General features: G+C 46.1%; 1 protein-coding gene across 5 annotated transcripts; it reads left to right on the top strand.

The window, feature by feature from the left end:
* The first annotated feature begins 8,697 nt into the window (after positions 1 to 8,697).
* Positions 8,698 to 108,555, top strand: TLL2 (tolloid like 2). Of its 5 annotated transcripts, none has more exons than XM_052799807.1 (22): positions 8,698 to 8,889; positions 45,767 to 45,877; positions 65,507 to 65,584; positions 69,557 to 69,727; positions 71,751 to 71,868; positions 72,307 to 72,485; positions 72,777 to 72,882; positions 76,547 to 76,645; positions 78,156 to 78,280; positions 84,014 to 84,129; positions 86,077 to 86,179; positions 89,271 to 89,387; positions 93,005 to 93,150; positions 94,120 to 94,315; positions 98,850 to 98,975; positions 100,723 to 100,883; positions 101,649 to 101,829; positions 103,155 to 103,280; positions 104,134 to 104,261; positions 105,073 to 105,286; positions 106,347 to 106,597; positions 108,238 to 108,555. In XM_052799807.1, exons 1-22 carry the CDS (start codon positions 8,739 to 8,741, stop codon positions 108,370 to 108,372), a joined length of 3,138 nt encoding a protein of 1,045 aa, XP_052655767.1. In that variant the 5' UTR covers positions 8,698 to 8,738; the 3' UTR covers positions 108,373 to 108,555. The 5 variants fall into 5 exon arrangements, with proteins under 5 accessions (XP_052655767.1, XP_052655765.1, XP_052655763.1 ...); XM_052799805.1 differs by lacking the exon at positions 76,547 to 76,645 and adding an exon at positions 107,103 to 107,164 and having other exon boundaries at positions 108,238 to 108,400; XM_052799803.1 differs by lacking the exon at positions 76,547 to 76,645.
* The last annotated feature ends 1,070 nt before the right edge of the window (positions 108,556 to 109,625 follow it).

Below are 109,625 nucleotides of genomic sequence, written 5' to 3'. Positions count from 1 at the left end.
AATATTTTTTACACTTTTGGTGCTAAAACTGGGTAAAATCAATAGCACATTCTTACACTGTCATTGCTGCAGAGGTAACACAAATGAAAAGGTTACATTTTGCTCTGGCTTCAGTATCACCAGCATCTAGCCAAATTTGCCCAATGAAGTATATATACACAGCTTCATTGAAGCCTGCAAAATTGCATAACTGAGTGCATCAGCAATTTCTCCACTGGAATGTGTCTGAAAAGTGTAAGCCAAGGAAAAACCAAGTCTCCTCTCCAGTCTGTGGACAAGCAAACAATGGTTGGAGCTAGAGTTGAGGGATCCTCTTGAATGAATTCTTAACTCTGCAGCTTGTGTTTCATTTTAAGAGTTGGTTGGAACTGTAGGTTGGAGGAGGATTCCATTTTTGGATCCCTTGGATCTGTCCTAGCTAAATGCACTATGGTAGCAGCAGCCTTGTGACGGCTACTAGCACTGTTGCTGTCTAAAACAAGTGTATCTTACCAGCGCTAGCACTGAAGTCATGAAAGCCCCTGCTATTGTTGGACTTCTGTTGGAATAAAGCTGTACTTTAAAATTTTGAAGCAGCACATTTATGGCTTGCATTCTTAAGGAGCATCTTTTGTCAAAAAAAAAAGCTTTGGTGCCATTTGTTTTCCAAAGCCTTGCAAAGGAGCATTTGCTTTTTGGTAAATAGCTTCAGTGAGAAAATTCTCCTGATTTTCTAAGGAGCCATCTGCATGCAAGTTCTAGAAGTAGCTCCTCACATCTTGCAGTTTTATCCAAGAGGTGCTTTTTCAGTTGGGGGAAGGGCTGTTACGGTATTTACTTTTATAACTAGTTCTGCAGTTCTGAAATTTTTCTCCAATTTTGGGGTTATGGCATGGTGGAGGGGGGAAGATGGGAGAACCCATGAATTTGGAAGCCTTCGTGCAGTTCCAGTAAATTCAAGCAGTTCTTGGAGAGAAATGCTTTAAAGGGCAGAAAACTGGGAAAAGGATAACAAAAAGTTGTTTTAGCTGGTGGACGGACCTATTTCAAAGGCAGGCCTCTGGAGACAAATTTGCTGTTGCAGTATTGTCCCCAATCCCATACCAGTTAGTCTTTTTGTTTTCATCAGTGTATTTGCCATGGTGTGAGGCTTTTGCAATAAACCAAGGATTCATCTGTCCTGAGCAACAGAGATGATGTTAGTTGCTACCAGCATTTTTGGCTTGTTGATAGGTTAATTTTCTTGCCAGCTCCTCGTAATACAATGCAGAACTATATGTCGAATATCTCTGGAGGTTCTACCATGCTGAGGCTTCGTTTCTTATGAAAACCAAACCCATAGGAACTTTCCTTACGTTCTAGACAGGAGACCTCCTTCAAGACCTTGGGCTTGGAGCATTCCAAAATGTAACTATGCAAGTTCATACTTATCCTTCAGCTGGCATCGCATGACTACAGCATTCCAGAAAATACATGCATTTTTAGAATTGGGAGTTTATGTGCAACAAACAAAATACCTAATTTTACAGAACTGTTATTTTAGGGTTTTCTCTTCTAGTATTGTGAGAAATGCTTACCTGTATGATGCAGTCGTTACCTTGATAGATTCCAGTTCACCAAAGCATAGACCTAAGCCCTATAAACTTGAAATGCTATGCTGGGACTGGGCCAAAAAGTTCGGTCTCTGCTAGTTCTAACAAGCTGACCAACCTAGAAAAACATGCTACAGTTAGGCACCTCACTGTGATGTTTTGTTTTTTTTTTTTTTTTCTGAAGGCTGTGTGTTGCAAGCTTTTACTTGGTTTCTGAAAAGTTTTGAGAGCTGTAGTAGCTAACTCTTTCTGAGAAGCTTCCAACCATTGCTGAGAACATCATGCGATACTGAACTTGGGAAAGCTTTTGTGCCTGCTCCTCATTTCCCAAAGGTTTGTCTCAGGAATTTTGGAGTTGTGAGATGTACTAAAGCACTAGACAAAGCATGGTGGTTTTCTGGGCTCCTAGAGATATAATGCTTCCTTTGAATTCATTTTATGCTATTTTTTTTCATTCTGAATCACTAGCCTTGGTTTAGCCATATCACTTTATTGGGCTGAGAAAAACGGATTGTGTTATTAGCTTAGCGTGAGGCTTTTCTTGCTTTGCTACAGAGGAGTAGCTACAAGAACGGGATGGAAATTTTTTCCTCATTTCCCTCCTAATGTCGGGCCAGAAGTTGGCAGGTGAATTAGTGCATATTACCTACTGGTTGTTTTAAAAAGAGAGATGATCTTGAAGGTCTTTTCCAACCGAAATGATTCTATGATTCTATGATTCGATTCTATGATTCTATGATAGTTTTACAGAGACAGACACCCATTCACCTCCAAGAATTGGAGACATGAAGAGATGCTATTAGCTTAAGTTCTGCATTTGGACTCTGCAGAGTCATTTTTAGTAATTTGAATTGCTTAGCTGAAAGTTGATTTTTGTTGAGAACTTTTTTTATCTGTTTATCTTGCTACCAGACAGTGATCAATCACCCGCCTTTGTCTGAATTTGAAATGTAACACACTTTTTTATGGTATGTATAGCAAAATAAATAACAAAAAATGAAATCACTATTCCTGGTTTTAGCAATCTAAAGAGTAACATGTAAGACAAACCTATTTTAAAGTATTGCTTGCCTAACGAGAGGAAATACCTGCATGCTCTGTGCCATAGCTAGGTGTGTGGTTTGGATTAAGATGTTACTACAGATAAATCTATGTACAGAAATCCTGTGGAGAAATTGTAATTGGGAAACTTCTCTAAGGCAATTCTCCATGAAGGACTGTCTCTGCTTTTTGAGAGATTCATTAAATTCTACTCACTGTTGTGAAACAGCCTAAACTCAGGTAGCATAGGCTACAAGCCTCTGTAAAGGATGCCTGTGGATGAACAGGTAAATGCAACTATTCCATCTTTGTCTTATAGCAGAGGCTTGGAGAAATGTTTTTACTTTCCCAGATCCATCCCTTTGGGGAAAAAGAAGAAAATTCTTTAAGACAGATTTTTTTTCCTATGGCAAAAAATACTTTGGAAAGACCAGTGGATTCACCTTTCAGAATTTTGAACTGACAGATGCTTTTCTAAAGGTGTTCCTATGCCCTCCTGCTTAACCTTGCAGTGGAGATTACCAAAGCCACCAGCTTTGCTCAATGCTTTCCAAGCACAACTGACTCCTGTATGAACCCTGAAAAATGTAGTAATGAAGCATCAGTTTGACATGCCTCAGTTTGGCAGCCAGTGGTCAAGCCAAAATTCGTACTTCCAGATAAGACAGATTTCTCTCCCTGCCTCCCACAGCTTGTCTCTGACTACAGCTCACAAATACTCCAGAAGTAGCTTGTTTTTCCTCACACAGTTCAAGGATTGCAGTAATGATGGGAAAAATGTTTGGTGCCTTTTTAGATGGGATGACTTAAAATCCTGTCTGCTTCTACTTTGGTGAACAAAAAGGAATATTCCAACCATGGGTAGCTTGCTTCTAGCATCCCGAAGCGTCACTGCTTGTGTATAACAGGGCTATGTTGTTAAACGTATGTTGAGTTGTTAATGCACAGGTGAATGTGCCTGTGACTGCAGTGAGCTCTCTCTACAGCAGATTTCGGAACTCGTGGAACACATTTAAGCACCTATGTGTCAGCACCTTTAAAGATTCCTTTTGGGTGGTGAATCATTTAACCTTACAAGAGGTATTTCCTGGGTGGCAATGAAATAAACTTGATTAAAAAAAAGGAACGACCCACCCCCAGCCTACTGCAGGAGAGACTAAAATGGGTGATGGAAGGAAGTGAGTAGGGGTCAATATTCATTTTATCACCTGGATTTGTCAATGACGGTGGTCAAGCTGGTGAAGAAGGGATGCCCTAAGAGGGGTCAGCTCTAGGAGTGATAAGGGGAGTCGAGAGCAATAGACTGCTAGATAAAACCAGATGGAGAAAACCAGCAAGAGGAGATGGGGAAAGTGAACAGGCTTCATCAGGGTGGGAAGCCTGTAACGGTACTAATGGAGTAAATGAGCCTTTGATAGTGTTGTGAAGCAGAGGGAGGGTGATGGGTCTGCATAGCGCCCAGTGGTGCCTGTAGGAAGTGATGCGTGGCACACCGGTTTACACCTGCAGCAGGGGTTGTTTCCTACCAAAAAGGAAGCAATGAAATGAGTCTAAGCAGAAGTGACGGATACTGGAAATGCAGACGGAAGAGGAAAGAGAATGCTCTGCATTCAGAAAGATGTGCTCCGGCTCTCCAGGGCTCCATCTGCCCTTGTAGTGGTGATCTACGTGGAGGAAGAAATGTCTTAGGACGTTTGGGGAGCTAAGACCAGGAAAGGAAATCTCTGCTCGTAAACCTGGAGACAGCTGAGGAGTCTGCAGTGGGACAGGCTCCAAGGGAGTGGTGCCTCAGTCACTTCGTTAGAAGATTTGATGGACCCAAGTGTTGGCAAGAGGGAAGAAGCAGGTCTTGTGGAAGAACTAACAAACTTGTGTGTGTGCGTTTTGGCCTCGAGACATGTTGTGTGCAGGGATATTCCATCAGCGCTAAGTAGCTCCCACATAGTTTTGCTCATGGATGCTGTTCAGAAAGAGCTGTGTGCATTCTTGCTCAGCGAGGCTTGAAAAGACGGTGGATTTTGTTTGCATGTGTTGGGCTGGAGGGGATTCTGCAAAGGAAAAGGCTGCCTTTGACAGCAATGGATGTAGATTGGTTTGTTTTCAGATAGTTAACTGTTGGTGGCACGAGTTGCACTGCCGGTGTGGAACTTCACTGACTGTTTTACCAGCTTAGATGAAAAAGATACTTTCACAGGACTTTTTACATTCCTTATTTGCACTGATGTGGCACCTGCCAATCAAGATGATGTGAACTGATCTTCCAAACACCAGGTCACAGTCATTACTCTGTGTGCACTGCTTTGGCTGCCAGTTGCAAAATACCATAATTGTTACTGAGAGCCATTTCTAGAAGGGTCGAGCAGCTGTCATGTTGGGGACTTCCAGAGTCTACTGTAATGGGACAACTTTTTTGTTTGTCTGTGGGTAATAGTAATAGACTCCCCTGAACTCCCTCACAGGCTCATTCTAATTGCACAATTAAGAATCCACATTTTATTTTGCTCCCTTCCTCTTCCTCCTTCAAAGCTGTAGGATGTCCTCTTGTATGTTCATCCATGTCTATAATAGAGCTTCTGTATGCAGAAGAGGTTGGGCTCCCCAGCATAGGCTGCCACCCTGCAAGAGGTTAACAGACAGTTTCCATGTGGTCAAAAGACTTTGTTCTTAGTGGGTGACAGCCCAGATCTCCACACTGCTGACAAGGGCAGTGTTTGCTCTGCTAATCCATGATGCTGATCAGGGAAGCTGTTGAACCACCCTTGCAAGCGTTCAAGCTTTTATTTTCCAGCTTCCTGTACCCTCAGAGAGTAATGCTGCCAGGACCACCTCTATCAAGCAGAGAGAAAAGAGCACCTAGTGCTATTGTCTCATGAGAATTGGGAGTTCTGAAGCACAGAGGGGCGATCAGCCTTTCCTTTTAAAATAACCACTAGGCTCTGCTCTTTGACAAAATCATGGAAAGTAGCAACCTAATGTAGAAAAAGTAAAAGTTGTTAGGGTTAGCATGTATGTGAGCAGTATAGAACTCAGGAGATGGATCTAGTTACCTTACTAAGTTTATTCTGATGGGCGTTTGTCTACATTCCTCTTCAAAATCCTACAGTGATGGAAACTCCCTTGATTCTTCATGGCAATCTGCTCTAGGGCTTCCCTGTTTTACTGCTAGAAAACTTGCTTGAAACCTAATTGTTCCTTGGTCCAGCTGATGCTTATTCTTCCTTTAGTTATCTGAAGAGGGCTACTGTTTTTTCCTCTGTCCTCCATGCAGGTCTCACATGCAGGGCTCAGCTCAGGTCTTCCAGAATTGTACCTAAAGCCCCTGGTAATTTGCTGCTAAGATGGTGAGAACAGGAGCAACAGCAAGATGCTTCTATGCCCATGAGGCCTCGACTGCTAGACTGGTTTCCAAAATTACCTTTCCTTTCAATATTTCTGTTCAGGACACTCATCAATGGATGGGTCAGCTGCATGTCAAATCTTCAGAAGTTTGGTACCCATTTAGGGCTCCTGTTCAAAGTGCCCGTATTCTCCAGGCTTGATCTCAACAGGTGGATTTGGTGTTACAGCCCCAGTTTGGTGACCATCAGTGAGGAGTGAAGGGTGGAGAGTTTGGAATGAGCATCTTCAGGGCAATCAAATGACCAGGCAGCTGTTTTGCTATCTAGCATTAACAGTAAGTCCTAGTCACGACCTTGACACATCCATTGAAAAGCGTTCTTGTTATTCCTGGTTTTGCCTTATTTTGCTGAGATTGGTACAGCAAAAGGATGTTTCACTCTTCCAGTGAAAATCCAAGACCTTTCCCATGCATGTTTTCTCTTCCCACCCCTGTGAGTGATGGCCCCTGGAGTAGCCTGGAACTTTCCCTCATGGGTGACCCAGAGTCCCCCACCTGCTGATCCCTGTCCTTCAGGTTTCTCCTCTGATCTGGGACCTGCTTGGAAGTACAAAGTGGAGGAAATGCAGTGTGTCTTCTGCTCAGCTGTTGCCAGAACTGCTGACATTAAAGGCTGAATGCAGGTCTTGGGCATTAGCATGGGCCAGCTGCTGTGTTTGTCTGGGACACGGAAATAAATGGCCAGCTTGCTCCATCTCACATGACAGTTCAAAAGACAAGAAAGATTCTGAGGTGTTGGTGGATACCTGACTGCCATCACCTTGATTATAGCCCCCAGAAAACAAAGATTAGACAGAAAAACATTGGTGTTAGAAGTTTTCCTCAGGGTGTTTCTTGTGCAGAGGATAGGATCGCATCCATCACGTGCACAAAAATGTCTCATGCTATAAAGATTTTTAGAGTGCCCTTACTGTAATGTCTTGTACCTTGCTGGTAGTTGTGTACATGACATCTGGTTCTTACCTTTCTTGACCTCTCCCTCTGGGTAGTTATACGGGCTGTGTCTCTTCAGTGCTGTGTGTTACAGGAGATAGGTGGAGAACCTGATGCTTGGGGTGGAAGGCGGGTAACTCATGTCAGCCTCCCCTTGCTGTGGGAGGGAGTCTCCTCCACGCTCCCCAGCCAGCTGTTTGTCTTTACCTGATGGGCTTTTCACCAGCTGTAGAAAACTCTGTTGTGTTTGATCAGCAGAGCTTTTGACCGTGGTCTTCATGCCAGGGTTTGATGCAGCCTTTTTGGCTTCCGTGAAGGTTTGAAGATTATATTAATTTCCTGACTTTATCTTTTCTGGGAAGCCAATATTAAATGGGGGGTGGGGGAGAGAGGCAGGAATGGTTTGCAGTAGCCTGCATTGCTGCTGAGGAGATGCCTGAATCATGTTATGCCTTTTATGCTCAGGTATCATTCATTGCTATAGACTAGAAGAGAAGTGACAAATTTATGGATAGCTGATGGCAAGCCATCATCTGGTGGAGTGAAGGGAGGGTTTGGAGCCAGTGCTGCAACAGGAGACACTGCTCGAAGATCCTGCTGTGGGAGCTTGGAAGTACACAGCTGAAGCAGCAAAGAGTTATGGCACAGGGAGATTGTGGTATGCACTTCACCCCAAGAACCTCCTCTGCTCACCGGTATAGCGTCTGTACTGTCTTTGCCTAATGCTGCGTCTGTTGAGGCACGAGGATAGGTGAGCGACCCGTAACTACTGCTGCAGTCTCAGACTGTCACGTCTTGTTCAACTGCCCTATGCAGTGTTGAATTCATATGGAAGCACCTGGCTGGCCCTTGTGAGACGACTCTTAAGACTCTTCAGCATCCAGTGAGGTGGCTGGGCTTCAGGCATCCGCCCTTTCCCCACAGAGTCACTGTGTAAATAGCAGAGACATCCCTCCTGTGTGGACTACCTCCACCACAAGCCAGCAGCCCTGAAGTAGGATGCATTCCAATGTGTTACCCCATGCTCCGCTGTTAAAGCTGTCTGAGGTACCGTACAGCCTTGGGCAGCTGGGGTCCACCAGCTCAGATACCACGGTGTAGATTTTGATGCAGCTGAGCATCTCGCACACGATCCATCTGCCTGATTTCCCAGGCCTCGCTGTATATGGATCATCCCAAAGCCCAAATTTCCAGTAAAACAGCCCAGTTGCTCCTGAAACCTGCTGTAATGCGCTTAAAAAGCAGCCGAGAGGGGACAGATGCACACCCTGACGTTTTGTCCCACCTTTCTTAATTTCTCCCGTTCTTTAATTTGGTTCTTCTTGCCCCATCTTTCTCCATCCATGCTCTTGCAACTCTGCTGACGCACGGGTTTTAAGGCCGTGATGCAAAATCTTGTTTCTCCTGGCAGCAGATGAGCTATTTCTCTTCAGCTGCCCCTGAAACAACGATTATCTCGAGGGGAAAAAATAATAATAATAGTAGTAATTATAATATTAATAAATTTTATTTATTTTATTGTTATAATTCGAGCTTTTGCCGCTCAAGTGCGGCAACCGGGAGGGGGGAACGGGGTTCTCCGCCCCCGAGGGGGACCCCCCCCGCCGAGGGGGGTTGCTGCGGGGGGGGGTGGTGGTGTCCCTCGGGGGCGGAGCAGAAGCGCGGGCGCAGACGTGATTGGCTGGCTGTGCCTTGAGTGACAGCATCGCCGTGTCCCCCGCCTCCCGCGGTGCCGGCGGCTGCTGTCGCCGCGCAGTGCCCGCAACCGGGGCAGCCGTGCCTCCTTCTCCGCCGCTATGGGCCGCGGGGCCGCCCCGCTCCGCCGTTTGCTGTTATCGTTGCTACTTCTACCTACCGCGGGGACGGGCGGACGGGGAGCCGCCTTAACGGTGGGGGAACCGGAGACGGCGGAGGAGCTGATGGAGTACCGCGACCCTTGCAAAGCCGGTAGGGGAGCGGGCGGGCTGCAACTCCGGGAGAAGTTTGCAAGCACGGTGGTGGCGGACAGGTGTCCCTGCGAAACGCTCCTCGCTAGCCCGGTACTGCGCGGGGGGACCGGCCCCGGGCTCACCTGGCCGCGGCGGGACCCACCCCCCACCTCACCCCCCCGCCCCGGCCGGGAGCCGCCTCGGCATCCCGCTGCCCTCCCAAACCCCAGCGGGCTCCCGGTCCCGCCGGTGCGGGGGGTTTCTGGCTGCCCCCCAGCCTGCGCCCCCGCCGCCCCCGTTACCTGCGGGTTGCAGCCCCGGGTAGGAGGCTACGCCTGGGGTTTTCTTAAAAAATTATCCCCTGCTCCCCCCATCTCTTCGCTCACCCACCTGTTATCCGCCCCTCCCACTGAGGTCTCCTCTGCAAAGCCAGGGAAATGCCCAGCGGTGCTTTGCAGTCCGGTGTTGGGTGGTTGGTTTTGTTGGTGTTCCCCCCACCCCCCCCAACCCCACGCTTTTTCTGTGCATTTTTGCAGCCTGTTAGCAGCTGTTCCGACTTGTCCCGGGGTCTGTCCGGCCCGAAGTTGCGGTGCGTGCCCCGGAGAGCAGGAGCACGCCGGCGCTTTGCGGGCTGCCTCCCTGCCGGCGGCTGCACGGGCTGGTGCCGGGGCTCTCCCGGGGCTCCCCGGCGGGCAGGGAGCCGGTGCGGCCAGCCCCGGGCACCCGCCGAGCCTCCCGGGGTATCCGGATACTTTTCTAGTCGCCTGCGTGCGTGTTACCGCATCCTCTCCAGGAAGCCTCCGGCTGCTCCCTCCATCCCTTTTCCAGAGTTTGTCGTTCCCGTGTTAGACTGCGCTCGGTGGTTTCTGAGCTCGTTGTAACCCTTTCTAACCGTTTGATTCTCCAAGAGCTTCTGTCATTCCGAATATCTTAATTCGAAGGGAATATGAACCCAGGTTTTCTCTTTGGAAAACTGGGTGGTACTCTTGATCTGTCTGTTCCTCCGTTCGGTTCCAGCTATCAGAGAACATCGTGAATTGCTTCTCTGCTGGGAAATCGGCAATCGATACCTTGTTAGTCTTGTTCCATTTACAGATAACTTCGTGCAAAGTCCGATTTTCTTAATGCTGTAGAAATCAAAAAAAGGAAGGAGTTTCTTTGTGTGTGGCGTTCTCGGTCTCTCTTTTGAGTTGGGGCTTTGACCCCCAAATGCTCTCCTAGCTGTTCTTCAGTGTCCCTTGGTGATAGCTTCTCTTGTTATCAGCTCTCTCCTGACTGCTTTTAGGGGACTTCTGGCCGTATCTGCTCACATAGATGAGCTCTGTCAAAGCAACGTCTATCAGAGCCCCTCTGTCTTGTATAGCAAGTTGTTTAACTGGCCTTGTATGTGGGCTCTGTTGTGAGTGGTGGATTTTATTCCAAAATTCATCTCAGTCATCTCCTCAGAGTTTTTTTTTGCACAAAACATTTCCTTGATCTGTAAGTCATTTGTGTTTTGATATATAGTTGTGTGTGTGTGTGTGTTAATTCTTTTTAATCAATTTGGGTCCTAGCCCACCCAAACATGCTTTACTGTATTTGTGTCTACTTCTAAATGGTAATGAACTAGTCTCTCTCTCTTTCCAGTGAAACTGGTTGTTAGTGATACAGCTGTGGTTCAGACCTGGAGAGCTGCAGGTACAGTGCTTTGGCCTTTCTGTCTGAAAATGCATTATCTTTGCTTTTTCCTCAAAAGTATGGCATCATCTCCAGTGAGTCTCACTTGTACTTCGGACTGTTGGGTATTACTGTCAGGTCAAGTATGCAGAGGATGAGGAATGCTCCTTTAAGGACCACATGCAGAACACTTACTTTAGAGGACTTACCTACATCAGACAGGGAGCCTGTGGCAGAAAAGGAAAAAAAAAAATTATTTCCCCAACCTGCCATTTACCTGCTTTTGCTGTAAGACCCTTTCTGTGTCCTGCAGTCCCCCCATCTTCCAGGCTCTCTACCTCTCACTTCTGCATGTACACAGAGAAGAGCCTGGACTGCCAACAGCAGCCTCCCTTCGTTGTACATCCTCATCTCCTCTCCTGGTGGGCAGAAAAACCTTATGTGTGTTATTCCTGTCAATTCAATTCAGTCAGGATCAGTCTCAGAAATGATCTTTATATTCTGATTTCTCAGTGTTTGTCTCTAATACTTTTCCAATGTCTTTTTTCTGATAGAAAGAAAGGAGGAAACAAGACCTCTGGAGGTCACACAGTCCTTTTCTGGAGCCCAGGACCAGGCTGGTGTTTCTGACCGTGCTGGCACACATCTGTCTGTGGTGGAGGCTGCCAGGCAGCCTAGCCCAGCACTGCTTTGGCTTTCCTGTTGTCTGACCTGAGGCTCCAGTCCTGCAGTTTAAGTCTGCCTTTTTCACCCAGTCTGCTGGGTGTGGAGGACAGTGTGGTGCCTTCTGCTTTGCTGCAGCCTTTTTCACTGGTGAGCACCGTTACCGGCTTTCTCAAGTTTCAGTCTTCTTTTCTGTAGAAGAAAAAGACTCTGGCTCTTTCAGTCTGTCCTGACTGGCTGTATTTCCTGGCTCTCTGATCCAGTTTCTCTCCTTGTGGGTTGTATCAACCTAAAGTGCAGAGCACTGAGGGAACAAGACACTCCTTATGCGCTATGTACCTGTCTCTGTGCACTGAATGGCTCCACTTTTTAAAGTCAGCCCCAAAGAAAGCAAGCAGGACTTGTACCACATGGACCCATGTTAGACCCTGTCTCTCCTCCTCCCCCTGCCTTGCATTCGCAGCCTTCTTTCTCTTCCAGTACTAGACCATCAGGAGAGCTAGGCAGGTGTTCACTGCTGCAAACGCCATCCCAAAGGGTTAGTTCAGCCAAGATTAATGAGTGAAGAGATCTGTTTCTGTAATGAGATGAGGTGAAGACAACTCTGATGGAGTTGTCCCTCCAAGACGGGCTATGTCAGGGCTGTTGTCTAATGCCTATGAAGGAAGTCTATCATGCTCTGTTCCTGAGGTGCTATAGCAGTGTGTCCTGGTTTCAGCTGGGATAGAGTTAATTTTCTTTCTAGTAGCTGGTATAGTGTTATGTTTTGGATTAGTATGAGAATAATATTGATAACACACTGATGTTTTCAGTTGTTGCTACGTAGTGTTTAGACTAAGTGAAGGATTTGTCAGCTTCTCATGCCCAGCCAGCAAGAAGGCTGGAGGGGCACAAGAAGTTGGGAGAGGACACAGCCAGGACAGCTGACCCAAACTGGCCAACAGGGTATTCCATACCATGTGATGTCATGCCCAGTATATAAACTGGAGGGAGTTGGCCTGGAGGGGCAGATCGCTGCTCAGGAACTAACTGGGCATTGGGCAGTGAATGGTGAGCAATTGCATTGTGCATCACTTGTTTTGTATATTCCAATTCTTTTATTATTATTATTGTCATTATTGTTGTTGTTGTTGTTATTTTCTTCCTTTGTGTCCTATTAAACTGTCCTTATCTCAACCCACGAGTTTTACTTTTTTCTGATTCTCTCCCCCATCCCACTGGGTGGGGGGAGTGAGCAAGCAGCTGCATGGCGCTTGGTTGCCAGCTGCGGTTAAACCACGACACAGTGACAAGTCTTCTTAACTTCCTTGGGCCTGAGTTTCTCCATTGGTGGGACACTGTCAGTATTTGTCTGGAAGCATGACTGGCGAGAGGGTAATGATTGCAGACGTGCTGTGAAAAGCTCAGGTGCCTGGTATGTTTTGCGAGGAAAAGTTTTTGATGGTCTGTGGAAACAGCTGGCACTGTGAGACTTGTGGTGATGTTTCCATTGATGCTGTAGGCACAGGCCCCTGTGCACAGTCTTGTGGCTGCAGATTGTATGCAGGCTCTTAGCCCATTGCAAAGACAAACTGCTGCTCCACTTACGTGTTTTCCAAAGCTGTTAAAACTATAGTGCTTTACTTCTTTTTTGCTGGAGGCTAATGGCTGTGACCCAGAGGCCGTGATGGATTTAGACCTGGCAGGTTATGAAGTGAAAGCTTGCCAGTTCCTCACCCCTGCAGCTTGTGCCCTGAGGTTGAGTGCAGACTGTCGATGGTTGATCTGCTAGATGGGGAGTGAAAAGCCTGGCACATGCTCCTCTCTGTTGCATTAGCTAAGGGTGTAATAATCTCCAGCAGCAAAGCAGGATGGACAGCACAGGGCAGTAACCTCCTAAATCACTGCAACTACTGAGCTACTGGTATAAACACATGCCCAGTTACCAGGGCTCAGTCGATGGGCCATAACTCCACTGCTGCTCAACCTCTTAACTCCAGCTGTCCAGGATTTCCTTTTCCTAATCTGTGTCTGCTTCCCTGCCTTTTTGATAGGGTAGAAAGAGAGGGGAAAATGCCTGAATGGTTGATAAAGGGACAGTTGAGGCAGGGCTGCACTGTCGGTTTGAGTTGCTAGGGGAGGTGACAGTGCTGACTCTGCTGGGTGGGTTTTGCTGAGTGTTGCAGCAGGTCACTGGAGCTTTTCAAAGGGAATGGTACAAAGGTTCCTGCCCAGATCTGCTCCATTATAGATGGAAAAGTGTCGTAAGCCTGACGTGCTTCGGATAGATCTGCTGCTTAGAGGGTCCAGCTAAGGATACCCAGGCCAGGGTGCAGGTCTGAGGGAGGTTGCCTGACAGACAGGCAGCAGGAAGAACTATTGATGCCTGGTAAACAAAACAAGCGCATCCTTCTGGGGCTCCTCAGGCAAACTGGAACCAAAGGAATTAAATAGGCTGTAATTTGTTCTGGTAGTTATTTTGAGAGCTGGGCGCTGAATAACTTGTTCCCTGGATGTTTACAGACTCAATGACCCCTTCCCTCCAGGGGCAACCCTGTGATGAGGCTCTTTTCCACTTGCCAAATCAGCAGGTGAGGAGAAAAAGCTGCAGATTGGTCTCAGCATCTCGGTTCCTGGGTACTTTGGCTCCTAGTATGGTGCCTGCTGCCCTTTGTGAGCTGGATTTGCAGTGTTGCTTCCCAAGGCCTGGCATTTCCCTTGGTAGTTCATCTTCCAGGGTGTGATCCATTGAGGGTGTCCTGTGTTGGAGTCCGCTGTTTCTGTCTGTTCCGGCTAGGCTGTTTATTCTTGTATGACATATCTTGTCTATAGGCTGACAGAGTCTGGACACGGGCCAGCCTGCAAGTCTTGACTCCCAGGCCAAGCAGGCGATGCAGTGTTTCTCCGTGCAGGTGTTTGCGTTAGCAGACAGGCAGATCTGCCTGCCTAGCCGTGTGCTCCTGAGGCAGAGACCAAAAGGGTCTCAGACTCCTGCTGCCTGTGCATGTCTCAAGTACCCTTCAGGGGGGTTTGCATTGCTGAGGAGAGCCAGACTGAAGAGGAATTGCATATAGGTGCAAAATGAGCCTTGCAAGCAAGTTCAGCTTCTTTCTGTGAGACTTTGATCAGAGAAATGCCTTTTGCTCTGGGCTGTTGCTTGCAGTGCTCCTGAGCAAGCAGAGCCTGGTGTGGGAAGGCTGCAAAATGGGAGCGGGCTCTGGCAGGGAGGTAGCACCTGGAAAGTGAGTTAGTCCCTATGGATATTGTAGAGTGCTGGGGATGTGAGCTCAGAAGGGGAAGAACTGAGGCAAGAGGTACGAGGGGGCACCGTTAGGGAATTGAGCAGTAGACGCATCTCTCCTGTTTCTTTATCACTAGAAAAGTTGTTAGAGAAGCAGTTTGGCAATGATAGTGCAGCTTTTCCTGCCAAACCACTGCTCCTTCAAGCGTGGATGCTGCTTGCTCAGTTGCAGGGTACCACTGTGCATCCCTGTTCCTGCTCCATCTGCTGATTTGATCCACCAGCTTCTAAATGCCCCACGGCAGGGGTCTCACACCCCGAGTGCTGTCCTGAGAGAAGCTCTCACAGAGACACGTAACTTATGCTTTACTGTCATTCTGTTCCTCCTAGCTCTCCCTCTGTATAGGTGCGGTGCCTTTTGTTCTGGAGCAAATTTCATTTGGGTTGTGGTGCAAGCATCTGAAGTCACATACAGACATTTCTGTGGGCACCTGAGGAATTTGCTGTTAGGAACTGAAAGCCTTGAGGGGGTATGTCGTGGTTTAACCCCAGCCAGCAACTAAACACCACGCAGCCGCTCACTCACTCCCCCCCCACCCAGTGGGATGGGGGAGAAAATCGGGAAAAGAAGCAAAACCCGTGGGTTGAGATAAGAACGGTTTAATAGAACAGAAAAGAAGAAACTAATAATGATAATGATAACACTAATAAAATGACAACAGCAATAATGAAAGGATTGGAATGTACAAATGATGCGCAGTGCAATTGCTCACCACCCGCTGACCGACACCCAGCCAGTCCCCAAGTGGCGAATCCCTGCCCCCCACTTCCCCGTTCCTATACTGGATGGGACGTCCCATGGTATGGAATACCCCGTTGGCCAGTTTGGGTCAGGTGCCCTGGCTGTGTCCTGTGCCAACTTCTTGTGCCCCTCCAGCTTTCTCACTGGCTGGGCATGAGAAGCTGAAAAATCCTTGACATTAGTCTAAACACTACTGAGCAACAACTGAAAACATCAGTGTTATCAACATTCTTCGCTCTGAACTCAAAACATAGCACTGTACCAGCTACTAGGAAGACAGTTAACTCTATCCCAGCTGAAACCAGGATAGGGTAATTAAATGAGAAAGTGGAGAGAGGATCTGTAAAGTCCAGGTCGCTTGAATATTGCCTGGGTTTTGAGTGTGATGCAACTGCTGTTTTCTCTGTTGGAAGCACAGATCAGTCATGTTAGCGGGGCAACTTGAAAGCTCTTTGCAGGCTGCACTGTGGATCCAGCCCACTCAGCTCTTGATGAGGGCCTTCCTGCAATCTCACAAGTTGTCCTGTTCAGTTTGGCAATGGTGGGAGCACTGGTAGAGCATGTGCCAACCTGCCCTTTGCTTCGGAATCCCAGATTCCTGTGGAGGAATCTCATTTGCATCTTACAGATTTTCCATAAAGCTTTGAGGCTTCTGAGCTGGCATGGAAAGCCTAAGGGAGCTGCAGTGCAGCTGTGGTGAGGGTACCAGTGCCTCTGGTGTGGGGCTCTGAGTTGTAAAAGTTGGTGGTGGGAGCCAACAGCTTACCCAAGGGCAGTCAGTGTGGTGGTGGCAGTGCTGGGAGCTGAATCTTAGTCTCCTGACATTAGAAGTCATGTGGGCTTCCAGAAAATAAAGTTTCCTTCCTCCTTTCTTTGCCACCAATAGTTACATGTGTGCTTTGAGGGAAGAGTCTGGGATGTAATGCAGTCTGTGGATTCCTCGATGCTGATGCAAACATTTATAGAGGTAGGAGAAAGCTCTCAACCAGCAATCATTCCCCTTATGTTTTTTCCCCAGTAGGTTGCAGGAAGGGTTAAATGCTCAAGGAGGAAGTTGACTGAGTCTTTTTGGGTGGTCTGGGAAAGAATGAGAGAACGGACTATTCAGTCTTTAATTTACCTGCTTTGGGGAGGTGACAGCAGTTACAGAACGGAAAACAGGTGGGTGAGGACTCGTGGAGACACTGTCTTTATACACGCATTCAGCAATGCAGCCGTTTGCTGTTGAGGAGGCTGTATTTCACAGTGAGGTAGAACTGTAGCAAAAGCTTCCTCCTCAAAGGGAAGGTTTAAGGTGGCTTTTATTATAATCCTAGCCAAGCACAAGCTAATGGCTGTGGCTTAAAAAAAAATAACCACCAAACATTTTCTTGCAGCTGAGATTCCAAGGTAGAGAAGCCATTAGCCTGGGGAATTTGAGAGCAAAACCTTATTATCACTGGGAAACGAAGCACTTGAGATCTGGGTCTGAAGTCCTTCCAGTGTTTAGCTGCCTACTTGGGATCTGACAAAACCATGCTTGTTGTTTGACACTTCTTGGGCTGTGTTGGATCTGCTTGTCCTGCATGAGATGTAACACTCAGTGCTATACCTACACCTTGGGATTTAGCAATGGACAGGACAAGGGATGGGCAAATTTAGGACAGGGGGCTTTTTTTTTTTTTCCTTAAAGAAGGCTGGTAGGGTGGGGAAGAGGTGCTTGGAGTTGTCATGGATACTTCTCTGCAAAGACCTTGTAGAGCTTTTATTGAACTTTGTAGACTGGGGGCAGTTCACAGGTGTATGCCCTTAGCCATAGCCTGCCCAGGTTTGAGCAATGAAGACTGTTTGTTCCTCAGGTGTTCTGTGGCATAAAATTAGTAAGTCAGAGAGCCCCAGCTAAAGGCATTTAGAAAGTGTGCTGCAAGTCTTCCAGGCTTCAAAAGTCTACAAAGCCGATGATTTTGGTTTGAGGCACTTAACTGCTTGTGTAATTATATTCTACTTTTGTAGCTGTGCTTGGAGTTTTTGTTCTCTTCTTGTCCTAACCTCTTGTGCAGTGTGCCTATGCCTTGCTGGACGGCTAAGGCAAGAACTAGCTGCATTTTACTGGTAAGCCTCCTCTTTCTCACTGCTAAAACTGTGCTTGTGGGTGTCTCCCAGGAGAGTGGCTGCTGCCCCAGCCTGGGGAAGAGCTGTGTGACTACAAATACCTGCTGCAGCGTGTTCAGGCTCACACATTTGTACCTGGGGAAACTGCAGGTGCTGTGTGCCTGATATACTGGATTTTCTAGCCTCCTTTCTCTAATACATCCATTTATATTTTTTTTTTTTTCACATTGTGCTGCAGAGACCCTTGTGCTTTCTGCCTGCTTGCCTGCTTCCCTCTGAGTTTCCCACAGATCCGTTTCAGATGTTGCCCTGTCTCCCTTTTCCTGAAGCTCTCTCTAGTCCCTGCCTGGAGAATTGCTAAAGTCCTCTTCTGCTTTCTGCCTCAGGTGTCCTGCAATGCTTTCTCCCCCAGGCTGTGGGGTACTCCATCTCCTCTCCCACCCCAGCAGTAACTCATGCTGTTCACCCAGTAGTCAGCAGGTTCTTCCATCCTCACTCATGGAACAGAAGCCCTGAGCTATGGTGTGCATTGACCTGCTGTGTTGCTCTTGATGAACTGGTTCTGTGCACCAGGCTGTTTGCTGTAATAGGTGGGCTGCTGTGGTGCCAATCTCCCCTGCCCTTTGGGAAACCAGAGGGAAATGGTGGGGCTGGCTTCTGTGAATCAGAGTCCAGAGCTGTCTGTGCCAAGGGGAGAGCACTGACCTGATGGGGAGGTCTGTATGCTCGTTTTGGAGACAGGCAACCTTGGAAGGAAGGAGGCACCTCTGCCACTGAATGAGCGGGTTGTCCTGGATCATGAGTATTGCAGGTACGAACCTGCAACAAAACTGCTTTCAACTAGTGCTGAAATGTGCTTTCACTGCTCAGAAGGGATGGATGATTGAGCAGAAACTGGCTGCTGTTTTGATGCAGCTACTAGGTCTTCTGGGTTTTTTTGGTTTTTTTCCTCCTTTGTTGTAGCTGAGCTCCCAGAAATGCTGATCTCCAAGGGTGCCTGTATTTTGATGTTCAGATCCACTCTAGCACTTCCTGAAGAGGAATAGTCAATAGAAACCGCTTAAATGCGCAAGGAAGCCCTTGATTAAAGAACTCTCAGTGATTGATTGCTCTTTCTTGGCCAGTTTGTGTCAGCCCAGCTTGGAATGGAGAGAAATGTTTAACTGCATGTTGAGAAGGAAGCCCGCATGAAACCCCAGCCACTGGTAAATCACCTTCTGGTTTGACTGATACAAATTGTCAGAGACCTGCAGCTGCTGCCAGTCCATGAATCAGCTCAGCTTTAGACCCACACAGAAATTCGCATCCTCTCAAGTCATTTTGTATTCGTGTAAATGTCAGCACCCAAGCATCTATTTAACCTCCCCATCCACAAACCCCAAAGCTGCTTGCAGAGCAAACCGTACCACAGTGTTACAAGACAGCAAGTTCAAGACTGCTGAGCATTTTATCTCCTCCTCTTACGAGTTAGTGTTGGAGTATGGTTGAGTCCCTTTGTCTCCTTATTAGAAGCTGGTTGATACGGTCCTGGAGGGTGCTGAGAATTACCTTTCTCCACTTCTCATGTCATAGCTGTGGGTGTTGCCAGTCTCCCACCCCGCCTGCACACAGCATTATGTAATCTGCAGCATTTTCATTTGTTCAGAACTTTGGCAAAATTAGCTGGTTTTGTTGGTATTTTGCATGCTGAATTTCAGATGAGACCTGCTGGGGGTTGTTCATTCATTTCAGAGAGCAGAGTTTGGAGGAGAGAGATTTATTTACAAACTGTGCCCTGGCTCCTGCTAGCAGTGGCTGTACCTGACAGACATGCCTGTCCCTGCTCCAGGGGCAGATGTCTGTTGTGAAAGTTGAGGACTGCCCACACTGATGTGTGTGTTGGCAGGATGCTGTGTGAAGAAGGTATTGGTTCAGCAAAGCATTGGTTTTGCTTAAAAATTCCTCAGATATAAAAATACTTAAATGCACTGGACTTGCAAAGTCAAAACTCCCTCTTGCAGAAATGCCAGCATTATGTCTACTTTGGAGCTTGTGATGTAGCTTCTTGGGCATGTAGGTAGACTGGAATGATGTGACGTGGACCTCTGTCTTGAACAGCTATCCTGTGCAACGAGTCTACTCTGAGACTGCCTCAAATACAGGTAACAAAGGGGACTTCTGGCTGCATTATCTGTGTCTCTGTTGCAGAAGTTGGGTAGTGGGTAGCAAATGAGGCAGCTGCTGCAGGAGAAACTTGGACAACTGCATGGCAGAGGTGTTTGAGCTGTACTGGAGTCAAGAGGCACCAGACTGAGAAACTGCAGTTGGTAAATTCTGGCAGGCAATGGGGGAACGTAATATAGTGACCTACATGTTAGGTGGCCTCTAAAAGGATGGAAATCATGCACCTGCATTTCCCTTACTGAGTAACTTGGGCCTAAGTAGAGCTATTCCTTGGGTGGCCTATTGTCCTGGCTTTGGCTGGGATAGAGTTAATTTTCTTTCTAGTAGCTGGTATAGTGTTACATTTTGGATTCTTGAGAAGAATGTTGATAACGCACTGATGTTTTCAGTTGTTGCTACGTAGTGTTTAGACTAAGTGAAGGATTTGTCAGCTTCTCATGCCCAGCCAGCAAGAAGGCTGGAGGGGCACAAGAAGTTGGGAGAGGACACAGCCAGGACAGCCGACCCAAACTGGCCAAAGGGATATTCCATACCATGTGGTGTCATGCCCAGTATATAAACTGGAGGGAGTTGGCCTGGAGGGGCAGATCGCTGCTCAGGAACTAACTGGGCATTGGGCAGTGAATGGTGAGCAATTGCATTGTGCATCACTTGTTTTGTATATTTCAATTCTTTTATGATTATTATTGTCATTTTATTATTTCTATTATTATCATTATTATTTTCTTCCTTTGTGTCCCATTAAACTGTTCTTATCTCAACCCACAAGTTTTACTTTTTTTCCCCCCAATTCTCTCCCCCATCCCACTGGGTGGGGGGAGTGAGTGAGCGGCTGCATGGTGTTTAGTTGCGGGCTGGGGTTAAACCACGACCCCTGTAGTCAGTAGCTCAAGCTAGATGTGGGCAGGGGAGTGATAAAACAGCAAGGGTCTGTGCTTCTTTTATGGATCCTGTCAGTAGGGCTCCAGTCAGAAGAAACTGCAGTTCAAAGTTATATGCACCTGGCTTTGGATGCCTTTGATACTCCAGAGGTCTTGGTCAGGCTTCTGTGGCCAACAGATCTTATACCCTGCCATTGTCCAGATGCTTCTCTGTTGGTTTGTCTGCTGCCTGTGCATTCCTGACAAGAGTAGCGCACAGCCCTTTAGGTAAAAGTGAGTTTTGAGAGGTTTTGGCCACTGGGCCAAGAGCTTTCTGAGTTATTTGCACAGTGTGACTTGTGGTGCAGTCTGGTTTTTGTGGTTCTATTGCAGTTACTCAGATTAGAGACCCATAGACCATTTTGTTTTGTCTGTGCTGGCACTGCTGACCTGGGAAGAAAGGGATGCTCTGATTCTCGGGGGTGACCCTTCAGGGTGGCTGGGGTGGCCTGTTGGGCTGGCTTTGCCCTGGAAAAGAAGCCCGTTATGTGCTGTGCTGTTGATGTTGGAAGTGTATTTTGCTCAGTGACGCTCTGAGCTGCAGCTGGCCTGTGTATCAAGCTGCTGATGTGTTGTGCAGTTGACCGCTGCCTGGATTTAATCTCTAACCTTTGATTGTTCTTGAAAGCATGTTCTAGGGATTGCATTCCCACCCACACTGCTCCTGTGACCCCTTCCATTTCCTGGGTGTCTAAGTACAGAACAGAAAAGATTCATTAACCTGGCAAGTAACCTCTTTTTATGGGGTAAGTGATTTTCCGTCACGCTTTGTTAGATCCTATTGATTTCTGTTTTTCCCCTCTTTGGCCTCTTCTGCCATATATTCTCTTCTTTGTCATGCTTCAGTAGGAAGGTGATATGTGATATGCTGGGTTTTTTTTCGCTGTTTCCTGGGCAGAGAGCTGGGATCTCCTAAGGCCATTGCTTGAGTGCCCAAGTCTCTCCCTTTTCTTGGAAAGCTTTGTTGTCGAGGTAAACTGCTGGTTAGTAATAGAATGTAAAACCTCCCGGCTGCCCTCTTTTTTCCTTGATGTTGAGAAGAGCATTTTCTGTCCTTTTGCCCTCTTTGCCCATCGTACAATCCCTCATCTCCTGGCAGAGGTGTGACGTGTTTGCCATGGGGTTTGCAAGCATGCGTGAAATGGAGAGCCTCAAACCATCAAGTGTGCCTGGTCTTTCTGTCCTCCTGGGTGGTGTCAGTGGCTGGGTCCTGATGCTTTTGCAGTGCCTGTGTATTTCATAGCTACACCTCTGCTTGGTGTGAAATAGAAGGAGCTGCCAGGTTTGGGCTGTCCCACTGGCTCATTGTTACAGAGGTAGACTGTGGCAAGCGTGAGGGGAAGAGGCATGACCTTGGAGCTGGGTGGGAGGGCTTGGGGGTGTGTCCTGTTTCAGGAGGAACAGGACATTCTGTGCAAAATTCCACCCAGGGAATGGGGAAAGTGTTTTCTTCCCAAGGAGTTCCCCTCCTCCTGTGCACATTTGTGTATTCCTTCCTCTGGACAGTCATCTTTATACTAACGCAGCTACTGCAGAGATAAAATATTACAAAGGTAAATGCTAAATACATGTTCTCTGAGCAGGAGAGCCTGTACCTCAGTTTTGAGAAGGCTGTTGCTGTTTACTAATGTGTTTGATTTTTAGACAGGGCCTTTTTGTGATTCAAGGCACGTATTTCACTAGTTGGAGAAATAGTTTTCCTTCCAAAAGTACACTTTTACCTTTTGTATTAATTTCTCAACTTTCATGGTTCTTGCTGAATTTCTCTTCTATATGCATGAATGTTTTCAGTAGTCTTGTGTAGAAGTACTGCAAATGAAGCATCAAAGACTTAAAATCTAAGGGAGCATTGCTGTTTCTTTTAGGCTTTTGTATTGTTACAGGAAGCCGTATTCCGAAGAAACGGTTGGCCTTTGCACTGTCCACTGGCCTAGCCTGTCCTAGTGCTGCTCAGGTTCAGCTGATCAGAATGAGGACCTCTGCCCAAAAAGAGAAATAAAGCTTGCTGTGGCAAGGTTTGTCATCTAGGTTGTCCTGAAGGAAGATGCATGAAGAACAGATCCTATTAATTTACAAATGTTAGGCTGCACTTTCCCTAAAATAGGAAATTAAAGCCTGAGGGATCAGTGAAGGGATACGAGCTCTGTTTGCAGACCAAGCAGACTGATTCACAGTGATGTGGGGTGGAGAGCTGTGCTCCTAGCTCTCAGCAAAAAAGGGCCTGGTTGTTTGGTGCCAGGCTGTTTGAAGGCTTGCTGTCATGGTTCACTACATTATGTGGGAGAAGGTGGAAAAGCTAATGGGAAGTTTTTGTAGGGAAAGAGAGTGGATACTTTGGTGAGTGGAATACACCAGGAAACTCCTGAAGACCTTACCAGAACATAGTCTTAACTTTTAGTTGTGAGCAGATGTGGGGAAACAAACCAACAAGCTCAAGAATCTTAAAATGCATTCAATTCAGCATTTAAAGTTGTTTTCTTCATATGGCTTTCAAGGCTTTGAACTTTCAGTTTCTATGTTTTGTTTTGGTTGGTTGGGTTTTTTTTAAAGTTTCCTCATGTACTTCATTAACCCCAAAGGCTCCTAACATACCTTGAAAGGGGGAGCAGTAATCTGTTGTTAATACAAGTTGGAGTAGAGATGTTGGAAGGTCTCGTAGAAAAACTGGGAAAGCTGGCAATGTTGCTATCAGCAGAAGGTGGCACCGTCAGAGGAGCAGCTGATGTGGGGCTGGCTAGGGAGGCTTGGGACTCTTTAAAATATGCTTTGGAAGGATGTTTGCTATCCGGTGTGAATGCAGGGCTGCGACTTGGTGACTTCTCCTTGCAGGACTGTTGTCAGAATGTCGAAGTGGCCTTTCAGTCAATATGAAGCCTCAAGGGATTGTGTTTAGGGGCATGCAGGTATTTCTTCCCGTGTAAGGAGTGGACCGCTCCTCTGCTCCATGGTGCCGCTGTGTGATGCGGGCAGCTGCTGCTTCCTTGAGGGCTGGCCGGAGGATGCTGTTGTCTGCCAGAGAGAGAAAGTCTGGAATAAGCCATGTCCTGGAGGAACTGGAGGTGAAGGATGGGATTGTGTTGCAGGGGGTGCCTCTCCTCTCCTTCTGCTGGTGGTGAGTCAGAGAGGGTGACGGATACACCAGAAGTTCTGTGCATCCTGGGGCTCTTGTTACTCATTATCAAAAACCTGCCAGCAACCTCCGTTACACTGTCACAAGCCCAGGTCCTGGCGTTGTCTCCATCCCCCTGCCTTGCCCCGAATTTTGCTAACATGCATGAATGCAGAGTCCTGAAATTCAGGTTCATGGTTCCAAAGTTCATGGGTTTGAGAATAAACAAAAAACTATTGTGGTGGCTGAGAGCTGGGTACCCCATTAACCCAGAATCATGAATATTTATCATGCTGGATTACAAAAGAACATAGAGACTATATTGTATTTCCTATAACTTTATTTCCATGGCATCTTTTCTTGGCGGGTCACTTTAATGTAAGCTTTGCTTATTTAGTTGCACACTTTAAGCCGATTAACTTTTTACTAATAAAATGTGTGTTGACTCCCTTTGTCCCAGCTCCTGTTTGTTTGTACCTACACTCCTGTGACAAAGAGTCACAGAGAACTGCTTTAAGCTCTGTCTAAATCCCCCTGCTGGAAGCTTTGCACGAGCTGAATGTGTCTGGGGGTGATTTCAGCCTTGCATTTTCTCTCTCGCCCTCTCGCTGCCTGGAAGCTGGGCCCTGCAAAGCAAGCTCTTCTGAACACCGCCTCCACTTCTGAAACAGTTTGTGGTGCTTTGGGGTTTGGCAGGAATGATCCAGCCTGTTATTGTCGCTCACTGAGCTGGGTCAGAATAAAACTGTGAGTGGGGGTAGTTGGAGAAGCTTTCCAGCCATGAAGACTAATCTGTGGCTCTGCATGTTCAGTAGTTTCCCAGCTTGTAACCACACTATTCCTTCTCTGCTTACATACCTTGCCCTGTCATTCGATGCCCAACATACTGCATGTTTTACTGTGACTTCTCTCTAGGAGCATCCCAGAGAGATGATTACATCCTGCAGCTTTATTAAAGGCCCTCTATAAAAATTCTCCTTTTCCACCAAAGACAGTTCAGACCAGAATTTTAAAGTTAGTTGGGAGCCTGAAGGTATGGATAAGCACTTGGAAAATACTTTCTAAAGGCCTTTTATAAATGTGTTCCTTTGTATTTGGAGCTTTGCCAAAGCTAAAATGATCCCTTAGAAATGTACTGTTAATACTTAAGAATGGCTGATCTGCCTCAAAACAAACTCGGTAGCCTGTTTCCATCAGGCCAGCAGCAAATGCCAAGGGAGGTGTAGAAAAGTGGGGTAAAACAGAGTGATACATCCAAAAAGTCTCCCTGACTGTAGCAGACTCCACAGTCCCTGAGCTGGAGATGGTTCATTGTCTTTAATGATCTTGGATAGCTTTGTCTTCCATCTGCTTTCTTTTTGAACCTGCATAAGCTTTTAGCATCCATAGCGTCCTGGGATCAGAAGTGCCAGAGCTTAACTGCAGCATCCCTTTACTCTTTTCTTATCCACTTGTGAGTCAGTGCATCGGGTGTTGCAGAGGTTTAGTTAGTGTTGCCTACCAGTTTCCGTTCTTGTTTCCTTTTAGACCAAAGTTTCCCATGTGTAGTGTCTGTCTAGGGGAGATTCAGAAGAACACAGCTGTTTTTAATAGCAGAAGATACTCATCCTTTGCTATTGCAAGAAAATCCTTGCTTTAAGAACTTGAGATCACACTAGCTGGGAAAAAGGAGGGGAAATGTTGAGGGCACTAGCTGCCATGCTCTACACCTCATGGAAATTGGTTGGTGCTTCTCTGCAGCACGTTTTGCAGGTGAGCCTTGGACTGCTCAGGTTTGAGGGATAATTTTGAATGTGCCCATTAATTTACTTGCAGTGGAGAGGGGATGACCAGAGGAGGTGCATGCCATTGCTCCCCCGTCCTCTGTCCTCTCCAGGGAAGTGTCTAACAAATTGTGGTGGGAGGTGATGGAAGGAAGGACAGTGTAGGAAGGGGATATACTCACTACTGTAGTATCTGCACATCATCTAGTACTGGAAGTTTGAAAATCCTGTTACTTTGTTAGAGATTTTGGTGAGGTTTTGTGTCTGAAGGCGTGGTTTCAGAAAACACCTTGTGTTTGTGATGGCCCTGATTTCAGGGAAGGGCATTGTGCCTTTACTACTGGACCCCTGAGAAAGCTGATAAAAAAGTTGTTCTTCACCCAGTCTCGGCTAACCATTTGGCTGCTGTGATATGGTTGTATGGTGGACATAGACAGGTAGCTCTGTGTTGTGGCATCTACAGATGGCTGCTGGTGGTGTTCATCCCATGGACAGTCAGCGGGTGAACCGGTGAGGTTAGGAAGAATAAAAAAGAGAATCTTCATACAGTCAGTAGCAGATCTCTAGTAGTGCTCAGTCTGCTGTGTTGGATGGGACAGAAGTCAAGATATATGAAGGTAGCTCTGTGGGTGAGTTGGTTCTGTGGCTCGCCCTGAACCCAGAGCATGCCGGTCCAGAGTGAAGCTTTGACTATATGAGCTTATAAATGGCTTGTTATAACAGCTAGTTTGGGATTCTGCTTAGGAGCTAGGGGTGATTTAGGAAGGAGCAGCTTTAAAATGCAAGTGATAGGAGCACTTCCTAGCTTGTGAAAGTTCGCAACCTGTCCTCATTCTGATGGCACCTGGAAAGCATGTAGTGACAGCGCACCTCCTTCGGGTAGTTTATACACGGTATTCTCCGCTGATGGCAGAAGTATGTGTATTTAGTGCAGTGCATTGGGCGGGAATATTTGGGGTTTTAGTTATTGCTTCTAGATCTGTGAAGTTCCTTGGGTTGTCTTCCCCAAACTTCCCAATGGCTGTGTGCCCTGTATCTAGGACTAGTTGAGCAGATGAGGTTTCACATGAGTCATGATTGATTTTCAACATCTAGTGTGTAGATGTAAAAGGGCCTACTAGCAATAAGTCCAGAGAAATACATTCATGTGTTCCCCCTTTCCCTTGCTCTCTGACCCATTGTGCCACCTTCTGTCACTGATCTTGTAACCTTTCCTGTGCAGTCAGACCTGGTGGGGAGACAAAACCAGCCTTAGCATGTGAAGCCGTCACCAGCCATGGAAATACTGGTTCTCCATCTGACGGTACTCAGTTCCTGTGACAGCCGTGCCATATCCTGCAGCAGGGACACCTTTGATGTGAAAGGACACTGTGAACTATACTCATCCTGCCTAACTACTATTAAATACAAAGTATAAATCTCTGTGCTGGATGCAAGCTTTTTCTTTGTGGTGCTGACAGTATCTTTTTGTTGCAGCAGTTCCTGCTAGGGGCACAAAAAATTCAAGGATCTTGGTAGTCTTGATTTCCTCCTGGCTGAATAATATAAAAATTGGGTTGACATGTTTACATCATTCTTCTGTTAGCATCGTAGTTCAACAGTGTCCATCATACCAATATATCTCAGGAGTGGTGTGTATATTGCGTGACTCTTGACTGTGGAGTATTTGAATGTGTCTGAAGACTGATGCAGGGCAGTAATGTCCAGATAAATGAATGAAACATGGACATGAGGCTACTTGTATAGTTTTGTGTGGAGAAGAAATTGTCGTGTGTTGGTTGCTTTGTTCGAGGAATGTTATGTTGGGAACAGAGTTATGTTTTCTGGACTACCTTAAATATTACATTTCTAAACTTCCTCAGACTCCTAGACTGTGGTAATACCCCTTTTTACCGGTGGATTTGCCTGCTCTCAGCTCTTCAGTGTCTGATGGTGAGGAAGCTCTGTCCTCTCTTGCAGGTGCATGAAGAGTGGATGAAGGTTTGCTCCCCTCTATACTGCAGGTCTGGGCAAAATCTGGAGGGGAATCAGAAAAGTACAGCTTGAAGACCTCCATCTAGGCAATGCTGCTTTATGGTGGTTTTAATCTTGCGCAAGGTTAATATTAAAAGTACGGGTGTGTACCATGCAAGGAAGCACTGGCATTTGACGGGTTAAAAGCTGTGGTGTTGATGTGGCTGCAGAGGGATAACTGACAGGAGGAGGAGCAGATCTGCTGCTGCTGGGTTGTTACAATAGCTGGAAACTCTTTTTGATGGGGGCAGCCTTTCTGGAAAGTGCTTGCATTTTGCTTTCCACTGATCCAGAGCTGGCACGGGAGTCCTGCTCCCTGAGAGGGTGAGCCCGGGGGCAGATCTCCTTGCTCATCGTTTCTGCTAATGGTGGGAGAGAAAGGGATTTGCTACAGCTCTCTCAGGCTCTCTTGCTGAGCTAATCCCTGTCTGTGGCATCTTCTGGAGGAGCAGGAGGTGTTGAAAACCAGCAGCCACTGGAGCAAATGCCTGAGCACTGAGTCTTCTTTCTGACCCAGCACAAGTGTCCTTCTGCAATAAATGAGCCACTTCCCGTTTTTGGTACCTTCCTTTTTACCAGTGGGGCTGGTGACCCTCCCTCCTGCCAATGCCCAGGGGTGCTCATGGCAAGGCCTGGCTTAAGGCTGTGGGAAGCTGGAACTGGTTTCTAGTTTGCAGTTCTTTGGGCTGGAGTTTTTCCTGACATTGGTCTGCCTGGGGCTGGGAAGTGTTTTCAGACCCTGAGCCAAAAAAAGGCTTCGCTGCCTCAGAGCAAGGCTAATGCAGGGAGACCTTCCTGGCACTGTTAAATCCTGGCAACTGCCTCAAAGCAGCTCTGTCCTCTCTCCCCTTTGCTCCCTGCTTTTGTCAAACTGCAACCTACCACTTCAAAGACAGGCACGCTTCTGACACAAGACTGTTTGCTATCCAGAGGGCACAGACAGCTTGTCAGGGAAAGAAGTTGTCTTCATTCCCCATGTAAAGACATTTTATTAAGGCTGGGAAATGTCAAAATTGAAGTTTGCTTTTGCACCTTCAATCCAACCCTGCTTATGTGTTATGATAGTCACTAATTATACGATTGCATGATGCTGCTCCTGGAATAGATCCAGCTGTGGGGTGAAGGAGATTGTTGATGACAGGGATCCTTCCTCTTCTCTTGCAGAGCCAGGGAGGTGCACACTGAGCAAGGATGAAAAAAGCCTCTATCTTTTAGACAGCTGAGCAGCACCATGGCAAAGTGTGTGCTGATGCTCTGCACCAGTGTTCCTACGTGGTCTTCAGTGAGCTGTGGCAGCAGTCTTTCCAAGGCTTCTTGCTACCTTTGTACTTTTCTGGGTGTTTGACATGGGAGCATATAGATCACTTGCAAAAATGGCAAGTACTAGCTGCCGCGAAGGAGGGAGCGGAGCTCTGACACAGACAGGACTAGGCTAATGCCCAGGGTGCAGCTGGGTTGTTTCAGCAGAGGGATGGCCAGCAGAAGTGGTTATGGTGTATATTTTTATATTTATATGGTTGTATATTTAATGTAGCCTTGTAAATGTTTGTGAAGGCCTGGGATGAGTAACTCTGGGTAATGGTTTGTTTTCAGGACAAGGCTGGAAAGGGAGGGATGGGCATACTGATGTAGAAGACCATCCACTGCCTAAGGAGGGCTGAGCAGCTTCTCTCTAAGCCAGCCATGTCCACTGACGCTGCAGTTGTGGCCACTTTATTCTGGCTTAAGTCTGGGCTGCTGCTGAGGGAGACAGTCTTCCCTCCTGTCTTCCTTCTCCCAGTATCGGTGAGCTGTGGGAGCTGAGTGCAAAGAGGGACTGATCTGGCTGAGAACAAACTGGTTTTTACTGAGTTGGCAAAACCAAGTTGTTTTTTACTGTGTTGCTTCCCAGTCCTGTGAATGCATGTGTTAGCACAGGAGAGGCCATAGGAACAAGTGACTGGGAAGGAAGAAGGGGAGAAAAGAGGTAAAACCAGCTGCCTCTGGGAGTGTAAACCAACAATTCTGCAAGCTGCATGCACAGTGAGATGGTAGCTGTAGTTAATCTTCACTGAGACATCCTCCGGTTTCCATGAAGTTGTAGGAGATTTTATGTATTAGTGATCAAATGTGACTGGAAAGCACTAAGAATGAGTTAACAGTATATGAAGGTGTGGAAGGTAGACCATATTTGCATATGCATGAAGGATAAGCCTTGTTGAATGTCATCATCTGCTGGATGCTTTAAGCCAGTCTTGCTTCATGAGGGGACAGAGCTCAGTTAGGCTGGCCTCTCTTTCTGGCCTTCCCTAGGAGGTGAAGGATTAACAATGCCTCCTTCAAATTACTTAACACTATAGTTTTATGCTAGCTCTTCACATCTGCTGTGATGTGATACAATGCTGAATGCCATGAAGGGCCTTTAAATGGCAAACCGCTTCCACCTGACTTCAGAGCCTTTGACTCCAGTCTGGAGCTGGGTCTACTAGCAATTATATTTTGTATAAATTCCACCACCATCCCTTTGGAGATGGCAGTGTGTCGATTTTCCATCCATACCCCATCTCCAGTGTACTGATTTCTGTTCCTGAGAAGACTTGTGTGTTCTGCAGTGATATCCCCAAAAGCTACATCTTACCATGAGAGACAGACTGTGATGGAGAGCCTGAATATGTTCCTAGCACTCTCTGAGGGCAGCCTTCCATTACCATAGCCTCGTACTTGCATGTGCCTCAGGCTTCCTGCAGAGTTCAGGGCATGAAATAACTCCTGTAATTTGGACCCACGGGAAGAGGCTGAACTGGAGAGGACCCTGCACTAACAGTGGAGGAAGCAGAGATGGCTGCCATTCGCATGCTGAATCGCACAGCATTTTCATTCATTCCAGCTGTTTAATGGGATTACGTGAGGAGTGGCTTCTGCCTGCAGGCACTTAGTGCCGATGGAAATCTGCAGCTGTCTGGATCGGTTACGTGCAAATCCGATGCCTCCCCTTTATGCACAGGAATTTATGAATGACGGAAACCATGTGAATCAATTGCACGAGTAATTTTTCATGTGCTTCACCCTACGTCAGATTGGAGGGAGACTTTCAGTTAACTGTGTCTGTGGTCCCCGACAGCTTCCCCAAAGAGGGAGGAGATGCTTTGGGATGGCCACTAGGTGTAGGAGTAGGATAGCTTTGGTAAATGTGAATCCCCTTGTCTTGGGCAACGGGAGACAGACCAGTGTGCAAGTGGACGTGGAGCAGAATGCTCTCATCTTTTTCTTGGTCCGACTGCCTTGTGAAGAGGCAAAGACGTGAAACCCTTCAGCCTCAAGAGAGGGAAGGTAACTCCAGCACCTCGGTGCTGGCCAGAGGCAGGTGGTCTCTCTAATAGTGGAGCACAGGGATGGGGAGCTGGGACATCCAGCTCTACCTTGGATTCTGTGACCAAAAAAAATTGCTTCACTTCTTCAGGACAGGCTGAGAAACATATCTTTGGATGGCTCTTTGGGACATCTGTTTGGTGCCTGCTTCAGCAAGCTTTGTCTAAAGAGATGAGGTGGGTTTTATGGTGCAAAGCCTGTTCCAGTAGGCACAGATTCTGCACTGCGCTTTCTTTGGGTGTGAGTATAATGTGCTGTTATTGACAAGGAAAATAGTGGCATCCATGTACTTTCCCCTTTGAATTTTTAAATCCTTCGAATAGCCTCCCCTGCATTTCCAAATAGATATTTATTGTCTGCTTCCCTGACCAGATCTACCTTTTGGAGAGCAGTATCCCTGAGTGAAGGCCTTACCTGTCTGTCTACTCAGTCCTCCCATCTCCTGACCATTAGTTTGGATGTGGTCTAGCTGTAATATGGCAAATGACCTGTTGCCAGGCAGGAACTGAGCAGGAAGCCACAATGGGTACATTAAAAGTGAGGTGCTAATTTCAGATGGCACAGCAAAATGTGGAAACATGAAATTACAGCTTACATGGAACCCCAGAGCTTCATTTATGCTTTGAGGAATTCTAAGAGCTACAGCCTGCTGCCCCATGGTAATGTCTGGATGGGGGATAAGCGAAAAGCATGCCTGTCCTATGAGTAAGTAACTTCTCTGGAACCAGGAGCAGGGGGTGGTTGCGCTGCCTGACCTGATAGATCTTCACATGTTGAGGTGTTCTTTACAGGTCTTTTCCAAAATCTGCTCACTGTGGTCCATAAAATGTGTTGCTGTGGTGGCATGATCCTGGGAGGAGGCAGCGTTTGGACCAGTCAGCAGCATCTGACTGTGGGAGGGGCTGAGGAAGCCCAGGCAGACCTGGGAACAAAGGAGCTGTTGCTGCAAGCTACGTGATGAAACTTTTCTCTGCGGAAGCCAGACAATCTCCCCATTTATTTGCAAGTGGCATTTGGTCAGAGTTTTTTGGCAACATATGGAAACTGTTTAAATTAGCCGTATGAGCCATACGTGAAACAGATGCATATTCTTGAGCAGGCTTTTTTCATTGATGTTTGAGCAAGTGAAGGGTGCAGCTGGCTCGCTTGGGAAGTGGGGAGCATGTCCTCACCCAGATGTAGTTAAGTGCTTGAAGTGAAACAGAGAACCAGAATATTAGAGATTGTGTGTTGATAAAGACCAACTTCTCATGGGCACCTACTGCATAAATAAGATGAATGGATGTAATGACAGTTAACCCTTCACTGCTTTCCTGATTGCTCACTGCTGCTGCAGGATCACTTGTGTCAACAGAAGACTGTAGGTCTGTCACTCTTGCTGGTGTCTTTCGCTTGTATGCTAGTATATTGACACACTAGTTTAAAGCTCTGAGGTCTGATTAGAGCACAATTCTACACCTTTCTGAGCAATCTTAGTAAATAGAGAGTAATGAGATCTTGTTGAAGAAAGCAGAACCTTGTGACTGCTGTGGGTTTTGGGTGTGAATCTTGAGAGCAATTTTGTACAGGGAGAAATTTCACCCGAAACTGATGCCTCCGTAACTGGAGTTGTGACAGCCTCTGAACTTTAAATCCTCATGGAACTCTGTACGCTGGGAGGATTGTGTTGCTACACAGTCCTAGATGCTCACTGTAGTGTGTGTGGTTGGGACAATAAAAAATGGCCTTGAATATTGAGAACATTGACTTCATATGTGCCAACTGCGACGGGGTAGACCAAGGTAGGAGTTGCTGAGACCGCAGTGATGGTTGCTGTGGATGTTTGGGTGGCTGAGTTTAGCTGATGTGGGACAGTAACACTGAAAGACAAGAACGGGGAGTTTGTGGCAGTGGGGTTCAGAAAAGGGTAAGGAAGCAGTGAAAGCGGAGTGCTGGGAGCATTGCTGATAGGGCTGACTGGAAAGGAGGAGATTTTGGGACATCAGAAGGAGCCACCCGAGGGAAGGCCATGGCAGGATGCAGATCTCTCCTACAAGGGCAGGACTGTGATTTTGTCTGCCTTACAGGGATGTCTGCACAGCGCAGTATTCATATATGGGTGTGCTGCTGACGGTCCTGTAATGCTTGCCATGGCAAAGCACACTTGAGGAGTGTCTGCTGGGGCGGGCAGCCTGGCTGGATCCTCTGCTGTGTGTCTCTAAAGGTACAAATCCAGAGAAGTATTTGAAAAGGCTGCTGACAAGGCTTATGAGCTGCAGAAGGGGAAGCAGGAGATCCTGTTTACTCTATACAAATGATGAGAAAAGGCAATCACTGGTTTTTTTCAGGCTTTCTTGTAGGAGTTTAAAACAGGCAGGGAATGACCAGAGGGTATGAGGTGGTTTAGGGGGCTCTAGTCGTTTCCCTGAACCAAGTGTCGTTGCAGCAGCCTGTGCTCTGGGCCATGTTGTGCTGAGCTAGCAGCACAGTTCCCATATGGGGCATCGCTGTATCCTGCAGGATCGTCCCCTTCTGGCATCAGAGATCCAAATCTTTGGATTACATGGCACTAGAGGTCAGGTTTCTGTGACCAAGGTGAGTTACTTGTCAAATGCCTGTTTCTGGGCAAGTTGATGGTATGGGGAGTTTCCCTGAGGTGCATAGTGCAGGTGCGAGTGCCCCTTCTCAAACACCCATGGGCTGACCCCTTCCCCAGGCTTGTGGAGGGGATTCCCTTTGCTGTAGCATCAAAGGCTTCAAATGTAAAACCAATGTGTTTTCAAACTTAACAGGCAAACCAAGCAACTGTTTGTGATGACAAATACTGGTATTTTGGCTTGCAGACGAACCTAGGTGAAACATCTCTTGGGATGTGTTTTGACCTCTCCTCTTTTTTCTTTTGTTCATGTGCTTCTTTGAACCGTTTTTGCCTGTGGTGAGACTTACCCGGAAGCATCCTTGTCACACGCATTACTCTAGTAATGTTTTGCGTACTGCAGGGGGTGGAGCGCTTCATTATGCAAGGTTATTTTTAACTCCTAAATACTTGTGGTGAGGCCAGTCCAGGATGGTGGCTGGATTCTTCGCAAGGAAGGGCTGCGCTCCACTGCCAGGGTGAGCGATTTCCACTCCTCCTGCTCGGGGTGCCGCTGTAATTTTCCGTGTGTAGTATCTCCCTCTGGGGAGTGTTTGTAAAGTTTGATTTTTAGAGGGAAGAGGGAGGAAAGGAGATAAAATCTGCTGGTCTCCTTTTGTTGCGTGTTTGGTTTTGGGTTTTTTTTGTTGGGAGGGGAAAAATACTTTTTTGTATTTTGTCCCTTATTAATACAACATAAATGCCATGTTTTAGACTGCACCACAGCTCAGCATGTGCGTGGGACAGTGCTGGTGCCAACCTGCTTCCTCCTTGGTTTCTCTCCTAAACTTGTGTTGCCTGCTGCTTTTGCTGTGTTGTGCTATGAGATACGCTCACCTGTTTCCTCTGCTGTCACCTCTTGCTTTTTCTTGATGCTGTGATTTTGCAGCTTGAGAGGGCCCCAGTCCTGTGGGGTGCTGAGCCTTTCATTCCCTGAAGTGAGGAGCTCGGTGGTCTGTGAAGGTCCTTGCTGGTTTGCAGAACAGGAATGTGGCATTTGCCCAGTTCCTGAGATCTCATGCAAGGATGGCTTTTTTTTTTTTTTTTTGGTCTGTTCTGCTGGGACACCTATGCCTACCTTAGGGCACAAACCCTGCTATAGTCTGGGGGTGCCTTTGGTTACATCCCATGCCCCCACCACACCATTCAGTGCTGCAGCCACTCTGGCTACTGATCTCATTCTGATCTCTTCATTGTTGTGTTTTTGGCAACCCAAATTCCCCACCCAGGCCTGAGAATTTAACATCAGCACATTTGCATGACTGATCGGATTTGTCTCGCTTCTATGACGACATTGTTTCTATGGAAAATTAATGGATTCTCATGTTGTATTTTTAATGGCTGAAACCAGCCCCCTGCTACCCTCCCATCCCTGAGCTCTCAGAGGGGAAGTCTGTAAACAGCTCAAATTAGCTATCCCCCACAAATAGCTCCCATTTCTTTCCTGCCTGCTGTCCATTTCTTTTCTCTCTTCCAACAGTGCTGCAACACTCCTCTCCTGGTGTTGGTGGATAAAGAACAATGAGTAAAATGAGCCTATGTTTGCTTTCCTTGTCTGGCCCTTGAATAGATGTGATCTATCATGAACTACCCCCTTTCATCCAGGACCATGTGGTTTTAAATTGTCAGCCTGCCTTAAAGTTTGCTCCAAGCAGGCCCGGGTTGCTACCTTCCTTTTTTGAGGATGCAGCTCAGTTAAGGGCTCCGCTTCTGTTCATTATTACCATCAGCCAATTTCTTCTGCAGGTGGGCAGGTGGCAGTGAATTTCCTACCTGTCTGTTTGGGGTCACCCATTCCCCTGCTGCAGTGCTTGGGGTGAGAGCAGTGAGGTTTTGACACCTAGTGTGTCAGGCCAACTGAAGGAAGAACATCCCTCCCCAAATGATGCAATTAAATAAGCTGTAATGGTTCACTTTGTGTTGTGGGCATGGCTGGTGAAATGTCCTCAGTGGGGGGACAGTGCTTATCCATCAAACCGTTCCTAGTGAAGTTTAGGGTTAGAGCAGTTTTAGTCTTAAATTTTCTTCTGCCGACTCTAAGGTTGTTATTCCTCAACGTAATTTGGAGGAATAAATCCAGGGCAAGTCCCACGGTATGGGAATTACTTCAGAAGGTCTGACCTGGATTGTCTCCTCCCAGAAGACTGAAGCTGGTGGCAGGAAGGCTCAGAAAGTCTCTCTTGTGGGACAGCTGCTGAGGGGGGTACAATGTTTTAGGTCAAGGTCTCCTAACATATGGTAACAAGAAAGTAGTGTTGAGCAAGGACCTGAATGCCTGAGACAGAAACTGCTGGCAGCCAGTCCCTGTGCCTGTCCTTGAGGTGATGCTGGGGTGAGTGGGTAATTCCTAACTGCCCCTAGCCATAAGTGGTTGATTGCTGAAAATCAGGGCCTGTGTTCCCCACAAGGCAGAGGGGAAGGTCCTTTGAAAAGAGCTTGTTCCATTGCCACACAGCTGGGCTGCACTCGATTGTCCTTATTTTCCTGCCTGCCCCAGACTTGGCTCGTGCACTGGGGTGTGCTTGCTGCTAAAGATCTTGTTTCCAGCCCCACAAGCCCAAGGTGAGGTGGTATCTCTCACTGAGGGTAGGTGGAGTTATTCAGGAACTCAACTGAGCTTTGTGTTCCTACCTTCTGGTTTTATGTCCAGATATCTGGAGTACAAGACCAGCCGGGTACCTCAGCCAGGATGTCGTGTTTGCGAGTGGAATAGGCTTTGCATCAGTGCTTTGGTAATTAAGATGGACTACTACAAATGGCAGGCAGGAAACTACGGAGACCTAATTGCTTAGTTACTTAGGACAAAAACATTGCCAATTTTTTAAGCAAATGTTGAAGGTATGAACGTAAAGTGGTTGCTTTGAATTCTCGTGGTGGGGGGAGAAAAGGGGGCAGGGAAGAATCCAGTCTGTGCTTGGTTGAAGCAATCAGCTGTGCAAAGTGTTACTTTTCTGGATGCGATTGTTGCTTAGGGCTTTGGATTATATTAGCGTGGAAAAAATGCCTCCAAGTGAAGGGCCACAAATCATAGCTGGGCCAATAGGGAGGGAAAGAGGACTATAAAACAGGAAATCAATTTAATACTCAGTGGGTGTTTGCAGCGTGCTCACCCTTCCTTCAAATTGCCAAAGGAAAGATTAATTAAAGTTATATTGAGCAGCAAAAATGATGGAGGGTGTGAGATGGGGCTTGCGTGGTACAGCTTTCTCCATAATTAATTGACAAAGGCATTCTTGGATTTCATTACCCAGAACTTTGCCATCTCCTGCTCTTAAAGGGCAGCTGAAGCAATGCTAGATTTCCAAGCTGGTATTGCTGCCTTGCAGGTTGTGCTAACAAGGATCAATTGATAGGCACTTGGGGAAGGTGCTGCCTCTGTCAAGTAGGGCCACCGTGCTATTTATGGGTCCTGTCATTTAGGGTCAGACCACAAAATGCTTTTATCTGCTTGTGGTTTTGTTTCCTGGTTTCCACTTCAGCTAAGATTGAGAGCTGTATGCACTGCAAGGTGGAGGTGTTGGCAGGGGATGGAGATAGCTGGTGGCTAGGTCTCTCGTCTCTGTCTGCTGTCTTTATTTAGTCAGAATAACTTTTGAGCGGGGTGTGACAAAAGCTATAGGAGGCCAGGGCTTGTCTGGACCACTTGCTAACTGTCAAACAGGGAGAGAATTGTATGTGGCTCCCCTTCCTTGCATCATGATCCAGCTGCCATCTGTGTCCCTTCTGTACTTTTCATGAAAAGCTGCACCTGATCAGTGCTGTCTTTGTGAGCGGCTTTTCCTGCTTGCACCAGCTTTTTTGGGGGGCTGTTGTGTGTTACTTTCCCTCTACCTCTCTGGGATAGGCTTTGGAGAGGCCTGGGCTTTGCCTTTGTGATGGAGTTTCAGAAGCCAATTCCTGTAAGCTGAGCTGCAGCTCAACCTGCCAGGTTCCACCTGTCAGTGACTAGAGTGCTTCCTCCCAAATATTCCCTTGAAGATCTTCACTTGGTTTGATGCCAGAGCTTCTCTTAAATCTGGCTAAATATGAAGCTTTCTGCTCTTGTTCTTCTGAAAAGGAGCTGTGGCAGTCCTCTCTAAGGGTGTTTAAACACTTTGCAGTGCAAGAGGGAGTTTCTACATACCGTGCTGTTGTAAGGGGAAAGCTCTGCTGTCTGCCCAGCGGTCCAAGGTCTGGCAATCCTGGAAGTTTGTTTCCTCTGTTGACTTCCATAATAAATTACTGAATATGCTCACTAGTGCAGGGCTGGGAGATGTAGAGCAGGCTGAAGCTTTGTGTTTATTGGATACAGCAGCTCCAGTCTTTATTGGCAATATGAGCACCATGGCCATGCCTGACTCCTGTTTGTTGTTCATTATTGCTGTGATGGCTGATACACCTGGCTGTGCGATACTTCAGAAAAGAACTTTTTTGTTTAAAAAATATGTGTCTGTTTAACAGTCTCTTGATGCAAGGCTGGCACTAGATGTTCCTAAAATCAATTGTAATTGATTGGGCCAAGAAGAGGAGAAAGTGATCGCAGCTTTGTTCAAATGCTGGGTTTGGCACATCTTAAGCCAGCTAGGACAGAGAAACAATGGTTGAGTAGGTTAGATTACATGAAGTTGGCAAATCAAGAGTTTGTTTTTTTGTTGTTTTGTTTTGGTTCTGGCAAGGGCATCTTGCCAGGCTGTTGGCTTAGAGAAGATACCAGGTCTGTTCTGAGTCACTGTTGGCTTTTCTTCTACGTGGCTCTGAACTTTGTGTAACTTGGAGAATAGACTTATGAACACTAGCCCTGTGTAAAAGCAATTTCCCTGCACTCTCTTCTACAGGCTGGGAAGGTGTCAGCTGCTCAGCTTATGGATGCAGGTAGCTAAAGACACAAAAGGTGTGCTTTCTCATCATCCCTGGATGCTCTAAAGAGAGATTGTTCCTTCATAGTCCACTAGCTCAGTGCAGTAAAAGATGGATTTTTTTCTAGCCTACCTTACGTGCAGACTGCTTCCTCAAACATAAAGCAATGGCAAATGCAGAGATGTCCAGGCAAGGATGGGATGGGGTAGTATCCAGTTGAGAGCTAGACACTAGGGTGGAGGGAAGAAATGCTGAGCTGGCAGAACTTGCAGAGGAAGAATGTCACTTTGAAGTGGTGGCACAGAGTGGGGACATGCTGCTTGCGCTCAGGAACAAGCTGGATCTGAAAGTCCTTTCTGGCCTGGGAGAAAAGAAGGTGCTGAAATCGAGCCTCCTCCTCAGCAGAGTGGAGCATTGGTGGCCATGGTGGAGTTGGACAAGGAGCTGGGAAAGGTACCTGTGTCCCTCAGGCAGCAGGAGGGGGCCAGGGTTGCCTGGGCAGAAAGACAGCCAAGTGAGTTGCAGAGCTGGGTTTCACTTGCACTGGAGTGAGGTCTCCAAGTGAATTTAACTGCCTGTGGGGTGGCTCTGTGCATGTCTGTCTGTGCTGGGGGGTAGAGGTCAAACTACATACGTTTGTGTGTCTGTGATAGCTTCTTCCTAAAGTCTGTTGTCTGCCTACATGTAAAATGAGGCCAAGAGACACTCTGCAGCCTGCATACAGCTTTCAGGGAGAACAATTTGGAGATGCACAGCCAAAGCCCTATCTCATATCAGCATTGCCATGGGACATGCACCGTCACCTAGAGCCGAAAGCAGAGAGCGCAAAAATGTTATGAAGCTCACATAGCTTAGTTTGCTTCGCATGGAAACAGGAGGGGTTAAGCCAGTCCCTTGGGTTTTGCACACCACATTACAGGGGAGTACCATCCTTAACCCTGTAAGGTGGTCTGAAGTATTGGGCAGCAGACATCCCCCTGCAGTGCTTTCTTATGAAGAGGCAGGTGTTTAACCATTTAAGAGCCCATAGAGGGAGCTGCTTTGCTGCCTGTGGCATGGATTTCCAGCTCTGTGTGTTCACATATGCCCTCATGCGTTGCTCATCATACCAGGAATGGATTCATAGATCACTGGACTGGAGTGACTGCCATGTCAATGTGGAAAAGATGAAGACCTTGAGTTGAGGAAGCAACCAGCAGCAGGAGAGTTATGAATATTAAAATGGAAAGGTCTTTCTCCTAACCTAATTGTGGCAGGCATTATAATACATGCCACTGAATTGTCCGGTTCTTGGTTATAATAACATCACATTCAGCCAAAGGAGAGCATATATTATTCCTTAATGCTGGTCATTGTGTAGGCTCACATGTACGTTTGCAGCTTTGGACAAACTCAAGCCCAAAATATTTCTTTGTTCCTGCATCGTTGCCTTCCAGGAAAGGAAATTCATTGAACGTGAATCAGAATTTATGGCCTAATTCAGTCTGCTGCAGATAACTTCCCAAGAGAAGGTGCTGTGGGAGTACTACATGTGATAATTTAGGCAATTCAGGTTTCTGCAGAAGTCTGAACAGGCATTCAGACTCTGATTCCCAGGAGGTTTTGACGTTTTTGAAATATTTGTTGCCATTTAGAAATGGACTGTCGTCTTAGACATTCCTCCACACACTGAGACTCATTTCTGAAATGCAGCGTGCTCTCTGGGCAGGGGAACTCCTGTCCACTGAAAACTGAATTGCCGAGTCCCTATTGCCAGGAAATCCTACTGATGTCAGACACCAGCTCTGGCTCCAGACACCCTTTCTGTGTGGAGGGATTTACTGCCAGAGCCTTCAAGCCAGCTTATCCCCAAAGCTGGCCAGTGGGAAACTTCTGATCATTCCTACTGAGGAGAAACAAGCTGATCCAGATAAAAACGTAATGGCTGAATATGGTGGTCTTGATATTTTTCTTTTACTCGTTACTGCCGCTTGTTTCCCATCCTCCTTTGGCTTGAGTGTTCAATGCTCAGGATCTGGCCCTATTTCCAAAGTGTTGGTTTGGGATATTTTCTCTCTTCTTTCACTGGTTTCTGCCTTATTTGAGGCTTTGCTCTTCTCTCTGACACAGTTGTTACTTTACCCAAAGGAATGTGTTGAGTTTTTTCTTCAAGGTATAAATCTTTCGTAGCATACTTCAGAATACTGTTCTGCTGGTTCCTGTGCCAGCAAGTGGTTCACCAACAGTAGCAGATCGGTCTTCCCGCAAAGAAAGAAATATGGAGGTGCTGGGAATGCACTTTGATCTGTTGATTTATTTATTTATTGTTAGACTGCAGAGTGTTAGCTCTAATGAAAGTGTGGCCAGCCCTGAAAATTAAATCTCCCAGTGCTCAGAACTGTCAGGTTGGGAAGCATCAGCAAATGCTGAAAAATAACGAGTGTTTTTGCCAGTGCATGAATAGTCATATTGTTGTTTGCCAGGAGGTGGCACTCATTATTGCCTGCTTGTGTCTGCATATGCCCAGCACTCCTTGCCCGTAGCTCACGTTGCTAAGGTGGGACATCGGTTTTCCCTTGTACTATTTGGATATGGTACAATCAACTCTAGAACAAGAGGAGCTGGTGTCCTAAGATCTTTCAGTAATGCGGATGATGGAGAGCAGAGATCTGGGTGGGGATAGACATTGTCCTTTACAAATACGTGTGAGTGATCTTACGGGTGGGTTCAGAGCACATCCTTCAATTGCACTGTGAGCCACAAACAGCTGGTGTGGCTTATCACTTGGGTCACAGTTGAGTTGGTGTCAGGCAGACACAGGCAGGCTACCTGGGTTGCCTGACAGTGGCTTCTGTTGATGCTTACAAAATTGGAGATGCCAAGGTTAATTGTGCAAATGCTTCTTCCTTGGATATTTTGCACTGGCACAAGTAGTCATGAGGCATCCCTGCTTGGGAGCCCAGCTGTCACCTACACACAGAGCTTGTGAACACTAGGAAAAACTGAGTTTGAGTCACGAGTATTGATGAAACAAGTCTGAGGCATCTACTTGGGTTCACTTTGCTATTTGTTTTCCATGCTCATTGTTGTACTGCACTGTGGGAAACCTGCTGAGCAAGAGTAAAGTCCTTCCAGCAAAACCGTGTTAGAACTGTGCTGGAAGAGCTGAAATGAGGTCTGTCAGTGTGAGCTGTGCCAGCTGGCTGTGAGTTCAGACGAGACCCTCGAGCTGATGACATACACTAACTTAGCATGGCTCTGGCCCCACAGAAAAAGGGCTCCTTTGGCTCAAGTTAGAGGGCATAGTCCTTAATCTAGGTTCAGATCCCATTCAGCACCTAAAACCTGCCATTTCTTAATAAAAGCTTCAGTCAGTGAAAGAGTCTATGTTTGAGGTGGAGTGGGATGGAGGGAGCTTTCCTGGCAGGCAGGGTATGCCTGTTTCCAAGGCCTCTTTTTCTGTGAATCTCTGTCACAGCAGGTCCTGGTGGGTGCTACAGGGAAAATCGCAGTGGTCTCCCATAGCATCCAGAGGGTGACTGCTTTGCTGATCCCTGTCATCAAGGTAAGTCTGGCCTATACTGATGCCCTGGTGCAGGAATGGGGGTTTCCTGGCAAGGGGCAAATGGGTGAATGTTTTGCTTCAGCTTGGTGGCTGGAGATCAGTTCAAACACAGACATTGGGTGACGTTTCTCAAGCATGGAGTTATAGTTGTCTTCTGCCAGCTCAAGTGGCTCTCATATACTTGTATAAACTTGGAGCTGACTGCGATGAGGGTGAAGGATACCCATCCACGGGTATTTGTCTTGAAGTGTCAGAGATCAGCCTGCTTTTAACAAATCACAGTATTGCATTTTGTTTTGAGATGTACTTTTAGGAACAATGTTATTCACTTCTCTGGCTGAACACCAGAAGCTTTTCTTGGTAATTTTTTTTTCCCTACTTGTTGTCTTTGGGGAAAAAAAGAAAAAGAAAAAAGAAAAACTAGAAAGGACAGCAATTTTGTTAAAAGGTCTGGATGAAACACACTTTTCACAAAAAAGGAATATTTTAAACTGTTGTGAACATTTTTGTATTGAGTTCTCAGAGACAGCAAAATGATTTTTCTCCCCTGAAATCAGATTGTGCTTCTCAGAACTAGGGAAAGGAAAAAACACAAGCAGGGAATGGGAGAAAGGAATTGCTTGGGGTGTTGGGAGGAAAAACAGGTCGGAGGTGATTTGCAGGGAACAGCGGTCAAGATTTTTGAAAGAAGACACTTTGGGCTCTCGCATTGCTTTGGAGTGGGAGCCTGCCAGAGGCCCCCCCCCCCCGCCCCCAAAGTTACTGTGGAAAAGGAGGACCGTGAAGGCATTGGTGGGTTTGGACTCTGTGGCTGTGTGTGAAGCACCTGGAGAAACTGTTCAGCCTGTCCTCTGCCTAGAAAGATGTGTTGTCCTTCTCAGTGTCATCTGCCATTACCTTCCAGGTGTCATGGCACCTCTGTGCTCAGCACACAATGCAGACACCAGCATGTGGCCTGTTTTCCTGGGTGAGAAATGTGCTGAAAACGAAGACAGCTTGCCAGGCTGCTTTTTTCGTTTGGGTGCTGGATTTGTTTAACACAGTCATCCTTCCCCTTTGCCCCAACAGACAAATGCTGTCCGGCTGCATACGCTGGGAGGTGGTGAGGTTAAACATTCGGGGTGGCTGGTGCAGGTTACTAGTCCAGCGTAGAAGCAAACTCTCTCATATTGGGTCCATCAACCTCAATAAGAGCTGCTCTATTCTTACTATCCAGAGCGATTAATGCATCTTCTTGAAGAAAAGCTGGCATGCTGTTGCACCAAGTGTTAAGAGTTTGCACCTGGCTGTACACTGCAGAGCTCCCTGCCAAGAGAAATGCTGGTTTCCAAGTTTGTTAGCCTGCTGTTTGGAGATTTTAATTTTTTTGTTTGTTTTTGTTTTCTTTTTTGGAAATCCTCCCACATTAAATTAAAAAGGAGACCTTGGTAAAGGAAATCAGAAGGGATGCTTTGAGATGCTTCATTTGCCAGCAGTCTCTGAACTTGTGACCCTTTAAAATAAAGTACTTGGGCTTTCCTGTGGGACGGCTCGCTTGGGGTGGAAGCAAGCATCTTTCAGGCTTGTGTGCCTTTAGGAAGGAGCCTTTGACGGCACAGGAGAAGTTGCAGTGCAGCTTTCTCAGCCAGGACTTCCAGCAAGGAGAGTTGTTCAGCTGGTTCGGGACTGTGATAAATCATGGTTCCCCTGGAGCATGCTGGGACTGCAGAGAGCTGGAAATAAATGCTAGCGAAATTCAGCTTTTGTAGTGGGCCGTCTTTCAGGATGATGTATGGCTTTGTAACAGAAAGAGATTCCTTTGCTAGGGCTGGGAGAAAACTGCTGCCTTCCATTGGGAAGGAAAATGTAACAATTCTGTTGATGTAAATCCATGCTGCAGGCTTGCCCTGAAAGCTGTGCTTTGGTGTGGGCTGCCTTAGCCTGAGGAACAAACTGTGGTACTAATGGAAAAGAGCCACTGAGAGCGCAAGGTAGTGGCAATTAGTTTGGGGCTGAAATGGGATGGTAGGTTTGGCAGGAGAGCAGGGAATGGATATCCAGTTGGCCAGTATAGTAATGACTTACCAAATGTGGCTGGGGACGGAATCAGATGGCATGGGATGCCATTTGCATCTCTGCCCCTTCACTGCTACATTGTCCTGAGCAAGTAATTTCTCTGAATGGGTAATATGTCTTGCCTTCAGATTGCAGTCACAGGAGCCTATGTCTCTGCTGTCTTCCACTGGCCATTCCCAATCAGCTTGGGATGTTTGGCCATGCTGGTAGGCTTGTCTGCTGGTTGGAATCTGACAGTATTTTAGGTTCTTCTCTGTTCTGTGTGAGGGCTTGGATTGCCAAGAGGTTGGGGAGAGCCCGAGTTCTGTGTTTGTGTAGCAAATGGAGGCTCTGTCCTAGTTATAACTGATGTCAGTCTGTGTATAGGTTTGTCTGCACTAACTGTGGTCTCTTCTGGAGCTGTTGCTGTCTTTCTGTACTCTGGGGTTTGATAGCACTGTTAAGGAGACCCAACCAAAAAGTCAAGGCCAGCCTCATTTGAGGCTGTCTCCCATTCCTCTGCTGTGGCCAGGTAACCAGGGGGAGACAGCTTTGTTCCAGGGAAAGGGGGAAGCATCAGCGTCCCCCTCCGCTCATGCCAGGGCTTTGCTGCTCATAGCAGCTCTTGGCTGGGCCAGTTTGTGGTAGCTGGGATGTGCCCAGCAGCAGGGAAAGACTTCTTGCTGTTCCCATGTCACAGAACAGTGGCACTGGCAAATGCTGTTGTACCGACTGAGGTGCCGAGATGCAGAATGGAGAAGGCAAGCGCTGCATCAGAACCAGTGCCATGTTGTATCAGAAAAAACTTGAGTTAATATTTCATAATTCAGTTGCCATAGATCTGATTGCAGGTTTCTAATATTCAGGCAAAGATCCATATTTTTTTTGGTCTTGGCAGTAAAAGTGAGATGATGAGTAAAACCCATTGGTTTCTCATGCCTAGCATACTTTGATCGGTGATGTTGCTAGTGTAGCAATGGGGTGTTCCCGCCCCCCCCAAGTAATACAAATGTTGTTGACTTAATAGGAGAAGAAAAAATTATTCCATCAAATCTGGCCACTGTTGCAGACAGTGGCTCTACATTGCTCCTTGTCTGACTTACTGAGTTCTCTTGAACTGTACCACTGATTAATTTGCTCTGTTTTTTTGTTTGGTGGTTTTGTTTTTTTTTTAAAATTTTCATCAACCTATGCAGGCTTCTTGTATGAGTTTTAACAGCTCTGTTCATAACCTGTTTGTTATCTCTGAAAGATCTGTTCTGCTTGGTCAACTGCTTCATCGCCTGTGTTTATTTTGTTCAAATTCCCAAAATGGTAACTATACACTGCGGTGTCAACTCGGTCGGGATACTCCTGGGGTATAATTTTTTCCACTCAAATGTTTTCCAGTCTTTTTCTCTCAGCTGTGAATGTCGAGGTGTCTGTTTGTTTACCTTATTTTCTGGCTTCTGGCTGAAACTCAAGTATTTTTACAGATTTAAAAACTCTGCAAACTTAAATCTGGGTAACTGATCCACAAAAGGACAAATAACTGGTGTTTCTCCACCAAAGTGGAAACGGTAGGCTGGCGCTCAGCTTGGATTTAGAGCAATGCAATGTGTCTGAGTGCTAGCCATGTGTATGAGGTCCTGCAGCCTGACAACTGTAGCCTTTAGATGTACATTGCTGAGCTTGAGTCCTTCACCGCTGTCCTCCTGTCTTATGCAAACTGTTGGCGTGGGGATGGTGTGGATGCAACATCTCAGGATCTGAGCTGCAGCTTAGCTAACTCTTTCACACTAACTAGGGAAATGCCAATGATTGTCCTCCTTGTAGGCTTTAATGAAGAGTGAACCCCACAACCTTAGTGCCTGGTTGAGAGCCAGACCTGTAACAATGAGCAACACAAGGAATCCCAGCTAATCAGCTCCTTTCGGTGGATCTGCACAGTGGTTTAATTTAAATGCTGTCACCTGGCCTCCACCAATGTCCACTCCATCTGTACTTTTAAAACTACAGCTGTGTATTACCTTTTTCTGGTCCATGGAGTGATTGCCTTTTAGGTGTGATGTGGGTCACGTAGGAACTGTACTTTCCTTCCAAAATAAAAACTGAACTAATTGCAGTTTGTTTCTCTTCAGCTGCCTTTTGGGGAGATATCGCTTTAGATGAAGATGATCTGAAGCTGTTTCAAATAGACAGAACTGTTGACTTAACGCAGCACTCAGATGGAAACGCAAGACACACTTCAGGTAAGGGCAGCCCTAGGGTGGTGACGCCTTCTTTTGCCTGGTTTTATCCTTAAGGAGGAAGGAGTTCCCTCTCACTCGTGTTGCCTGTTCCCACAGGCAGGGAGGTGCATGCAGACTTTAGTTGTGTGACTGAGGGTGGGATCCAACTCTGAACTTTGTTAAACAAAAAACGGATCGCAATTTGACGTAGCCAATCCTATCTTGTCTGAGGGAGAAGATTTTCAAATTTATAACATTGGTCTTTTTCTACAAGGAACTGCCTTTCTGCAGATTTGGAAGGAAATGTGTTTGAAATAGGGACACAGTTTGGCATTAGTTTTGACTCCTATTGTCCTTCCCCCCCTTTTCGTGCAATGTGTGATCTTAATGGAATAATGCATTTTTTCATTATGCATTTTTCATTTCATTACCTGTCTACCTAGGTAAAACCTACTGCAGTCTTGCATACAGACTACCCTTCAAGTAATGTTATAATTGAAATAGGTTAACCTAATTGTGTTGATTTTCTGTAAAGCCAACGATGAGGTAACATATGCTTATGTTGCCCCCTACACAGCTCTTATGTATGTTCAGTCTCGTGCCAGACCAGAGTTGTTTCTTGACTCAGGAGCTCTGACTGGACTCTAGCTCTAACAGTCTCTGAAACACTCTGCAACTGGTTTGGGGGGTTTGAAGGGCTCCCTGTAGTATTGTTGCCTCTACTCCACTTCATGCTGCGAGAGAGAAATTGTTGGAAGTCTGAGCTCTGAGAGATACCAGAGGGACTGGAGACAGAGCAGGTCAGGACAAACTTCTTTTCTCCCTCTGCTGTTACACTCTTAGATTAGCAAGTAGGGTGAGAGGTTGGGGAGAGAGAGAAATCACTGAAATCACATGTTCATCTGATTCCTGTGCGTCTCAGCTCATATTGTATCATTTGTAAGGACTGGTGGCTGGTTCTGTACCCTAGTGACTGCCTAGCTTTGGTTTCAGAGCATCTAAGCACAGTGTAGGTCCAGTTCTGGGGATCAGTGCTCAAGCTTCCTGTTGGGATGAGTGTGAAGATAACACATCCAACACAGAGGCATGCTTTTGATGCTGATGTAACTGATTAAACTCATGCAGATGCTGACATTCTGGGCAGAGGAGGGCTGTCCAGTTCTTCAGAGCAGGGATTGCTCCCTGGAAATGCAATTATCCTGCATTGTCGTGTCACTTAGCCCATTCATACCATGTTTCGGGCTGTGGCGCGTTCTCAGGTGATAGGTCATTAGGAGTAGGTTGCCTTCGGAACAGTAAATCAGAAAAAGAGGGCTAAGTGGGACAGGCAGCATTCATCTCCTCCACATCCCTCTGTCTGTTCCTGAAGTTAGATGAGAAGATTACTGGGGAAGAAAAGGCAGGCAGTGTTTGACTATTAGTTTGCTCTGGTGGCTTTTTTAGTTGTCATATCTAGCACATTTCTTTCACTCGGCAGTGGTGCCAGACCCACGCCATCTGGTAAATGAACTGAATTTTATAACCCACACCTGTATCACGCAATGCAGGCACTGGTCTCTTACAACCATGGCTCATGTGGTGTGGTTGGAGTAGTCTCTTCCTGGCACCTTTTATTGACTGAGGCAAAGCTGGTGCATCATGCAGTCCTTTGCATTAGGTAAATGGTGATGTCACTCTCCGGGAGGCTTATTCACCCACCTGGCTTTCAGCCCCTGGAAGTGCAAGCTGACAAATGGGCAGCCCCTGTGACTGTCATGCTTTCTGCGGGGCATGCAGAGAGAGATCTCTGTGTTCACCTGTCCTGTGAGGGGGCTCTCTGCAAGGGCAGGAAGGGCTGATTCTTCTCTTGTGGGGCTTGCTTGACACTCGTGAATTGTAAGAGGGTGGTCTACTTCAGCATGGTAGGGATTGGTACCCGTTCTTCCCTGGGAGAAAGTCCTGCTCTCTGCTTTTTTATTTCCAGTGGGAAGAATGCAACCTCCGTACAGAAACAGCCTAAGACCTTTTTATGAATGGGACTCCTTGAATTATAACATTTCAGAGTTTCCTAAAGCTGTTAATCGGATTAGTTGTATAGTGGAGGAAGTACTTAATACGTATATAGAGACACACAGGCTCTTCGTATCTGGGAGCTGCAGTTCTGAACACGCTCTTAGGCCGGGCATTCTTCTTCCCCTGTGTTGTTTCCTTGTCCCTAGAAAAAGCTGTTTGGCTGGGAGGAGGGGTGAAAATTGTGCCATTTGACACCGTTGGGCTGTTTATAGGTGTATACTCTATTAGCTTGTGTGGAGCATCGGCAGCTGTCAGGCTTTGGAGGAAGAGTGAAGTTCCCATGTACTTATGGGTGACAGGGGACATGGTTCTTCACTGGATCCAACTGAAGATGATCTGCTTTAGTAAAAGCTCTGCCTTGGCTGGTGAGGACTGAGACTGTCAAATGTTTCAAGCTTTCCCCTTCTTCACCTTCTTCCAGTCTTTGTATAGAAAGATAGCTATGCCCTTCTCTAGGCCCTTGAGAGAAAGAGGCAGGGTATCTGATATGAGGACCATCTGGATTCTGCCACAGATCTCTGTACTGAGCTTAATTTCACAGCATGGATGTGCTCCAGGCTTGTTTTCTGCATTGATTTCCTGCTTGCAGAAATGCCATAGTCACTATTCAGAACCCCAAAATTTGTAAGCCTGCTTGTGGGATGCCTTGAAGTTCAGTGTTTCCAAGCATTTTCTCAGCAAATATCCGAGCTAGTGTTTTATTCCCGGTATCTGGGACTTAAAGCAATGGATCAAATAGCATTGTCTTCCTGGTGAAGTCATAGAGCAGGGTCATGGTTCCTTCCCTCTGCGGGATGTTGGCTCAGAGCTCTCTGGCAATCCCCTTGAAGACTGCTCATGTGGTGTTTACAGTTAGGGGTAGCTGTCTCCTTGGTACCCACCTTGATACCTTGCTTCAGAGCTCCCGCAATGATGTCCCTCTTTGTCTTTGTCTGGATGTCTCTGTCCAGTATGCCTGGATTCTTTTGTGTGAGTGGTCACATAGGGAATTGGCATTACACAGGGAACTGCATCACTTGTGTTATCTACTTAAAGCCTTTTGGAGTGCAGCATATGACCTGATAGTCCCTATTCATGTGAGCAGTCTCCTTTGCTCCACAGGAGCTTCCTTTCCAAGAATTTGTCAGGAAGAGTACAGGTTGAGCAGCTGAAAACTGCAGAAGGCTTTGCAATAGCATCTTGTGTGCAAACATCCTTCTCTGGTGCATTTATAAAAGTGGGGTTTTTTTCAGATCCTGTTGAGGGAAAGGCAGGTATGGTGGCGGTCTACGGCTAAGCGTAGCCCATTTAATCCAAGTAGTTTTTAGGTGTCTGCATGTTGATCTCTGTTGACTCGATTAAAACTCTGAGCTGTAAGTTAGTAGAGAGTATTTGCACACAGTGCAGAGTAACTCTGAGTGAATGTCAGGAGATGTGTTCTTCCAAGAGGGCTCAGGACTACCAACTAGTTAATTTCTTGCCTGGACACTTTCAGGATTTCCCTGAAGTTTTATTCCAAAGTGCTTTCCTCCAACCCAATTTTAAATCATTCCAGTTATATGACTTCCACAGGTGTCTCAACCTCAGCTCTGCTTTACCTGAAGCTTAGTTTTACTTTCATCAGTGATCTGGTAAAATAACTGTTTAAAGTTGCATGTTTGACCTTTCTTTGAGTTGAGGCAAAATTTTTCTAATTTTCTAAACCAGGAAAAAAAAAAAGTAGTTTGTTTTGGGGTCGTCCCCCCCCCTTGGCTGTTCTCCTTTGAACCTAGGTCATAAGCTCAGAGAATTGCTTGTGATCTTTTTCTTTGCTGCTTTTTATATTATAAAAGATTCTGCAGGCCAAACTATGCCCTCCATATCATCTACTCATCCTGCTATTACCATCTGTAATACCAGATAAAAATGTGCCAAACAGGAAATTTCCTCCTTCCCCTTAAAAATGTTTTGCAGCTAGAAGAGGGGACAAACAGTAAGGGATGCTGTTAAAACAAAAGTGTTACTTTGCATTTAAAATGTTTAAGTTAGCTACCTCCCTGTCTCTTTTTCTGTGGGATCGAGTTTAGATGTCATGTTTACTATGAAAATCAGTTGTTCTCATGCAGTGGTGTTGAAGTGGATACCCTTAGGATTTGGCCCTGTAGAGATACAGCAATGGTTTAAAACATAATGAAATTAATCCGGTACCTGGAGATCTGCCAGTGAGCGTTATCCTCAGCAAGCCCATGCTTCGCCACCTCCTAATTGCTTTGATGAAAGATTTTTCAAAGAGCTTACAGTTTTGGAAAGTTTCTCATAGATTTATTTTATTTTTTAACTTTAGTGAAAATATTTGCTTTTACAATACAATTTTAGTTTAGAAGAAACTTGAGCCAGAGCTTTGAGGATTCCTTTGCTGCTGAGAACTCCTGGATGGCTTTGAAATGGGAAACAAGAAGATCCACAGGCAGGCTGTGAAACTGCACAGTGTCACCTCTCTTTTGGACCCAAATGAGTCCACTGGTGCAAGGTGATTGTCTTTGCTTTATTGCTTTATCTGCTGAAGCATTAGCCACAGAGAGGAAGAAGATTTTTTCTTTTCTTGTTGTGCCTATGGGAAGGATGTTCCTATTTAATCCTAATGGGCCTAATTTAAGTCTTTTCAGGCAGCTTAGGGATTAAGAGGAATTTTCTGATATATTACCTCTTTTCCTGATTTTTGTATCACAGAGGCAGTTTCTAGCCCTGAAAGGCACCTCTGTGAGTGAGAAAGGCAAGTTTGGCTCCTCTGGGTTTGGCACCAGCCGATCAGAAGACACGGGAGTCTGGCTGCCCTCGCTGATGCCGTGCTGTGCTGGACTTGCTGCTGAGGCACTGACTCTGCATCCCACTGCCGCCAAGAATGCTTTTCAAGAACAGTCAAAACAGGCTTTCTTTGCATCTGATCCTGAGAGGTTTTTAGGCTCATGGCTTGAAGGCCTTGATGAGGCTTTCACACTGCCACAAATGAGTGGCAGGAAGGATTTACAGAGCATCTTTGCTACCTAGAGTGAGTAATACTTCAGATAACAGTGCAGCTGGGATAGGGATATGTTTGATCCCAGGATTTCTACTGAAATCAGAGGGGAGACAGAGGCTGCCGTGAATGGCTGGAGGCTCTGACAGCAAATTCATGCAAGTTATTCTCTGGCAAACGAGACAGACAGGAGTTCTGCATTAAGCCTTCTCTTAATAAGGGCAGGGAGTTGGTTTGTTGGCACATGCTAGCTCCGCTGTTCTTGAATGTGCTGTGAAAATGCAGGCAGCTACTCTGCTGCTTCACCAGATCTGCACAAGGCCCACATCAGCAGCAGGCTGCTTTGCATTCTCTTGCTTTGGGACACCCACGGTTGCCTTGTTTCACGGGATTCTGCCTCTTGCAGGCACTCACTCATAGCTTTTTTTTTTTTTGTAGCATGACAACCCAGGAATCACAGATTTCAATGCAATGTGCATAAACTGCTTTGGGGCATGAAGGCAAACCTCGAAGAGACCTGGAAGGGAGCAGAAGAATGTGCAGTCCTGTGGGTGTGCATACCTGAAAGTCTGTATGGTGCAGGGGGGATGACTGCAGTGCTTTTCAAGTTGCGTAGCAGCTTTTCATTCACCTGAGATAGGCTGTTAGCCCCTGAAACATGTTTCACTGCTCTCTTACATACTTGAGGCAAGGTGTTGATTCCCACCTGAGCTGGGATTGCTTGCAGGACAGGTTGCTGAGTGCAGCTCTGCTGCTAAGAGCTGTGTTATGTAGCCTCAGGGTGGAGAATAAGACTTCTCCTCCAGTGGAATGCTTGAGGTGCTGGAAGCAGTGACAAGCAGGGCTTCTGCTGCTTCACTTTGGGAGAGGTTGCTCAATCTCTAGGGGCTATGGCCAGTAGTAGTGCTGCACATTACTTCCAAGTCCTCTGAAGCTACTGGTGTGCTTCTAGTGAAATTTAAGTTAGTGCAAAATACACTTCTAGAAGAATGCAAAATCCAGGGATTTTAAACCATGACTGACTGAGATTCCAGGGAAGATCTGATTTATGGGTTTGAAGGAGAGACTGTTAAATTCAGCTGACTTGGCACACGCATGCCAAGCTCGGAGCTGTTTTTCCCTTGTAACTCATGTTTGGTGCTCTGCTGTAGCGGCATTTGGTTCAGGGCAGAAGGGGTGGACTTCAGCATTGGTGGATTCAGGGCTGCCTGGGGACCAACCTTTAATTAATTTAGGCTTAGAGCAAATCTTGGGATTGTGCTAACTTAATCTGAGCTGTATTGGTTGTAACGGGCCAGGAGCAATGCAAATAACTATGTACGTGCTGTAACATAACCCGCATCTGTGAACTCTCTACAGGGGTCTGCTATTCCGCTGGGGAATCTTTAGTGAAGGTCGCTTCCTCTTATGTGGGTAGAGGAACATCTTTGTTCCAAGAGACCTATCTGAGGGCTCTGTCCATCTGTTTGCATACCTCCTTTCAGTTTTCCACAACACGTGAGGTGCACTCTAGGGATGCCTCTTTGCAGTCCATACAGCCTCTTAACAGGAAGAGGAGCTTCAGCCCACTTTGCGGAAAGGTAGGTGCCAAATGCCTGATGCTTGGCCTGATGCTGAGGTGGTTTAGCTGTGCCAAATCATTTTCCTATGAATAGCCCCAATGTTTACCTTTTTGAGTCCATTCAGTCAGTGGTTTTACCAGAGCATACAACCATGAAATGAATTTCCTGTAGTTCTGTAGTTTGCTAAGGCAAGGCAGGAGCTCTCCTATGGACGAATTGGGTAAGTCCTCTAGGGCCGAGAGCGCTCTTGTTCACACTGCTTTTCTGAGTTACCCCCTCTCCCAATTCCACATTTCTATGCAATAAGCCAGATCTTCTCTTTGCAGAAAAGCAGATACTGTGTTTTTTCCTTCCAGCCCAGAGTATTGCAATCCTATTGTAACCTTCTCAGACCTACCTGATTTTCTCCAGCATAAAGATAATTGCCTAGAAAGACCGTGACCCTTGGCTGGTGCTGATGAACCTTCTAAGTCCCCCTGTAGTTAAGGCTCTCCTGCTAGCAAATGTTAATCTTTAGGGTTGATATTTTCACTTCAAATGCTTTTCTTTTTTGATTCCTGAGTGCCAACTTGAAGCCCTTTTTGGAAAATGTTGAGAGGGATTTTCCTCTCTAATCCCTGATCTTAGGGATGCCCTTTTGCTAGTCATAGGGACAGAGTCTGCCAGTCTGGTGCCTGACGGTAGGAGAGGAGAGAAGGTGATCAAGTCAAGGTGCCAAAGCGTGGGAGGTGTGTATGTGCAAAGAGGACAGATCTCCCTTGCAAGGTTGGAGAAGCAGCCCTGAGTCGGGACAGCACGACTGTCAGGAGCGGGGAAGTTGGCTTGTCAGGCATGTCTGCCTGTTCTCGTTGTGCCACTGCTACTGGCATTGATCTGTCAGTTGGACAGTGCCTGTGGGGCAATTGCACAGGCTTCGGGTCTAGAGCTCTGGGGATATGCTGCACGGCACATGTGCTGGCCCATCCAGTGAGCTGCAGCTCAGTTCACAGGCACAGATTCTGCTCTGGAGGGTTTTGCATCTTACACTTCCAAAAGCAGAGCACAGGCCAGCTTTGTGCTTTTGGCTGGGCTGTTTTGCCCTTTCCGCACTGCTTGCTTCCAGTAAGGAAGAATTCCCCTAGCTGTTCAACGTGGGGGCACAAGAGAGAGGCAGAGCAGCAGCTTGTTTCTTTGCTCCTGCCCTTGTATGTGCGAGGGATTCTGATTTCCTCACTCCACGAGCTCATGTGTGTTGCACATTCAGCTCTCCTGCTTTAGAGATTCCCGCTCATCCTTGGGTCGCCCATAGCCCCTTCCCCCTTGCCCAGAGGGCTGTATTCTTCTCCCTCAGGAGGCGGTTTCACCTTGCCCCCTGCCCGGGGAGGGTTCGGTGCGTTCAGCCATTTTTCCCTTCCTATATTCACCGAAGGGAGTTCGTTCTTTTCCTTACTTGCCTCCTTGGACCTCTCCCTTAGGTGATAACCATGGAGAGCTGTCTCACATGCTGACAAATGCTGTTTTACTGTTATCCCTGCTTCCCAATGTGGTTTTTGTTCCTACTTTTGCTGTGTTTTGTACAGTCCCTATGTGACCTTGAAGTGTGACGCAGGAGAGAGCGTGGTCCTTGAATGCTAGATAACATTTGAGTCAACATCAGGTGTTAATGGTGGGCTGCCCACTGCCTCCCTAGGCAGTGAGGTGCTGCTTGTGATGTGCCTGAGTAGCAACAAGAGGTGCTAGAGTCCTTACTCCACCTGTTCCACCAAAAGGTATGCAGGCTCCAATTTTCTTTGGACTAGGGTCTTTCCAGTGTGACACGTTGCTTCAAAACCAGTTGGGACCAGTGGGGCCTGCAGTGCTCCTTCACACAGTGGGCTGTGGTGTTCCAAACTTGGCTTGTGAGAGGCAGAGAAGTGCTTCATTCACCACAGGAGACATGAAGTCCGTCTCCTCTTTCCCCTTTGCTTGTGATAAAGGTCCTGCAGGGCAGGGTAAAGGGAGTCCCAAGCAATAGGTGAAGATACCACCTGGCCCTTGCCAGAGCACAACCTGAATGATACAACCCTACTACTTGCTCTGCAATCCCCCTGGAGTAAAATGTATTTTTTCTCTTGTCTAGGTTCCCAATGGCAGCTGGTCACGTGCACCACAAAGTTTGTTTTGTAAATGCACTGTTCCCTGAAATCAAGTTTTCTGGATGGTGGCCCCCCGCCTGTCAAAATAAGTGGTTTTATTTCTGCTGTGCAGCCAACGTTCAGCCTTACATAGTTTTTCTTTTAGTGATTTTATGAGCTCTGCTATATAGCTCAAATTAATCCACACAAGCAATAAAGCTTTCTCCATTGTAACGAAAATCCCCAGCTATTTCAAACTCTGCCACTTATTCATTCTTAGTGGAAACTTTGGTTGTGTTTATCCCGCGAGTCCAATTCATATGCTTCTTTTAGAAGTCAGCCAGGAAGGCAGTAACTCAGTATCGCTCCTGTCAAATGCTGCACATCAGAAATTAATCAGCTTGGATTTTGTTAATGAGCAATTAACTTTAAGCACCCAAAGACATCTGCAGAAACTACATACGTTGATGCCATGGTTGAAGCTGCTTCCAAACAGCCTGTTTCTATAGCTCCTTCCTATTCAACGTGGTGCCACCATCAGCTTTGGGCATAGCTGCAGCAGTAACACTGCACGGACGATGCTGAGTCCCTGCTGCTCCCTGCTTGACTTTGCCTGGCTTTGGCTCCCAGCCCCGCTGCTTTCCCCATACCCTAAGTTCTCTTTTGGGCACATCTCAAGCACCTGGAAGTTGGTGCTAGATGGCATTATTAACCCTCTAAGGAGCTGGGGTAGTCACCATGTAAAGCATTTATAACATCTGATTTCTCTTTGCGACTGTCTTGCTCTGAATTGCTCTTAATTAAATTTTCTTTCGCTCTTGTCTACAGCTGGTGTAACACACTGGGAGGCTGTTCCTTTTACTGATGCCAGAAGAGTCTGAATAGTCTTTTGTGTTTAAGTGGAGGTTATTAAATAGCTTTATATTAATTAACTGTGATGCAGGGAACACATGGGCAAATGCACTTGAGGAGATCAGTTTATCCATATGGAAATTACATTGGAAGTTAAATCCATTACCCTAATTGTAAAATACGACAGTGCTTAGCCAGTAACTGCGGAATTGCCTAAATCATGCATTTGTTTCAGAGCTGGGCAAATGCCTAATTTCCTTGAATACTTGCTTAAATGAAAAATTGAATTTGCCTCAACTGCATAGGCTGCCTTGTCATTTCTGAGAGTGTTTTAGCAAATGAATTTGGAGGCAGAAACGGTCAGTGAAAGAGTAGGGTCTAATAAGGTCTGAGAGCAGTCCTTGCAGGATGGTCACTCTGCAAGGCTGGCTTGGATGCCTTGACCCTCAGGCTCTCTCCTTTCAAGCAGGGATGTTGCTGTGTCCACAAAATAAAAGTTGCTTACCCTGTTCAGCAAAATAGCTGGCAGGTCCAAGAAACAATCGGTAGCCAAAATGGCTTGATGGATAATAGCAAACAACAAATAAATCAGAAGTTGTAAACTGCTCGTGGTTGATTGTGAACAGAAAGGGGTTACATTTGTGGAATAAATGTGTTCACTTTGAGCTGCTTGTTCAGGCCTAATTTGGAAAGAAGGCTGGTGCTCGTAGCTGCAGCGGACAAAACCACTTTTGCTGCGGCTCCCCTTTTCAAATGGCAAGGACAAAGTATTTATTCAGCTGTCAAGTAGGGAAAGAAAGCAAATTAGTTTTAGGCTGAAATGCTGGACTGTGTTTGCTGCTATAGTTCTGAGGCCAGATGGTGACTTGGACAGCCCTAGGGGATGGGTAACAAGTTTCTCCAGGGCAAAGATCAGAGGCAAAAGGAAATATTCAGATTATCTTGCTGTTCCACTTCCTAGAGCGGAGAAGATAGTGTGAGATGCATAAGGCTGTGTTAGGGAGGGGATTAGCCTCTCTTCTTTTCACAGTTGATGGTGTTGCTGAATCCTGGAGTCAGTCTGTGGCAGAGAGTGGGTTTGAGACCTGACTCCCCCACTGAACTGCAGCTGTCCCTGGGACAGACGGGGCAGCTTCTCTGCCAGCAGCTCTCAGTGGGCAGCTCGCCGCAGTGAGGAAAGCCTCTCTGCCACTTACCCCCTCCCAGCTCCCCCATGGCTTTTTTAATGACTGGAAATGATTTGGGCATCTGTTTCACCAAGGAGCCGGGACCTTGGGGCTGGAGATGGCCTAAGGCTACCCAGCAGTGGCCACGTTTGGCTCATGCTCCCAAAGATTTTCAAACCCTACTTGTCTTTCTGCCTCAGTGCTGGCTCATGCCTCAGTTTCCCTGCTGTTGGCAGTCAGTTTGGGGTGTCCTTTAAATGAGCTGTGGTGGAGCTGGTAGGTAACCAAGCAGACGGGGCATCTCGGCTGTATCTGCTTAGGGTGCTCAACTGCTTGTTAAACGTGGTGCAGACTCTTGGGGGGTAAGAACGCACCAAAAACTCTCCAGGAAGCTCCAGGATTGGGAGTGGCTGAATATCCAGGCAGAAAGCAAGTTGCAAAAAAGGTGTCTGTGCTGGCACCACATGCTCTCTATGGAAGGAGTTTTAATTGCATTCAAACATAATTTAGCTTCCAGTGTAGTTTTTTAATTGGAAGTTAATTTTTGTCCGGTATAAACAAGGTAGAGGAAAAACAAAAGGATTAGGAAGGCTGAGTGGGAGGAGCGGTCTGGCCAGGCTGTGGAGAGCCCAGGGCTCTGACTGGGAGTCCACAGCTGGAATGGGGCAGGGGGATGCTGCAAGGCAGCGTGGGGAGCTGTGCATGGCTGTGCCCAAAGGGGCCCAGAGTAGGCTGAGGCTGAAACAATCGGACTGTGCAGGTCAGAGGGAAAGGGATGTTAGCAGAGAGGGGCCAGGAGGGTTTGTACTGCCTGCTAGAACAGTAATGGGCAAACCCAAGCCAGCTCTTACAGTTTCCTTATCACCTGCAAGTTCACTTCTCTTTTTCTTTCCTTGCAATGGAGAAACAGGGAAGGAGGAGGATTATTGTGAAATCAAGAGGAATGTGGTAGAGAGGCAGACACCTGTTAGAAATAGATCTTGATCCATCAGATTGATGAGAAATCAAGTGCAACGGGGTGAGGGGGTAGTTGGTGCTACACATTACTGCTTTGATGTGCTGGGAGGGGAGAAGTTGCATACTGTGTGTGGGGACCTGGCCATACAGCAGAGATATGCACATGGCCAAAGTACATGTGTACTCGCTTTAGCTTTTAATTTTCACTTGCCTCAGTAAAAGCACTGTAAGCCAGGGACTTGCAGGACTCTTTCACACTGGAAGAAATCAATGACACGACACAGGTTGTAGGTAACTCTTTTCTTTCTTTTCTCTCTCATCTGTCTGTCTTTTTGCCCCAGGGAACAGAGGTGGTTGTTACAGCCTGCAGGGAAAGGCCCCTTCCAGTCCTCTCTGTCCTTCCTTGTCTCCAGAGAGCATTGCTCCCCTTAAGCATTCACTCTCAGTTGAAAGGTTGGTGGAGAGGTTGGGTCAGGTTGTCCCATTTCTTGCAATGCCTAATTTAAAAAGAAGATGCATCACAGTATAAAAGTGATGCTGCCACTTCCAGGATAGCAGGGAGTACCTGGGGAAACACAGGTGTTGGGGAATGGTGCTGCCTACACTTCTGCTCTGCCTGCTGTGCCACTCCAAACATGGACGGCCAGCAGAAGGGCTTGGTGCATTAAGTGCTTTGCAGCTCATGTTTGTGGCAGCCCTGTGTTTGCTTAGCTTCCTCTTCTTGTGAACTTCCCTGGGAGGTCAGTGTCCTTGCCCTGCACAAGCATTCACAGAGCTGATATGGAGATGACACATCTGCTTGTCAAACCTCTGGACCCTGGAACTCTCCTGAGTTATTGCAGCTAGTCAGCATACTTTGAATATGAAAAACGGATTCCTGCAGGGAATTTGGCGTTCAGAATTCTTCCCCTCTTTAATGTATTTTTCTTTAAGTAAATTGAGGGAACTTCAGCTGTTCCATTGACAGGAAATGCTGAAGGTTCTATCTCAAATCATTTGCTCAGATCTCTGGGGCCTGGGGGTTTATGAAAGGTTTTTGCTGTAGACTCTCCACCAGCTCTGGGAAACATCTGTTCCGCATTCTGAATGTGTTTTCCCAGCAGAGCTTGTTTTAATAAAATCATCACTTTGTGGTTAGAAAATCCAGTGCAATAAAGTGTTTCTTCTACACTAAAAAGTTCTTGACCAGTGGTTAATGAGGAAGTTAAAAAGCAGTGTGTAACATCAAGTTTGACTTACCCTGTTCTTCCAGAAGCTTCTCTGATGGTCATAATATGACAGAGTTCACCAGAACTGAAGCTCTGAACCGTGACGAGTGTTTAATGTTACCTGAACTTCTTGGTTTTGTTGACGCTTCATTGTAGCTTCTGTTTGAAATCCAGTCTCTAAGCTGTGGCATGTGACTAGCATATATATTGAATGAGACTGAAAGTTAGGTGTTTTAAGGCATAGACAGGGGAGGTGAAATTGTTAATCATTTTTAAAATGTATTTTATGATGCTTTTTCCCCTTGGTTGTGTCCCAGCTCTGAAATTTCCTCCACAGTAAGACATATTAGAAAAAGTCTTGTGGCAGTTCGATCCAACCGAGACCAGATAATTATGCATACAGTCAAGTTATTCTCTGCTAAATCAGAAAAACAGGAGAACCTGGCAAAGTCCTCAACGCTCACTGGGGACTCCTTTGTCCTCAACGGGGGTGATGAACATAATGGTGGTAGCTACTTTCAAAGTTCAGCTATGGAGCCCTTCTCCTGTGTGGACAGCAACCAGGGAAGGAAGAGGAGATTCAGTGAACATGGAGAGAGTCTTCATTGGTCTGGAGAGGAAAAATTATCCTGGCTTGGAACTGCTCTGAAAGTGGCAGGTTTTGATTTTAATGGGAACTTTTCCACTTTGGGAAAAAGGGAGATGTTGCAAGCTTCATCCCATCCAACTTCCCATGTAGGAACATTTTGTGTTCTCAAACTGCAATTTTTCAGACACCTACAATTCCTATTGGCAGTAGTTGGGTTTTAGACTAAAATTCTAAATGGGCATCCTCTGAAAATGAAGCTTGACATATTTCAGGATACACTGATATTTCTCCTTTGCTTTCAGTTGGGTAACTCATCTTGCCCCAGAGTAGTGTTTTCAGATAAAAGCTAGAAGACAGGTGGTGTTAAAATGTTTTAGAAGTCAGCTGCCTCTCAAGCAGCTTTGAGGTCTTAGGGGGACTCAATAGCAGGGTGGTGGGTATTTCCAGGCCCACTATGTGCGTCCTGATTCACCAGTGGGCTGCTTAGCTGCTTTGCCTAGCTTTCCTCTCCTTTTTCAGACAAGAAGCCCCTCATGGTTTGTAATCAAGTGGAAGCAAGCGCAGAAGCTTTATTTAGTAAGGGATCTGATTGCTCCCTCTTTGGTGGTTCAGACTACCTGGGCTTAAAAAAAAAAAAAAAAAAAAAAAAAAGGCAGAACATGCACAGCAGTAATACCTTCAATCCTAAGTTGCATCTTGTAGAAGACAAATTTTCGGGTCCAGTATATTACTACTTCTCCTAGTCCCACCCTCTCTTGTGGGAGGTATGGGTACTGAATGGAGTCTGCTTCCTGCTCTTTCCTCAGGTTACGTATCTTTTATCCTGTGCTAGTGGTACAAGGGAACTGCAAACAGTACAGTTTTGATGGCATGCTTTGTGCATTCTCTCTCTCTTAGTGTGTTGTCTTTTCTTTTGGTTCCAGCTGAACAACTTGGACTTCTTTTAACAAAATTGGATTTTCATTTTCCTCTTCTGGAAGAGTGGGAGAAACTGCTTTCTTCCCAACAATGCCACAGCCTGCTGCTTTCTGATTCGCTGGACCCTTACCTACCATCTCAGGCTGCCTCTCTAGTTCCTGCAAACAATTTAGGCCAATTAAGCCTGTTCTTCAGCCAGGGTTGCAAGCATGGTGGATTTATCTCAGATTTATGGTGCATTTAAGCTACTGGATGTTTCTTTCAGTCAGCCAAGCTCCCTTGGCAGTGCTGGTCTGTGGGAAACAGAGAAACGAGTTGTACAAGTGCGCTGTAGGTAGAAGATGAAATATTCCCAGTCTGGGCAGAGAATCTCTTGTGTGTTCTCTGCCAGGTCATGCACAGAAACTAACTTATCTAGTTAGGAAGTCCAGCAGTGTCCTGCTGGAGTTGTAGCTGTTAAGCAGGACAAATTGTTAGGAAGGATTGAATCACAAAAATGTGGGCGCTAAAAGAGCTTAGGAGATCTAGTACAGCTCCCTGCACAGAGGCACGATCTAACAAATTCTGTATCATCCCTGGTTGTGGGAGAAGCAGACAAAGCCTTAACAGTCAGGCTGGAGAAAGGTGATGGCTGCTCTGATACAGCAGCAGGTGGGAAGTACTGAGGATGAAAGTGACCTTGGAGGACTTGTTAACTGCTGGATAGACATTAAAAACCAGGAAAGTCAGTCCTGGTTTGCTCATCTCATTACGGGCTATGGTAAGTGGTAGACTAAGCCTGCCTTTTTTTTACTGTATTGGCTTTCCATGGAGCATTGTGTCAAACTGAAAATCTCCATTCTCCTCTTCAGTGTTTCTGATGACAATAGGCTTCAATACATACGCGGGCTTTTCACGCTCTAGAGCGGTACCTCTGGAATCCGCTCTGCTCTTGGACATGACAGAATAGTCCAACAGAGAGGTACAATTTCAGGAATGTGTTGAGGGGGCGACAGAACCTGCACATTGCCTGCAGCTTAGGTGTAGCTGCTTCCAGATGCGAGGTGCATTTCTGGGCTTCCTTATTTACTGATTATGGCACATCAGTTACTTATCTTTGTTTTGCTAGGATCCTGCATTAGCCTCCTCTTGGGAAGAATCAGAAGAGAGGACTAAATGTCTGTCAAGTCACTTTAATCTTTGTGATATGTTTAGGTATTGTAAGGATAGGAAATGTCTAAAAGCTCAAGTGAATTGGAACAGGATCTTCCAAAATTCTCATGTATGATTCCAAAACACCCTTGTGGGAGAGAAGGGTATGGGTGCTCCCTGCCTGTACTGGTGAGATTAGTAGTGTTTGAAAATATCTGATATATCTGCACACCCATATCTGGCCTTTGTGTCGTGCTTTCCCTTTTCATCAGCTACAATGAGACAAAATATGCAAAGATGTTGTAGATTTCATTAGTCACACTAGTTTATTCAAACATCTCCTTTGCATAAGAAACCAAGGCTTGCACTGATCTCTGGGAAAGAATGTGCTCTCAGCTTGGAAAAGCTGTCTGCGCAAATGACACTGCAGCACGGCAGAGGTCAGCAGCTTGGGTGCAGGAGAGGGGGCCCGGCTCTAGGGTTTGGTGCCATCATTTGCAATTCAATCCCATACAGCTCCCTCTTTGGGGAACAATTCACTAAATACAGAGTTGTTCTTTTTTCCTAATTCACCATATAATTCACCTCCCAAGTTCAATTAAGAAGCAATCTGTTTGTGACTGGAAGCAAGCTGCATTTATTTAGAAATACGAAATTATCCTTTGCTCTAGCAAAGACCACATGTCTTAATAATTCTGGTGGTGAATGGCTGGTTGGGGTTTCCTTTAAATGGAATGGGATATTGTGTGAAGAATAGCGTACTTTGGGGGGGTGAGAAGTCCTGGGGATGTAAAATTTAGCTGAGAAGAGGAACTTTTGTTGAGCTTGGGCTTAAGGAAGTGACGAGGACTGGGCATGAAAGAAAACAAAGGGAAATCTTAGGATGGGACATTGGGGCTGGAAAAGAGTGATAGAGTTCAGAGCAATCCATCTTGTTGAATCAGGCTTGTTCCTGTTCACACATCTAGTGGCTTTTGTCCAGTCAAGCTCTGTTAAACTATGGCACTTCCTTTGGGAGACAATCCCCTGATTTAGTGTGTCTCTTGGACCAGGAAGCTTTAACCTATAGTCAGCTGAGAGTCTGGGTATTTTATTTTCCTCTAGTTCCTTTTGTTGCTGTCTTTCATCATCCCTTTCCTGATATTCTAATTAGTTATAGTAGTATCATGTCAGAGAGGTAGAATTTGATACCATCCTCTCAGCCCTCCTCCAAGGTGTCAGAGATATACCTTTTCCCCTGTCCTTGCCCCCTTGGAGGGGCTGGAGAAGGATTTGCAAGAAGCCAGCTCCAGAGCAAAAAGAAGAATTTTCCAGCTGGCAAAGCAAGACTGGTTCAGGGGCTGGAAGATGTCCAGCTGTCTTGAAAGTGGGACATCCCTCTTTGAAGTGTCCATACAGCATCCAGCAGTGCTATATGACTAACACTATCTCCCTTTCTGCATATGGTGGTTGACCATGTTCTTCATGCTTTACCTTGCCACCAAGACTGTAGAAACTTGCTCTTGCTAATACCTCTACAGAGATCAGCTCATTCAGCTTCCCTTCTGCTCACAGGGCACCCACGATACCAAGGTGGGGAAGGAGGGAGGGGGACAACAGTGGTGGTATCAGCACCACCTTCTTAAGGCTGTGAATGTAGTCTGTGCCCGTTTTATTTATCTGTTATACATCTTGCCATCTCATGTGTTGTGCTCTCTCACCCTAGGCACCATTTTTAAGTTCTCCCTCCTACTACAGTCACCATGGAGAGCTTTCCTGCTCTGGTTGGTTTTCCATGTTAGGTCTGTGACTGTTCAGTGGCTCGCAGCCCAGATATCTATACTCTCTATAGTTGCTCTCTGGCTTCTGTGGCGTTCCCAAGCTGGACCTTGCAAAATGGAAAGCCCAGGAAACCTGGAAGACAAACAGCTATAGAAAGAAGAGTCTTCTTCTTTCCTCTTCCCCCTCCCCCATTTTCCAACCATGTTTCTATCCCTTTCACTGCATTTTCTTCTACTGTCCCTGTCCTGAAGGTCCTCTTGCTGCTGGATGATCTCTTAGTGCTCCCTCCCTCCCTCCCCACACTCAGCAGCTGCTGATACATAGAATTCAAATCTCAAGACTGTATGACTGTTGGTCCTCCCTCGGTGGGACAATCAACAGATCCCTGGGTAGATTTCGTGGTAGGGTGCAAAATCATTAAGCAGTCTGAACTTTTTATTAATTTAGACATTTTTAAGAATCTGAAAAATACCACAGAAAACCAATATTGTGAAAATACCTCTGCTTCTTTACCCTTTTTGAAATATTTAGCCTCTCTGAGTTTTGGGGTTGTTTTCGTTTTGGTTCTTTTTGCTTTGCTAGCTAGTGTTGGGGGAGTTAATTTAGAAACAGGCATTTTAGGGGAAGTTGAAGATGATGGTGGTGGGAAGAAAGATTAGAAAATATTTTGTGAACAGAAAAATATAGTTACAAAATCAAGACAGAAGATGCGTAATTCAGGGTCTTTCCAGTGCTCTGAAAACTGCTTTGATTAAAGCAATTATCCCTGAGCTGCCTGTGAGCATTCAGAACTTCACTGCGTCTGGCACCTTGCTAACCCAGTAGCCGAATGAATATGAAGTGGAACTCAGTCCTTCTCCTGTGTTACATGGTTGTGATTTTTCTCTTCCATGCTGCTCATGGGAGGGTGATCTGTAGACCTTAGGATTGTAGGTACCAGGGTGGACATAATGATGCTTATAGAAATCAGACTTTAGTGGTAACATTGTGTAAGGGAGGGAGATCTCAGTTTGCTTCCTGCAGCACAGGTGAGTTTGCCCAGTTGGTATTTTCCTTTATAGTGGGCAGAACTATTCTGAAGTCCTTTGGAACAGAAGTGTGAACAAGTTATTATTTGTTTTAAATCAGTTTCTGGCACTGGGTGACATTTTAAATCTTTTTCTGTGGCAGAATGGATTCAGTATTGAGGGAAGATCCTATTTCTACATCATACATCAGAAAAAATAAAATCAAGTACTGCGCTATTGCCAAGTATTGTGGTACCTTAATGGTCAAAAGATCAGTAGGGGCTATAGACAAGGGGCCTCTGTCTCCATTCCCTAGTGATGTGACTTTTCTGGGGAGCTAGGATCTCTCCCTGAGTCTTCATCTTATGGTAGAGGATTCTGGATGCACTGAGCCCCCTCAGCCCTCCTGGAGTGCTGGACAGCCTAACCTGGTGGAGTCGTTTCTCCAGCCCCTGCACCCTGCTGCCAGCAGTGCTCTGCTATAGCACACTGGTGGGGAGAGGAAGCAGCAGTGCTGTCTGGAGGAAAGGAGAGGGTTAGGCACAGTGCTGGTACAAAGATGCCATGGAACTGCTGTGGTTTCTGTGCCCAATAGCTGTGACGTCAAGCAGTCAAATCCCTCCCCCAACACGTTGGTGTCTTCAACATCATGGGAACATCATGAGTTGGTTTTCCATGAGGAAATAGGAAAGCCAGGCAGGGACGCACTCAAAGTGGGACCAACCAGTTTTGTTTTGGTGACTGAGCTGAAGGGAGCCATCTCCATGGACAAGCTGGGGACCTCCCTGTGCTTGGTAGTGCTGTTCCAAGAAAGGGGTAGCTGGCGCTGGGTGAAGCACAAGAAATACCCAGGAGCTAACATCATAATTCTTCCTGCTTTGGTAGCTAGTGGGTATTAGCATCACAGAGAAGGACTTTTATTTTCAGATTAAGCTGAATTCAGGCCAGATGTATAAGAGTTGATAAGAGTGTATTTGTCTGAATGTAGATCATTCTTTACCTTGACAGTGTATGTTTTTTAGTTTGAGATTTAATAGTGGTACTATTGCTACCATCTTCCTTGTATAGCTCCTATTCTCAGTAAGTCTCTGTGGAATTAGCCTTCCTAGAAGAGACTTTCTGCCTATTCAGTATATGGGGAAACTAAGGCACAGGATGGTAATGAGTTGCAAGGTGTCACTGTAGGCTAGGAACAAACCTAGGGAAAAAGCCCAGCTTTGTCAGGCTCTTAGTCCCTGCTCCCTGTAAGGGGAAAGTAGCCAGCTTCTGTGGCCAGCAGACCCCCAAATGGCATCACTGATAGCTGCTGTCCTTCCCATGTCAGAGTTCTGCCAGCCAACTCACCAGGAGATGTGTCTCTGCTCTTCTTTTCCTTTGCAGGAGGCCTGGGAGAACATTCTCTTGTGTCAAGTGAGAACGCCACTTCAACTGATCGTAGTAACAAAGCAGTTAAAAAGGGTAATGTGGTACCCCACCCAGACCTTTGGGTATCTTTTATTTACTTTTTTATCCCCTGTAAAACCATGTTTTGTCCTGTGTACATGTGTGTGCCTCCGTGCCTAGGAGACCAGACGTGCCCAGGTGTCTGCATTTGTTGCTGTTGGTGGACTCTCTGCAAGGGTGGGTTTGCCTTGTATAGTGTGGTGGGTTGACCCCAGCCAGCAGCCAAGCACTCACACAGCTGCTTGGTCACTATCCCCCTCCTCCAGCAGGATAGGTGAGAGACCAGGAAAAGAAAAAGTGAGAAAACTAATTGGTTGAGATAAAGACAGTTTAATAAGTGAAAGAAAGAGAGAAAAAAACCAAACCCAAGTGATATAAAGGCAATTGCTCACCCCCATCCACAAGCAGACTGATGTCCAGTCAGTTTCTGAGCAATGGCTACCTTGGGAGACAAAACCCTGCAGATTTTATTGCTGAGCATAATGACATATGGTATGGGGTATCCATTTGGCCAATTTGGGTCAGCTATCCCAGCTGCATCCTCTCCCAGCTTCTTGCCTATCTCATGTCTACTGGCTTGGGGAGTGGACAGGACTCAGCAGAGTGAGAAAAAGGAAGCCTTGATGCTATGCAAGCACTTTTCAGCAACAGCCTGAACATTGGTGTGTTATCAACACTGTTTTACTCATATCCAAAGCATAGTACCTTACGGGCTGCCATGAGGAAAGTTAACTCCATCCCAGCCAGACCCAGTACATACAGGTAGCCATGACTGTCACCAGGACAGCAAAAACATTTTACTCCAAGACAGAGAGTGTAATGCTAGCTGGCTGCTCCTTGCTGTAAGGATGTTTCAGCTACACCACTTTAAGCTTCTGTTCCCCTGAAAGAGGGCTATCACCCAGGCCAAGTTTTGCAGTTGGCTTCTCCCACTGATGTAGGTAAGGTATTGCTTACGGGATCAGTCCAGACCTGTGATCTTACAGGCATTCCCACAGGGTTGCCCTGTTCTATACAAGATGTTTGCAACCCACTGTGTGCAGGAGGGACTGTTGTTTCCCATGGATAGACAGAGGCACTGAGGCAGAGATACCACGCAGCAGGTCAGTCGAGCGGGGCGGGGAGGGGGGGGAGACATTTGCACTCATGGCTGCTGTGTTCATAGCCCAGTGCTGTATTCCCGCATCGGAGCTGCTTATGTCTCCTGAGCTGGTGGCAGGCCTGAGGCAGTGGAGCAGTGGGCAAGAGCACTTGAGGAAGGTGCTTCTGCTTGCAAAGCTGTGTTGGTGCTTCTGGTGGCCTGTTTCCACGTGGACGGGGTGGTGCTGCTGTTGGCGTAAAGCTGGGCTGTCTCTGCTGTCCAGATGAGGCTAGGAGACTCCCCAGTGAGTTTCAGAGAGCAGCAGGGACTGTTTCATGGCATGTTGCAGATGCAGAGTGCTGCCTGGGCTGTGGGCAGTGTCAAGAGTCTCCCACCCACAGCTGGTGTGCAGAAACCTCTGAGTGTTGTTCATCCTGGAGGGAGGGGGGGATTTTAGAAAGGATCTCAGTTGCCCCAGGCTTAGCAATAGTACAAGTCAGTAAGAGAGGTTATGTCCAGGTAGACTAAGCATTAGAAAGGCTGCATGGCTTTTTTTTTCACTGAAGAAACCCTCTCCATACATGCAACTTGGCAGTGACTGTAAGCAGTGCCTCTTCAAGCATGCTGTCCAGATTTCTTCTGTCCCCTGGTGATACGGCATCTGGTGCCTGCTTTCCCCAGGTTGCTGCTAGGGGGGTGTGTCAGGTGTCTCCAAGCACCCACTGCAAATTTAAGTTGTTAAAGGCAAAAGATTGTAGCAGGAATTAGGAGCAGTCAAGAGCTGTTGCAGGACTGGTGTGGAGAATTCACCCAAGAAGGTGTGTTGCTGACAAGGAATGGAAGCATTGATGGCACAGAAGTGTGGACCCAGGGTCCTCTATGCAGAACTCCTACTGCACCAGGCACAGGAGAGTGTGGGGCAGATGGCTCCTCACTTGGCTTTGCTGGCAGGACCTGTCTGTGTGCAAATCCACGGAGATTTTGGGCAGCCCCAGGAGCAGTTTGTGACTGGGAGACAGTTGTCCACAAGACTACTTGTCTCAAGACCCTCTCCCTTCTTTCAGCCGTGGCCCTTGTAAAGCTGCAGCAGTACCGCTGTGGAATAGGTGTATGCAAAGAAGGGGAGGGTGGTTCTTTTTTCATTGGGGGAACCCCCAACCTCGGAGCATCTGCCTTCCAGGGTTCAGCAGCTGGCTTGGCTTGGGGATGGGGCAGCTTCTGAAATGCCAGGTGCAGCCAGCATGCCAGGGAGGTGCTCAGGAGGAAGAGGAACAAAAGGCAAATTCCCAGCTTTGTCCTGCAGCTCAGAGCAAGGCCTTCAGCAGGAAGGGCTGGACCTGGTGAAGCAGGAGGGAGGGTTTGAAGTTCATTCCTTCAATCCCCCTGCACTGCCTTAATTTCCTTCCCATTGTTTTGATCCCCTCAGCCTTGACAGTAGTGGTCAAGGCTTACCGCTGCTTCCGCTGGAGGGATGAATGGGAGAAGAGGCTCTCAGCAGCCCCTCTAGTCACTGGAGGAAGGTCTCAGCAGGGTTTGTGCTTTTTCATAACCTGGCAGCCCATGTCCCTGACTTGGGAAGCAATGCTGTAGCAGGTCTTGCTGATTTCCATATGAACCACAAGACCACACCTGGAGCTTAGATCCCTCCTCTTGGAGTTTCAGAGAGGTCCACAAGCACTCAGAAGCCACCCCCAGCAGTGCTGCCTCTCAAGGTGAGAAGGGAGTTCCCCTTGGTGTGACCCTTTAGGCCAGTACTCTCTGCAGGTGTAGCAACTCCTGTACTCTATTATTCCCTTGCCCAAGTCCAGCTCATGTGTTGGCTGCGCGATACAAGGTTATCTAAGAAGTGGTGTCTACGCAGTCCTTACACATGCTAGTAAAGCCTAGCTGGACTATGGCTGCTTTGAGAATTTGGATCACTCATGGCACAGCAAACAGGGGAGTGATCAGACAGGTAGCTCTGAATGGAGGATATTTTGTGCGGGGTCAGACCCACACCACATTAAAAGTGCAACTCATGTAGGCATAACCAGTATCTGAGCAGAGCTGCAGCAGCACAGTTGCAGGGCAAGGTACAGGGTCTGCCTAGAAGCCTATATGAATCCTCAGGCAGCTTTTACGGCCAGCACCGAGCACCACACAGCCAGGGCTCCTTTGCCTTTTTAGCAAGAAATGAGACATATGTTCTGTTTTCCCTTTTGTATTTTTGCTCCTTTTCATTAAAAAGAAGAGATTCAGCATGGATGGAGATGTGTGCTAAGTATAGAATGCCTCAGCTTTTCCAGCCCTAGCATCCCTTCTCCAGCAGAGACTGATCTGTATATATTTCCAAACCACCAAAGACCTAGCATGTGAAAACAAACACTTTTATGTAATACTTTTCAGCCTTGAGTATAGGTTTCAGTCTAAGGCGTCTGTCCTCTTCTTCCAAGGCCAACTCAAATGAGTAGTTGTTGCTGTTGTGAAGCTAGCCCTGATAGAACAAACCTTTCTCTGCAGATCTGGATGAGTGGGGCAGGTTGAGAATATACAGTGACATCTGGGTTTGTCTGACACACCCCCCACCCCCATCCCTCTCCCCTTGTTTAAGTACTGTGTCCCCATCTATGAAGTTGCTGTTGGAGAATGTGGGTGGCTAGAGACAGGAGGGGTATCCCTTTACACCTTTCTGGGAGAATAGGTTTGGCATAGTGCGTATGGAGGCTTCAAGACAAGAAGGGCCAGGTTGCTACAGATTAACTGTCTCTAAGTCCCAAACAAATCACTGGCAAATCTGGCTATGGCTTCTGGTTTGGATTAACATCTTTCTTTTTCTGTTTTTCTTTTTCTGAAGCTCCAGGGTATTACCTGAGGGCTGCATGTGGAACTAAAGAGGATTTAAACAGTGTTGCCACTCTGTCTTGCAGACGGCAGGCAGGACACAACGCTTGTGAGGGGACCGAAGAGGAAGGACTATAAAGATGAGTCTGGGATGGATACACACTCCTCTCCCAGAGTGCGCAGGGCAACCACATCCAGGGCTGAAAGGATCTGGCCAGGGGGTGTCATCCCCTATGTGATCGGAGGAAATTTCACTGGTCAGTAGTGAAAACATTGCTCTCTGTTTGCTCAGGGAGGAGTGTCTCAAAATGTGTGGGAGATCTCGGGAGCAGTTCTCCCAGAAATGCCTCAGGTCCTTAGGAGCTCTCTGCTGAGGTGGGGTGGGCATGTGGTTGCACAAGGAATTGTGCACTGTGGAAGCCTGAGACTGAAGTGTGCAGTGAGATGGTTCTTCTCTTGGGGTCCAAGAAGTAAATGGGTGACTTGGTCACTTTTCTTGATTGCTTCAGGGGCCAGCACCTGTAAGCCATGCTCACCCCCTGTGTTTCCAGAAAGGGATCCTCTCTGCTGTTAGAAGAGCAGGAGCAGAAGTACCCTGGGTTGCTTTCTGAATCCCTACTCAGAGAGCTTTCCCTGTGCACTCTGCTTCCTGACCTGCTGATTTCTGGGCACGGAACTTCAGGGTCTCCTGTAGGTGTGTGAGGGAGAGGAGCAGTGAGCTGTGTGCCATGGTGGATGGGGAGCTCTCCAAAGTATCCCTTTTAGGATCTTTATAGCATCTCCTGGGCACTGTCCAAACTGAAGTGTCTCTTGGGGTGCAGCAGATCTCTTGCAAGTCTCTCATGCGAAGCAGACAGACAACTTGCTCTGATGTCACCTCTCCGTAGCTCAGTGGTTCCCCATGGGACTGGTCGTCTTGACTCATGGATGAAAAGGCTCTGTGCCTCACTGGAGCTGGCTCCTTCCTGTCTCCCCCAGGCTGCCTCCGCCATCTCCCACTTAGATCCAGCAGACCTTATTTCCTTGGGCTCCTATGGTGTACTTTGTCCCAGAACCCAGAATGCTGCCAGGAGTCTGTGAAGCCCCCGTGGAAGGGTCTGTTCACCTCCTACAAAGGGAGGGGCTCGTGCAACCTGGCAGGATGTTTAGTAGCCTGCTAGCCACAGCTGTGCCCCCACATTTGTCAGAGAACAGCCTTCCCCATCCCTCAGGGTCTGATGAGAGAGTCTTTTCTGCGTTACACGTGTCCCACTGCCCTAACCAGTCCAGAGTAGGTAACACCATCTTTCCATTTGGGTGATTCTGTAAGAAGCAGCTCTTGCCATAGCATAGTTCTCTTGCGTTCAGCTTGGTGTTTTGCCTCAGCTTAATCCCACCCTGGAGCTCCTCTCTGTATTCCTCGTGCCTTTCTGATGTACTTCTGGCCTTTCTCCACTCTCCAGTCCCTCTTGAGAGTGGCAGCTTGCTCTGCAGCCCTGTGCGTACCAGAGGCTATGCTGGAAAGGCAGTACTGTAGGGAAGCCTCCTGAGGCTGTGTACCTCTCTGGGGCATTGCTTCCTTGCTTTCTGTATGACTGTTCTGGATGCTGCTGAGTGACTACTGGAGGTACCCTGCTCCCTGGGGAGGGGACATTCTGTAGCCTGTCATCTTGCTAGTGCAAGACAGGCATAATACTCTACGTCTCAGGTGTCTCTGCTCAAGTCCTGAGCTGTCCCTCAGTTCAAGCACAGAGCAGCAGTGTATCTCTACACCTTCTTACACTGCCCTGAGACTGCTTCTAGCTCTTATATAGTTTTTGCTTCTAATTTTAAAGATAAACTACCTGACAACAGCTTTGCCTTAGTTTTGAGAAGCATCCGTAGCACTCATGAGATTCCTGGGTCTTGAAAGATGCATGTGGTCATGTTACATTGCATCATGAGAGCAAATTTGGCACACCACTGAGTAGCTGGTGTGCAGATCAGAACACCCAGCAGCTCTGCCAGAATGACCTTTACCTAGTGAGGTGACATTTCTCATATGCAGAAATATTGATGTGCTTAACCAAGTTTGCTACCTGTTTAATTAGAGCAATTAATTCATCAAGCACAAGGAGAGAAAAGGATGACACAGCAAGTTAGCCCTATAGTTGGAAGTGGGTCTCAGATTCCTGGAAGTGTCTACAGGTATAAGATTGACTGTTGGAAAGATTGACTATTCTCCTATCCAGATGAAGTCCATTAGAGATTTTCCTGAGAGCCAGGCCTTCACTGTTTGCTCTTCTTGGATTTCTTTTTCAGGAACCCAAAGAGCTATCTTTAAGCAAGCAATGAGGCACTGGGAGAAGCACACTTGTGTGACATTTGTGGAGAGAACTGATGAAGAGAGTTTCATTGTGTTCACATACAGAACGTGTGGGTAAGTGACACTGATTCCCTGCAGCTATCTGTGTTGCAAACATCCCTTTCATCGACAAATGGTTTTGTATGTCTAGCTCTGGTCAGAATAGACCAATGGCTACATGGGGGAATCTGTCACAGAAATGCATCTCGTCACTTCTAGTAAGGATTGCCAGGATAATTTAGTATTTGCTCAGAAGAAGGTGCTAAGTCTTTCTGGATTCTTTTTCCTGAGGTAACACTTAAGTGTGTGTGTATATATATATATATGTGCATTTTTACAGATATGCACTTACATGTTTCCTTTATACATGGACACACACATACATGTAAGTACATATACTGGATGCAACTTTGGGCTGTCCTGGACACTGCCAGATGCCATCTTCTATTCCTATGTCTCAGACTTCTTCAATTCACTGATGTGCTGCATGGGTTTGTGGGTTTTCTTTTCCAGATGTTGTTCATACGTGGGTCGCCGAGGAGGGGGCCCTCAGGCTATATCCATTGGAAAGAACTGTGACAAGTTTGGTATTGTGGCTCATGAGCTGGGTCACGTGGTGGGTTTCTGGCATGAGCACACACGGCCTGACAGGGATCAGCATGTCACAATCATCAGAGAAAACATACAGCAAGGTAAAATAGCACTCCAGTTTATTCCACCTGGCTTTTGGGTGGGTGGAAACCTTTCTTGCTGGATTTATGGAAAACCCTAGTGGTTTGTGAGCTGGGATGGAGAAGAAGAAATATTGCTAGTCCTTGCCTAGAATAAGAGTCAAAATAGTTGGGTGAATAGAGATTTTTGGATGTCCAGCTGAAATTGTTGGAACATGGGAGTATATCCCTTTCATTCTAGGCTCGCAGTGGTTGAAGACCTTTTTTTCTTTAAGTGATTTATTTTTTTCCCTTTTTTGTTTGGCAACACAGGTCAGGAGTACAACTTTTTAAAGATGGAAGCTGGGGAAGTGAACTCACTGGGAGAGACCTATGACTTCGACAGCATCATGCACTATGCTAGGAATACATTCTCCAGGTGATAATCCAAGGTTACATGTCCTTAGGACTATTTTCAGTAGTTGTGATTGGCTCTGTGGGATACATGGAGCCTAGAAGGAGACCTGTGATCTGTTGCCAAGGTATGTGGCAGTTGCAGTGAGCTCTGCTGCATTGGAAAGCTTGAAAAATATTTGAAAAAGCAAGGTGGGTCAAGAGAAGTATGGCAGACTCCTGTTTTCCCCTCCCCACTATATTCACCCAGTGCTGATAATCTCAGAGACCTTCCAAAGCCATGTTAACATGTTTTCCAACCTTCTCAGGCAGCACGTATATATGTGTGCGCGTATCTGCCCACATGCAAGGAGGGTAATGCTAAAACCAGCTTTGAATCTGTTGATTGTCCAGCTCATGCTTTGGAGTCACAATATTGCTTTCAGAGTCCCTAGCAACTTTGCTGAGGGAGAATTTAAACTCTGGATTGTGATCTTAAATTACCTGGGTATTTCTTTAACCATTTATGCATGTGCTTTACATCATGGCCTCTGCAGCTCTGTGATTCTGTGCGACTGCGTTCTTCATGACGACGTTTTCAGTCCTGTTCCTGTCCCTGTCCCAACTAATTGGCCCATTTCTGTGTAGGCTATTTGTCCTTGACTCCAAACTCATCCCTCCAGATGGAGCCCATTTTCTGATCAGACAGCTCTACTGGATAGAGAGGTGAAATGAACATAGTTAGTTATGTCCTGGATTTGGAATGAGAGTTACTGGATGACCGGCTTCATTTTGCTGCATTATTTGAAGTTTTTTGCATAGATCCCACTATTGCTCCTTCCCAAGAGCTTTCCTTCACTACATACCATGAGTAAAGGGGATGGAAGGCAGAGCGCAAATATTCATACTCTTGAGAACTTTTGTTGCAAAAATTAAAGGTGTCTTTTGGCTTTTTAAATTTTCTTACTACCCAGTTGTATGGAAATGCCAAGCCTATTGTTTTGTGCTTTTGTTTCTGAAGCTTCATGTCAACCAGGGGAAAATTATCAAACTTGCTGAAATGCGGCTTGTTCAGGCAGGAGGAGATGGTGCCTGGGCCAGGGTGCTTTGCAGCCTTCGGAGATTTCTTTGGATCAGATACCCAAAGCAAACAATTTTTCTTCCCTTGAGGCATCTGCTGGACCCTTCCAGCATTTGCTAGACTCTAAATGGTTAGAATTGTCTTGCACAAAAGCAGGATTAAGTTATTACTGCCATTTATATTGTGGATGCCTTTGAGACTGTGTCTCTTGAAAACCAGGGTCCTTCAGAACACTGCTGGGCCAAAAAGGGATAAAAATGGCAAGAGTCCTTCTAAATTTAAATTGGTGCTTAATAGGATTTTTAAGTCTGTTTTCTTTAAGCCCTTTGTCTCTGTGACCCACCCTCACCCCAGTAGCAGTCTTTGTGCCGTAATTGAACTGAGCACTAAGTGCCTCTGTGGGCTGATTGTGCTCTCACCGTAAATAGGCAGTGCTGGGAACAGGCTTTTACTTTACCAAGACCTGTCTTGACATCTGCTCCCCTAAGGGAACGATGCTTACTTTGACCAATCAGTAGAGATTTGTGAGTGTATGCATGTCTCCTTCCCACCTTATTGAGTTTTGTGAGTGCTGGCCGATTGCAACCCAAACTGACAAAAGCATAGAGCCTGTGAAGATATTAAGTTCCAGCAAGTTTCATTAAGATCAGTGGCTAGGAATGGGAGAGAGCCCCTGCATGACCATGCGAGGGAAGGGCTATAGTGGGTGTGTTAATACATTAGCAGACACCAGAAAGTCCACATAGGAAAAAGACGGTATGAGCACCCCACCAGCGGAGCTGGCGTGTGTATGTGAGGAGGAGGTGAAGGACACAGAGCCACGTCTGTGACTTATTGTCTTGAAGCAACTCTTACGTGGCACTTAGCACAACCTTGTTGTTTGTAACTCCTGTGAATGCTGATGATAGCAAATCATATGGTGTTTGCCATGGTCAAATGCTGCTACAAATCTTGGGCCCTTTTTATTCTAAACTTTGTACCTAGGACAGAAAGGGACAGTTTTTCTGAGACACAATGAGTCCTAGCAGTGGAAATTGTTTCCAGTGGTGCTTTTGAAAATTGCTGTAGGAGTCACTCCCCATTTTCAGTTCACAGCGAAACATACTTCTCATTTGCATCTGTGGCTAGTAGGAATAGGAGTATGGCCCAAGAGACTGTAATGACAGCAGTAACGGGTTTTTACCATGGGAATTTCTGTTCTTGTCTGTGTCAGAATGTTGCCTGTTTTGCAGAGTGTGGCTGCAGGCTCTGATTTCCTGGTGCATTCCTTACAGACATGGCAGCAGATAAAATTGAATATTGCCGTCTCATTAAACAATTTCTTTTACAGCTGTCAAGACCCATAAATGGCAGCTTAGCGATAAGAAAGTTTAAACCTCCACAGAGCCCTAAGCAAATAGCGGGTTACCTTAATTCACTAAGCCTCTTGCTAGCTGACATGGCAGCGCAGCCTGGAGTTACAAAACATGACCTCTGCAAAGCTTGTGTTCAAATCAGGGTGCAGGTAGCACTACCTGCATGTCAAGGCGCATATTCTTGATGCGTTTGCAACACACCATCCTAATCCTGCACGAGACGTATACACATCCTCCACAGCTTTTACTGTGTGAAGTAGAGTTATGTTGTCTCTCTTCTGCACATGGGGATATAAATACAGAGTTGGGACAAAATGTAGCTGCCCGCAGCTGAGTGCTTAACCTGCCATGAGTATCTGCTTCCTTGAGTGGTATTTAAGCACCTGTATCTATTGCCCTCAGATGGGACAGTGAATGTTCAGCTTTTCTTGAGATCGGTTGATAATTTCATAATGTTTCCATGACACGCTACACATTCAGGGTACTATGCAGATGCTAATGACTCTTGAGAGTGTCTCTTCTCAAACTCTCTTGTTCTTAGCTGGTAGAAATGGTGGGTTGTTGTGCTTGACTTACTGCTGCATTGGGCAGCTAATGCATGTTCTGCCCATGCCTGGACAGCAGGGGAATGGGGCATCCAGGATTCCTGGGTTCTTTCCCTACCTCTGGGAGGAGAGGTTAGGCGTCTTATTCAAGAATAGTTCTGGTGTTAGAGCTCCTGAGCTGCTCCGTTTAACGATGTCTGCTTGGTGTTTATTAATTTGTGAGCCAAAGTATTGGTGCTCTTAGAGACACTCACCAAACGTACAACTTAACATCATAAGTGTTGTTAAGCAGATGGGGTTTGGGTGGACAGCATGGGACTGCTGGGACCTGTGTGGTTTAGGCCAGAAAGACTCTCCTCTGTTCTCAGTTCCTTTGTTTGTAAAATGAGAGAAACTATACTTACTGCCTCCTAATTTGCAGTGACGTTTAGCAATGTATGTGAAGGGAGTAAAAAGTTCAGTTGGTGGAAAAAGCAAAACCAGAAATCTTACTGCCCCAACCTAGGGTACAGCCTTCTGAAAGAAAAATGTGTTTGGCAGGTAATAAAGGGTAATTTGAAGCTGTGGGTTGTTTGCATTGTGTAAGCAATACCCTAGGTGTATGCTGTGTGCGGAAGGCTGGGGGCTGTGAGTATGTAGTCGTGAGGGCTGGAATGGGAAAAAGAATCAAAAGTTTGCATGTGCAAGTGGTGTTTCTCTATTAAACATTGTCATTCATCCCTGGTTGAGCCTGGAGATCTGCATAAAACATTTCACTGGCCACAGAGGTATGTCCCTGCCAAATGCCGAGTTCTTCTGTGAACTCCTGAAGAGGCTTGAAAACCTACTGTGAGCAAACCAACCTGTTTCTCTGTTCGTGGTATTTCTGGAATTGGAGGATTTATTTTCGGTACATAAACTTAAATAAATTCAGCCAGAGGCATGCAGCTCGCATGTAGAATGCCAGCCTGAATTTGCTAATCAAAATTTGATGGGCTCACCTCAGAGCTTGTAAATACTGATTTTGGTGCTGATCAGGAATTTTCCTACCACTGAAAAAAACCAACATACCCCATGCAAGAGTTGATTCCAGTTTTTAAAACAGATTAAATTCCTGCCCCTCTATTTCTTTCTTCAGTCTGAATATTTACAAAATAATTTTCCCCCACAAAATATGTTTAATAGAATGATACTTTCTGTTAAAGAATACTGACTGCAGCTCTGGACAGCTGTGATCCAAATACTCTGCTTGCAGTATTTATTTAAAATTAAACCAATGCAAAAAAAAAAACCCTCTCAGACTCCTTCCCAAGGCTCTTATGCAGCTGAGCAGCTCAATGAACAGAATTACTTGTGTACTTAGAGCTTAACCCATACTTGAAGACTCTTGTATCAGGACTAGGCAGCACTAAAATTATTGCTTCTGCCCTGATTTCCCATTGGATTCTACAGACAGTTGTATCCTGTCCTTCAGAAAGAGAAGCCTGCCTCACTGAGCTGATGCTGAAGTTTTAAGCTCACTGTTATCCTTGGCACCTCCAAGCCCGTTAAGCATTCGGGGGTGCAGTGAAATGGTTCCTGCAAGGGGACAGCCTGGCCACGAGAGCTTGGACTTTACCAACTTGGAGTTCAGGTTTCTGATTCCTCCCTCCCTCTTTAGCCCTGCAGTCTTAATGCTGCCTTGGGGTCTCTCTTGCATGCAAGCTCTTGCTTGGATGCACGGACTTTGCATTTTGATGGAAGCGAGGCCTGAGCTTAAATCCTTTACTGGACTGAGATCAGAAGCGCAGTAGAGAACTCCTGAGTATGAAGTACCACATGGAAGAAGTAGTAGTGAGGAAAAAGAGGCAGAGACAAGTGCAGTTATTAGCTTGGAAACTCATGCAGAAGCAAGGTAGAGCGCTTGATCTTTTTCTCTTGTCTGTGGCAACTGCAGTCACTGCCAGCCCAGCCCCATCTGCTACTGAACAAACTCCCCTTCCCTCTGCAAATTTGGCTTAAGTGTCCACTCTGTACTCCTGCTGAGCCAGATGTGCCATGAACCTTCTGCAAGAACATTTCATTGCCTTTTCTGATTTATGGCAAGGAATGTGTCTATACTCAAACAAAGGCAGCAGCAATCTTGATATATCAAATGAGGAATTTACTGGCTTGGCAGACTTGCTATCTTTGGAAGCTATCTGCTATAGCGAGAAGGCCACCTCAAGACATGCAGTTACCACAATCTGCATTACTCTTGCTTGTTAGCATGGGATATATGGTCAAGGGGATGGTGTGGGAGGCCTGCCAGGATGACTTTCTGTGCATCATGTCGCTTTCCCTACTTCACTGCTTTTTGTCTCTCTGTTCTTCCCTTTAGAGGGGTTTTCCTCGACACCATCCTTCCCCGTCGTGATGATAACGGGGTCCGGCCAACTATTGGTCAGCGTATTCGCCTGAGTCAGGGGGACATCGCTCAGGCGAGGAAGTTGTACAAATGCCCAGGTAAATATGGCTTGTGGAGATGGCTCCAGCTTTATTGTAGACACATGGTTTATCTGGAAGGCATTGGAGTTCAAGAGCACCTTAACTATCCCTTTGATGAAAGAGAATTAGGAAAGTTAGACCATCAAATGCTTCAGACTGGAGCTGTGGGAGAATTGAACTTGCCTAACATGCGTCTCCTGTTAGTATTTTGCTGGTATTCCGGTTTGGTTTAGGGCTTCAGGTTGGTCCAGTGTAGGCTCTGTTCATAGGAAATGAAATTGATGTGCAAGACCATGGACAGAGTGGGGACTAGGAGCTAGCAAAGTGGCAGATGGTTATCTGGTAGACTGGAGTCACTACACACCAACCTTCAAACTTCTCCTGAGTTATTTCTATAGTTGTTGTCCCAGAGATGACCCTTAAGGAAACCATAAGTATATCTCTGTGATTATGGCATGTGGCACTGAGGCTTGGAAGACAACACAGAAGAAAGCTCAAAGACGCTGATTTGTGAAACAACCAGGTGCTGGAAGCTGGTGCTTTGGGCTGTTCAGAGGAGGGCTGTATCACTCTTTCTGCTGCCAAAGGTTGATAGACTGGGAACAGCTTTGACAGAGAACCCATCTCCATGTGTGTGACATACTAAAGACCAATAGTCTGGGTCCTGCTTTGTGTGGGGTCTGAAAAGATTGGCAAAAAGAGCATTGGGGTCACAGATATGACTGGGAGACTAAAGTTACCCATCAGAACAAAAGGATCCTTTTAAAGTGGAGATGTTAGACAGTGACGGTTTATGCAACAGTTTTAGCCGAATACGTTAATAGAGAAAACCAGATTTCAGAGAAGCAATCTGCCGGACTTAAGGACAGGTTGAATGTGAGGATGTAAAAAGAGGCTTCAAGCAAAGGTGACACCCAGTCTGGTGCCTGTGGCATGGACTGCAGCGACTGAGAAGGGAGATAGCATGCAAGGTGTGATACTTGGAGGTAGAAAATTTAACAAGCTCTGTTGAATTTCTGCAGGTAATGAAACATCCATGAGAAGATATTGGAGAATGAGAGCGCTGCCCTGATTTTGCAGAATGACTCTGTAACATTTGTAGTAATGCAGGGAGGAAAAAAAGGGGTTTTGCAAGCATGGCCCAGGAGTTTATCTAAATGGGTTGGTCTGGCCAGCATATTGGTCCAATTGAGAGTGGCTTTGATCATAAACCTAATATAATCATAAATGGTTAATCCTCTTGTAATAAGCATATCACAAGAGAGAGGGGAGAGGGTGAGGAGGAGGGATAAGTTTTACCAGTATACAGAGTCACATCTTAAGCGACTGTTTGGCTAGCACTGCTCTGTGAACCATTCATGAGGCCATGGAAAATGGTCGATAGCTGGTGTGCAAATCCACTTCTCTGTATCCAGCTACAGGTCAGAGAGTATGGGTTCATAAGGGTCTAGAATAAATTCTGAGGACTTCAGGGTCTGTGATGTCTGGGGATCCCTGCTTAGCTTATAGCGAGTGGTATAACTTTCTTAGGTGTGCTTGTTCCAATTAACTTTCTTTTTTCTTTTTACCACTTGTAATTTTCTCTAATTTGCTTTTGGTTGAACAAGATGTAGTTCTTGGAAAATCATCTCACGGATTAGTTTAGGGATTGGTTCGTTTCAATGCTAAAAAAAAAAAAAAAAAAAAAATTAGGGATGTCTTGCACCATGTTTTTTGATTGAGTCAGACTTAATCCAAGCAGGCTTTTCATTCCCATAGCTGGAAGCATCGACTACAGATTCAGATTTCTCAAGGCAAGCTGAAAAGCCACTTTGGCCTGAGGTTAAAGTCAAACTAAAAGCTACAAAGCAACTTTCTTTAAAATGAGGACCCTTTTGAATCTCAAGTTTTCTACTTGCAAAGTAGAACTTTTCTACTTTTTAAGTTTTTTTCCTCAAAGCTTTAGCAGAGGTTATTGCACTTCAGAACATACTTGGCAGCAGAATGATTAGAGCTTTAAGCCTACTAAACAAATTTTCTTCAAATAACTATTGTTTTGGTTTGGTTTTCTTTTTTTCTATGCATCAAAATTTATACACAGGTTGCATTTGAAGAGAAGGGGTGGAGTATATTTAGTGACATTAAATCTTTAGCTGCCATTTGAATCTGTGGCTTGAAAAGTTCTCTTTCTCTGCAAAATGCAAAGCACAGGAGTTCAAAACCAAAGGACTTAAGTTGTATGTTCAAACAGGGTCTGAAGGAGACTTTAGGTTGAGGACAACTTTGTTCAGTAGTCAAGCTGAGGATTTTTAGGTAAAATGCAATAACATCATCAAGAAGTTGAATGGCAGATGGTTTCCCTTTTAGAAAGAGAGTCTCCACCTGAGAATGCCTGAGAAAATCCGCCCCCCCCCCCCCCCCGCAAAAGAGCTAGCGTGGTGGAGGATGAGTGACAAACACGCACTGGTATGAGCCAGAACAACTGCTGTGTCTATTGTAAGAAACAGGGCTCTCCAGCTCATTAGACTGGAGCTCTTGTGGCTGCTACAGTTAGGGCTGGCTTAGCTTTTCCATTCTAAAACCCTGCTGTTTTAAATTGCTCTTAATTCCCCAAAGCTTATACCTGCTGGGTTAAAGTTAGTGCCAAGCCAGGTGAAACTAAATGAAATTTGCTGAAGGAATTTCTGGAAGGCAAGATGCATTCTGCTACATAGTAGTAAATGCTAGATTTGTTATGGCTGCGTGGTTGAGGATTTGATGAGTATAGTCTCTACAAAAGACTTTAAAACAGCGTGTCCTGCTGTCTTGTGCTGTGCTAAAGGAAACAGGCCTGTGTGGGTGTGCTAACTGTGCAGGAATGGTTAAACTATAAATTGAGAATGGTACTGCATTATATCATCCCATCCAATTCTCTGTGCATTTTCAAAAAAGTATGTAGTGTACCAGTAACCAGCTGATGAGCAGTAAGTGCCTGTCACTCAACTACTTCATTTACAAATGACTTCTGAAGCATTCACCTTTTCTTCTTTGCTTTTCGCCTCTGTTCCTTTCTAGCTGCTTATGTGTGCAACAGCCTCTTCACCATGGGCAAAAACCAACTCAGCTCAGTTTCTTGGATCCCAGAAGTACCAAACACTAGTCTTATTGGACCTGTTGGCTTCTTTGCTACTAAGTGGAGTACAGTTTTATTGCTTTTTGGTGTGCACTGCAAGAGATTGTGCTCTACACACAAATATGTGTTGCTCGTTATTATTGTGCTTCCCCCTGCACGTGCGAGCAATCACTCTCCTCTGCGCTGACATGCCAGCCTCTCCCCGGGTGTCTGGAGAGTTTCCTCTGCAGTTTGGATGGTTAGCTAGGTCTCCTTTCATGATGTTTTAGCAGAGTAGTGTTTGGTAATAGATATGTTAGTACCTGTTCCATAATTACACAGTCTTGCCAGGAGCTGTGTAATTACACTTAGCAGAGTTAAGTCTGGGCTGTCGGAAACCTTCACTGTGGTTCAGCTGAGGGTGGTAATTCTCTTTGTCCTGTGTCGTTATGGTCATGTAGTATGTGTTCCCAGTGATTTAGAGCTCTCCTTATCATTCCATATTTGTTTAAATAGATTTTTGAGCAGAGAAAAAGAACATTTATTTATCTTGGTGAGTTATGGGTTGGAATCCCCTCTTTATTGGGACACCTTGTCAGATGTTGGCATTCCTAGAGCCATCCTAAGGTGGTGGCCACTCCAGACCATGCACTGACCAGTGGTGATGCCAGAGGATCAGCTGAAGAATGGCTTGCTGTCCTCAGAATAAGTATGGCTGGGGCTCAGCTTGTTTGAGAGGTTTATCTGCTGGGGCAGCATGCATTTCCTGGTTGAGGGTCCTAGGAGCATCCTGGGAGCTGGAATTATCCTAACAGATTCTGACACAGATAACCAGGCAAGGCATCTTTGCAAGAAGTAGAAAGGAAGAAAGTGTATTTATTCTGCAAATAGAAGTCCAGATTTCTTCTCCAGTTCATGAAGGTCATCACCTTTTACAAGCATCTCTGTCTGCCCACCTGAAGAATACAGACAGCATCACCTGCCAAACATTTTGGGAGATGTGGGAGGATATTAGCTATTTTTGCAGAATTGAAACTAAAACTTGCTGTGCGATGCTCCTTTGTAGTTGCATAATGGTAGGGGGAGTTCTCAGGGCTCAAAACTGCTTGAGAAGGAAGGAGCAATGTAGAGGTTTTGATCTTTCATTTATTTTCTTCATTCCTCTGGGTCAGATGTGTGCATTTACCTGCCTGTTTTGCTCAATGGTGCTTTTTTTCTAGTGGTTTAAAATACCTTTGGCTTTTCTGACAGGAATCACTTTGCCAGATCCCATGCTGACCTGTGCATTGAAATACATCCAACTTGTTCCTAGGAGTGACTCCACCTTCCAGAGCACCCCTATGAGCCCTTTGGTTGGGCAAACCCCTTTTTGTGTCCCTGCCTATTGTTCATCTAGTCTGATCTGTCAAGCTGTGGATCAAACTGCTTCAGGGAAATTAAGAAATTCTGGCCTAGGTGACTCCCTCTCCCCCTTTTGAAGTTATTAAACTTTTTGAATGGGACCAGTCTCTTTTCACCTCCAACTTCCGACCCGCCCATCTAAATGTAATCATGGCTGAAAAATTAGTGAGTGTGTGATAGCATCAGGCAGAGGAACATCCCTTTGCATTTCCATGAGAAAGGGAGCCAGATGTTCGGCCTTGTCGGATCTTTCAAAGCACTGCTACTTAACGAGGGATTTTTGGGAGCTGCCTTACCATCACTGAGGAAACCAAGTAGCAGGTCAAGGGCAGCTTTATAACATCAGCGGGTTATGAAACTGGAAAACAACTGGAAAGCAGGCAAACCAAGGTCCCCACTCCTTGCGATAGGTATTTGCATGTGTCTAGTGAGCACTCTGAAGAAAATGGGAGCTTTGATATTTGTGATCCTCCCACCTAGCCAACAGCTGCTCTGCAGATGTAGATGGTCACTCCTTCTTCCAGCTCAGTCGTCCTGGGTCAGAGAGCAGGAACTACAGTAGTCATGGCTTTCCCAGATGTTGGAAGCTGCGGTTCCCTAAAGGAGCATATGCACGTGCATATTACTTGCTTCCCAAAAGTCGCTCTGGGATCTACGTTTCATCAGCTGCAGCAGGCCGCAAAAATGGCAAGGTGGAGAGCAGAGTGAGCTGCAGTGCTCACGTTTTATCCTGCTCAGTGTGACAGCAGGGTAGGTGCTGGACAGCCGAAGCATGAGGGCAGTGGGGCTTGCCCTGCTTTTGTTAGGATGTTTTAACCCAGAAAAAACACACTTAACAATGGTAACTAAGGAAAACTTCATTGAGCAGCTTGTAATGAGGGGAAAACAGATTGGCTGGCAGCAGTCTTGGTGTTGTGAGGTAGGGTGGGGTTAATATTTTGCATTTGATTAGTGGATAAGATATTCCTCAGTAGGGTTGAAATGTGCAAGTGCTGGTGTGTGGAAGGAAGATGAAGGAAGAAGGGTGCCTCTTTAAAAGCTGTTTCGCCTGTGTCCTTGCACTGATCATGTTCTATCCTGGGAATTGTGACAAATTTCACGTCACTCCTTTGGCAGGGTCTCAGGTGGTCAATGACCTTTGGCCAGTACCATGAACGAACATCCTTAGATACCAGCCACCAACCTGCACACAGCAGCCATGTGCAAACATTTTGGTAAACCCTGATGTCTTTCAGAGAGTCACTCCTTGTTGCTGTTTTTTTTTCCCCTGTCTCCCGCAGCTTGTGGAGAGACCTTGCAGGACTCAACAGGGAATTTCTCAGCCCCTGGCTTTCCAAATGGCTACCCCTCCTATTCCCACTGTGTCTGGAGGATCTCGGTGACCCCAGGGGAGAAGGTAGGTGCCACACCAGCACAAGGTGTGCTCTGCACTTCCCTTGCATGTGTTTTGCCTGTGATGGCAGTGTTGGCTGCTGCCAAAAGATCTCTGCATGCCTGGAGTGCAGGGGTGGAGCCTGAAAAGGCTCCTGAGCACCATTGCTGTCCTCCCAGAGATGGGGTCAGGAATACATGGTCCTGAGGAGAGAAGAGGTAATGCTGGAGCAGAGCCCCCTCACAGGTCCAGGCTGCATGTTGATCGCTGATCCTTCCTCCCAGTTCGAGGCTTGAACCCTGCACGGACATTTCCTGCTACCCACCAGCTCTGGCCGAGCTCACCTTTCAAAGCCAGGCGCCAGTCACATGAGTTAGATAAAATGTGCCAGCAAACTGGGGTCCCAAAGGGAGCTGAGGAGCCGTGAGTGACATCAGTGGCCTGCCCCTGTCACGCAGGCATAACGTCCCTGTCAGGAGACTCCCACTCCCCGCCTCGAAACGCCGAGCCCCGCTGCGCATCAATCACCCATCCTGTCCGCTTTCTTCCCAGCTCCTTTTGTTTTATTGATCTTCCTGTGGAAATGTAGTCTTTCCTTAATCCACTAACACCAGCCGTTCAGGCCTTTCATGCTGTACCAGGCTGCAAGAATGTGCAGCCTGGCTTGGGAGCTCCTCGACAGGGTGGCTTTGCTGAGGACCACCCTCGAGACACACTTAAGACTCGTACTCGAACAAAGAAGAACAGAGCTTGGTCGTTTTGCAGCAGCCATCTTGCTCTGGGACTCGGTTCTGTCACCTGCAAGGCCAGTCCCATGCAGGGCTGAGCTCCTGCCATTAGCTGCAGGGAGAGCTTTGCCAGGGGCAGAGGTGCCAAGAACCTTCCAGGTTTTGAAACTATGGCACTGGGAGTTTTGCGGTGTAAATCTTACTGTAAATTCTCCCTTTGTCTCTCAGCCTCTTCAGAAAAGTTGTATCGGATAGGACCCAGCGTCTAAATGCTGAACCACTAATGTTAAAAAAAAATAAAATGTCAAGTTCAGATTAAATGCTTCAACTTATCTGTTTGATCAAATGCAGCAGTTGGTACAAAGTAGCATCATAGCACTGAGGCATTAGCTTAGAACAGATATTGGGCTTGTAGTATTAATCTGCATAGAAACAGATGAACCTCCTTTTGCTGTCCAAAGTCAGAAAACTGCAAAAGTGCAAACAAAGTAAGCGACATCGTTACAGACTGTACTTTGCATATCCAGCCAGGGCTTTGCAGGAGAATATCTATTTTAATCTAATGACATTTCTGTGGCAGACTACAGATGTAAATTAATACATGGGTCAAATCTTGCAAGGACAAAAATGCCACAATTACACCCCATCTGTGACTTCCATAGGCCCAGAGCAAGGCCTGTAATCTATGTTACAGAGGAAGGAGACCAAAGGGATAAAATTTTAATGCTAAGCTCTGCTCAGTAAAGCCACTGAACACAATTGCATCACAGTAATGGTGTGAGTGTAATTGTCAGAATATGGAAACTTGTCAGCAAAATTATCTCTTTCTTACAAGCATCATTTATATAAGGGTATAGACCCCAACATCTGTGTTTTGGGGCAATGTGTTTCTCTCTCTTGTTCACAGTAATCAAAACCAAAGATTCAATTTTTAATTTTAAAAAAAACAAATTGGGCTTTTTTAAAGTAGCGTTTTAGCAACTGAGGAGCAGTGACTGTGAATTACAGAATTGATAGTAAAGTGCTGTCTGCTGTCATGTATTTTTTTCATTTCATTAAAATACCTTGAGAAGTCTTTCTTTTTTTAGGAAAGCTAATTAAAAAATTCAACCAACTGTCCAACTGTCCTTTCCTGCATACTCACTTGGTCAGCACTGTAGCAGAGGTGAAGCACATAATCTGTAGGGTATTCTCTTTAAAGTAGCTCCCTTCCCAAAGAGAAGTGTGTACTCTCTCCTTTCAGATTATGTTAAACTTCACGTCAATGGACCTATTTAAAAGTCGCCTTTGCTGGTATGATTATGTGGAGGTGCGTGATGGCTACTGGAGGAAGGCTCCATTACTGGGTGAGTAGCTCTTTCATTTTAATTCCATTTCATGTGTTCTTCTTGATGCTTAGCGGGGTGGGGAGGGAAAACAAACAGAAACAAACCTTCCTACCTGGAAGGAGCCTATGTCCAGCCAGTGCACTGGCCACCCATTAATGTCTCCATCCAGAGATGTCAATGTGCTGTATTCTCACCAAATTATCCATGCTCCAAGCCCTTTTGGTAGCAAAGGCTTTATTCCTTCCTTTTCCAGCTTGAGAAGTGAGGCAGAGAGGCGAGTGAGCCAGGGGCGTGGCCAGGACTAAAAATGTGGTCTCTGGAGTTTTATTATCGCTTTTTCCTAAGACCGGGGTGGAACTGTCAGGCAGTCAGAATGAAGCAGCCATACAGCTCCTGGCCCAAGCTCCTGCCATTATTTCTCAAGTATTTGTGTTTAAGCCTCTGTACTTCTAGGAGAGAACTTGCTAGAACATACCTAGGATGTCAGACTGTGCAAGGGCTCTACTCTGCTCCTGCTCCCAAAGATCTCAAGGAAGTGCAGCTCCTCTGTGTCCTCCCTGTTCCTCTGCCTCCTGTTATTGTAACTGCAAGTCTTCTGTCACCCTGAGTGGGCAGTCAGGAGTCCCACCTGCTTTGCTACTGGCTCTGATCCGGACTCCATCCCCTAACCTCAGTGTCCAACCTGTAAAAATGCTGCACTGCAAACAGCCCCTTCACCCTGAAAGGAAAGAAGCAATCGGGTTGTTTAGCATCACCAGCTGTGTTAGAGGTGCTGTGCCCCGTGCTGCAGCACAGGACTGGGCTAGTCAGCGTGGGGTTAGTGGGCTTAGGGAAGTCTGGGTGCTCTCGTTGGCCCCACTGGACATCCCAGCCCTGGTACCAGGTGAGGTGCTGAGGCTGAAGCTGTGCTGCTCTCCAGAGGTTTCTGTGGGCCTGCCTTTCAGCACAGAGTTGGCAGCTGCTTTTACTGCTTCCTGCTTGTTTTGGGCTTGGCAGCATTTATTGGTGTTTTCTGCTGCACATGCATCAGGTAATATTGCTCCAGCAGCTGCAACTTAGCTCCTTGTTATTTTTTTCTGCAGAATAATTTAAAGGTATTTCAGAAGCCAAGCACCTCCCCATTCCCCTTAGCGCAGGTGGACTTGCGAGTGTTTCCATCTGGAAGGAGACGCTGCATGAGTGGCCACGGCTCCTGCAAGGGGCTGAGCCCATGAAATTAGCTCGGAAGAGGCAGACAGACGGCAATTCAGTGGGGGGCAGGGAGGGGGATTAGTGTGAATTGTGAAAGCACGGGCTTCTTGCAGAGAGAAAAAAATACATGTGCGCTGCATATTTTCCCAGGGAAGTGTGTGAAAACCCAGCCTTTAAATAGTGTATAACTTTTTATGAATGGGCCCTTTATCACACACTGACGACATTGCTCATTCTCGTTCCTCATCTGCGTTTCCTCTCCTTGACACCCTTGTTAAACTCCAAGTCTAAATCCAGGAGGCAGTTGCTCAGTGACCCTAGAGGAAGGAGTTTTGCAGTGCTGATGCTGTTTGTTAGCATCCCCTGTGGGAGTGGAGGTGGGAGATGCTATTGGTACGCTGCAGGGCTGTCACACTGCCCCAACAGTGCTGGGCAGCTTGGGGGCACAGGGGCTCAGAATGGAGTAGCCAAGTAAAACTAGGGTCCCAGATAATATTTGGATGGGTGACTCCACAAGAGAAAAAAGTTGGTGGTGAAACTGCTGTTGAAGAGAAACGAAGTTTGCAACTCACCTTCTGATTTGCGCTGACTGGCCTGTCACAGAGGCTTAGCTCTTGTACCCTTGAAGGTCATAGCTTTCCCGAGGCTGCCAAGTAGTGAAGGTGGGGCAGGTAGAGCCAAAAGTGGCAGTAGCTGAGTGTGGGCAGTTGACCGAGCAGGGGGCCCCTAGGCTTTTAATGCACAGGATTCATGTCAACTACTCTGCCCCCCATACATAGGGAAAGCAACAGCCTTCTCTGCCTGCCAGCCAACAAGCCTTGAACTTATCTGTCTCCTTATTCAGTGTAGGGAACCACCAGTGCAGCCTGCTAATGGGAACTAAGGTGCTGTCTTGCAGGTAAGGCATTAACCAGGTTTTTACACAGTGAGGTTGTTCAAAGAAGCCTTTGCGTGGTGTTGCAAGGCCAGGATCCGTATCATCACTGTCCTGACTGAATTCAACCTGAGGAAGTGCTCTCTGCCTCTTGTCAGATTCCCACTGGGGATTCAGTTGGACAGGGTGCCAAGGCCACATTGAATTCAGTATATAGCCCTGCTGGTGTTAGCTGAAGTGAAAAACCATGTTTGCACTGAGTGCTCTCAGTGCATACTTGGTGCTTGCTTTGTTTCCGTGAGGAGCTTCTGGCTGGAACCGGTAGAGGAGCACCAAATTAGGGTTGCTGAAGTTGTTTGGGCTGCAGATGCCACCTGCAGCTGTTCTGTTTCAGGATTCATCCTTGCTGGCATAATTTGGGTATTTACCAGTGCTGGTGCATGCCAGAGAGCTCAGAGCTGGGTGAAACATGGAGCAAAAAGGCTCTTAGTCTCTTTCTCCTGAAAGAGATTGAATGACTGCAGAGGCTTCACTGGGAAGAGGTAAGAACAGGGGACAAGATAAGGGGTGTTTTCTCACCAGCATGGCCACATCCCACCCTTGGTTTAACTTGGACAATTTGTTCTTGGGTGCAAAATGCTGAAGGAGTTTACAAGGCCTAGCAGGTGGAAAGGATGTTCCCTAATGTCACATCTCTAGAAGGACAGGGGATGGTTCCCCACCCTTGCAGCTCATTTGCCCAATTATGTGATCAGAACAAGAGCCCTTTTGAATTTACCAGGGCAATAAAGGCTGCACCTGTGACTGCTGGATTCTGCTCTCAGCTGAAGAAAACCTTTATTAATTTAATAATTGAAGAGAATATTAATTAAGGGGGAGGGATAGAAACTCATTCAAAAGCACAAGTGGTGGGAGTGAAAGGCGGTTTTACACAAGCACAGCTCCTTTAACCACAGAGTCTTTGCTTCCTGGACCCATAGGTGCCTGCTATGCTGTGCTGCCAGTCAGCCAGGAGATCTTGATCGTCTCTTTCCTGCCTTCTAGGTAGATTTTGTGGTGACAAGATCCCTGAACCAGTAATCTCCACGGACAGCAGGCTGTGGATCGAGTTCCGGAGCAGCAGTAACATCCTGGGCAAAGGCTTCTTTGTGGTCTATGAAGGTACAGCCCTTAGCTAGAAGCAGTCTGTTGCGTTCATTGCACGGAGCAGCCAGAACAGGATGCAGGGGTTTACAGGGTCAGCAGGAGTTCTGCGTCACCATGTGGTTAGATACAGCCCCTGCTCTTGTTTTTGTGGGAATTGGCAGATTTTGCAGGCCGTTTCAGCAGACAAGGCATGGATCTTCCAACTAGATCATCACATTTGGGGGGGACAACAGGATGGCAGCCCAGAGCAATAGCTTCCATTCGTAGGCTAGGTTCTGTTTGCCCTAACCAGTCCCTGCAAGCAGCAGTGCTGAGTGTAGCAGGAGTTCCTTCCAGTAGTTTAACAGGGAAAGTTCTGTTTCAGATCATATATTTTATATCACTTAATGCAGCTTATTTTGGTTTTGGGTTTTTTTTCTCAAATGCAAAGATTGTTCTTTGGTTTCTCCCTTGTATGTTTTACTTACAGAAGATTAGAAATTGGCATGTCAGGTCTTCTGCAGGTCAGGTACTTTGGAAACTTGCATGGTACTGGGATGCTGAAACCACTTCAGAGGAGTAGCCATGCTACCAAAGTCACTAACAAATCAGTAACATCCCTTCACCATATATGCTTACTTTTTACAATAATGATTCTAAAATGTATTAAAAGCCTTCATTGTTCTCTGGGCAACGGGCATTTTCTTAGAAGTACCAGTGCTGTCAACAGTATTGAAGTTGACTGTATTGGTACTGATGTTGCACCATCTTCTTTCTGCAGCCACAGGAACAAGCATGACACTGGAAGCCCAGTGCCCAAGTGTCCAATATACTCATGAATAATGATATTAACAGGGAAGTGAAGAAAACACAGGACTGTTAGGGATGTGCAAATAAAGCATATGAGGATTTCATAACAGTGTGGGGCTAACAAATCTGTTTCACAGGAGAAATACCTGGTTTCTGCAGGAATTGTTGGCCCAGAGACTTTTTTTTTACATCTCTCCTGAGCAGCAGCTGTTGCCTGGACCATGTGTGTCATAACACCCCTTTTATGGTAGTTTGTTGGAGTTAGAAGTGATCAAACTAGTGTGTCTCTAAGAGACTGTTTTATTTTGGTTTATTGCTTTGGTGGGCTAGTCAGCTTAATTCTTACAGTGGGTTATTCCACAGTGGTATCTACTCAAACTTTAAAAGAAAAAGAAGAAAAAGCAAGGTGAGGAATGTCTTTGGGAAGCAACTTCTCTGTTTTTCATCATGTGTGTTAACATGGGATCATGCTTCATATTGCTAAATGGTATTGAAAGAAAAAAATTTTTTACATTGGCTACATGCCAAAGTCACTTTGCAAAACTTTCTTTTCTCTTGATAATTTTCCATATTTCCTGTTGATTGATAAATGACCCCTAAAGGTTCAGTAAAAATGAGCAATAGTTATTTCACTTGACTTTCGAGGAGAGCAAATGGAAGTGGAATGTGCATCTAGTGGTCAAACTTTGCATCCTTTCTACTGTTCATATTTTCCTGCCTCTTCAAGAGTCTGGCTTTTTATGTAACCCTTTCCTTCAAGAAACTTCCCTTTGGAAAGGTATGAAAACTATGGCTAAACCTGCGAGCAAGCACGGAGTATGACTGGTGGAAGCTAGCTTGTACCACAGAAACAGTGATGGCCCATTGCATAGTTCTTTTCTTAGCTCCTCTTGTCAGAGCAGCAGGTAGTGAGATTATCTGCATCTCTCTCCATAATTTATTTGCTGAAATGGGAGAGTTTCCAAAAATCTTCCTTAATCCCTATTTCCCTCCAATGCAAGCTCTGGTAATGGCTTGTTTCTTTCTTCTGTTGTCAGATAGCTTGGTCAGCTGTTTTGTGATTTCTGTGTCTAGGCAATAAGGGTAATTTTTATTTCCAGGAGGGATTGCCCTTAAATGTTTAATTTTCTATCAATTTCTGTCCAAAACCTCGCTGCATCACTGTTCGTTCCTCTTTTTCTTTTGAACTCTTCTCCCTCACATACTAAAAAGCCAATGTGGGTTCTAGCACTGCTTCTCTGTCCTCTGCTTTTGTGAGAGTGCATGTAAATGCTCATGCATCTGAACTTTGCTGGGAGCTCTGTGAGTGAGGGCTGATTTTTGGATTTGGATTCCTCCAGGTCTTGGCCCTAAAGTTTTCAGTAGATGGGAGGAAAGAGGCAGAAGCATGTAGCTACATGATGGGAGAATTACTTGATACTAAATGACAGTTAATGTAGTGAAAGTGTCCTCATAGTTCAGTCATATTGTTCCTTTTCTTTCATGAGATTTAAGATGGGAAGATGCTGGTGGTTTTGCCCTACAGCACTGCTGGCAGCCCCAAATCTGTCATCGTTATTGCCTTCTCAGGCTCTATCAGCAGATGTTCTTTCCATTTTGCAGTAAGGATCTTCCAGTATACTTGGTGCTCAGCTGAATTTCAGTATGAACTTTTGCAGTGGATAGAGAATATACTGTTTGCTGGCTGACAGTTTTATGGCTGTTAATAAAAATTGTAAGTTCTCTGCTCTTGTAGTGCTCTTTCTGCTAGGTGGGGGAGACAGTTCTCTAAAGGGTCCCTCAGAGGTTCTTTCTAGCACCACTTGTAGCTCTGGATATATGAACTCAAACTACAATCTAAATAGTGCTCTGCAGCTGAATTTTGGGTGCAGCTATTTGGTCATGCCTTAGCACTGATTCTCTAAGAAAGAAGTTAGCACTCTACTAGTGAAACAGTGCTTTTAACTAGGTCGCAGTTAGACGTTAGCAGCTTACAAGGCAAAACCAAGACAATGTTACCCAATGCAAGCAATTTCCAGGACACTATAGGGAGACCCACATCTGAATTGTTAATGCAATGTGTTGTGGGGAGACCCCAAGGGTGAAGACAGTTGATGTCTGGCAGGTGTCACTGCAGTGCCATCTCTCTTGTAATTACTGTCAGTGCTTTTTGTTTGCTTGACTTTAAACACAGCCAAAACGTTCATATACCTTCTGTAGACACATGTGTCGTGCATCATGGGGTAACACCGGTTTTAGGCTGTGATGTTACTTCCATTTGTTACATGGTCTTGCAGACAATTATGCTGAACTGCTGTTGCCTTTGATGTGTCTGCTAGTTTTGTGTTAAACTAGATTTTCATTTAATTTTCTGTTCTTCATCTTTAAACTTACTCATTCTTACGTTTAGCGCACAACTTAATTTTTCATGCACGGCAGTCAGCCTAATGCTTTCCTGGTGAACAGCTCAACCCATGCTTGTTAATATTGCCATCGTGTGGCTGGATTAGATTTGCAACTGTTTTTTATTTGGGGGTTTTTTTGCCAACTTTTCTTGGTCCTTAGTGCTGGTAGCAGGTTTTAAGCAGTTATGAAGGTGACCAGGAGTGTGAAACACACAAATTCTTAAAAATTCTCTGTCCCAGTCAGTTTACCTTCTAAGGAGATTGGCACAGCAAGACAGGAGACACTGCCACTAAGACAAAATGTTAGATTTGTAAAAACTTACATGACTTGTGTGTTTGCCTTTGCGTAACAAGCAGTATTGATACAGATTTGAACAAGGAAGAAGGCTATGTATGGAGCAGGCTTTACCTAAGGAAAAACCTGCAATCTCATGGTTTTGCTGTTTGTTTTTTATGAAGCTATTTGTGGTGGAGAAATTCACAAAGATGCTGGCCAGATCCAATCTCCCAACTACCCAGATGACTACAGACCTTCCAAAGAGTGTATCTGGAAGATCACAGTTTCTGAGGGCTTTCACATAGGTATCACGTTCCAAGCCTTTGAGGTGAGAAATGTCATTGTATACTATATTATGGATATTATTTTGCCTCTGTAGATCCTTTAAAATTAAGAAGAAAGTGATGTAAATAATTTTCTTTCAAAAAATTCTTTTGAATACTTCAGAACATCATTTCTCCTCACCAGAAGTTTGCTCAGAGATTTTGAAGCCAAGTTTTAAATATGATGAGTTTTCAAAAACTGTTAGTCTAGACAGAAGGAATTAGAAGGGGCACAAAATTGTTGATGATGTTAACTAGGGACTCATGAGTCCTCAAACTTTCACTCTGGTCAAATGAAATTGAATGGTCACAATCCAGGCAAAAAACTCTCGTTGATGTCACTGGGGCTTAGCTAATTGCAGGATGTTTGTGACTCTCCAAAGAAACATCATGTTCCCAGATGACAGACAGGCTTTGAAGAGCTCAGAAAAGGTCTTCTCCTACTGGTTATAGGATGTCTTACGCTAGTAGCTAGGTGGCCAATGATCTGTTTCTGACTACTGATGTATAAGTCACACACAGGTGTGGACAGGACCTGGGTTGGTGCATAAATCCCATCTATCCCACAGGCTCCTGTGGCTTATGTACACTTAACTGTGCTTGTCCTAGAAAGGGCTGACACCACTACCTCCTAGCTGTGACCCCACAGCTATTCCTTGAAACTTTTTTTTTTGTAGTTGTTCTGCTCTGTTCCTTACAGCTTCTCATGGAAAAGCAGCTTGTAGGTAGTCAGGGACTGGGTTTCACCAGAGGATAGCCATGAAATAGCAGTAGAACTGAGATGTGGCTGGGCTTGAATGCAGTTACAATTGCAGGAGAGTTCAATGGCAGCCATGAGGCAAGTACCTAGTTGTGACCAGTTGTTTGGGATGCTCCTTTGGAAGCTGATGTCTGGCCAAAGTCTAATTGGGTAGCTAGCCTGACTCAGAGCACTCATAGTAGTGCGCTACAGGCACACCCTTTTCCTATTACAGGTTGAATGGCATGACACATGTTCTTATGACTACCTGGAGATCCGAGATGGCCTCACTGAATACAGCCCACTGATTGGTCACTTCTGTGGCTATGAGAAGCCAGAAGATATCAAATCCAGTTCAAATAAAGTATGGATGAAGTTTGCATCTGATGCAACCATCAATAAAGCAGGCTTTGCAGCAAATTTCTTTAAAGGTATGTGATCTACTACCTCTCAAGGTCCAAGCTGCGGACCATTCATCCCTTAACCTACTGCCATCCCAAAGTGATCTGTTACCATTGTATCTACTTGTAGTTAAGAGCTGTTAGACTTGTCTGTACAACCGCCAATATGAAGTTTATATACAAATTGCTTTGAGAGTGTAGAGGGGTTTGATGCTGAGGCACGAACACCATCTCCCAGATTAAGACAGAAAGAAAGCCTACTGCGTCAGTACCAGCACAGGCACTAATGCCTTGTGTTGTACAGCTCAATGGAATGTGACCTCCATTTATCCATGCCAGGGGACATTGACATTTTCAAAGGAGGTACTAGTACAGCACAAAGAGTATTAAAAACAACTCTCTGCTTAAGTTCTATTCCAAAAGAAACCTCTGGAAAGAGGGTAAACTTGAATGCAAGTAGAGTCCCAGGGAAAATTTCTGAATGCTTTAGGAGACAAAAGTGTTCCTAAACTGAGATCCTCTTCAGGAAGATGAGAAAAAGACTAAGGTTTTTCTTAAGAGCTGGACCCAAGACATGGTCCTTTACCAGCATGCTAGTGACTTGATAGAGGGAAGAACCAAATATCTAACCACTTGGGAAAACACCTGCGGAGCTGCTGCGAGGTAGTCATGTTTCTCTTAGGTTCAGTGACAGTTGTACAAAAAAATAGCTGCAATACCAATATTTGGATTGCACAATTCCTTTATTTATTTTGACTTTGACATTTGTCAAAGGGTTAAGGGTGTTAAGGGTGTCATGGTCCGTTTGGACCTCTCAAGTTTACAAGACAAGGTATTCTGTGAATTAAACTTTATTTCATGAGCTCATTAAGAAACAACATCAAACAAACATGGCAGGGCTCAATCCCCTTTGCTCAGACTAATCTATGACTTGAATTCACTTATTCACCATCGAAGTCATAAGGTTTCATAACTTATAACCCATAATTCTTAATCCGTGCGTTTATGTGCAAAAAAAAGAATTAGTTAAATAAAGTTTAATTCACAGAGTATGTTGTCCTGTGAATTTGAGAGATCTTAACAGACCGTGACAAAGGGTGATTGCAAGATCACTGGCAAATACTGTGATGTTTAATTCCAGTCCCTGAACAACTCTCACAGTGCCTAGACTTCCTTGTTTAAATTTCTCAGGTTCTGTAAAGACACAGAGAATGCTTCATCCTTGTCGTGGTTTAACCCCAGCCAGCAACTAAACACCACGCAGCCGCTCACTCACTCCCCCCCACCCAGTGGGGTGGGGGAGAAAATCAGGAAAAGAAGCAAAACCCGTGGGTTGAGATAAGAACGATTTAATAGAACAGAAAAAGAAGAAACTAATAATGATAATGATAACACTAATAAAATGACAACAGCAATAATGAAAGGATTGGAATGTACAAATGATGCGCAGTGCAATTGCTCACCACCCGCCGACCGACACCCCGCCAGTCCCCGAGCGGCGAATCCCTGCCCCCACTTCCCCGTTCCTATACTGGATGGGACGTCCCATGGTATGGAATACCCCGTTGGCCAGTTTGGGTCAGGTGCCCTGGCTGTGTCCTGTGCCAACTTCTTGTGCCCCTCCAGCTTTCTCACTGGCTGGGCATGAGAAGCTGAAAAATCCTTGACATTAGTCTAAACACTACTGAGCAACAACTGAAAACATCAGTGTTATCGACATTCTTCGCATACTGAACTCAAAACATAGCACTGTACCAGCTGCTAGGAAGACAGTTAACTCTATCCCAGCTGAAACCAGGACAATCCTAAAGACATTTTGGCTTCTTTCAGGAGCTGATAGTGCAGACTGACTGGTCTTCCAGGGATTAGCACTACATGGAGACTTCTTGGCTTGCATCAAGTCATTCTCTAGAATCTGAGGTTCTCCTGCAGGTTTGTAGGGGAAGAAAGTTACACACCTGAACCTGGGATGCTTTCCTTGTGATACAGATAGTCAGAAATCTTTTTTTTTTTTTTTTGTAAAAAATGCATAAACATGCACTGCTAGTACAATTGCAGACACAGGTATTGTCTGTGGAGTTTTTGCTGGCAGACTAGATCTTGTAGTGTCTCCTCAGACTTCACATGTTTGAACCAGAAATGGTCTAGCTTGTGGATGGTGAGGGTGTTGCTAAGTCTATGCCAGTGAGTCCAGCCGAGGAGCAAAGTTTATTTGCTTGGATCAAGCACCACAGTAGCCACAGTAGCTACACAACTTCTAGCCAGCTTGCATTGTGGGCAGAGCTGATGTCAGTTTGCAAAAGCTGGGTAGACATACCTGCAGGCTACATGTGGAGTTTCAAGCTGGGATCTGAAGACTGCAGCCTTTACCTCCGTATCCAGAGGGATTTTGACTACCAGCCACTCCATGAATGAATTAGATGGCTCTGCAGGCACTCTTCAAACTGCCACCCATAGCTGATCGAGCAATGGGTCAGCTTTGCCTGAATGAATTATGAAGGGAATAGAGCTTCAATTACATGTCTTACAACACTGAAATAAAATAACTCAGCTTAAAAAAACCAACAAGCAGAGTTAAGGATGGAATTGAATGTTATACTTTGTGAGAAGTTGCAGTGGTAACTTCTAGCTTTTCAGAAAAATAAACCTGCAAACAGCTCAGAGAGAGTAAGACAGCTCAGAGAGGGTAAACTATTGGCCACATCCAAGAGACAATGTCGGGAAGATGTGAAGAGCAATTACCTCGTGTCCATCCCGTCATGTGTATCTCAAGGGAAAGCTCTAGGATTATTCTTTATTACTTATCTTCATTTTGATAACAAACCGTTTGTATCACTGAAGCCTATTTTGTATATGGTTGAAGTGTTAGTAGTGATGTGCTTGTCTTACACTCACATTGTTGTGCCTTTCTTCTTCATGGCAAACACTAGAGGAAAGACAATACTTTGCAAAATATACCTGCCCATAGCCAGGACATGTCCTTCCCATGGTAAAAACTGATCACGGGGGCTTTCGATGATTGTAGGAGTCGCAGCCTCTCTTTTCTCTCAAGCAAGTGATTTAACAACCATATTAGAAGCTATTGAACCTGTACCCAAGCACCCAAGCATGGAGCAGCAAAGAAATACTCTACTCTCTTCATAGTGAATCCACAGACAGAAACCAGAAAATAAAATCTGTTTGGACTGGAACTGTTACAGCATGGGGGGGAGTCCTGACTGTGGGAAGGCTTTGCAGGAAGACAGTGTTATCAATAGAAGAGAATAGAATATTTCAGTTGGAAGGGACCTACAATGATCATCTGGTCAAGACTGTTCCTCTTTGATCTACGTAGCAGTAACTGTTACTGGAACATTATATTGGGTGTAGGTGTCAAGGCGCTGGCACTGGCAGGCTGCAGAGGCTACCCCATGCCAGAGAGATGGTTCAAGCTGGCTCCACAGTGGACCCACCGCAGGACGCAGCCGAGCCCATCAGCTGAGCTGGTGGCACCTCTGTGAAAACACGTTTAAGAAAGGTCAAAAATGACGGGGGGAGAGAGGAGGAGGGAACAAAAAGTGCCGAACAGCAGAGGTAACACCAAGGTCAGAAGGTAGAGGTGCTTCGTGGCAGAGCAGATATTCCCTGCAGCCTGTGGAGGACCCATGCTGGAGCATGGGGGAAGTATGAGAAGGAAGGAACAGTAGAGTCATGTGTTGACTGTAGCTCCCCATCCCCTCCTGCCTTTGCATGCTCATGGCTTTGCTGAAGGGACTGAGTGTAAGCTGCGGTGATAGAAGGCAGAGGGAGAGGAGTCTGGAGTGAAGTTAAGTCTGGGAAAGGGGATGGAAAGGTGTTTTCCCTAAGTGTTTTAACATTTGTTTCTTTTTTTTTTTTTTTTTTCCAGTTTTTGTTTCCCAATACCCAAAGCTGGGTGGGAGTTTGGCTGCTAGCTGAGGCCAACCCACCACAACCATGTTAATAAAACCATCTATTAAGGGATGCACATGGAATCAGGGGTCAGGGTGAGAAGCCAGTATGTCTGGCTATCTATATTAAAATGTCAGTTCAGGTTGTTAAGATGTGATTGGAAGAACCTGACTTCAAAGTCCAGGGTAGCAAGACTTCATGTGTCCACGAAAAAGAAGAACTACTTGCATGTCCTCCCAGCTCCTTTATTGCACCCCATTCAGTGGGCTATGGCCTCCCACAGCCCTATTACTGTGGGCACCATAACAGGCTAATTCCTGGTAGCTCAAGTCACTCAAGAGCATGAGAAATTTAAAAAACAAAACAAAAAAACAGGGGCAAATGAGAACAAAAGGCAGTGTAGTCTTTACAGGAGACTACGCTTTCCTGCTCCTGTCTAGGAGAAGCACTCTTGACTAGTAAGAGTAGTTGTAGTCCTTTACAGTTTTGGTGGTAGGAGTGCTTTAGTACTTGTGAGGTTTGCTGCAGTGCCTGCTCTGTGGGCTCAGGTCATCAGCTAGTGCTCTGGTCCTTCTGTCCAGAAGTGTTGCATGAGGAATATGAGGGCGTTTGGGTGGTCAGGAAAGTGAGACTTGTTCTGTTTTTCTCCTGACAGAGATGGATGAATGTTCTCTGCCAGACAATGGTGGGTGTGAGCAGCACTGTGAGAACACACTGGGCAGTTACAAATGCACCTGCGAGCCTGGCTATGAGTTGACAGCTGATAAAAAGAGCTGTGAAGGTCAGTAACCTACAGATTGAGGAATCTGTCTATAGGATGGGTACTACAGCTAATAGTGAAATTGGACAATCTTGGAGATGATTTTCCTTGCCCTTACATACTCTCTGTTTCTGATTATCTTCCCCCCACATGAAAAATTTCTTTTTGTCAACATCTTCCTTTGAAAAACAAGTTTTGGTTGAAAAACTGAAAATACTCTGATTCTCTGATGCTAAACATCTCTAAAACCAGTTGTTCTTCATGGCCAGAGATCCCTGTTCAGACCAGATCTCCCACAGTGCAGCATGAGGGAGGGTGGGCATTACAACCTAACCACTGAGTGGCCCAAAAGTATTTCAATCTAAGGCTGACTTTATTGCTTTTTTTAAAAAAAAATTATTTTATAGAATAAAATACCAATGTTTTGCCTGCATGCAAAACAGACACTCTCCATATTGAGGAGTAAATTCCCTCCTTCTGTTACAGGGAAAAAAACCCAACGTCCTCGATAGAAACTGTTTCTGTCAGCTTTCTATTTATACAGTTAATCTCTTGCAACAAGTGTTTGCTCCCACCAACAATACAGCTGTTGGTGTGGTGAGAATCCAATCATTGTTCTTGTCTCGTAGCTCTGCCTTTCAGCTGAGATGTGTAGGCAGCCCCACATGCTGTGAGTGGTGCTCTCAAAGTCACCTGGTTTGCCCTGACTTCTACTTTTGTCAAACTGTTTGGGGAAGGCTGCTGTTGACTTGGTGAGGGCAGAGTTAGGTGCATACAAAAGGCTTTTGGAAGCTTTACTTTATTTTTTTAAATAATTTCTTGCTATTTTTGAGCAAGCCAGTTGGTATAACTTGGCAAGCATTTTTTTGAACTTCACTCTTAACCTCCTATTTTAAACTTCATTTGTGGGCAATACAGGAAGCATAGTCTGAAATTGTAGTGATGCACATCAGAGTAAATTGCTTTTGTTTCTCCAGACACGCTTGCTTGCTACACTTTTGTACTGAAGCTGCTCCCTTGGGTTAGTTCTCTTAATGCAAAACGATGCTGGGAAAAAGACACGGGAATCTTTTATCCCTGTGGGTTTTGAAGATCTGGCCGTATCTCATTACTCCCAAGGAACAGCAAGAAAAAATTGCTTCATTGCAAATAGAATTTTGCAGCAAAAGAGCAAACAGGTTGATTCCTTTGAGGTAAAAGCCATGCCCTCCCACAAGAGGATGAAGCTGAGATGTCCTAAATTTTTAAAGGAAATGGGATAATAAAGCTAAGTCTTTGGCTTTGTCTTCATTTTTCCCTAGAGAAGATGCAGCCCACATGTAATAAGCCACTGAAGAGCTGACAGGGGTGTCTTCCCTAGGATTCCATTATCTTCTAATTATTCCATTACTGATAAACTTGAAATAGTAAGGTTTGTAGGACTGAGCGTTGGTGAATTTGCCAAGCTGGCTTTCACAACTGCATTGTGCATGTCAAGTCAACTGATTCACAGTAAGCCCAAGGCTAGAGAGTAAAAAGCAGATCAATCTTACATGGTCTAAGTGGCTCTCAGGGCCATAGCCTGGCTGTGTGTATTTCACTGGTGATTTATAGCTGGTGAGGTTTCTATCTTCTTCGCAGCTCCCAGCATTTAAAACCTGTTCTGGAGGCCAGGATTTGATATGTGCCACCAACCAGGATCTGATTAATTTTCTAGCTTACACTGTGGCCCAATCTGTGTGTCTGAACAGAACCAAGTAAAACTTGTGTTCATTTATTGCCTCTCCAGCTGCCTGTGGGGGCTTCATCACCAAGCTCAATGGGACCATTACTAGCCCTGGATGGCCCAAGGAATATCCTACTAACAAAAACTGCGTCTGGCAGGTGGTAGCTCCAGCCCAGTACCGGATCTCTCTGCAGTTCGAAGTGTTTGAGCTGGAAGGCAATGATGTACGTAACCAGTCCCTGCATCTCAGAGGTGTGACTATTAGCTAACTCAGAACTGGATAAATCCTTGGGGTACAAGGAAGAGGAGACTGTCTTACTGGTGGAGCTTCTGGTTGTTTTCCTGCCTTTGATATAATAAGCCAATAACAGTGATTGTTCTCCTTGAAGTCTGGATCTGCTTTCTCTATGGAGTGGAAGGATTAAAGCTGTTCTGTTATAAATGGGCTTCTTTACCAGTTTTGCATAACTGTAGGTGTTTTCCACCCCTAATAGGTGTCCCATCCCCCCCTTCCCCAGAGCTGCCTTTGCAGGAAGATAATTGGAAATGAACAATGAAGCACAGTTCTTCAAGGATAAACAAAATAGCCAGTAAAAGTCTGTTCTCTGCCCTGCCAAGGGCAGGGTGGAATTTGAACAAAGTATTCCAGGTGTTGCTTTCCCCACTGTAAATGGGAGCAGTGGCTCTTCCGTAATTCAACAGGCTGCTGAAGTTCATTCAACACTGTCAGGTTCTTGGATAAGGTGGGAGTAATTATTTTAGCTAAATTAAATGGAACCTTCACTATTCTGATAAACACACCCATGCTTTAAGACTAGGGCAGCAAAGGAAGGGCATGAGAACACTGACAGAGGAGAATTTGGGGAAGTGAGGAATGTGTTTGAGTATAAGGCTGTTTCTGTTCCCTCTCAGTCAAGCCTCTGTCCCCTTTCTCCGAAACGCTCTGTTCCAAGTCCACGGAGCTGAGAAATCTCCTCCTCTCTTGGCAGGTCTGTAAATATGACTATGTTGAGGTTCGTAGTGGATTGGCTTCTGACTCCAAGCTGCATGGCAAATTCTGTGGCTCAGAGAATCCCGAAGTAATCACATCGTATGGCAACAACATGAGACTGGAGTTCAAATCAGACAACACAGTCTCCAAGAAAGGCTTTAAAGTTCATTACTTCTCTGGTACGTGGCTGTATTCTTTCACTTGCTTAGCTGTTTCCTCTGACTGAACCTCTTGGTTGTGGTGAATTTTCTTCGACCTTCTGTCAAATCAGGCAGAGCCTGACGTGGTTAGTTACATCTAAAAAGCATGGTTGCTCTGTGTTGTGTCCCCTTTCATCTCGGTCTCTCAGTACACCGTATGGTCCAGTTTCATAGTGCACTGTCAGCAAGATGCATGGATTTCATCAATGCTACCAGTCCTTCCACAGCAGAAAACAGTGAGGAACCTGGTCCTAGAAGTTATTTCTGTCCCTGGAGTCATTAAAGAAAAGCTTTTTCCTCTGAAACTAAGAGAATTAGAAAATTTCCAGAAATCTTCTATATAGCAGTCCTTCCTTTCAAAGCAGTGCATGCTAGTGGAAGTTTCTGATCCTCTATTCTGAGTCCTTTGTAGCTCTTGGTGTCAGTGATGTACCTTGTTGGCAGGCAGTTCTGGAGGTTAACTGTAATCACACGGAAGTGGAAATTCAATTTCATGCTGTGTTTTCAGCAGAGACTGAGGAGTATTAATATTTTTGACAAGGATGATGAGGCGAAATGGCCTTGAATTAAGACAGTTGCAGAGTAGAATCAGGGCTAGGCATTTGGCATATTAAATCTAACAAGAGGAAGTATGAAGTTGGGTATGTTTCATCTACAAATATATTTGGGAGTGAGGAAACAGATGAGGTTAATGAGGACAAGGGAGGGCACTGGCCCAAGAAAAATTGGAGATAAACTGCTCATAAATTAAATTGGACTGGAAACCGTGAGCAGATCCTATGCCCAGAACGGTGAGATTCAGGAATGCATAGTCCTGAACACACAGGAGCGAACATCTACTGGGGCATATTTCAGCTTCAGAGAGCAGCTTCCTCTTCTCCATCTGGCTGCTTGTGCTCTCTGGCAGAGCTATTTAAAGATGGAGGCTCATCAGAGCATGTAGGAACTTGAAAATATAAAGACTGGCCAGTAGATTTTTGCCTAGGCTAGTGAATTTGTGTGATGCTTTTCCTGGACTCAATTTTAAAAGAATGAGATGTTGTTATAGGTTTCTTTTACATAGGAGTCTTTAACCATTCAAAACCTACATTATATAATAAAAAACATTCGTGATGCATTTTATGGAATGAAAGACAATTGAAGAGAATTGTATCTGGGCTAAAAAGCTGACTGGACTAATCCAGCAGCAGAAGTTGGAGGATTGCACTGATATCTGCCAGTCTGGGTATGGGACGCCCAGCTGGCAACTGTGATAGTCTGTTTCTCACTGTCAACTCAGTGTTTGTTGGTTTGATCCTGCCCAGACAAGGATGAATGTTCCAAAGACAATGGTGGTTGCCAGCACGAATGTATCAACACCTTTGGGAGCTACGTATGCCAGTGCAGAAACGGCTTCATGCTGCATGAAAACAGCCATGATTGTAAAGAAGGTAAGGTCCCCACTCCCTGCCCTCAGGAAAGACAAGGTGCTTCAAACACGGTTTGAGCCAGGGTACTTTCTGCCTGGTGTTGGAAGGATGTTTGTACAGCATAACAGGCTGGGGCACTGAAAAAGCCCCAGCTAGCTGAAAAACCACCTAGAAAAAGGAATAAGAGGGCTTGTTTTCAGCTGGATCCATTCCCCAGTCTGGCCCTCTATATGGCCATGGGGGATGGACAGGGTGGGAGCAAGAAGTTGGGCTAGTGAAAGGAGCAGTTGTGGTACATTACCATTAGACTAGTCACAGCTGCTTTGTTTGATTATTGGGTTTGAGTCAGAAGAGAAAGGATGATCTGATCTAACTGCTTGCTGCTGCCAAGATTACTTTCTTCCTGCGCCCTTACCCCTGCTGTGTGCTGCCATGGCCTTCCTGTGTGTGGTCTCTGGTCCTTGTCTGATCTCTCCATGAGCTGATTCAGCTTTCCAGGTCAGCAAAACAACTCAAGGCTGAGATAGCACCAGAGTCAACACAGTGGAGGGGTTGGACACCATGTCACTGGGAACAGGGCAGACAAGATGGAGGAGCAGGAGAATATGTTTGGGAGTGAGGAGGTGGATGAGGTTAATGAGGTCCAGGGGAATGAGATGGTCCATTTCACCAACTGCCAAGTTAGCTCAGAAAAGTATAGGACAAACCCACCAGAACTATGCAATAATACCAAAAGATCTTGTTCAGTGACTGAAGCCTTCCCTGTTTCTGCCCTGTTGAGGGTCTCAGTGGGCAGAGAGGAGCATGTAGGACATTATGTGGTTCCCTTGTAAGACCTGCCTTGATGCCTCCATCTTGTGATCTCTCTCTCAAGCTGGTTGTGAGCACAAGCTGAGTGGTGCGGAGGGAACGATGAGCAGTCCAAACTGGCCTGACAAGTACCCCAGCCGGAAAGAGTGCACCTGGGACATCTCTGCAACGCCTGGCCACCGAGTGAAAGTAGTGAGTAACCAGTGAGTGGGAGCGTGAGGGGAGAAGCAGGCGGGATTGTGAGGAGCTGAAGTGACTTTCCCCCACCACTCCGTGAGTGGGAGGTTGATCCCCATAGGTCCTGTGTGGGGTGCTCGGAGGAGGGCATCCTGGGAGGCTGCCCCTGGCCTGTAAAAGGGCAGAAGGTCTCAGAGGTACACAAGGCAGTGGTGAGGCAGCTTGGAGGAGACTCCAGCAGATGACAACTGTGGAGCATTGCTGTCTCTGTTAACAGAAGGTATAACATGCCCTCCCGCCCCTACCCCTCCTTGTGACCCACTCTGTTGGGACCATCTCTGCATAAGGTGGTGGCAGGGCCAGTGCCCAGCCCCTTTGAGGGAGAAGCATCAGGCCCATTTTACAGCGTGGCCTGATGCATATGGCAGGACGTGACCAAAGCTGTGCAGATGGCCCATGCGCTGGGGGAAATAATGCCTGGATCCCTGTGCACAGTGAAAGCAGTATTGAAGAACTGCCCATTCGGTGTGCTAGGCAGGGTTCCTGGCAGGAAAATAAGAGCATATAACGCTTGCGGTTGAAAACTGGTGTCATGCACCCATGTGAGGCAGCAAAGCTAAGGCTACATGGCACATTCATATGAACTTCTGAGCTTTGCCACCCTGAGATCACTCTTGTCTGAAAGCGCACTATTCTGTTCTGGTTTGTGGGAGGAATGGGACAGGCATACCATTTGACCTCTTTCTCACTCGGCATTTCATCCTCTGCTAAATTGCATACTCAGATTTACAAATGTCTGTCTTAATTCTCCTTATTCTTGCTTTAGACCTTCAATGAGTTTGAGATTGAACAGCACCAAGAATGCGCCTATGACCACTTGGAAGTGTATGATGGGCCCAACAGCAAGTCACCTATCCTTGGCCGCTTCTGTGGCAGCAAGAAACCAGACCCTGTAGTGGCCTCTACCAACAAGATGTTCCTCAGGTTTTACTCTGATGCTTCTGTGCAAAGAAAAGGTTTCCAGGCAAAGCACAGCACAGGTAAGCTGGTTGCCTGCCAATACCCCAGTGCAATAAGGTGTCATCAAATCTCACTGCGTTGTTTACCAGGCAAAATGAGACACACTTTTCTCCCAAATAAGCTTAGCCTGAATTTTAAGTGGTTGTAAATTGTGCTAACCAGTTCCCAGACCATTACTGGTACCATACCATAAATGCCAGCTTCCTTATCAGCTCAGAGGTCTCTTGATGTCAAACATTCCTGCTTAGTTCTTTTGTTTAAATTGGAGGTGTTTAGTTGAGCAGCAACCCATTCTGTTCCTCATCAACCCTCAGAAAATGAGGTGATGCAACTTGGCCCATGTATTCGCCCACACACGGAACAGGCTGGTTATGGTGGAAGCAGAGATGTGCTGTGGACAGACAGAACAAGCTTGATCTTCTATCTGTGGCAGCCCAGAGGTGGGTGTGTTGTACCAAGGTTCACTTTTTTGAATCCCTGCCACTGTAAACAGATGAAACATGCTCTGAGCAGCAGTGCATGAGAGACTGGTGAGGACGCATCTTCCTGATTGGCTGTAGGGAAACTGCACCAAAGCATACACGTTTTGCACAAGCACGGGGCTACCTCTGTGCAATGCATGGGCAGAAAAGGATTATTTTGGTCCCCAGTTTTTTAACGTGCTTCAGTTTACTGCTGGTAAAATACCTGGAGTCAGAATTTCAGCTGCAGTACAAGTGCAAAGAACATGTTAAGTCTTCCTTTTAAGCAATTGCTGTATAACATCATACATTTTTCTAGAGCATAATGTGGCAGGAACCCCATCCTGCCAGTTTTAACTGATTGTCTCTTTCCTTCTATGTTTTGTATCAAAAGGACCAAGCTTCTCTACGTTATGTGAGTCAATGGATTCATGGCTGACTGGAGAATTCACTGGTTTATGGTAGTTTGGTGCAGTGGTTAATCACCTTCCCTGTGGTACATGCACTTCATGCTGGAGGTCTTCTCTCCCTACAGCTGGCCCAAACATGGGATGGCAAGTCTTTGTTGTGAGGTAGGGCCTTTGATGAGACTGTGTTTTGTGCTCTTTTTTTCCTCCAGAGTGTGGTGGGCTCTTAAAGGCTGAAGTACGAACTAAGGAGCTGTATTCCCATGCTCAGTTTGGGGACAACAACTACCCAGGTCAAGTGAACTGTGAATGGGTGATTGTAGCTGAAGATGGTTACGGGGTGGAGCTGATATTCCAGACATTTGAGATTGAGGAGGAGGCCGACTGTGGGTACGACTACATGGAGATTTATGATGGTTACGACAGCACTGCACCCCGCCTGGGACGCTTCTGTGGCTCAGGGGTAAGCTGTGGCAGTGGAGATTTCATAGGCATAACTGGAGATGGCAAGGAAGGGTACTTTCATACCCTTTTTGGAGAGGGGCAGCTCTCACAAACTGGTGATGAGAATGCCTTGTGTGTCTGGGTTTTGCTTCTCCCGTTGATAGAGATCACAGCTATTTTATCTGATGCACAGAGCTGGTCTGACTGACTTTCCCGTGTTAGCCCATGGAACTGCTGTGCTGCTGTGCCCCAGCCCTGCCACAAAAGCATTGTGTAAATGTTGGAAGCAGTTTCCAAAGGCCAGTTTCATCCTCAGTCACTTCCTGCCTGAAGCCAAGTCACACTGCGGTCATGCTATGGTGAGGGCGAAGGGTGGAGGGACTTGCAGAGCTGCTTGTTGACTCCAGAGTGGCATGCTGTCTCCTAAACCGTTATCTATGTCCCCATTAAGAGGAGTGACACTGTTAGCATAAGCAATAGTGTGTCGTATTTAAAACCAGAGGTTCTATGTTTAATTTCTCTAGGACTTCAGCAATGAAATGGAGAAGGTTCTCAGTGCATTTAGAGAGAGACATCCAAGGAGCAGGTGTGTCGGAGCAGTCCTCGCGAATTGGGGAAATGGTCTGAAAAATAAACAAAGGCATAGCAGCTTGGTGTGAAGAAGTTCAGGGCAGCAGGGTAGTAATCTACCTACCTGCACACTGACAAACAGAGAATGGCAGGGAAAGTGTTGGTCCTGCAGAGAAGCACAGGGAGGTTGTATAAGGTCATAACAGTGGGGGAGATAACCAGAGTTATCATGTAAGATATACGGCTAGATTATTTTGCTGCTAATGAACCTTCAGAGGGCCTCCGCTGCCAAACAGGGTCCAGTTTGGATTGTGTCATTTCCTGAAAAGGTTAGGACAAATTAGAGAAAACTCAGAAGGCTGGAACAAGAACATTCAGAGAGTCCTGTGAATGTGACTGTCGTGGTTTCAGCCCAGCCGGTAACAAAGGACCACGCAGCCGCTCGCTCACTCCTCCCGCCCCCCTCCGGTGGGATAGGGAGAAGACGGAGGAGAGAAAAGAAAAAAAAAAACCTGGAACCTCGAGGGTTGAGATAAGGGCAGTTTACTGGGACAACACAAAAAAAGGTTACAACAACAACAACGGTACTCATGAAAGAATATACAAAACGAGTGATGCACAGTGCAACTGCTCACCACCCGGAACCCAACACTCCGCCACCGAAAGTCGAGAGACCTCCCCCCGGCCCGCTCCCCATTTATATACTGAGCATGATGTCACATCGTATGGAATAGCTCCTTGGCTAGTTCAGGTCAGCTGCCCCGGCTTCCCCCCCCCCCCCCCCCCCCCCGCCACCTCCCAGGTTCCTGTAAAAATTAACTCTATCCCAGCTGAACCCAGGACAGTGACCTGCCAAAACCAACTGGAAGAACTGGGGTTGTAGAGTGGGCTGGCATCAGTCTTCAAACATAAATAGGGCAAGCATGCAAAGAGCAAGGGAATGTGCTCAGGAAATCAGAGCAGGGCAGGAGGTACTGAGTACTCAATGTTTGTGTTTCCTGGCCAGTCTGAGCTTAAATTCTAGCATCATAGTGCAGTTATTTAGCCTGCAGACTTGACCACTCTGCTGTCTTCTTTACTTTTCTACAGCCTCTGGAAGAAATCTACTCTGCAGGGGATTCCATCATGATTCGATTCCACACAGACGACACCATCAACAAGAAAGGCTTTCATGCCCGATACATAAGTACCAAATTTCAGGATGCATTGCACATGAGAAAATAGTTTGACTACTCCTCACAGACATTCCCATCTGAAGATTGAGACTTTTAACTGTGATCTTTGTCTGCTTTTTTGGGGTTTTTTTTTGTTTTTTTTTTTTTAAGCTTCTGTGCACCTGGACAAAAGCAGTGTACAGTATTTTCAGTAACTAAAACTAAATCCAGTCTCAAAGGTTTGCCTCTGAAATTATTAGCATGACCCTTTCTTGTTAACATACCCAGGACCAAAAATTGTCTTCTAATCATACCTGCCAGGGCATAAACATTGTATTTTGCACAGGTTGCCATGGGGCTGAGTGAAGACTGAGACTGAATTGAGAAAAGCCTTCATCTCTTGCATATCCTGTTTCTAGGTGACATTTCCTAAGCATCCTGTACACATGAGCTGTCTGAACACATTTTCTGGAGCAGATGATGTGGACAGCCACCTGGTGGGATTTTCTCAAAATACCTTGGGAGCCACCCGCTCTCCCCTACCAGCCCAAAATACTCTGTGCAATAAGTGAACAACCAGATGGCTGGGACTCCGTCACTCCTTCTGTCCCATCTGTTTATTGTCTTGGTTATTGTGGGTTGAAAGGTGGGCAGGGGCACAGGGACAGTCTCTTTAGGGCTGCTAGCTGCTTGGATCACGGTGAATGAGAAGGGCCCAGTGCCTGATTTGCAGTAATTGTCATGGTACATGCTGAGTGGAAGTACTTTGATCGGGTGGCCAAGGGAAAGGTGGTGGCTGACAGGGAAGTGCTGTGGTGGGATGCAAGGCATGACCGTGTAATGGTGGCAAAGCTTAACAACTGGAATGCTGACAGCATGCTCCAGTTACACCACTAGGCAAGGCAGCTCAGAGGGCTGTGGCAGCAGTCCAGGCCTTATCTTAAATAAGGAATCTCTCCTCCTCACTCTACCCATGTTTGCTTTCTCAGCCTTCTTTACGCTGCTTCCTTTCCTTAGTACCACTTCCATGTGAGCCCTTCCTTTTCACAGCTGAGCTGCTCTTCTCAGGGCTCCCCACCGCAATCAAGGAGTGCTCTGCAACATCCGCCAGCTGGAGCATCTTACTGAAGGAAACACTGGGCCAGAGATAGTCAGGGTGTCCCTGAGGCAGAGGGACACAAGCCATGCTACAGATCAGCTCTGGTGAGCTCTGGGAACCTGTCAAACATGTGCAACCTCCAGGCATGGGACTAGGAATGGGAGAGCTCTGCTGTTCTCTGCTTCCTCCCTGTTCCTCAGTGGCCCATGGCCCAGTCTCTTAAC

Source organism: Harpia harpyja, chromosome 10, assembly GCF_026419915.1.
Source record: "Harpia harpyja isolate bHarHar1 chromosome 10, bHarHar1 primary haplotype, whole genome shotgun sequence".
Lineage (NCBI taxonomy): Eukaryota > Metazoa > Chordata > Aves > Accipitriformes > Accipitridae > Harpia > Harpia harpyja.
Note: the sequence above shows the minus strand (reverse complement) of the source record. Positions and strands in the feature narration are given on the sequence as shown.

Coding starts and splice junctions, on each gene's coding strand:
- TLL2 (XM_052799807.1), top strand. CDS start 8,739: ATGGGCCGCGGGGCCGCCCCGCTCCGCCGTTTGCTGTTATCGTTGCTA. Junction 71,869..72,306: donor TTCACATACAGAACGTGTGG/GTAAGTGACACT, acceptor TTTCTTTTCCAG/ATGTTGTTCATACGTGGGTC. Junction 106,598..108,237: donor GACGCTTCTGTGGCTCAGGG/GTAAGCTGTGGC, acceptor ACTTTTCTACAG/CCTCTGGAAGAAATCTACTC.